This window comes from Peromyscus leucopus, chromosome 4 (genome assembly GCF_004664715.2).
Source record: "Peromyscus leucopus breed LL Stock chromosome 4, UCI_PerLeu_2.1, whole genome shotgun sequence".
NCBI lineage: Eukaryota > Metazoa > Chordata > Mammalia > Rodentia > Cricetidae > Peromyscus > Peromyscus leucopus.
The window spans coordinates 132,061,215-132,162,641 of record NC_051066.1 but is presented as its reverse complement, the minus strand read 5'-3'; the positions used below and the strand labels follow the sequence as shown (position 1 = coordinate 132,162,641).

Genomic DNA, 101,427 nt, shown 5'->3' with positions numbered 1-101,427 from the left:
GGTTGAAATGTGTGTGTGAACCTGTAATCTACATCTACATGCTGGTCAGTTGTCTGTGTGTTAGCAGATCTGCGTGTGTGTCTTGAATCATTCCTCTACCATGGTCTGTGTGTGTGTGTGTGTGTGTGTGAGAGAGAGAGAGAGAGAGACAGACAGACAGACAGACAGACAGACAGACAAGTAACCTCTGCTGGTGGCTGAGGGTCAAGGTCGCAGGCTTGTAGCTGTGTTTCCCTGTAAGGAGTGCCTGGAGAAGAGCCAGCAGTATGCTCTAATGGCCTGGCACTACCATTTCGCCGAGCGGGCGAGTCCCAACAGCAGACAGACAGGTGGGGCCGACCCAACAGGTTCCTAAGGCCAGGGGCAATGGGGCGGAGCATGGTTCAGACTTAGGGTGCAACAGTTTGGGGGCCCTGCCACACACGCGGGGCTGGCAAGCTGGAGGCAGTACCTTCTTTCTACGGCAGCCAACCCAGGTGCAAGCCATGGAGCCTCGGGTGGGTAGAGCACTAGGTGGACGCACACATTCGGCGGCCTAGTGCCCGGAGGGACCCAGGGCATGGCAGGACCCCTGCGGAGCCGGGTGGAGGAGCTGAAGCGGCCCTGGTGGAGGGAGAGCTCGCCCCTGGTGCTCCAGCACAGCGAAGCGGCAAGGCTTGCTGCGGACGCCCTCCTGGAGAGGGGGGAGGCTGCCTACCTTCAGGTCATCTCTGAAGAGCGGGAACTGCCCTTCCTGAGTGCCCTGGACGTGGACTACATGATCAGCCATGTGCGTGGGGTTCCCGAGCTCAGTGAGGCCCAGGGGTCAGAGACCTTAGGGCATGACCGCCTCAGCATGCTCTCTGAAGTTACCTCAGGCACCTACTTCCCCATGGCTTCTGACTTAGATCCCCCAGACCTGGACCTGGGCTGGCCCGAAGTGCCACAGGCCACAGGTTTCAGCCCCACCCAGGCGGTGGTTCATTTCCAGAGGGACAAGGGCAAGAGCATCAAGGACCTGCTGCGGTTCCTCTTCAACCAGGCCCACACGGTAAGGGCCTCACCTCTTCCTTCATCTCACAGATGTGGACACCGATGTGGCTCACAGGGGGAAGGGGACCAGTTTGAGCCACACCAAAGCTTAAGTGGGGAACTGGGACTAGTCTCTGGCCCCTGTTAGATGCCCAGCTGCTAGAGGATGGGCGGGCGCCTTCTTTTCCATTGGCACTCATGAACATTATTAATTAAGCATAGAACAGGGCACAGGGCTCTGGGACTTCACCCCCGGGAGTGCATGTGAAATTATTGGAAGGAGTCCTTCTCTTTCTTGGGAAGGAGTCTATCACCTTCATCGGATTCTCAAAATAAATAAATTAATGACGATTTATTTTTTGTTTGTTTATTTATTTTCGAGACAGTTTCTCTGTGGAAACTCCTTTTGTAGACCAGGCTGGCCCTGAACTCACAGAGATCCATCTGCTTCTGCCTCCCGAGTGCTGGGATTAAAGGCGTGCGCCAACCACCGCCCAGTTTTAAGATTTGTTTTTATGTAATGTTCATGAGTGTTTTGCCTGTCTGCATGTATGTGCACCGTATACATGCCTGGAGTCAGTGAAGGCCAGAGGAAGGTGTTGAATCCCATGCATCTAGAACTACCTACTGTTGTGAGCTACCATGAATGCTGGGAGTCCTCTGGAAGAGCAGCCAGTGCTTGTTCTTAAGCCCTGAACTAAGTTTTATGATCTCCCAGACTAAGAACTCAACCATGGTAAACATCTGAGCTACAGCCTTGACTTTCAAAGGAAGAAGCCGAGGCCAGAGAGGGGCTAGAAGAAGGTATCCTAGAGAGGTTGTGGAGGTCTGGGAGGGAGGTTTCTGACTCTACCTGGCATGGCTCAGCTTATCCCCAGATGCCTACCTGCGCTGCAGCAACAGCTGGGCCTGAAGCAGGGCCCTGGGCACTGGCACATGGGTTTTGGCATGGGCTAAGCTTTTAGTTTGGCACTAAGGAGGACTGAAGAGTGAAAGCCGCTGGGCTTGGGGACATTAGGAAGGGGCAGTCACACCTGGGAAGCCCCTGGCCTCGGAGCAATATAGCTTCACCGGTGGAGGCCTGGTTCCTACTCAGATGAGGGAATGGCTGTGAAAACCCCTGGCAGGGTTTGAGATGGGATAGACTCCTGCTGCAGAGATGAAGAGCCAGGGTCCCACCAGCACCTCCAAAGCCCTACTAGCCAGCTTGCCTGTGCCCGAGGCACAGGAGGGCTGAGCTTGATTGGCATCGAGCACGGGGTAATTAGCGAGGTTGTTGCTGTTGTCATCGCTGTCCCCCTTTGATCTGCTTCCCCCCACACTGGCTAGACCTGTGCTACATACTAGAGACTCCCCAGTGCCCTGCCTGCCCACCTCCAATTAGACTTTCTGCCCCTGGGCTAAGAGTCCGGCTGCTGGACTGAGCTGCCACTCATTCGGAGTGACCTCGGAAGTGTTTTCTCTCCCAGTAGCCCGATGCTGTCCGTTTGCTGAGAAGGCCGCAGGAGAGGGGGAGGCATGGTTAGTGAGCTTCTGCTGTGTGTCCAGTCCAGCGTCTTCACATTTATCTCTTGTAACTATGAGATACGCTCCATTTAGCAGACAAGGAGGCTGAGGCTCCCTAGGTGAGCCCAGGACTCTACTTTTAGGGAGCGGAGGAATGTGGATTTGAACCCACTTCCTTTTGGCTCCAAGCTGCAGGGGGAGGCTCTGTCCCTCCTGTTCGGAGGCCCTTTGTAGGACAGAAGACTCTCACAGTAGACGCACACGATGGGAAGAAGGGGCGGCTGGAGGCCTAAGGAATACCCTGTATGTTGGAGGCACACGCCTCAGCCCTCAAGTGGGTGGGAAGCCTGGGTCCCCTTAGCACAGGCGGAAGTAAAGGAGGCTGTGAATATAAGGGATCACGCGAGACCTCTGAAGCTTCACAAGCAACTGAGGTTTGGTGAAAGACACAGAAACCCCAGGACTGGATTGCAGCTTTCTCCGATGTAGGAGAGCCTCAGACAGTCCTCGGCCAGAGCAGAGCTGGTGCCAATGAGGATTATGGGGGAACAGGCCTGGAAAATGGGGTCTGCTTCTGACTGCTGCCTTCGCTGATCCTCCAAAGAGCAGAGCTTTAGACTAACATAGTTGATCTATAGACATCTCTGAGAATCTGTTACCATGTCCACAGGAAAAATCCTCAAAGGCTTTCAACCAACCAACCAGTCAGTTTTCCCTGTGCCCAAGCGAAGAACGGCAGGCTAAGGCAGGCATGGTGGCACAATCCTGTAACCCCAATAATCAGGGGGCTAAGACAGGAGTGAGCTCAAGGATTACTAGGTTACAGAATTTGACCCTGTCCAAAAAAAAAAAAAAAGAAAAAGAAAGAAAAAGAAAAAAAAAAAAGCCAACAATTCCGGTGTTGCATCCTGGCTTTCAACCCCACACTTTTCCTGGGACTGAACACTCTGCCTCCTTCAGGTGGTGGCTGTGGTGATGGACGTATTCACTGACATGGAGCTTCTGTGTGACCTGATGGAGGCCTCCAGCCGACGTGGCGTCCCTGTCTACCTCCTTCTGGCTCAGGAGCACCTGAAGTACTTCCTGGAGATGTGTTATAAGATGGACCTCAATGGGGGGCACCTGGTGGTGAGTATGGGCTGAGGGCATCAGACATGGGAAGAGGAGGGAATCGGGAGCACGGGAGGGAATCATTGGGAGCACGGGAGGACCAGCTGGTAGTCAGTAATGCAGCAGGAATCTTCAAAGTTCTTATTAATAAAATCAAACCTGAGGCCAGTTATTGGGGTGAAGCTGGAAGACCAGAGAGACAGAACAAGCCACAGCTACCTCACCTCGCCAGATCCTCAGCTGATCCTGTTTCCTCAGACTGGAGGCCTCTGAGTCCTCATCCGGAATGGGTCTCAGCTGAACTGTGCTAGAAGCCTGAACGCTTAACCAGGCCAAAATGCTTCTAGTTTCTGGTCCTCACGCCTTATATACCTTTCTGCTTTCTACCATCACTCCCTGAAATTAAAGACTCACTCCCTGGGATTAAAGGGGTGAGTCACCATGCCTGGCTCTTTCCAATGTGGCCTTGAACTCACAGAGATCCAGAGGGATTTCTATCTCTGGAATGCTAGGATTAAAGGCCTGAGTGCCACCATTTTCTAGCCTCTGTATCTAGTGGCTGGCTGTTCTCTGACCCCAGATAAATTTATTAGGATACACAATATTTTGGGGGAACACAATACCACCACACAGTAAGCACTGGGGGAGTCAGCTGGAGCTGACTTTAACAGCTCCTTTAACTGTGTGGGACCACACACCCTTGGGTCACAGACATGGCCTGAGTGCCACTTCATTCCTTTGTTCTTCAATTTATTGTTATTACTTTAAATTGTGGGTATGTGCGTGTGAGTGCAGGTGCTCACGGAGGCCAGAGGCGTCAGACTGCCCTTGTGCCGGAATCCTAGGGAGCTGTGAGCCGCCACGTCACAGGAGAATCTGGAATAGAACTCAAGGATTCTGAAAGAGTGCTCTTAACTACTGAGTCTTCTCTCCAGCCCGAGTTCCACTTCCCTTAAGCTCACCAGCCTCCCTCTGCTCTTGGCCCAGAACATGCGTGTGCGGAGCACACGTGGCGACACATACTGCAGCAAGGCCGGCCGCCGATTCACCGGGCAGGCCCTGGAGAAGTTCGTCATCATTGACTGTGAGCAGGTGGTGGCAGGCAGTTACAGGTGAGGTGATTAAAGGGCGAGGGGCCTGGGGCTGTGCCATGCTCTAGTAAGGGCATCGCAGACCTGCCTGCTTTGAATGTCTTCCATCTATCCCTTCAAACATGTATGAGGCACCGGCCATGTGCTAGGCACCCTGCAGGGCAAGGGGGAGATGGGAGCCCACTCTGCTGAACGCCTTGGCATAGAAAGTAGCTACTGCACATGGGAAATAGGACTTCGGAGACCCTCACCCCTGACCCAGCTCTAGTTATGACTCCTGCGGAGCCCTGGACTCTGTGCTTTGACTCCTGACTCTGGCCCTCTGTCCCTAGCTTCACCTGGCTTTGCAGTCAGGCCCACACCAGCATGGTGCTGCAGCTGAGGGGCCACATTGTGGAAGACTTCGATCGCGAGTTCCGGTGTCTGTATGCTGAGTCACAGCCTGTGGAAGGCTTCTGTGGCAACGAGGATCCACTGTCTTCCCAGCGGCTACCTCGTCCTCCGCCCGTGACCCTGGCCTTTGGACCTGGAATTCCAAGTGCTACAGGCTCCTCCCCCTCCAGTAACAGCCTCAGCAGCATCAAGCACTCACCTCTTCTGGGCCGTTCTTCCTATCTTGCTCTACCAGGAGGTGGTGGCTGCAGTGACATGGGTTTGGGGTCTTCATCTCCAGGTCCTGCCCACCATGAAGCTGGTGGCCCGCCATCCTTGTACCGTCAGCTTTCAGATCCCAACCATAGCTCAACTCCTGGACCCTACAGGGCCAACCTGAGCAAGCTGGGGGCATCTCCATGGTCCCAGTCTTCTCCTGCCCTCAACCACTGCAGTGCCAGTCCCTTGACCCTGGCAGTGGGGTCACCTCTGCTCCCATGTTCCCGCCCCCTCCTCCACTTCACTAGGGGGGTCCCAGCACTGTCCCGGCTTCCAGAGAATGGGCTCCCAGCAAGTCAAGAGCCCATCCTTCCACGAGGTCGCTGGGTACCCGGCACAGCTCTGGAGACCGTGGAAGAGAAGAAGATATCTTTGAGTCAGAGCCATGATCACCTGGATCGCCTTGTCCCCTTCCCTAAAGCAGGAGAAGCAGGAGGTCCCAATTCTAGAGTTACCCCCAATTCGAGTTCCCTTCAGCATGGTGAGCAGGCCCTAGATGATAGGAGATTGTCCCTGAGCCACAGCTACAGCCAGCTGGATCTCCTGTCCCAGGGCCAGGGTGTCCTTGAGTCAGGTTCCCTCAGACAGGGTGATCTGGGTCAGGAGGATGACAGGAAGCCGTCCTTAAACCACAACCATGGCCAATTGGACCTTCTGCCACAAAACCCCAAGGCCCAGGCCTCTAAAATACCCCCTGATGCCACTTCTTCAGCCAGGCCTGGCAAGCAGAGTCTAGATGAACGACGGCAGACCCTAGGTCACAGTCAGCTGGACCTCATCACCAAATTTGGCCCATTCCGGAGTGAGGGGCCTGGACCCAATGGCCCCCCAGAACCAAGCCTAGTTCGCATGGCCGGAGTAGGCTCTGCAGATGAGAAGCGGCTGACTCTGGGCCACAGCAAACTGGACCTCATCACCAAGTATCATCAACTACAGGGTGCCAGGCAGAGACCTGAGCCGGGCCTCCCGGGAGCTCCCGTAAGTGGCCATCAAAATGGTAATAACAGTGACCTCTTTGCACCTGAGAAGCGGCTGACCTTGGGCCACAGCAAACTGGACCTCATCACCAAGTACAACAAGTCCAAATTCAAGCAGCTCCGAAGTCGCTTTGAGTCCTAACTCTGCTCCTAACAGGGGCAGACCCTCCCTCCATCCACAGAGTTGATGTGTTCAGGTTCAAGGCAGCAGCATGAGAGCAAAAAGCTGGGGTGCTACATAAGGAAGGCAGGCAGGCACCCAGCAGCCCAGGTCTCAAGACTCTTCCGCACACATGCATAGGCATACACACAAACAGAACCCAGAGTTACCGAGTGTTTTCTGCATGTCACTGGGGCTGGGCACTTCACACCTTATTCTCATTCTCCATATCCTCTACGTGGACCTCTTGTGGGCATATAGCTGTACTAAGTATTATCTCCTCCTCAATTTTTTTTTTTTTTAAGTTTTTGAAGCCAGAACATTTATTCTCTGATTGACTGAAACCTTCTAGAATAACTGGATGCTGCAGGAGCTGCCCTCTTGGCTTTTGTTGCTGTGCTCTCACAGAATCCATATCTGAATCCTCGCTAGAACATTTTGGGGTGCCTCATCCACCTAGTCCCGGGAGCATGTCATCTCTCAGCCTTGGCACTCGGGCTGTCCTTTCCTCTGCGCCTGGCAGCGGAGCCGCATCCACCACAGGTGACTTCTGAAGGTGGCAGGCTTCAGAGCCACAGCAGCAGCACAGTGTGTGCATCTTATTGTGATGCTTTCCAAAGGATGACCTTCCTTTCCTCGTCTTCTTTCTGCCGCGGAGGCCAAAGAGTCTGGAAGATACTCCTCCTGTTTTATAAGTATGGGATGGTTAATCTGGAGGCAGAGCCAAGTGAAGGACAGGGTGGGGAACTCTTCCAGTCCAGGGGCCCCCGGCTTTAAACATGTATTTTGTTTGCACAGAGCCAACACACAGTATCTGTAGTTCAGGTACACAAAATACAGACACTACAAGGATGCCCCAGGTGCCCATACAGTGTACACAGAACAGTGACTAGGTACACCCATAGATGCACAGTGAGTACACATAGCTCTAGGTGATGAGCTCAGTCAGAACTTCAGTTGCAAGCACTTAGTCTCATCTGCCTAAATGAATGGCCACAGAAAATACATGCATTCAGCACACACTGCAGAACCCCCTTGAGATTCACAAACTACAAATACACATGTGACCCCCATCCTAGCTCTGCTTGTAAAGCCCTGCCCTGAACTTGCTACATAGCTGAGAGATTGCTTAGATGCAATCTTGAGGGCTGCAGCTTATATGCACAAACCACAGAAAACAAGGCAGAGATGCATCAAATGACGGAGAGTCATGGAGATGGCGGAGGGATGGGGAAAGTTTCTCAGAGAGAAGCTGACTTTGAGGCAGGTCTTGAAGGATGGGGATAGGGACAGAGGCAGACTGGGGAGAGAGTTAGAATTCTTGGTAGAGTAAGTCGGATGGAAAGAGGGCTCAGTGAGCAAGTCTGGGGTAAACTGAGGAAGATGAGCAGAGCATGTGGACGGACACTTAGGACACAAAAACAGGTCACCTTGCTGAACGTCTCTTGACGCTCAGGTTGCAGTTGGTCGTGGGCCTTTCTCCTGAACTCACCATCCGCCTGAGACAGGGCATGCTACCAATCAATAAAGGCAGATGTGGTTAGACCCAGTAGCGACCTGATGTGTTCGAAGTTGTGGTATTACAGGATGGGGATGGGGAAAGGCAACATTCAGGCCCTTTTCGGATTAATAGCGTTCCTTGGAGAAGACTGAAAGGCATACAGAGGGGCTGAGGTAATGGGTTCTTAGCTTCTTCCTTCTTTGCTGTGGCATTCTGAGACACCCTGAGGACTTCTGTAGATTCCACAATAAATGAGCCAAGTTTATTCTGTCTATGAAAACGGGCCACACCACTATCCCCAGGGCAGATGGCGGCTGCTGGTGTGTGTGTGTGTGTGTGTGTGTGTGTGTGTGTGTGTGTGTGTGCGCGCGCGCGCTAAACCTCGCAAGAACACACCAAGGAAGCAAGTCATAACTCACATCTTTGTCCACCCTAGAGCCCCTTCTCCAGTCTCCCCAACACCCAGCTTCACACATCTCCCCCTCTCTCCCATATCTTCTTCAGTCTGTTTCCTATGGCTCTCGGCATGCCCTCTCCAACCACTTTGTCCTGGTCTCGGTTCTCCCTACTGGACAATCTCCTGGGTGATTCTTGCCCCCAGTTTCAATCCTCAGCCCCTGACTCTCGCCTCTGCTCCAGATTCTCATTTCCGTCCTCGTGGCCAGGCTGGGATCATCCCCTTTCCCAAACCGGCCCCTTCTCCGTCCGGCCTTATTCGGTAAATACATCCCTCATCAACCCATCTTCAGCCAGACAAACACTGGTTCCTCTCCCTCGAACACTCATCTGCCCAGCCTCGAGTCTGGTTGATTATTCCTTCTAAAAAGACCCAATAGCGAGAGAAACCATCAGCCGACGGCGAGAACATGATCCAGAGACGGGGTTGGGCGGAGCCAAACCCCACCACTAGCAACCATAGAGTCCTCCTAAAGGGTGGGGTTAGAGAGGCCGCAAGCTTGGCTTGGCTCCCGCGTGCTCCCGGAAGCCCGCCCGGGAGGAGGCGGAAACGGAAAGCTAGTACGGGAGAAGTTCTTCCAGCGTGTGGGGATTGGAGTCGTTTGGTGAGCTGGTGGGACGCTGGGCGGCGGCGAGGGTCAGTCCCGGGCCCCGAGGCGGGAGGGTTTGGGGCAGGAGAGTCAGGAGGGGTCCCGTGGGCGCGGCCCGAGGTCCGAGGGGCCCGAGAGGGCGGGGGTCCGAGGAAGCGAGGTGCGTTGAGCCGGCTCCCGAGACGACCTGTCGCCCCAGATCCCGCAGTCGCGCAGCCCCCAGCTTCTTTCATGGCGGTCAGAGCGTCGTTCGAGAACAACTGTGAGATCGGTTGTTTCGCCAAGCTCACGAACACCTACTGCCTGGTGGCCATCGGAGGATCGGAGAACTTCTACAGGTGAGGCGAGAGCTCCTGGTCCTGTGGCGGGGGTGGGTGGCGGGGGGAGGGAAGGGAAGCTGGGGGCGAGAGGTCCGGCAGCGTGAGGGACCCCAGGAACCAGCGACTCCATGTTTCTGCAGTGTGTTCGAGGGCGAGCTCTCCGAAACCATTCCCGTGGTGCATGCATCCATCGCCGGCTGCCGAATCATCGGGCGCATGTGTGTGGGTAAGGCAGGTGGAAGACGCCGAGGGACGAGTGGAGCCTCGAAGCACCATGAGTCAATCGTTAACTCCTGGACCTTACCCCAGGGATCCGGGGATTGCCAGGCTTTCAGTCACGGTCAACCCTGGAGTCTGTCAGGGGTGGGTGGGACTCAGTCTCATTGCAGATCGAGAACGCTAGACTTCCTGAGAAGAGTCATAGCAAAGTAATATTAAGTGCTTTTATTCTTGATCTCATTTTTCCTTCACAGCAATACTGGAAAGAAGGGGTTGCCTTAGTTAGACTGTTGAGGAAACACTCAGAAGTGTGACTCACTGTGTTCCACTCCTAGGGTGGAGGAGGATTTGAATCCCATCTCTTTTCATGCCTCTGGTTATACACAAGTTGCTTCATGGTTTTGAGCATTAATTTCTGCCTCAGCAAAATACCTGAGATTCCCAGGTCATCCTGTTTTCGGCGACATTTAAATCTTACATCTCTAAATACGTCTCTGGAATGGCGCCTTTACACTTTGACCTCCAAGAACCGTTAAATGGTCTCCAACTTTCATTTCTTTTTTCTTTTCCTTCCATGTTGGCCTCGGCTGCACTGTCCCTGTAGCTAAGAATGACCTAGAACTCCTGATATACCTGCATCTGAAGCATGATCCTAACAAGTTTTGGGATTAATATGTGTGTGCCATCGTGCCTAAGCAGTCCTTTCTTTAACCTGCCTCGGCCACCTTTTTCTTTTTTCTTTTTTTTTTCTTTTTTTTTTTTGGTTCTGCATGTTGGGGCTATTCAGACCTTTATTTACCCAATGTTTAAACATTAAGCATGGATGGTGACTCTACTTAGTTCTTATTTACTTCAGCACTCTGATCTTTAATAATAGAGAACCTTTAGCCATGTCCTTAGGATATGAAACAAATTCTGACACGATATGGGAGATTTTACCTAGTCTTTGGTCTGATTTAATGAAAGTAACTTGAAATTCAGAAGTTCAGAACTGTGGTTCCTAAGGCTAGGCAGAAGTTTAACTGTAGATGTCATAATGTAGTGTAGTTTGTTCCTTCACGTCGGTGAGTGCTTTGTATAAACATTCTAATATAACGAGTATTTAGACAGTTTTTAGTTTGGTGTCTTACGAATAGTACTACTCTGTAAATATGAACATACATACATATTTCTATTGGATACATAATACCCATGAGTGGAATGAAATAGTCACAGGGTGTGTGACAGTTTAGTGTCGTAGATGATACCAGTAATTATCTGAAGTAGGTGGCCATTGTACACTCCTGTCAGCATAGAGTTCTGGTTGTTCCATGTATATAGCTATCATGTGATGATCTTTGAACAATTTTAGCTATCCAGGTAGGTGTGTAACGGAAGCACAATAATGCCAAGAGCCTTCCTTGCTAGTCCTGAACTCCCCCCACCCACAGTAGATAGTGAAAAGGTGGATGATGTTTGTTGGGATAGATTCTCGGCCATCTGAGGCCTGTCCAGGGGGCCTGTGGTTCATGTGTGGACCTGTAGGTCGGGGTTTGAGCTTAGAGCTCTCCTAGGGAAGCTAACTGGGTTAGAATGGGAGATATCCCAGGAAGCAGCTCCTGTGCTCACAGTTTGTCTTCATCCCACCTTACGATTTCATTCTCTTCAGGGAACAGGCACGGGCTCCTGGTGCCCAACAACACCACGGACCAGGAGCTCCAGCACATCCGCAACAGCCTCCCGGATTCGGTGCAGATTCGCAGGGTGGAGGAGCGGCTCTCGGCCCTGGGCAATGTCACCACCTGCAACGACTATGTGGCCTTGGTCCACCCAGACTTGGACAGGGTGAGGTGGCAGCTTGGTCTGGCAGTTACAGGACTAGCCTAGCTAATAATGGTTAGCCATTATTCCTCCAAGGCAGGACTCAAGGGTTTCACTTGTGTATTTTCTGTTTCCTCAGCACTCAAGTGTCTTACTCGCATAGGAATCGTATAAGGGCCTTTATCAGTATCAGGCTGGGGAGGGCGTTAATCCTTCAGCGTTGGGGAGACTGGCCTATTCAGTCTTGGACCATGGGCCATGATAGTTGGTTGACAGTTGAGCTGGGGTATGTATTAGTGAAAAGGGTGACATGGAACCAAGACTCACGTTTCTCAGGGCTTGCCTAGGTTTTAGGAGCTCCAGGCTAGGCCTAGACTCTTAGCCATACCCACGTCTTACTCAGTGAGGCTTCCATGTGTAAGTGTGTAGTAAAAAGGATTTCTCAGGGTTGCTTAGAGAGAGCCCTTGGGTATTTGGCTTTACATGTTCTGGATCCTGGGCACAGTACCTTTGGTCAGCAGGAGACAGAAGAAATCCTGGCTGACGTGCTCAAGGTGGAAGTCTTCAGACAGACAGTTGCTGACCAGGTGTTAGTAGGAAGCTACTGTGTCTTCAGTAATCAAGGAGGTCTGGTGCACCCTAAGACTTCAATCGAGGACCAAGACGAGCTGTCCTCTCTTCTTCAGGTTCCCCTTGTGGTAAGCGTTCCTGCCTTCTGACCCCTGTCTACTAGATACAATCCCTTTGGTCAGTCCTTGGGAATCTGGGTCATTATCTTCCCTGGTTTGAGACTGGGGCCTTGAGACACGAAACTTTGGGAGAAGAGTCCTCACTTGAAGCAAGAGAATTTGCTTTGGTGCCATGACTTATATTGAGCTCAAACCTCTGCAGGCAGGCACTGTGAACCGAGGGAGCGAGGTGATTGCTGCTGGGATGGTAGTGAATGATTGGTGTGCTTTCTGTGGTCTGGACACAACCAGCACGGAGCTGTCAGTGGTGGAGAGTGTCTTCAAGCTAAACGAGGCCAAGCCTAGTACCATCGCCACCAGCATGCGGGATTCCCTCATTGACAGGTAACTTTGCCTTGTTTTTGTTTTTCGAGACACGTTTCTCTGTGTAACCCAGGCTGTCCTGGAACTCAGAGACCCACCTGTCTCCGCCTCCCAAATGCTGGGATTCAAGGCATGTGCCACCATGCTCAGCTCACTCTGTCTTTGAGAGGAGAGGAAGAAGATGCATCCTGGAATGAGAGCCATGTTGTGTTTGGGAGGTTTCCCCCAAATGTAGAGTGAATGTGCATACCAACTTAGAGCATCTGCTCATACTCAGCCTTCCTTGAAGACTGGGCTTTCTAGGCAGACCTTACCTTTATTCATCTTTTTTGATTTCTGACCATGTTTTTGCATTTGAATTTACCTATGTATCCGTTGTCTCCATCTGGTGGCCTAAGCCCTGAGATAGAAAAGAGCTGTTGGCTAGGAAAGCTTCCCCTTAATCACTGGGGAGACCCTAGATTGCTAAGGGTGCACTTAAATGGGTTGCAGGTGGATTTTTGTATCGAAATCATGGTTTAGACCAGTGGTTCTCAATCTGTGGGTCTCAACTCCTTTGGAGGTTGAATGACCCTTTCCCAAGATTGTGTATCAGATCCCCCCCCCCCCAGGGTTTCTCTGTGTAGCTTTGGTGCCTTTCCTGGAACTCTGTAGCCCAGTCTGGCCTCAAACTCAGAGATCCACTGCCTCCTGAGTGCTGGGATTAAAGGTGTACCAACCACTGCCTGGCGAGTATCAGATATCTTGCATATCAGATGTTTTTATTATGATTCATAACAGTAGCAAAATTACAGTCTTGAAATAGTAATGAAATAATTTTATGTTTGGGGGTCACCACAACATGAGGATTATTAAGGGTCACAGCGTTAGGGAGGTTGAGAACCACTGGTCTAGACCTGTGGATTAAAAAGCTAACCAAGCTAGGCATGGTTGCTCACTGTCATCACTTGGGAGGCTGGACCGAGATTTGACTCTTTTCTGGAAGAACAGCAGGGCAGGTGCTGGGTCGTTTGGCCTCCTTTCTTTCAGCCTGGCAGGGACCTTTCTTAGGGCATGGCATGCCCGACTAACAGACACGTCTATGAGGATAGAAAGCTTATCACAGAAGGACTTTCCCTTTATCCTGTTGCGTTGGTTTGCACTGATGCCCCCGGATTACCATGGGGGTAATCAGGTAGGGTAGTTCTGTATCCTGTCCCTGAGGGGTTCACAGTGTGCATGGGAGATAGGTTTGCTATCTGTAACTTCTAGCTGTTCAATGAGAAACAAACAGTTCCTTAATTGTCCCCATATGGGCAGCTTGTGAAACTGGTGGGAAGTCTTCTGGAATTTATAGAGGTTTCATGAGTGATATTTAGTCTGCTTCAGGGGATAAGGATGTGTTTAAATATGGAGAAAAGAGTGAGGAAGAACGTCATATAGATAGAGAGATGAGAAAATACCGAGTATGTGAAGGATAAACGTTTCCCTAGAGGCTGAGGGCTTTAGATTCCAGTATCAGGACGTTTTGGTTGTTACCCTGAGATTTTGAGCTTTAGTGGATGTTGGGTTGCTTGTTTATGGAGATTCTTAGTGCAAGTCTCTCAGAGGTTCTGACTGTACATGGAATACAGTCCAACTCTGTGCTTGGTTCTTTAAAAGATGGTGTCATGTGACCCAGGCTGGTGATGTGGTGTGGCTAGAGGTATGTGCCACCACACCTGGCTATGTGCATGTGTTTAAATAAGCTACTTTGAGAAATGTTGATGAGGACATTTTGGTACTCCCTCTGACTAACTGCTGTCAGAGCTGTTGAACAATTGAGAGTTTATGCACTCTAGGCAAATGCTGTACTGTTGAGCGACACCCAGCCTGAGAAGTTGTTCCACAGCGTTTTATGTGCCAGAGTATTAGCTCGATGATCAGAACACGCCCTGTCCTTTGGAACATGGGATTTTGTAAGGAGTCAGTGCCAATCATTTAATTAAAGAAGAAAACTTCTTAGTAAAAGAAATTTCTATAACTTAATAATTGACCTATCAAAAAACTATAGCAAAATATTGTCAATTATAGAAACTGTATTAAAGTTAAGCAGAACTGCTAGCTGCTGGTTAGTGTGTTCCTGGTTGCCTATGCTGTTAGATAATAGAAAGAGAAGGGTATTGAAAAGGAAGGGAAGCCTCGGTAGTCAGTTTCCTTTGGTTTTTGGACATGTTTTGAGGAGCCCATAAGATGCCAGGTTGGCATGGGGAGGTAGTATAGTGGGTAATACTTGCTGGGTAAGCAGTATTCCCAGCACCCACATAAAAACTGGGCCTGTGCCACATGTCTGGAACTTCAGTGCTGGGGCTCACTGACCCCACAGTCCAGCAGAAGTGATGAGCTCCAGGTTCAGTGAGAGACCCTGTCTCAAAAAATCAATAGGAAAGACAACTGAGAAAGACACAAGACGTCAACCTCTGTACAGGGCTGTGTACACAATAGGCATTTCGGTTTCATTATCAGGCCGTGATGACCACCTCCAATAGGAGTGAGTTCACTTAGCCCTTGTAGAGCAGATCTGTTTTCCAGTCTAGTGTTTGTGGCCTTTTGTAGCAGCAGTTCTGGAAGAGGAGGCCAAAGTTTTGGCCTCAGCCTGGCCTCTGCGAGACTGGTCTGGGCACATCTTGTGCTCACTGACCTTCCTTGCTTCTATCTCTTATGTTCTGAAGCTTGAGTTTATGATCAGTAACTGAATAAATTGGAGGAAGGTGGCCCAATGAGGAAAGAATTGGTTTTACTTTTCACACCTGGAGAGTTTAGGCTAGACCTTCATATACAGGACTTGTTTGAATCTGGAAACTGGTGGGCACAGGTGTAGCTTCTTCTCAACGACTGAACTAGAGCAGGTCAAAGGGTGGGGCAGCACGTATCCTGTAGAACAGCTACTGATAATACCCCTTTCTCTCTGCAGCCTCACATGAGTCACCGTGCTGTCGTGTGGGCTCCTGCCTCTGGACTTTGGCTCAGTTTTCATGCCTGAGCTAGTCTGTAACAAATACTAGCAGCAGGGCATGGCAGAGCTCACCGGAGCTGAATTGTTGAGTACCCAGCCCTTCTCCACCTCTGCCAACTCTTGACTATTGCTACAGAAAAGCCTGCCGTGTCATGCTGGCTTTTTGGCTCCTGGATGGAAGTCTTGTGCCCCGCCCCATTAAAGGACTGCCTCCCACCATCCTCCGTGTGCTGTTTGTGGCCATTCTGTTTGCAACACCTTTTCCAGCCTTTCCTGGGTCATGGGGAAGTTGGGTGGGATTGACATGCAATGTTTTCCCTCAAGACGGGAGACCTGAGAGTGTGGTGGGGCACCCCCTTAATCCCAGAGGCAAAGGCAAGTGGATCTGTGAGGTCGAGCCTGCCTGGCTGCATTTCGAGTTCTAAGACAACCAGGTGTATGTAGTGAGGGCCCATCTAAGAAAAAAGATGAACAAGAGGAAGTAGTGCTGCCCTCTGGGGTTCCGTTTTAACCCACGGTCTGCCTTGCTTTCCCTGGCCCCAGAAGAATCCCTGCTCTTCTCCCTGCCTGGGCGAGCACCCTGTGAAGCTACAGGCGCACAGCTTCAGAGTATTATTAGATCCCTGCCTGACCTTGAGGAAGCTGGACTAGCGCTACCTCGGAGGCCAGGCTGCCTCCTGTGGTTGGCTCCAAGGGAGCCTTGCTGTGCGTGGGGCGGGGCCTGGAGCCCTGGGCGGGGCTGGCCTGTCGCAGGCCCCGCTCCTGCTCAGTGGGCCCGCCCCTGGCGTGCGAAGGCTTCACTAGGGCTCTGGCGGCTGCGTCATAAAGCTGCTCCTCCCAGGCCAGGCTGCCCAGGCTGAGCTTCCGGCAAATCCGCTTTCACTTCGCTGCCTAAGGTGAGGGTGCGGTAGGGTGTTGGTGTGGGTGGGGTGTCGCCTGCCCTGGCCTGATGCCTGGTGGCTTCTGTTACAGACCATGGGCGCTCTCCTGAGTGGTGGCCAGGATGGCCCGGAGCCTGCGCAGCCCCAGCCTCCGGCGCCAGAGGGTCCTCAGCAGCCTCTGCCCGAGCCCGGCCCATGGGGACCACTGGATGATGTGCGCTTTCTAATCGCCTGCACATCCTGGTACTGACCCGGTTACCCCAGGCCTCTGTGCTCTCTTGGGCCTGGCCTGGCTTTTGTCTCTTCACCCCATGATTTCCTGTCTCACTTCCTCACTCTGGGCAGGGATTTAAGAAAGATCCTGGAAAAAAAAAAAAAAAAAAAAAGATCCTGGAGACTGGAAGGCCCCCAGGGGACTGCTTCCCGACCCCAGACTTGTTCCCTTCCTCACCAGCCCCTAAACCAGATCATCTCCAAGCCCCTTTCCAGCTCCGCCCTGGGGCAGCCTTCCTGAACCAGAAGAACTAGGACCAGATGCAGGGGCTCCTGGCTGGATCCTGATGGTGTCCAACTCTGGTTTCCCCGTCGCTAGAGCTGAGCTGCCCAGGTGTCCCAGGTCATGGCCCCGTGTGCCCTGTCTCCGGAGAAGCCTTGTCACAGTGACCCTCCCATACTCCTGGGGTACCTGGGGTAGGGACATGTGATTGCTGAGATGCCTGAGGCAACTGCAGAGCACCCCGATGCACCCTTTTCTCCCCGAAGCTTCCTAAGGGCACACTTAGGCCCTGGTCTTTGTTCCCATACCCCAGGGAAGAGACACTGTATTTCTGTTTTATTTAGAAATGATTTAAAAAACATTATACAAAGGCTGATCAGTTTAAAATGTGACCGACACTAAAATGCTGTGATGTCATCCAGGCTGAGGGGAAGCTGAGCTCTGGTGGCCCCCCGTGCTTTGCCCCTCTGACTGCTCTGGCCTGGGGTGATGGACAAACAGATGGCTGCAGGCAGGAGAATCCAAGATTGGAAGCCTCTAGGCTGAGCCCTCTGGGCCCGGCCCTGCATCCCTCACATTTGCAGCCAGGGCTGCCTGCCTCCATCTCCTGCTCTTTCTCAACTGGTCTTGGAGTACCAGGAGCCAACAGGGAGCCTGCGGGGCCTAGAGCTTTCAAGAAGTGAGAGCACCAACCTGAGGAGAGGGAGGCCCAGAAGATAGGAATAGAAAAGATGTTATCTCAGACCCTAGAAGGGCCCACAGATGGGAACACAGACCCAGCCAGGGCCACTGGATGGCAGGGGCAGACAAGACCTCCCTGTGCTTCATCTGAGGGCAAGATGAGTGTAACCCTCAGCCTCTTAGGGCCTTCATGTGAGTGGACAGATGTGAGCTAATAAAGTGCTTCGCAAAGTATAAAACACTGTACAAACCTATGAATCACTAAATCTCTGCAGTTGTTCCCCGCCTGCCCCAGGGAGCCTGCCCTTGGCTGAAATGAGAAAAAACAGGATGATGAAGACGGGACACAGTGGACCCATATAGATGGATGCTTCTGGGACAAGAGTTTTTACTCAACAGCTCCCAGGGCAGCAGGAGTCCCTGTCTGTGCTACAGGGTAAGCTGACCCAAGTCCCAGAGGCCACAGGGCAGGGCAAGGCCCATGCAGGCTCAGAGGGCAAGGTTGGCGACCCGCTAGCACCCTGAAGGCTGCCTCTTACCGCTTTTGGACTTTGGCAGCGAGCCAGCGAGCATTACTGCACCCATTGGTCATGACAAGCATGGGCTGCCAGACTGGAGCAAGTCGAGCCAAAGCCCAGGAACTCCTGTCAGGTGTGAAGAAGGGCCTCAGGTTAAAAAAGAAAAAGAAAAGCGGGGTGGGGTAGGGAGTGAGGGGAAGCCCCAAGCTTGGGGCTGCTACCAGCTAGGAGTACCCCTTTCCTAAGAGCAGTGCAGGAAGATGGACCCAGTGAGCTGGGCTGCCAGGGTCAAGACGAGCACAAACCCCGTCTCCAGGCTGAGAGACTGAGTTACCTCAGGGTCACTGGGGATGTGGACGGAATACTTAAAAGGCTGCCCTGGTCCTTTACTCTGAGGCTATGACAATGGTGGCCCTAGATGGAGCCATCTCTGCTTCACCTCACTAGTCAGGTTGAGCCCCCATGCCATAAGAGACAGGCTGGGCTGGGGACGTGAATGGAAAGGGAGTAGAGGATGGTCACAAACACAGATCTGCCTCCAGAACCAGGATCAGCGCCTGCTCCCGCCGTGGAGCCTCCTGAACAGGACCCCTGCTAGTATCAGGATCCTAGAGTGGCCTGGGCAGCACCGTGGTCCTTAATGCCTGGGGAAGGGCCATCACACTGGCCTCGTCACCAAGACAGTCACCTCGAATTGACCTAAAGCCTCAAGTAGCCTTTGCAAAATGGGACTTTAAACAGTAGTGACAGGACATTTAAATATTCACGACATGACAGCTGGGTCCTTGTGAGACCCAGCTGGGCCACAGCCTTGCCTGCAGCATGTGACCCTAAATCCTGGGTCTCAGGGGAGACCTGACAAGTGGGGCAGGTTTCCTGAGGAGTCTGCTATTGGCCAGCAGGGGAAACCCAGGCTTTTGCCCACTGTGTTGGCAGCAGGGACACTGCAGCCTTGGAGGAGAGTTGGGTGGGGGTGAGGAGACATCTGACCAGCAGGTGTTGGCAGAGGAGACGGATTGGTGGCGTCTTGGGGAAGGGGCGTGGGGTGAGAACTAGCGCTGGCCTGCCTCGGAGGGCCGGGTCCAGCCAGGCTTGCAGCTTCAGTACCTTGCAGACACCATAGGATGCAGTGACCTCAGGGGCACCTCCTGGCATGATCCTTGCCTCCTGACAGGGCCTGGCCTGTTCCTTTTGAGTAGAGAGTGATCTACCCAGGCCAGCAGACTGGCACCCGGGTGTCAGCTACCCAACTTGGGGCGCAGCCACCACCGCTCCCTGCCCCCACACTCATCCTAGACCAATGCACCCACCACTTCAGCTACACACGAACCTGGCCTAGGGCCCTGCTGGCCCCGGTGGGCAGTGGCTAGAGCTGCCCCTCAGACCCTGGTGAGGAAGGGCCTGGCTGGCCAGACTGCGTAGACAGAGAGGGCTCTGGGCTGCTCATACCCACTCCTGGACTGGCCGCTTATAGTAGGTGACGGGCTGAGGCCCCGCCTTGTTCTTGAACTGGAAGATCGTGTAGAGCAGCACCAGGAGGCAGAGGGACAGGGTGCAGGGCACCACCACAGCCACGGCATTCACGGAGCCCGGCACATCGTCGATGGTCACCATGATGTCCACGTCGTCCTGGGGAAGCCGCCGCTCCTTCCGCCGCTCTACCTCCTTCTGCTTGCAGCCCATCCAGTCCCGCAGGATGTTGCGTGGGTAGCCTGGCTCCACGCTCAGTTTCTGGTTGTCAAACTTCCAGTAGTCCCGACCTTTGTAGAAGTAGGTGTAATCTGCAGGAAAGGGAAGGACTCAGCACCACCACTCCCAGACACTCCCCAGCACCTGCTCGGGACTAGTGTGGACCTGGGGTGCTGTGGCAGTGTGCAAGAGAGAAACTCCAAGTGGAATGGGGGTGGGGCGAGTGGCCTGCTGGAACCGAGGTGGTCAGTGAGTGCGGTACTCCCCTGATAGTGCAGTAACTAACACAGCAGAGGGGGCCCCAGGACATGGAGCATCCCACCTGTTAGTTCAAAGGTGCTGGGAGCCCTCTAAGGGATTTTGAGTAGAGCTGACAAACGCTTTCATTTATACTGCCCAGGCTGGATCATTCTTAGTCTGGAAACAGCTCTGTCACACTGTGCCCCAGGCTTCCTATAAGGGTCAGATCAAGCCCCCAGTTTAAGGCGTGTACAGTGCCATCTCCATAGCTCCAGGGCCTCAGTCTAACTCTTGCCCCAAATCAATGGGAGTTGAGGGGCAAAATTTCATCTGCTGGCAGCAGACACCATCGCTCCACAATTACAGACTGGGGGAGGGCTTGACATATATCACTTTATAACACAGATACAAGTTCTTAGGACACTTCGAGTGGCTTTGATGGCTGGAAGGAAAGAAGGTATGCATCAGGGCCAGGCAACTCGCCAATTACTCCCGAGGCAGCTCCCTCAAGGCTCCCAGCAACAGCCTTAGCAACTCAGCCAGCCAAGCAGCTCACTAGATTCTCCTCATTGGCTGGCTCCCCGGGACTTTCATTGGTCAAGGTCTTTGGTGTCACCTGTCTCTGAGGCTCCCCACCCCCCAAAGCATCCTGTTTTGAAGCCACTAAACAGTGGGGTCCCCTGCCTCCTCTATGTCTCTTTTAGCTCTGTTGTGACGTTATTTGCTGTCACTGGACTGAGAAGAACGCGAGCCTTACAGCTTCTGTCCTGAGCCCTCCCACACAAACTGGCTCTCAGTAATGACCATGCAGCAAATGACCGAGTCCTGTCACCTTACACAAACTGAAACACTGATGAGATGGTGAGGGCAGCTATAACTTTTACATGGCGTAGACCACGTGGTGGGCTTTGTGCTAGGTGCTCTCTGTAATTTACCTTATCCATCTTTTATTGACCATTCCCATTTCACGGACAATAGAATGAGAAGAGTTTGATGACTTGCCCAGTCTTATGAGTGGTGGAGGAGGGGTCTGTGAACCCAGCCAGCCCTGTTCAAGAGTCAGTGCTTTCAGCCAGACCAACAGGCAGTCATGGATGCTTGCTCAGCTTCTGGTAAAGACTGACCCTTCTTTGAGAAGCTTCTAATCTGTAGGTAGACAGGCTGGGAGCTTCCTGATGGCACACGGTGAGCAATTGCCAGCCTAGCCTTCAAACCCCATGAAAAAGCACCTTTGAACCACCCCTGTCCATCACTGCAAGTTAATTTACTATATGAACATGGTCCATTTGGGGCAGTTGTGTGTTATCAAGCTATATTACTCAAATCTGGATGCCCGGAGACTATGTCTGGGCCCTGGGAACCACTAAAATCAACTCCCCCTTCCCACCTCAGCTTGGTTCTTACATCCTTCCTTGCTGATGAAGGCCCCCTGTGGAGCCTGCGGGATGCCCTTCCACACAGTGATGGGCTTGGGGTAGCCAGGGTCTGTGGCTCGCCGCTCCTCGCTGTAGCGCCAGTACCGTTCGCCTTTGAAAAAGTAGGTCTTGCCCACAGGTTCCCAGCGCAGAGCGGTGTCGATGCCTTCACGGGGCAGGCAGCTGCCCAGCTCTCCCAAGCTGTGGGGGTACCCAGGCTCCACGGTCACTTCTTTGAACACCCAGTACTTGTCGCCTGCGGGAAGAGTAGAGAATCAGCCTTCGGGAGCCACCCAGTGCTGGAAGTGTTGGCCCCCTTGCCCATCTTCATTCATAAAGTCAGATGTGTGTGTTCTTAGCCCCTGGCCCAACCAATCTGGGGAGCGAGAAGCCAATCACAGATTTTGGGCAATGGGTGCCATCCATGCATGCTTTGTAGGCTCTCTGCCCCTCTGTCTTGCTTGGTTCTGTTGCTCCTTTTTGAGACAGTCTTGTTTTTTTATCCTTGACTAGCCTGGAATTCATTATGTCGATCGGTCTGGTCTCAAACTTTCAGGGGCCTGCCTCCTGAGTGCTGGGATTACGGGTGTATGTATCACCACACTTGGCTACCCTCCTTCATTTTTGGTGATCACTCCTGTTCTGATGGAGGGAGCACCTACTCCTGCGACAACCCAGAACCTCGGCGTCTTCATTATGTCCGGAACCGGGAAGGAGCTAGTGTCGGTGGAAGTCTCCGTAGGCGAGCAGTCTCGGATGGAGGAAGCCACAGTTACTAGTTTTTGCACACATTGGTCAACTGTTAACAAACATTCCCACCTGGACCACAACAAGGCTTTACCAATCTAAGCCTGACCCATATGGGGAAGGCTGCCTGTTTCCAATGGGTCCACGTTCCTTTGTCCTCGACATGGCTTTCTCATGTCAAACAATACGCACGCACTCAGGACTGCAGGCACTCTTTACATGTCCGCTCAGGGCTCTCCCGGAGCCTCACACTGCTGTACAGACACCTGCCTCTGAGGCCATAGCCCCTTACACTTGTGACCTAAGCCCCACCCCCTCACATCCTGTGCGCGTCCATGGTCCCTAGCTCCTCAATTGGGTTTTCAGAGCTCCTCAGTCTACCAGAAAGGCTCCTTTTTCTTCATCTTTCTACCTCCCAGCGTCCCTAAGAAGAAGAGCTGGCATCATTTCTGAGTCTCTTTTCTTCTTCCTCTCTCAGTACTCAGGCACTCACGAGGCCCCGAAATTTCTCACGGCCACCCTGTTCTCTAACTGTGCTGCTCCTCTCTGACCTGGGCCTCATGGGCAATGTCGTCCTCTGAAACACCCCCCTGCCTCCCGCATGCCACCTCTCCCGTGGTTCTGTTACTCAGAAACCTGCAGTGAGTTTCCGGCCTTGGCCTGACAGGCCCAGACTGAGTTCTGGCCTGGCCACTGCAGCTCTTCAGGAATTGCTCTCATATGGCCGACCCTCCAGTGGCTGTAGGGCGAGCTTCTGAGCCCTTGGACTGGTTTCCACGCTCCACTACACTCAGCCACCATGTTCCGTTCCCTGTATGCTGGCCTTGCATTTCACTGTCTGTATCTTACCCAGCTTCGGTGGGGCCGAGTCAGGGTACCAATGTAAAACAACTCAGAAGTGGGCTAGCCCAGGCTGGGCATGTTAGCCTCCTTCCCCTCCCCGCTTACGTCTGCCCTGTGTGGCCTGCTCTGTCTGGGCTCTGTCAGAACTGAGAGCATGACCTTCCAGTGGAGTGCTCGGTGGTCTTTGTCTTACCCTGTACTTCATGTGCATGGAATTTTTTACCCCATTTACGTTGGCACTTTCTTGACTTGGTTTCCCCAGATGATATACTTCCTACCTGCAGGGATCTGACCCTTCAGAAGTCAGTGTCCGCCCATCTGCTTCCCACCCCACCTCTTCTGGTGTGGATGGGGAAAACGCAGCTTCAAAAGGGGCACAGAAATGCCCCATGTTACCTTTGAAGAAGACAAATCTTCCATCCGCTCTTTCATAGGCCGCATCTATGCGGGCAGGCAGGCCCTTCCAGAACTGCTCAATCTGCATGGGGTAGCCCTCCTGTACCCGGTTATTGCGCAGGCGCCAGAACCAGCGATCCTGGGGGGAAGGGTGGATGAGAAAGGCAGGTGGCAGGTCTTACCTCTGAATTCAGTGATCTCAGCCCCAGGGCTCAGGCCCAGCAACCCAACACCAACCCTGGGGCTCAGCCTCACAACCTCCCATGGAGTCTGTCCATCTGCTGCTTCCAACTCTTAAAAGAAGACAGGATGTAACTCTTCATTTAAACCTCCTGCTGTCCTCGGACTGAGACACACAGCAGATGGGTGTGGGAGAGGTGTAGAAGGGCTAGAAAGGCAACTGCCAAGACCTGGAGTGGCCACAGGAGGGCAGCAGAAAGTCACTGATATCAGCTGGGCTGGGGCTGGTCCGTGGGATCCAGTGTGGTAAAGGGGAGGGTAAAACCCACACTTGCCTGTCAACACTGTATTGGGAGGCTCAAGGAAATACGAGTGCTGCAGTAGGAATATAGCTCACAGAAGATAGTACAGAACTAGGATATTTTTAAAAATTCATTTATGGATATGGGCGTGTGCCAGAGTGTATGTATGTGCATCATTTATGTATATGGGTGTGTGCCAGAGTGTATGTATGTGCATCATTTATGTATATGGGTGTGTGCCAGAGTGTATGTATGTGCATCATTTATGTATATGGGTGTGTGCCAGAGTGTATGTATGTGCATCATTTATGTATATGGGTGTGTGCCAGAGTGTATGTATGTGCATCATTTATGTATATGGGTGTGTGCCTGAGTGTATGTATGCGTGTGTGTGCATGAGTCTACAGTCATCAGAAGAGGGCATTGGATTCTCTGGAACTAAAAGTTAGAGGCAGTTGTGAGCCACCATGTAGGTGCTGGGAACCGAACCCAGGTCCTCTCCAAGAGCAGTCAGTGCTCTTAACCACTGAGGCATGGCTCCAGCATTTCAAAACTTTCAGTTTTTTTGTTTTGTTTTGTTTTTGTTTTGAGACAGGGTTTCTCTGTGTAGTTTTGGTGCCTGTCCTGGATCTTGCTCTGTAAACCAGGCTGTCCTCGAACTCACAGAGATCCGCCTGGCTCTGCCTCCCGAGTGCTGGAATTAAAGGCGTGCACCACCACCGCCCAACTCAGGTTCAGTTTTTAAAATACTTTATTCTGACTTGCACAACTCTGTCCAGTCAATCTGACACATTCAGAGTCTCCAGGAAGGCCAAAGGCCTTGCCTAGAAGCAGTCACTTAGTGAGAGGCAGAACTGGACCAGCCTACATGGCCTGATTTTGACTTAGTGCTTGAAGCTTCCTGGGGACACCTTAGGAAGGGAAATGGGTGGCCTTTCTCTGGCCCCCAGTGTCATGGAGACCTGTTGTCCCGCTCCCATTTGGTGGAGGGCATTCACCAGTGGCTGGGAGTGTACCAGCAGGCAGCTTTCCGTTCTTTTGAGATGGCTTCAACTTCATTTTGCATCCAACATGGAATGCATCTGATGGGCCATTCTAGCTCCAGAACTTTCCATGAGGGGCTGAGTTGGCTCCAGGTCTGTGTCTCCTCAGCTTCTTCCTCTGTCCTGACCGGCTTCCTTCTCCTCCTGCCCACAACTGTTGATTCTAAAGGTCCTTAACCAGAACCCCTCCTTTTCCAGACTCTAGCCTGCCATGCACTGTGCTCGGGTAGTCCTTGGCCCCATGACAGGCTCAGGACAGGGAACAGAATACAGCCTGGCCAGTACCCATCACTCATGCCCTGGAAGGAGCTGTAGACTCTCCCACCCCTGACCAGGCCCTGCATCTTCCTAGCCATTAGTCTTTCTTTACACATCCTTTGTCAGAGGAACGACTACCCCATGTTGGGTAGCTGAGGTCTGGAGAAGGAGGGTGACTTATCCATCTCCAGCACTTTCCTGAGCACTGATTGGCTCCTTGGAAGCTGTCAGCTCACCAATCTTTCCCTGTCACCTTGTAGAACCAAGTTGATTAACCTGTCAGCACCAGAAAGAGACAGGGGGTCCTAGCCACCAGACCAGCTCCTGTCCAGGCCCCACAGCAGCCTGGCCATAGAGCAGGCGCCTCCATTGTGAGGAAAGGGACATCCTGGGTGGCACTGGTCCACCAGCCGTACCTTAAACACAAACATCTCGCCCCGGAAGAGGGCCACCGTGTTGAAGTTGCCATCACAGATGTTGGGCTTGGCACCTGGAGTGGATGGTCGGTCCCCCAGAGGTGGCCGAGGGGGCCTGGGCTGCCGCTCATGTTTCCTCTCAGACGGTGAGTGGATCCTGCGGACCGGGAGTGTAGGGAGGGGCCTTGTGGGCTCCAGGGGTTCAGCTGGGGGTCCTGGAGAGAGGGGCTGTGTCTTAGAGAGGGCCCAGCGCTCCCCTGCTGTCCTCTACCCTTGCCCCATCACTACATAGGCAGTTCCAGGTCAAGTCTGTCCCTTCTGACTTCCTGTCTGCTCTCCTTGATTCAACTCCACCGTCTTTGAGAAAACAGATGGACAGAGCCACTAGATAGGGGCCTTTGCTTTCCCACCCCCAGTCTGGAATCTTTCCCTGTTTAAGAAGAAGCTTGTGCTTCCTGAGGGCCAGTGGCGCACACCCTCTTTCTGCTCTCCTTCTCATAGTCTGAACTCTAATTTCGAACAACTTCCATTCTTCAGCCAACTTCAACAGAATGTCAGCTCCATTTTCCACCCAAACCACTTGCCAAGATCACCAATGACCTCTGTATTTCGGAATCCAACAGTTATCAACTCGAGCTTTGTTGACTGAGTGAATCATCTTGGTAATGCAGGTCGTGACTCAGAGGGCCTGGACTGGAGCCAGAGACAGTAGGTCTTCAGGGTCTCAGGTGAAGCCCATGTCCCTGGTCTGAGGGCCACACATTGGACAGTAAGATTCTGAAAACATTGGCTTTGAACCGTGTTCCTCCTTTTCCAGGGCCCTGCACTCTTGGTTCGTCTGCCCCTTGGGCCTGCATTGTTAGAAGTGCCCACCCTGCTCCAGAGACTGGGTACCCTCACAGGTCGCTTTTCTTCCTTCCCTTTGTAATGCCTCTCAACTTGGGCAGCTCTTAGGGGAGTTCTACAACTCCAGATCTTCAGGGAGCTCCCAGACGGACTCACTCAGATCTCTGGAGTGAGGCCTGGAGGTCAGTGTTTTTTTTTGTAAGAATCCCAAGATGATTCCTAAGAGCAACCCAGTTGAGTGTCACTGCTGTAAGGGCTCATCCGGGTTCCTGACGTTAAAGACCCTCAGAGTGTTCTCTGACATACTGTGTGGTGACAGAATCGTTCCATGTCTGCACTGTCAACATAGTTGCTGCTGGCCACACGCACACATGGCTACTGAGGACTTGAAGTAAAGGACTAGTTCTTAATGGCTGAGGAACTGAAGCTTCAGTTTAACTATTGTACATTTCAATTCCAGTAGCTATTTGTAACTAGTAACTATGTAGTGTACACTGAAGACCCGCAGTGACTATCCCGGCTTTGGTCTATGGGCTGCAGACTGAGAGATCCTATTATTCTACAGTTACAAAGACCAGAGCGTGCCCTCACCCCGCCATTGTTTAAAGACAGGGTCTCGTGTACCACTGGCTGGCCTCAGACACCTAATGTATGTAGCAAAGGGGATGAATTTGAACTCCCGACCCTCTTGATTCTACCTCTAGAAGGCTGGAATTACAGGCGTATGCTACCATGCCTGGTTCATGTGGTTCTGGGGATCAAAGTGGGGCTTCATGTGTGCCAGGTGAGCACTCAACCGGCTGAGCTCCACCCCCGACAAAGCCAGGATCTTGGCGTTAGCTTGACCTGTTCCTTCTGTCCCTCTTCCCCACATCTGATCGGTCAGCAGATCGTGTCCGTTCCACCTTTGAAATAACTTCTAATACTGGCGGCCCACCCTGCCCCTGCTGCTTCCCCGGTTGGGGTGCGGGCCCTGGGTGCTGCACCTCCCCCAGCAGGCGCCTCCACCCCTGTGCTGTGTTGACCAGCATTTGCTCAAATGAACCGGCCTCCCATTTCAGTGGACCCGACTAGGCCCTCCATGCCAGCATGACTTGTACATGGTAGCATGGTAGGCTTTCCCATCTTATTAAGACAGCAAGCTAGCTTCACATTTTCCCTAAGATCACAGCTCAGATTCTAATACTTATCACCGTTACTCAGGCAGATGTGTGACTTCCCTAGGTTAGAGGCACCCCGGAGTGTGCCTGGTCCCCATCTGGGAAAGGGAGGTCATGAGAACAGGAGGTAACCAGGAGGTGGGGGAAAAGGGTAGAAAAGAGGGAATGAGTAGGCCTCACCTCACTTTGCCCTTCCCAGTCACAGCTCGAACCCCCTCCCTGGCAATGGGCAAAGGGCCCAACCCCACAGCTGCCACAGAACTTGCTCACATTAACAATAGTGGCCCCACATCTGCCACAGCTCATGCTCACATTAATAACAGTGGCCCACACCTGCCACAGAACATGCTCACATTAACAACATGGGCCCCACACCTGCCACAGAACATGCTCACATTAACAACAGTGGCCCACACCTGCCACAGCCCATGCTCACATTAACAACAGTGGCCCCCCACCACAACTACACACACCGTAAATCTTCTGGATACCCTGGAGGTCATCCTGGGGAAGTTTGAAGTTGTGTGTCTCCATGTATTGGTAGAAGGGTGCCATAATGGCACTGGGGTCATTAGAGTGTTCCAGTCCCAGTGCATGGCCCAGTTCATGCACAGCCACCAGGAAGAGGTCGTTGCCTGTAGAGAGAGACATAGGAGGTACCCACCACTTAGTATTTAGTCAGTCCGTTACTTAGCATATTAAACACTTAGCATATCCCCTGCCCCTCTGTTGGACACTGGGGACATAGAGAAATCAAACATAATCTTTGCCTATGTACCTCTTAGTACAGAGGGGTACATGCAAAAATAGCAAAAGCTACACAGTATCCAGGCACTGGGGTGCTTTAACAACAGATGTGTGTAAAGACTGAGCAATATCTTTTTTTTTTTTAAAGGTTTATTTATTATGTATACAGTGTTCTGCCTGCGTGCCTGCAGGCCAGAAGAGGGCACCAGATCTCATTACAGATGGTTGTGAGCCACCATGTGGTTGCTGGGAATTGAACTCAGGATCTCTGGAAGAGCAGCCAGTGCTCTTAACCTCTGAGCCATCTCTCCAGCCCCCTCTTTTAATTTTTATTTTGGGGCCTTGAACTTGCAACTCTCCTGCCTCAGCTTCCAAGTACCTGGGACTACATGTCTGTGCTACTAAGTCCCATTGGATTGGAGGAAGATGCTCTGGGAGGACACCCTACGGGGGAAGCGTAAGTCATTAGTCTAAAGAATGGATTCAGGGTTAGAGAGGAAGAGGGCGGAGTAGCATTCCTGGCAGAGATACTGCTGTAAACCAGGTCCAGGGACAAGCAGTTCATTCCACTTGGCTCTAGAACAAAGCACAAAGGGAGGGCCAGGGAGAGATGAGGTCAGCCAGGCTGGCAGGCCGGGCTCTGTGATGCCCTACAAAGGAATTTGGATCAGTCTCTTGGTCATGGGGGGGGGGCAGGGATAGCAGGAGAGGAGGTGGGGCACGATGAAGTCACCCTGGTTACCATCGGAGAGAGGATTAGAGGCAAAGGAGACCGGAGGCAGGTAGATCAGTGGCATCAGTTCAGAAGGTGGGGTGCAGGTACTGGGGTGCTGGTGAGCAGAATCAAGGAAGCTATGGCAAGACGAGAAGTAAGTCCTTGGGGTGGCTGGTGGGTAGTCATCTTCAGGAGGTCTGGTGTGTACAGGGCTCCGTGTGGGGCAGCAGGACCCTAGTTCTGGAACTCCTGGCTATAATCAAAGTTGAAGGGTCAAGAACAGGTGGGAACCTGGTGCTGAGATTGGGACAAAGGATCCTAAACAAGGAACTGAGGGGCAGTGAGGTGTGGTGGTTTTGAGCACCCTGAGATGGGACAGGTCCCCTTCACTTCCAGGGCCACACCCACAAGCTTTGTGAACCCGGGCCAACACCTCAACCTCAGTGTCCTGGTTTGTAGAAAGGAAACACCAGACCTAACTCATTGGCTGGATGAGGACTGAAGAGCCAGCAGGTGTGAAATGCACGTCATTGCAGGAACTGTTGCTAGGTTGCTATGGCCCATAAGACATGAGCTAGACCACACAGAAGAAGCCCCTGGCCAGAAAGGCTGGTGGGGTTTCAGCAACCAGATTCTCTTAAAGCTGGCTCCCTTCAATTTCCATTTTAAGCCTTGGGTAGGTCAAGGCCTGAATTTGTAGACATTAACTAACCATAGTATTGGGAAAGAAATTGGCCAAGGAGTTGGGCAGGGCATTGGATCTGGTACTTCTCTGTGCAGTTAGGGACTCCTTCTTATATCTCTGGCATTGGTTCTCCCCTGAGATCTGCCCCTTATCTCCCAGTCCTAGGCATGTCTCGGTCCCTTTCTGCCATCTCAAAGTCTAGGGAGGCCACCAGAATTCAGGAACCTTACTGCCCATTCTGGGTCGGGTATTCCTGGTAGAGCTGCCCTACCTAAGCCCATCAAGGCCCCCAGGAGAGTCAGATGAGGATGAGAGTTATCTGGCCTTTTGAGCAGGGCTTGGGAAAAGAGAAGCATTCTACAGACCGGACTCAGACTGACTCTCCACTGACACCAGCAGCAGCAGCCACGAAGCCACCTTTGAGCGATGGAGAGGGATGGGGGATGGGCAAGATCACGACAAGGTTGGCCAAGAGCCTAGGCTGGCCTTCTGCTGAGAAAGGCAGGCTGACGGGAGAAAGCCAGGTTGCCCCCAGCTCCTTCCTCGGGTCCTGGTCCCTCCAGCAGCAGGGAAGCGGTGAGCTCATCTTTTAGCATCACTCCAAACCAAGGTGGCGCCTGGGGCTGGCAGAAGGCAGCTCAAAGGCAGCTCAGCTTCCCGCGGCCCGGCCTGGCTCTGCTCCCTGCTCCACCTGGACAAGCTGTTCCGGGTCTCTCTCCCGACCAGGCCTCTCCTAGGGACCATCCACAGGGACCTCAGCAGGGAGCCAGGGAGCCCCTGGGTATTTTCAGCCATTGTCCTTGGCTTGTGCCCATTGTGTGAAGAGTGAAATCCCTTAAAGGAAAGAGGCCTGTGGGCTTCTTCCCAGGACCAAAAGGAAGAGAAGAGCTGAGAAGCCAGCATCCTACTACACAGAATCAGGAGAGCGTTGGGGACCAGAGGGAAGGGGAGGGGAGAGCAGCCAGACTGAGTGTGTGAGGGAACATAGAGGGATGGGGAAGGGGTCAGCTATGGAGAAGAGCCTGGTGCCTCACGGAGAGAAGGCTTTTGGGGTCTCCACTCCCCAAAGGCAGAAAGCAGAGGGATTGGAATATGGCTTCTGCAGCTCTGCCATGTCCTAGCAGTGTGGCATTTCAAGAGCTCTTTCTCTGCAGCAAAGAGAATAATGGCTGCCTTCCTCATAAGAACAGGGACAAGGATTAATGAGTCAAGGTAAACAAAGTGCCATACCAGGTCCTGGCACAGGCAGATCATTACTCATTACCACTGTTGTGTTGAGCTGTGTGAGAGGACCAGCGTCCCCAGTTGTGTGTGTTCTGGAAGTCTCTGGGCCCTGCAGCATGACAGACTGCTTGGCTTCTCTAGTAGACCTTGTCTCTTAGGATGGACTTCCTCACTGGGGCCCCCCATCTTCCTGACTCCAGCAGCACCCCCCAAGGCATCTCTCTTCCCCTCTGACTTCTCATCAGTGGTGTCCCCTGTGCCTAGAAGACCCTCCTTCCTCTGAAGTTCACCCCAGTGCTCATCTCCCAGGAAACCAGCCTGGCTCTCCCAGCTGGCCGAGAATGCTGCCTTCCCCTTCTGCCAGCATTTTAATCTCAGGCAGCTTTAGGTACTGGCCACTTTCCAATTTTCATTAATTACAGCCATGGGCACGTATTCTACCCCAAGACTGAGCTTCTTGGGGGCAGTAGCCCCAGAAAAATGGCTCAAAGTTGCCCGAGTCTGACACGGTAAAGTGACAGCATCCAGGACTACTGTTTTCCAAGTACTGTCCCTGGACCACCTGCTGCAGACTCTGTGGGGACTGTTAAAGATGTGGCATCTGGCTTTCACATCTGGCTTTCACATCTGGCTCTGCCGCCTTCCAACTGTGTGACTTTCTCGATACCCCCAGCAGAGGGTCACGTCGTCATCATCTGTAAAGCGGAAGATTATAATCTCTACACCACCACCACCACCACCACCCCGTGGGGAATGAGCTAGTGAGCTAAGTGTGGAAAGGCTCTGTCCCGTGAAGCAGGGTATGGTCATGAAGGCTCTTCCTCTGGGAAGGAATACTGAGAGCTGGGTCCCCGCTGGCAGAACTGAGTGGGTATCTGCTGACTTCACTGGTTGACTCATTTGAAAGAAATGGGAACAGAGAAAAGTTCAATGAAAATGGATTTAAGGTGTGGTGGGCTAGACTGCCCCTTTGTACACTTCAGTGGGGTAGGGAATGAGAGCCACACGCACAATTGCACAGTGGCAATCTGGAGAGGTGTGTGTGTGTGTGTGTGTGTGTGTGTGTGTGTGTGTGTGTGTGTGTGTATGCGTGTGTGTGTGTGTGTGTGTGTGTGTGTGTGTGTGTGTGTGTGTGTTGTATGCACGTGCGCAGGCATGCTTACCTACAGGGGCATGCCTGTAGAAATCAGAGATTGCTGTTAAGAATTCTCTATTTACTTTGAAACAGTGTCTCTCAGTAAACCCAGTGTGTGCTGTTTTGGTTAGACCAGCTAGCCGGGGAGCCCGTGGGGTCTGCGTAATTTTGTCCCTGGCTCGGGGTTACAGGTGCACATTGCTACAGCCGCCTTTTATGGGGGTGTTAGGCCTACAAACTGAGGTCTTCAGGCTCGCACAGGAGCACTTCTCCCATGAGCCACCCCGACAGGGTCTCTGGACCTCCGGCTGGTCTGGAACTTACTGCCTGGCCCTGGCTGGCCTGAGAACTGCAGCAGTCTTCCCATCCTCGTGAGTGCTGGAATTATAGGTGTGAGTCTCGGACAGCTTTTAAACCCGGGGCAGTGAGGACTGTGACTCAGGAGCTTTGGGTCCAGATGTAGACTACACTGATTCATTCCTTCCTTCCTTCCTTCCTTCCTTCCTTCCTTCCTTCCTTCCTTCCTTCCTTCCTTCCTTCCTGTTTGTTTCCTTGCTTCCTTCCTTCCCTCTTCCTTCCTTCCTTCCCTTCTGTCTTTCTTCCTTTCTATTTTTAAAACAGGACAGCTTGAATCATACGTGTTTCTGATGTGGTGAACAGAACATATCAATACTACCAAGGAAAGATCCTGCCCAAAAGCGAACCTCCGCCTGGTCAGGCCTGCTCTGCTCTGCAATACTCAGGGATCATGAGGAGGGAGACAGGTGAAAGGTGAACTTGAGCCTCATCAAGTCAAATGACTACACTTAGGACTGTCTTCCATGCAAGACAGGGAAATGTGGGGGTGGGGTGCATTTTAAATGACAAGACTTTAAAAGAGCCATGTGTGATGTGGATCTTGTTTGGATCCTGATTCAAGCCAACAACTGTAAAAGACACTTTGAGGTAATTGGGGACACTGCCACTGTGTATTAGATTTTGTGTGTGTGTGTGTGTGTGTGTGTGTGTGTGTGTGTGTGTGTGTGTGTGTCTGTGTGTCTGTGTCTGTGTGTCTGTGTCTGTTTGTATGTATGCCTACAAGTGTGTGTGGGTATGTGGAGGCCAGAAGCCAACCTTGGGCATTGTTGCATCTTGTGTTTTGAGACAGGGTCTCTTCTTGGACCTGGCGCTTCCTGACTAGGCTAGGCTGCTTGGCCAGCAAGCCCCAGGCATCCCCCTGTCTCTGCCTCCCCAGTGCTGGGGTTACAAGCGATTGACACCCTACCTGGCTTTTTTGCATGAGTTCTGGGAATCAAACTCAGGCCTTCAAGCTTACATGACAAGCACTTTACCAATGCTCTGGCATTAGGTTTTAAGAAGTTGTTAACTTTGTTGAGTTTGATACTGATGTTGTGGTTATATTAAAATTCCATCTTTGTTAGAGTGGCAAACTAAAGTAGTCATATATAAAATTACATTATACCTGGGTCTTTCTTTCTTTAAAATACATCAGCCATGGGGCTGGAAAGATAGCTCAGTGGTAAAGAGCACTTGTTGCTCTTGTAAAGGAGCAGGGTTCATTTGCAAGCACCCGCATGGCAGCCCACAACCATCTGTAACTCCAGTTCCAGAAGATCTGACAACCTCTTCTGGCCCCCAAGGGCACTGCTTGTGGTGCACTCAGATGTAGACAAAACACTCAGACACATAAACTAAAGATAAAACAAAAAACCTCAGTCCCCAAATACATGTGGAAGGGGTAGACACAGTACAAACATTAGTGTCGATCACTGGAGCCCTCCTCAGTCTCCCTCCTTTAGAGAGTTTGAAATTGTTCCGTAAAGAAAGCCAATGATCAGACCAAAGTTCCCAGGAGAGTCTGCTCCCTCCCTCACTGAGTCTGTGTGGGAATCGAATGCCACATTATCCAGGTGCTCAATAAACTGCAGTTCTTTCCCCTACCTGAAACCTGTCTTGGGGCAGTGCTCACGGCTGACCCCCCTTCAGCCAGAGATCTATGGCTGTGCTTCTAAGTGGTACCTGCTTCATCTCTGTTTTTACACAGCAATGTCCTGACTCCTGTCCAGAGAAGACATTAGCTCTCTTGGAATTTCTGTCAGAGTTGGAGGTTGTTCATTAAAGACAGGATGATCAGGCAGGAGGAGTATAACAATGGTGTCCATTCACAGACTCTAGATCCTTCCCACATGCCACACATGCCAGTTCTTGGGACTGGAGGCTGAGCCTAGCAAGCTCCTCAAAAGCAAGGAGTGGGCATGACTGTGGAGACCCTGGAGCTTGGCAGAAAGTGAGGCAGAGGCGTTTCTTCCTAGCACCTCCATAGGAAAATAACCGTTTGAAAATTCAGTTGTGTTTACCAGAACTAAAAACAAAACCCTTGAGCTGACGGTGCCTGGCACACAACAGGGCCTGAAAATGATAGATTTTTCCCCCTGACGCCTTATCAGTCGTCACAGTCATTTGTTGACACCACTCCAAAAATAAGAATAAGATAAAGCATGGGTATACAGAGGGCCAGGGAAGTTATCCAGGACACAGGAGAGATGACGCCTAGCCAGAGGAAATGGAGCTTCACAGGAAACAGCAGAAATAGGAAGAGGGAAGAGGACAAAGAAGCAGAACAGTCTCATAACACCCTGGGCATCGCCTTGGCCAAACCAGCTCCTGGACCAGTGTTGGACAGATGCTGAGAGAGATGAACCCCCGATTCACACAGTGGTCTGGAGTGTCCTCGGGGGAGCAGCCCACCTCAGACATGGCTTCTGAGGGAGGAGCCGCAAAGAGCCTGCCACACCCATAAGCTGCACCAAGAAAAGAACAGGTGTCCTCTGTTTCCCAAACTTGATCCAGATTAAGGATCAGGATCTCCAGGGACAGCAATCTATGTTTCTAAAAAGACCCTTGGTGGTTCTCATGATCAGGCTGAGTAAGAAACTTCAAGGACAGAGATGTTCCTCAAGACTGGGCTCTGCATTCTTAAGTTTCTAGGTGATTCTCAAAGTTTGAGATCCACGGAAGCTCAGCATGGTGGCTGAGGGTATGGAATCCAGGGTTATAATTTCCAAATTCAAAGCCTTGTATAACTACTCCCTAACTCTGGGGCCTTGGATAGAATAATGTTTCTCTATGCTTTTGTTTGACTCTCTGTGAAATGGGGATGATAATACCTACTTACATGGTGTGTGGGAGGCACTTGATATGGACCTTGGGACCTTAACATCCATTCGTTACTATCTGCCATAATCTGAAGGCTGAATCCTCTGCCTCTCCGTCCCCTTGACTCCTGTTGCATTTTTATAGCACCTGAGCTTCAGCCTCCAGCAGAGTCTGCCTTATGGCAGGGCTACTTATATAGAGCCCTGACTCTGGGTTTCGGAGGGCAGACTCTGCCTATGCCCTTAATTAAATAGTCACATACCCCTTGGTCATTGCAGGACTCTGTACCATGTCACACCTGCATTGGAAGAGACCTTAGAGATTACTTACTCTGCCCGCCTTGTATGCACTTCCTGTATGCTAGGATTACAGGTATGTACCACCACTCCTTGCTTATGCTGGGGATTGAACCCAGGGCTTTATGAATGCTAGGCAAAGACTCTACCAATTGAGCTACATCCTTAGCCCTTTCAGAGGCTCCTGTTGAACTAGGGTTTGAGCTCCAGCACTGCCACCTACCATTTGAGCCCTGAGCTCTTCATCTTAAGAATGGGCCTAACAGTTGGCACAATGGCTCAGTGGATAAAGACAATTGCTACCAAGCCCAATGACCCAAGTTCAAGCCCTTGGACCTACCTGGTGGAAGGGGTAAAAGGACTCCCATAAGTTGTCCTCTGAACTCTCCATATCCACACTCACCCCACAAATAATAACTAAAGAATGTAATAAATAGCTTATTGGGCCAGTGAGAAGGCTCAAGGTAGAGAAGTACCTGCCACCAGACATGACCCCCTGAGTCTGATTCCCAAGACCTACACAATGGAAGGAGAAAACTGACCTCCCCAAGGTGTCTTCTGACCTCTACGTGAGAGCTGTGGCATGTGCACACCAACACAACATACACTCATACAAATCAATGAATGTAATACAAAATGTAAATGGGCACAACACTGTGTCCATTGCCATTTGCTAAGCAAGTGTCTTGGCTCATATGGATGAATTCTTCAATGACGAGTGGCTATCACTGCCTGACATTGCTTCGCGAATATCTGCAGAATCGGTGGTGCAGGGCAAGTTATCTGAGGATGCTAGAAAGGTCAGGCCACGGCTTAGGGTAACTTTGGGACCAGAACCCAACAGAGCTCACGTTCCATTTTAAAGCCTTTTAACCTGTTTCTTCAGCCTCTCACACATCATTTTCTTATTCGTGGTGCAATCCTGCCTCAGCCCAATTACACCAACTTCTAGGTGGTCTCACCCATCTTTATGGCCCTGGCCCTGGTAGATCAAGTGTTGAATATTAACAGAGACCACAGTTCTCACTCTTTTGAGTCCTTAGTTCTTAGACAAGAAGCTCTGAAAAGTAGGTCTCTCATCAATGGTGTCTCCAAATGCATCCTAGGCACATCTCTCCCTGAAAATTGAACAGCCCAGCACTGACTCCCCCACGCCATCCTCTCATGTCCTTACCATCATGGTTGGCATTTCCTAGTGTCCAGGGCTCATCTGAATCGAAGTGAGTGTCTCCTCCAATCCCTGGGCCAGGAAAGTAGGCATGGGCGAGGAAGCCCCCTTCCCCATCAAATGGGGAGCTGTCGCCGTGGAAACCAGAAGCAAAGAAGATCATGATGTCTGCCTCCTTCCGATCACTTTTGATCTCATGGTATGGCACCTCTTCAAAAGTCAGAGGGGTCACCTTCTGCCACACATCGAAAGCCTGTCGAATAGCTTTCCTCGTGTCCAGTTCACCCACCTTTGGGGTATAGTTGTGAATGCTGGTGAGAGAGAGAAGATCATTGGAAATGAATACAAAATCAGAGACCAGTGGGGCTGAAAGGGATGTCAGAGCCAGTATGGTCCAGTGGCCTTCACATTTTGAGTCCTAGAATTCTATTGAGAGGCCTAGAGGGGCTAAAGAATAGGCTGACTAGGAAGATCATCACCCCCTTCCCCCATCAGAATAGCTTTGTTTTCATCGGAGTTTTTATTCCTGACAAGGCTTGTGTTGCATAAGGGATTCCATCCAACGTGTAGTAGAAAACTGATAGGTAGACTCCTTTAAATTTAGCTCTTTCTCTCCCAATACAGAAAATATATACATTTGTAAAAGTCACAGATATACTCAAATAGTACAGAGGCATTACAGTGGAAAAGAACTAGCCATTGCTGGCCTATCAGCAGCTGGCGTAGGGCAGCACATGACTTAATCCAACGCCTGACTTAGTTCTTTAAGGTAACTGTATCTGGTGCACGGTTTTCCACAATGGAACACGACTACTTATGAGTGCTCTGTCCCAAGAAGGACTGGGGCATGGATCATCTTACCCATTCCACGGGAAGGGAGCAGAGGTCTAGGGAGGTTGGGTAATGGAAGGTAAGGTCAGAGGTGGGCTAGAAACTTTCCCCCTTCCTCTTGATCCATTCCTCGTCTTCGGAAGACCTGAGTCTTCTAACCTAGATTCCTCTTAAGTTTCCTTCTCTTTTTGAAAAAAAAAAAAAAGTCCTGTTCTGATACATACATCTTGTCAGTAAGGAACGCCCTTACTTTAACCCTGTAATCTCTGCCTCAGTTTCTTTTACTGTACCCCGGGAACCAATCTGAGACAGAATCAGAGTTCTGAGAGGTGCCAAGCAGAGCCCTTTCTAGCCTGGTCCTTGCCCAAGTCTCTGTGAATCCTGGTGTCTGGCCCTGCTGTGCTGGGTTTCATTATCCTTGTCTCAGCCACTGTGGGGCTTTGAGACGGCTTTGGTCTGCCCTGGGTTTCTCAGGCACGGAATGACTATTGTGACCCATGTCTTCATTCCTTACTCTCCTTAAGAAACAGCAGAGGCCAGGCAGTAGTGGTGCATGCCTTTAATCCCAGCACTCAGGAGGCAGAGCCAGGCGGATCTCTGTGAGTTCAAGGCCAGCCTGGGCTACAGAGTGAGTTCCAGGACAGCCAGGACTGTTACATGGAAAAACCCTGTCTCAAAAACAAAAACAAAAGCAGAGAGAGAGAGAGAGAGAGAGAGAGAGAGAGAGAGAGAGAGAGAGAGAGAGAGAGAGAGAGAGAAAGAGCAGAGACTCTGCATTGGGCATCTTGGGTGAAGTCTGTCAGGATGAAATTGGGAATCCTGCAGAGGCAGGGAAGTTTTCAGCATAAACAGTGAGCTCTGCCTTGGGTCTTTACACAGCAGAATCCTACTAAACAATTCATACCCCGTGTTCAGTAACTAAAAACTGTAGGTGTCTAGACGGAACACAACTAATTCCCAAAGGACCAGGCAAACCAGGAAACCTGAAGCCAGAGTCACCTGTGGAGGCCACAAGGAAGACAGGGTCACAGGCTCTCAGCCTCTGGGTCACAGGCTCTCAGCCTCTGGTCCTGATGTCCACATGCCTGGCCTTGGTCCTGACCCCAACCCCAACCCCAGACACACCTACCACGTGAACCTCAGAGACTTGGGCAGGAAAAACAAGGTGAGCATGGGGGTCAAGCCCGGGGAGAAGCAAGGGGCACCTGTAGGTGATGTGTTTCTGTCTCCACTTCTGTCCAGTCAGGGCATAGCGCTTGTGTCTCCGCCTCCTGCTCAAGTGGGGATGATCAGGGACGCCGCATCGGGGTTTCTTCATCCACCTGGGCAGAGAGAAGGCACACACACACACACACACACACACACACACACACACACACACACACATTATGGTCAGTGAACACTCTAGGAGGGCGTTGCCCAGTCCACAACTCCAGTCTGAATGGCAGTGAACATAAGACATTTATTTGATAGACTGACCGTTTCATTAATTCATTCACTCCCAAGGGGAGACACTTGAGTTTAAGAAACACTTAAGACCTTGTAAGTTCTGGTTCTACCAAGGGAGGACCCCAGGCCAGGGATGAAGTCAACATGAACCCCAGTTTCCTCATCAGCATCATAACTGCAATAAAATTTGAACCTCCGACTCAGTCTGCCCCTGCCCACGTGCCCAGCAGCTTGTTACCCTCCTCCCGTCAGCCAGCCAGTCACAGTGGTGTCACACTGCTCGCTGACCGTGGTCGCCATCCCTGCTCTCGAGTCTTTGCAGCGGAGGTCTGCTTGGCTTGCAGTCCTCTGTCTACAGAGTTTGTTCCTTTACTTCATTCAGGCCTCTGCCTTTGGAGAGAGCGTCCCTGACGAACTGCTATGTCTACAACAACGCAATCCCAATACGGCTTAACCTGCTTAACGTTTCCTTCTAGCGGTTCTCCCTCCTGGAATGTATACATCTGCTTTCTTGGAGATGCTTTGCTTTTCTCACCAGATTCTGAGCTGCTCGAGGATAGGAGAGTTGCCTGTATCCCTGGGCTGGCGCAGGGCCTCACATAGAAGGGGTCGATAGAGTTTTCTTAACCAATGATGGACTGACTGACTGAATGAGTGAATGAGAACTCTTCGACACTACAGCAGAAAAGCATGAGAGACAGGAAATGTCCTCGTGTTCTAGGTGTTTAAGAAGTGGCTCACCACCCAGGTGCTCTGTAAAAACAAGTCTTGGGAGGCTGAGGCAGGAGGACCAAAAGTTGCAGGGCAGCCTAGTCTGCACAGTGAGACCCTGACTCAGAAGAAGTCTCTGAGCAGATGTAGGATGTAATTTTCTGTAGCACGTGTTACATTGTATTGTGGTTTTAGATATTACTTTGTTGCTTCTAATAATGGCAGATTCTTTGAGGACAGGAAGCATGTTACATTTGTCATTGTGCCCCAAAGCTAGTCTAGTGCTTGGGACTTAGTCAGTCTTGATAAACTTGTTGGTTATCAGGTAAAGGCACAGGGAACAAGCCTGGGGCATCACTGGGGATTTAAGATGGGCTCAGGTAGGAGATTTAAAAAGCCACAACTGACTAGGGCCAGACTGTCCTGCAGTTTATGTTCCCCACCGGCCCAACACCCGACCCACTGAACTTGGCATCGCTGGAAGGGAATGTCTGACCTCATTCACAGCTGTTAAAAGCAGTTGCCATTGGCAATGGAGAAAAGACCGCAGGCTGTTTTAACCACATGTGAAAAGCCCCTGGGGGAACGAACTAGGTCTTACTCCTCTTGGTGTGCCCCACTCACTCAGAGAGAGCCCTACACTCACACCGGTCGTGAATCTCCATGACAGCAGCAGCACACATCTGTGTAAACATCTGCAGTGCCCACACATTTGTGTGCTCTTACAATTCTTTGATTTGAGACTGACCTTGCTAGGTAGCCCAGGCTAGCTTCAAATTCATGATCCTTCTGCCTCCATCTCTTACGTGTTAGGATTATAAGCAGATACAACTCCACCTGAATTGCTTTTAGAATTTTTATTTTAAATGTTTTAAATTATTTCTTTATTATTTCTGCGTGTACACAATGTGTTTGGGAGTGCTGTATGCAACGGCATGCATGGAGCCCAGAGGATGGCACATGGAATCGGTCCTCTTCTACCTTGACATGGGTTCTAGGGATCAGACTCAGGTTGTCAGGATTTCGTGGATAAGTCAGGTCATTTAGAAAACAGAAGTCAGGGAGGCAGGCCCTCCGCTGCACTGCCTGGGTGGCCTGTCAATGCAGTGTGGTGAAGGAAGACGGGGCTCTAGTTTCCTCCTCTCAACTTAGCACAAAGTTGAGTTGGAGGAGCCATGTGGCTGGATGAATGAGTGAAGGAATAAATGTGTGACATTTTCCAAGGTAAACACTCAAAAATAGTACTTAAAATTGCGAATCAAACTTCCTTTTACTAACACACCCTGGACAGAGAAGCAAGGGCCATCCCTGATACTGCAAGGCTGAGTAAGACCTGAGAACCCTACGGCAGAAAATGGATCCAGTGAAAGGCAGCGATTGCCCAAAGTCACAGAGCTAAGGTGGAGCCCTCTGAATTCTACCCACCCTGCTCCCGTCTTGGACTAAGTGTGGACAGCTCTTTCCTTCTGTGTGTCCAGAACACTGCTCCCGTCTTCCTAAGGAGGTGCGGCAGAGCTGCCGGCAGGCGACACTGCCTCTTTCCTCGGTTCATTCCCTTTGTCTCCTCTTTTCCCAGCCACCTGCTGGGGTTTGAACCCTGTCCAGCAGGCCTGGGGCTTTCTGGAACAGAGGAGCATCCAAGGCCAGGTGGTGCCTCAGCAGAAACACCAGTGCTCCTGGCGCAGGATGCTCTACCGTGAAGCTGGCACAAATGACACCGTCCCAGGAAGGAGGCTGGGACCGAGAAGCCACTCACCCATAAGGCCAAGGACCGAGGATTCTGCTCACAGCCTCCTAGGAGCCTTTGGATGGACTGTCTCTGAATATCACGGTAAGAGAAGGAAGGACCAGGAAATGTCTGGATAGAATCACGGATCGCCAAGTTTTAAGTTTTGCAGCTTGGAATAATGGACTCAAGGATTTGCGTCCAAGCTCAGCACTCCAAGTCCCCCAGAGATGATTCCATCCCAGAGTAACTTGTCTGAGGGATGAACTGATTCTCGAGCCACCATTGTGTGCATTTCCCATCCTGCCTTCTGCCAGTTCTCCGCTGTCCTCAGCCGGCCCTGCCATCTGCCGCCGCCCTCACGTGGGCTCCATCTCCCCCTTTAGAAACTCATTTCTGCTCTTTCTCTGCCTTCCTGGCCTGAATGCCTCTCCCCAAACAGTTCCAGTGGCTTTCGTGGAGATTTTCTTTTTAGTTCAAAAATGTTTACTTATTTGCATTTATTATTATTATTAATGGGTATATGTCCACACACGAGGTCAGAAAACAACCTTTAGGAGATGGTTCTCTCCTTTCAGTGTGGGATCTAGGGATTGAACTGAGGTCATTAGGTTGTGTGGCAAGCATTTTTACCTGCTGGGCTCATCTTTTCAGCCTATGGCTATTTCTAAAAAAAAAAAAAAAAACAACCAACCAAACAAACAAACAAACAAACCGGCTAGGCATAATGGTGCCAGATACCTTTAATCCCAGTACTTGGGAGGCAGGAGAATCTCTTTGAGTCCAAGGCCAACCTGGTCTAAATCCTGAGTTCCAGGACAGCTAGGACTATGTAGAGAGATCCTGTCTTAAACAAAGCAAAATCAAACCAAAACATAATCAAGCTACTCTCATCTTTTAACATTTCTATTTATTTCTATTTTAAATATTTGTTTTATTTTTGATGGGAATGTGCATGCCTGAGTGTATGTTTGTGCAGCAGGGTGCACACAGGAGACCTCAGAAGTCAGAAGAAGGTATCAGACCCTGGAACTGGGGTCACAGGAAGTTGTGAGCCACCATGTGGGTGTCAGGAATTGAACCTGGGTCTTATGCAAGAGCAATATGGGGTCCTAAATGCTGAGCCATTTCTCCAGCCCCCTACTTGTGTGTGTGTGTGTGTGTGTGTGTGTCTGTCTGTCTGTCTGTCTGCACACATGCATGTAGAATATCATAGAGTTGGTTCTCTCCTCCCACCTTTACATGGGTTCTGGGGAACCTAACACATGGCTGGTGCAACAAGCACCTTTACCCAGTGAGCCACTTCGCTGGCCCAACTTTCTCCCGTGAGAAACAAATAAAAACATATCCTTTTCTGCCCACCACCCAGTTCTTCCCCTTCCCTTTGTCCTCAGGCTTCTCAAAAGTCTTCCCACCACTTGCCATCTCAGCTGCTCATGTCTCCTCCCCTCATCACCCTCTGACTGTGTTCCCACCATCCCAGTGAGCTTAGCCACAACCTCTTGATTCCTAAGCCCAGCAAAGCCTTTCAGCCACCTTTCTGTTTGGACACTCAGCAGCTAACCCAGCTGGCCATGCCCCCTTCCTTCCCCCTCTCTGGCCACTCCTTCTAGGCTGGCTTTGTGACCCTCTCCTCTCCATCCTCTTTTCGGTGTCCCCGAGTGGTGAGAACTATTCTCATGGCTGGATTTATGTTACTGCCTCCTCAGCATCTCCCTGGGGTTGGTATGTTTCTGAGCCCTAGGATGGCGTGGCCAGATGACTGTGTTTTTCACAAAACAGCTGAGTAGGAGGCTGGGGCTAAGCACAGTGCCTGGCACATGCGGGCACCCAGCAGGTGTTTGGTAGATGGGGAAAGTGGGACAAGAACTGCCAGCCTGCGATTGCTCCACAGTTCTCTGCATCCAGTGAGCCGTGCACACACATCTTAGGGCGCCCCCGAGGGTGCCAGAGAGAGCTCTTAGTTACTGGGACCTGATGAGACTAGAGAGACCTTCCATAACCCACTCCCTCACTGTACTGACAAGGAAACTGAGGCCCAGAAGGGTTAAGTGACTTGTCTCCAGTCACACAGCATAAAGTTAATAGCAGAGATATGGGGGGTGGGGTGGGGGTGAAGAATGAACCAGAGCTGGACCCATGAAAGGGCACTCTTTGGTATTATCTCCCAAGGAGGCATTAAAATATAGAAATATAGGGAGGGAGGATGGGCATCGTATGACCACGACAGATGTGAACAGAGTCCAGAGAGTTCAAAGGCACAATGTCCTATGCAAATCTTACTCGATTGTTGTCTGATCCAACACACCGGTGACTGGGATCCCGTAAAACTGCTGCATGGTGGACACTGCCGACTGCAGGGCCTTCCCGGAATGCAATGCAGATGCCCGTGACTCATAGGGAAGCAGATAGCCATAGGATTTTAACCAGTTCTGAAAGGCATGTGAAAGAAAACGGTGCATTAGGCTGGAGAAGGCTCCGTTCCACATGGCAGAGATTTAAACTGGGGATCATTTCACCCAAAGTACGTATGGACCCACACTCTGACTGAATCCTCCATTTCACCCTGCATACGTGGTCATGTTAACCTCCAGAATACGGACCTCTGATTGGCTCACCACCCCACGGTCACCCTCTCATTGGCTGTCCACTACAGAATGACACTAACTTTGTATTCAGAGCTTTTCCCTGCTCTTTTTATTCACAACTTTGGTGCTTCCCACCGACATGAGCCCAGCACGCAGGAGCACAGGGACAGCTAACTCACTGAGGTAGAACAGCCCGAGGATGCCTTCCCTCCTAAAACACGCTGTGCCTGAAGTCAATCTGACAGAGCCTCACACTGCACCATATCTGTTAGCAGGAGAATACATATAGTCTTCATTGCTAAACCATCTCTCCGAGAAGCAATCCATTATAAACAATTATAAATAAGCAAAGCAACATATTCCATATATATATAAATAATAAATGCATAGAAAAATCTATTATGTAAGAGAATTTCCTGCCTTTCAGAAATACACATTGAAGGCTTACATAAGAATGTGTGGTATCTGCAACTGGTGCTTAATGGGCTCCAAAATAAATGCATAAATATATTTTGAGAGAGAGAAAGATAGCCAGATGAAGGAACTGCAGTCACCCGCTAACAGTTGAAGATTCGGGTGAGGGGCTGTCAGTTCTTTGTCCTGGTCCTGTCAACTTCCTGAAAGCCTTAGTTGATGTCAACAGTGTGTGTGTGTGCATATGCATGTGTGTGTGTGTGTGCGTGTGCGTGTGTGTGCATGCACACATGTGCAGAGGATTGAACCCGGACTTCTTGTATTCATCTACAGCCTCAGCTCCCTCCAAAGTTAAACAACAGCAACAATAAAAATCAACCTAGCTTAATATCTCTTGGTTAGAGAGTACCATGGAGGACTTCTTTTGTGCTTTTCTGCTTTCCAAGTTTTTGTTTTTGTTTTTAATGGAATCATTTTCTAAAAAGGGAAAAAAAATGCCTGAGGATGTGACTCAGTAGTTGGGCTCTTGACTAGTGGGCACAAAGGCCCGGAGCTCAATATCAAACACTACAGAGACTAGAAAAAGTTTGGGTGAAGAGGATCTGTGGAGGCCCAAATTACTCAAGGTCAGAGAATCTGAGGTTCCTTTACCCAGCAGGGTTGCACAAGGGGATGATTTGACCACAGGGCATGAGTACCAGGTGTTTGGAAGGGTCTGCACTTGGCTGTATCTAGCTAGGGGGAGGTCTTTTGCCTCACCCCTTGGCCGTATTATAAAAGCCCTTTTGAATAAAGTTCTGGGCCATTGGTTATTGACCCAAGTCCTCCTGAAGCCATCCTGTGTTTCTGTCTTCTCATCAACTAGGTCTCTCTTTCTACCTGATACTTTTTTATCCCTCTCTCCTCAAGAGTACCCAGGATAAAGTGGGGGCTGGTCCCCCACAAAGGTCAAGAGAGCAGTGAGACCGCAGGATAGCAAGGTAAAGGAGCTTACCCCACCCCCAAAGGTGAGAAGGGATGGAAATCCAAAGAAATGAGAACCCCGAGGGTCCCTGTGTCACCTACAGGAAAATGAATGAAACTTCCACATTCTTAATGTGTCAGGAACACCCTCAATGCCAGAGTTGCAGCCACAAAACCCAATTCTCTGCCCATCTCCAGAGGGTCATCCTGAGTACTGATGAGTGAGTGTAGGGGAGGCACCTTGGGAAGGTACCATTCCCTTCTCATGTACTCTCTGAACTTACTACATAGTCGATGGTGACTTTGAACTTTCTGATCCTCCTGCCTCCAAGATGTGCTAAGATTGTAGGCATGTGCCACCATGCCCAGTTTTATTGGGTGCTAGGGAATCAAAGCTTTATGCGTGCTAGGTGAGCACTCTACCAACTGAGTTACATCTTTAGCCCAAGAGCTTTTGGCTTTTGTTTCTATACAAACAACTTTATTGTGAATATGTCCCTTATTGTAAGCCAAATCAAATCACTTTTAGAAGGTAGCTGCCAGATCTGTAAGTAAGTTACTCTTTATTTTCACCAAAGGCAACTATAACATCTTCACTGCCTTGTGATAAAACTGATTAAAAGCCAAATTGCCAGAATAATAGTCTTGGAACACCCGCAAAAGAGCGACAACTTTACTTCTCTCATATTTGGTGTCTAAAACATGTTTTCCCTTCGAATGATGCTGCCGAGTGTCAATACTCACAGTCCCCCAACACTGATTCTCTCTATGCCTCTGCACATACGTTTCTCTCTGCCGAGTAGTCTTAGTTTGGCAAAAACCTTTCATATTTTAATGTTCAATCCATAAATTACTACCCCTGGAAGACTTCCCAGGCTAAGTGAGTTTTCTCTCCTCGGTGCTCTCTAAACTCCTATTACAGATATTATGGATCTTATAACATTGGGCTCCAATCATTGCATATCACCATCCACCAGATTCTAAGCTCCTTGTGGGAAGGCTCCCTCCATCTCTGTATAGCCAATGCCGAGTTGGACATGCTTTAGTTGTTCATTTTGTCCAGTCAACAAACATTATCAAACACTTCATACATGCTAGGCACTGTGCAAGGTTTGGGGGTACAACAATGACTAAGGAATTCACAAACTGACAAGTGACCCTGTGATGAAAATATAGCAGTACAGAACAGATATGGAGAGGGTTCTATGGGAAAAAGGGGGGGGAAGGGATAAAGGGAAAGGTGAGGTCATGGAAGATGTCCAGGTGGAGATGAGATTCGAACTGTCCAGCAGGTATGGGTGGCACATTCTGGGAAATACGTAAAAAGGACTGGAACTTTGGGTGAGAGTAGGTGAAGAGGTTGGAAGGAGGGAAATGGAGAGAGATGGCATACAGTCGTCTATCTCAAAGTGGCCATGTTACAAAGAATCATTTGGGACTCAACCCTCAGCCCATGATCAGCCACAAAACTCAAATACTGACAGGTAGGAATGTCCAGGAAGCTGACAAGTCACTCAGCCATTCACCTGCTCTAACATCTATTCCCAGGTTAAACCCTGTCATCAAAGCATTAGGTCTCTGTGCCGTATTCTCTCTGCTAAAGAACATGGACCAGAGACCAGTCAGCTCCTGGATCCACTGCTTACCGCATCTCTGCCACTCACATGCTCCTCTGACTTCTCTTGGGAGAAGCCTCTGATCACACCGAACACACACCAACTCCCAAGCATTCTTTGCTCTTTCATAGTTCCAGGCTCTTCCTAGTGGCTGCAAACCCCATTCTCTTGATTCATGGTGGCACACTCCTACTCATCCTTCAGTGTCCCCACTTTCCTTATACTTTCCTTAAAAACCCCTGGTAGAGCTAGGTGGCCTTCTTTATTCCTGAAGAAACTTGTACACACTGCTAAATGTTGTTACTGCCATGCATCATACCTGTTCACTGATTCTATCTGTTTCTCCAACTGCATTGAGTTCCTGGGGAACAGAAGCCGCCATTGTTTTTAAACCTGCTATGGTATTTAGCACAGTGTCTGAGTCAATAGTCACCAAGTTCATAAATGAGTAAATGAATGAACAGTTGGCTTGGGAGGCACTGTCTGAGTACCAAGGAAAGGAATTCATCTTGAAGAGGCTTAATAAGTAATGTACACAAAGACATGCAGCATAAATCCTGGTATCTAGTAAAGGCAGAAAAAAAGTATTTGCTGAAATTTATCAGTTATGTTTTGGCTTTCCAGCTTGATGAGGTAACAGGATCTATTGTCCTTTCTGAAGAAAAAAAAAGATAAAAGCGAACCGAAAGAAGCAAGTCTCCTTCAGTTTTAAAAGGAATGACTTATCTTCCATCTTTTTACACCTTGACCCATTAATCAATCATCAGCCATGTCAGAAGCCTAACCCTGACAGCAGTTAACTAACTCTAAGACGTCTGACACCTTCCAAGTGCCGAAAGAGGTGTAAAACCCAGAGGAAAGTGAAAAATAGTGCAGGTACAGCAGACCGAAATAGCTGGGCCGAACCAAAGATGTGGAGATCATAGACAGAACAGTGTGATTGGTCTGCTGGCCACAGGGCGGGATTTCAGTCCCTGAGGAGCCAGAGCTGAGTAATGAATGACAGGGGAAGAAGAACAGAGGATAAGGAGAGAGAGAAAAAAAATGTGGCCCTAAGAGAAGAGCCGGCAGACTGCAGAGGCGGTGGTGAGATTAGAGGGGGATGGGGGTGGGAAGAGATGATCACTGGTGCGGCTAAGGAGCGCACTTGGAAAACCAAGATGGCCTGGGGAGGAGAGAGAAGCTGGGTAAGTTACAACAGATGGTCCCGAGGCATTCGAGAGCATCGCATCTATTTGGATGGGCCAGCAGGAGGAAAGACTCCGGAGGATGGTCAGGTGTCTGAGCAGGAATGAAGTGCCTGCTGGTATTGCCGGAGAGGCTAGTGACGAAGTCTATCGAGAAAGACCCGGCAATCAGGTGTCTGATCTGGAAATCTGGATCGGAACGAGGAAGAGAGAATCAAAGACTGTGATCAAAGAATCTGGGGTCCAGGAACACAGGGTGCTCCGTCAGTAGCAGAACTTGAGTTAGATTCCTAGAACCCAAGAGCAAATGCTGGGTGTGGCGATGCATGCTTCTCATCCCAGTACTGAGGAGACAGACCCAGGCAGCTCTCCAGGGCTCTGTGACCAACCAGCCTTGCCTAACTGGCAAGCACCAGGCTAGTGAGAAATTCTGTCTCAAAAAACAAGATAGATAGCTCCTAAGGAACGATTCCCTAAGTTGGCCTCTGACCTCTATGTGCATATTGCACACATGCATTTATATGTGCGTGCGTGTGTGTGTGTGCGCGCGCACACACACACACACACACACACACACACACTGCTGTCTGGGCAATCAAATCCATAACTTGGGTGCCAATGTGAGCAACAGGAACAAAGCACAGCATGGAAAGAGTTTCAAGCCCTATCTCAGGGCTTTGTCTGTGGAGTAGAGGAGACAGTGGAACTCCCCAGAGGAAAGCAAGCAACCCGGGACTGTCTTGCAAGGATACATGAGAGATGTTCAGGCTGGTGGGGAAGGGCGTCAAGAAGAACAAGGCAAGAAGAAGGAGAGCTGCCCTGTGGGTGCAGAGTGCAGAATGAGAGATTGCAGGACACAGATCTTGACTCTAGAAGACACAACTTTTTGGAAGGCAGAGATGATCTAATTACAATGATGACCACAGATGTTATTATCAGAGTGCCTACGCTGCCCTTGGCATTGTGCTCAGCACTCAGAAGGTAGCCACCTATGAGGGAGGAATGGTGATTCCCAATTGCAGATGAGGAAACTCAGGTTTAGACAGATTCAATGATTATTCAGAGCTACAAAACTGGAAAATGGCAGGATTTAGGCTCTCCATGTGGTCAGGCAGCCTTCCCCCTTCCTGGGACTTTCTGATTCTCACGCGCCTAACATGCTCAGATCACAGCAGGCACGTTTGTGCTGTGGCTCCTGTGCTGTTAGGGTTTTTGTTTGTTTGTTTGTTAACTTGACACGAGCTAGAGTCTTCTGAGAAGAGGGAACTTCAGTTGAGGAAGTGCCTGCATCCTATTAGCCTGTAGGGAAGTCGGGAGGGGGGGCATTTTCTTGATTAATGTTGGGGGGGGGCAGCATACTGGAGGTGGTGCCACCCGAGTAGGTCACGAGTGGGGTAAGAGAGCAGGCTGAGAAAGCATTGGGGCAAGTCAGTCAGCAGCAATCCCCCATGGCCTCTGTTTCAGTTCCGAGCTCCAGGCTCCTGAGCTGACTTTCCTCCATAATGGCTCGTGATCAGAGTGTGTAAGCGAAACAAACCCTTCCTCGAGTTGCTTTTGGTCAGTGTTTGTCATAGCAACAGAAACCCCAACTAAGATGGTTCCTGTGCCAGAATACTGCGCCATCGACTTCTGCAGTTTTCCAAACCATGGGCCTCATGGGACCCATGATTCCTTGCTCTTCCTTACTACTTACATTCAGTGTTTTACCAAAAAGCATTGGTCCTATCTCCCAAACATCAAATCAACTTGTTTCTGCCCATCCACTCATTCAATATTCTTTATTTTTAAAATTTTAAATATTTAGGTACATATCTCTGTTCCTGAGGGTGTGTGTATGTGCACCCCACATATGCAGGAGCCCACAGAGGTCAGAGGGGGTGTCTGACCCTACTGGAGTTACAGGTGAGCCGCCATGTGGATGCTGGGAACCGAACCTGGGTCCTCTGCAAAATCAGTAAGCGCTCTCAACTGCTGAGCTGTCTGTCCAGCCCCATTGATATTTATTGAGCAACTTACTATAGACCAGGCTCTGAGTACTAGGGCTGTAACAGAAGAAAATCCTTCAGCTCCTTTCTGGTTGTCATTCAGGGGGAGAATCAGTAGTAGTAAGTGTGGTGAAGAGTAATGTAGGCCAAGGAGACAGAAAATTACTGGACAGCTATTTTATAGATAGAATGTGGTCAGGGAAGGTACCAGACATTTGAATAAGAGATATTAAAGAAGTAAAGGAGTGGGCCATGTGAATACTAATTCAGGAGTATTGCAGGAGGGCTAGGGAAACGGTCCAGTGGGAGAGCATGTTCCTAGCATGCATGAGGCTTTAGATCTCAGGAAGCATCCTTGAGAGAGTTCCATTAATTCTCTTTACACCCGTGGGCTGGATAGGGTCCTATTCGAAGACAGTTCACTTGGGACCTACAAACTCCCACAAACTAAATATTGCTAACTTAGCTGAGTGCCTTTAGGCAAAGGACTTAACTTCTCTCTGCATCCTGTTCCTCATCTGGTAACCGAGGATGATGAAAGAATTGTTAAGAGGACTCAGTGACATGGAGCATTAGGTAAGAATGGTCTTTGAAGATGTTCACACCAAACTCCCAAAGCCTGTGAATGCCATGTAACAAGAAAGACTGTCCTGATGGGATCAGGAATCTTCCCACAGGGAGATTATCCCGGGGCACCAAGGAGAGTGCCGTGGAATCACAGGAATCCCCAGAGGAGGGAGGCCGAAGAGTCAGAGTCAGAGTGTGCTGAGGGAAGCAGGGGATCCCCGGCCCGGAAATGAAAGCAGCCGCAGGAAGCTGAAGGGCACAGAGTCTCCCCTGGAGCCTTCAGAAGAATGCAGCCATGCCCACACCTTGACTTCAGTCCCATAAACCCATTTCGGACTTCTGATTTCCAGATTTTTCTTGTGGTGCTAGGAATCAAATTCAATGCCTTTCATACACTGTACAACTGAGCTATATGATCAGCTTTATAACTATTATAATTATTGAGACAAAGTCTCAATACGTAGCTCTGGCTGGCTTGGAACTTTCTATATAGATCAGGGTGCCATCAAACTCACAGAGAGCCACCTGCCCCTGCCTCCCAAGTACTAGGATTAAAGGTGTGTGCCACCATGCCTGGCCAACAGCTAGATTATTTATTTAACTAAACTTGTGGCAATTTGTTGTAGCAACAATAGAAAACTAATACATGAGCACAAAGCCTTTGATCTTGACAATATTGTTACTGTGTTCTTGTGCCTACACTCTGCAACACAGTGACTACCACCCTTGGCCACCTCTGCTGTCCCAGTCTCTCTGGTGACTTCTCTAGGGTCAGCTTGGTCACTGGGTTCGTTCTCTTGAACTCCTGTCCCACTAAAACCTTTCTCCTCTTGCCTTGCAACTGAGGGCCCTTGCTGCTGGTCCCCTGTGTTAGAACTACTTTTTAAAAACGTCCAATGAATACAGAACCATTCAAGGGTCCAGGAAACTCGATGTTCAGGAATACTTAGAAGATCAATGTAATTTCACAGCCATGCTTTGCAGAAGAGAAAAATGAAATGCATAGAGGAGAAATCACTTATTTAAAATTGCAGAGCAAGTTGGCAGGGGGGCCAGAAAGGGAGCACAGCCTCCAGCCTCCAGGGAGGGTTCTTTCTGTTGCTCTAAACCCCTACTCTAGTTCTTCATTGCTTCCAAAAGCGCTCTCTCTCTCTCTCTCTCTCTCTCTCTCTCTCTCTCTCTCTCTCTCTCTCTCTCTCTCTCTCCCCCCTCTCTCTCCTCTCTCCCTTCTTCTTCAGTTCCAGTCAGTCTAAAAGGCCCTCAGAATTGCCCACAACCCTCAGTTGAGCTTCTTGACAAACACCTTAACGGTACAGTGTTGCCCGTTGGCTGCCGTTGGCTCTTGAGTGGGTGGTAAGTGCACTAACGGGAATCCCCGGGAGCTCTACACAATGTCCTTGGCCCACTCCCAAGAGGCCACCACAAGCCAGACAATCACCAGGCTTGGGGAGGTGGCACATTTGGGGTTTTGTGTCAGCACTGGAACGTTTTCTAATTCTGGGAAGGCCTCTGACCAAGGCCAGGAGTGTGGCCACACTCTCATTCACTCTGAGGAGGGAGGAGGCCTGGTCTTCCTTAGTCTTTCCATTGCCTTCCTGGTTCCCTCTGCTTCCTGATGAGCTGAGGAACGAGGAGAGCGGAGACAAAGACCCATGGTTAAGGCCATTTCTCTAACAGGAAAATGGCTGACTTAGATAACTTGTAACTACTATGGAAGTCTCCATTATTTGAGTTCAGGTGGGTTGAGTTGTGGAGTCCATCCTCTAGTTCCTCATTGCCAGTTGCAAAGTCTAAGCCCAGATCTCAACAAGCTTCAAGAGCTTTCTTGTCACCTCCCCAAATACCTGCCCTCTAGCCCCGACTGATCTCCTATGTTGCCTGAACACACCCTGCGGACCAAGCCTCGTTTTCACGGTAGAATACCACATTCTCTTGTATTCTGGCCTCGTCCCGATGAACTATTTGATATCCTTCAAAGTGTGCCTTGCATGGGGGAGACAATCTGTTCCAGGTTTAGTGGACAGACTCACAGGGGCACCATCCCATCCCTCAGAGTCTCTCCTACTACAGCACCCACAAGGCTTGACACGCGCCTGTGTCCCCACGGAACTCTCGCTTGTGAGCTCACAGCTTGGCATTGGGAGACAGTTACGTAAGTATTTAACACTTTATTGAAACTGTGATAAGTGGAATGAAAGGCCAGGACAAGGTGCTGTGAAAGTGCCTACCGGAGATATCGGCTGTGATGTCAGGGATGACCTCCCCAAGCATATAACATCTCGGGTGAGACCCGGGAACCAATAGACAAGGCCAAGTGAAAGTTTAAAAAGAGCATCTCAGGGAAAAAATTACTCTGTTCAACTTCTGAAAGGGAAGGAATTTGTAGACTAGAAAAGTAGAAAGTGTGCCGAGGTGGCTGGAGTCTAGCAACCAATGAAGGGAGTCAGTGGGAAAAAAGGAAGCGTGAGAGTGGGAAGCACTCAGCCACACGGGGCCTCACAGGCCACGCAAAGCAGAGCGGCGGGTGCTGGCCACACAGGGCCTCACAGGCCACGCAAAGCAGAGTGGTGGGTGCTGGCCACACAGGCCACGCAAAGCAGAGTGGTGGGTGCTGGCCACACAGGCCACGCAAAGCAGAGTGGTGGGTGCTGGCCACACAGGCCACACAAAGCAGAGTGGTGGGTGCTGGCCACAAGGGGCCTCACAGGCCACGCAAAGCAGAGTGGTGGGTGCTGCCCACACGGGGCTCCCTGAATTGTTCTTTCTACTTCTGTGTGTGTTGGAAATTTTCCATAATAAAAATTAGTCGCAGTTGGAGCTGGAGAGAGGGTTCAGTGGTTAAGAGTACTAGTTACTCTTCCAGAGGTCCTGGGTTCAACCCCCAGCACCCACATGACTGCTCACAACTGTCTGTAACTCCAGCCCCAGGGAATATAGTGCTCTCTTGTGACTTCTGAGGGGACTGCATGCCTGTGATACACAGACATCCATCCATGCAGGCGAAAACACCCATACACAGAAAATAAACATAAATAAATCTTTTTAAGAATTAGTAGCAGTTTAGTAATAATGGGTTAACCATTGTCCTAGAAGTCATTTAAGCAAGAGGAGGGTGGGAACAATATGGTCTAATCGAGTACATTAAAAATTTTGTTATTACTAAAGATTGTAAGCATTCAGAAAGACATAATAATAATAAAACAGACATCAGATAATCACCATCCAGCTCTGCAGTGAAGTGTTGACTGTTTCCATATCTGCTCACACCACACTGTGAGCTCCTGGGGAAGAGGTCAACGGGGGAGGCAAGTGTTCGAAGCCTTGTTTATAGGATAGAGCGAAAGAGGCTATATTTTGTGTAACTTTTATTATTTCTCCTCTTCACCCCAGCCCACCCCGTGTGTGTGTGTGTGTGTGTGTGTGTGCAAGCACATGCCATGGCACAGGTGTGGAGGTCACAGGACAACTTGTAGCATTCTCTCTTTTGACCTTTGTGCAAGTTCTGAGGATCAGACTCATATCATTAAGTGCACAGGCCTCGCCAGACTTTTTTTTGGGGGGGGGGGATGAGGGCAGGGGTCTCCTATAGTCCAGGTTGGCCTCAAACTGCATGAAAATGACCTAGAACTTCCTGATCTTCCTGCCTCCACCTCCCAAGTTCTGGGATTACAGGTGTGTGCCATTACATATAGTCTATGCAGTGCCCAGGACAGGACCCAGGGCTTCATGCATACCACACAAGCACTCTACCAGCTACAATACATTCCCCATCCCCTGTACTGGCTTTATACACAGATCCCATATAGGGTTTTGTGTGTGTAGGGGGCGGGAGGGTCTCACTCTGTAACCCTTGCTGGCCTGGAACTTGGTATGCAGAGAGATCTGCCTGCCTCTGTCTCCCAAGTGGTGGGGTTTAAAGGTGTGTGTCACTATACACAGCTTGAGCCATACAGATTTCTTTTTAAATATCCCTCTGACCCCTTCATGAAGGATTAGACATGGGCTGCTCAGGTGGAGGTTTAAGGTTAAGGTTAAATAAGAGACAACAGAGTTTAGTCTAAGATATCTGTGTAGAGAAGTGAATGGGATAAACACGGACTCAGCACAGGGACCACTGGGGTTGGTTACTGTTAACACGGACTCAGCACAGGGATGGGCTGGGGTTGGTTACTGTTAACACGGACTCAGCACAGGGATGGGCTGGGGTTGGTTACTGTTAACACGGACTCAGCACAGGGACCGCTGGGGTTGGTTACTGTTAACAAGGACTCAGCACAGGGATGGGCTGGGGTTGGTTACTGTTAACACGGACTCAGCACAGGGACCGCTGGGGTTGGTTACTGTTAACAAGGACTCAGCACAGGGATGGGCTGGGGTTGGTTACTGTTAACACGGACTCAGCACAGGGACCGCTGGGGTTGGTTACTGTTAACACGGACTCAGCACAGGGATGGGCTGGGGTTGGTTACTGTTAACACGGACTCAGCACAGGGATGGGCTGGGGTTGGTTACTGTTAACAGGGACTCAGCACAGGGATGGCTGGGGCTGGTTACTGTTAACAAGGACTCAGCACAGGGATGGCTGGGGCTGGTTACTGTTAACAAGGACTCAGCACAGGGATGGCTGGGGTTAGTTACTGTTAACAGGGACTCAGCACAGGGACCACTGGGGTTGGTTACTGTTAACAGGGACTCAGCACAGGGATGGCTGGGGTTGGTTACTATTAACAGGGACTCAGCACAGGGATGGCTGGGGTTGGTTACTGTTAACAGGGACTCAGCACAGGGATGGCTGGGGTTGGTTACTGTTAACACGGACTCAGCACAGGGATGGCTGGGGTTGGTTACTGTTAACAAGGACTCAGCACAGGGATGGCTGGGGTTGGTTACTGTTAACAGGGACTCAGCACAGGGATGGCTGGGGTTGGTTACTGTTAACAAGGACTCAGCACAGGGACCACTGGGGTTGGTTACTGTTAACACGGACTCAGCACAGGGACCGCTGGGGTTGGTTACTGTTAACAGGGACTCAGCACAGGGATGGCTGGGGTTGGTTACTGTTAACAGGGACTCAGTACAGGGAAGGGCTGGGGTTGGTTACTGTTACAAGGTGGGCAGGGAGAGAAAAGGGGAAAGAACACTCTTGCTTTGGGGACTCCTAGATGTTTGTGGTGCAGGCCTGAGCTTAAGAAGTATTCATTGCCAGTGAAAGTTCAATAACAATGTTTGCTTTTCTCTACTTCTTTAGAGCTATATGATAACCTTTCATAAATGTTATCTATCTATAGACTTACGGGCACACAGCTATCCAAGGCACATACATACATAAATTCACACACACACACACACACACACACACACACACACACGCACACATCTACTACCACATGACTGCTATTGTCATACACATTATTAAAGCATAGATCCAAGTTGATTTTTAGAACAAATTTGTGTTGTAAGACTTATCAGAACTTGAGTAAAATGAACCCTGAGGTGCAGAAAAACCCAACGGTTGCCTCTACAAACCTCTGTGCAGGGCTGAGGTGTAGTTCGGGGTGCATCACTAATAGGCAGCAAGCATGAGGCCCAGGTTCTGAACTCTAGCATTGCAAAATAAACAAATGAAAAAGCAAAACCCCTCAGGAAGGGTGGGGGCAGGGCCAGAGGGCATAGCTTTACCCATGGACCATTCCCTGCCACGGGCACTCAGGCCTAAGGCCCCTTAAGTAAGCTTCAAACACCGAGCTACAACCAGCACTCAGAGCAGCTCGGGGCGAGTGCATCCCAGCCCCTCAGCCTCCTCACAACCTCCAAAGAGGCCACCTCTTGGCTCAGATGCCTTTAATGAGGCCCCTTAGCCTCTGGGTGAAAGCCAATCTTACGGTCTGCTCCCGGCTTCCCTTGCCAGCTCTTCTCCTTCCACACTCTTACTGGAAACAAGCGAGAAACTCAGTGCCCCAGATAGACCCAATTATCCAGTATTTCCTAAACACACCAGGAGCTCAGGGGGAGCACGGTCCCCCGTTTTCCTTGCCTGGATTGCTGACCCACCATTCTCCACTCCCTTCGTCTGAGATTCAGCTCGGGTGCCATTTTCTCCTGAAGCATCTTCTGCCCTGGGCTCAGCTGGGCCATCTCATGCCTCCTTCCTTAGGTTTTTGCCTACACCTTAATTTCTGCCTCTAGTACAAAGCTGAGTGGAATCCCAGCAATGGGGGGGGGGGGAAGCAGGACGATCACTGAAAGTTCAAGGCCAGTCTGGGCTCCACAGCAAGGCCCTTTCTCAAAAATAAATAAATTTTATATATATATATATATATATATATATATATATATATATATATATATATATATATATATATATATTCTGGTAGACTGCAGTCTTCAAGAGAACTGCTGAATACTTGGGTACCAAGTACTGCCCAAAGAATATGGTCAGGGGACACAGACGAGAGTAAAAGCATTTCTCACACTAGGTGTCAGACACTGTTTCAGTTGCCTCCTCATCGGGAGTTCACCCAATTCCATATCATCTGCAAGCCTAAGCAATTCCTAACACGAGTCTCTTGATACAATTAGGGTTTACTTCCAGCAGTATAATTTACTGATTTTCAAACTATCACCTTTCAAGGTCTGGCTTGGAACATGCTTGAAAGTGGAAAATGGCGGCCCCAGGAATCCAGAGCCAGGGCAGTTTTGTGTAGCAGGAAAAGCGCTGAGCACAAGGACAGAGAATCCAGCTCTGGTCTCCACCTTATTGTTTAGTAGCTGTGGGTGGGTCCCTGGAGAAGCTGACAGGAAGCCCTGTCACCTCTCTGAGACGCTGTTTACTCATCCATGAGGTGAGCACGGCTTCCTTGGCTACTTCATGAGGCCGCTGCCAGGACCACACATATGTGACAGGGTCTGGAAAGTTCAAAGCTCCTTACACCCCCAGAGGCTGTTAGGACACCAGAAAAATCCACAATAACACAAGAAGGCGTAGGACAAGTTTAGCTCATGTCGCAGAGAGAGCGTCTAACGGCCTCTTTTTGCCCGGGACAAGAGCGGGATGTACAGAAGGCTACAAAGAACCGAAGGCATTGGGGACCTGGATATTTGTCAGTGTTGTTTGATAGGGCTATCCCAGCCTCTGCCTCATCCAGGGCTCTTCACTTCCTTGACAGCAGGTGCAGACCAGAGAGTGCTCTCCGTCTGCTCAGAGCACATCACTCAAAACCAGTCTCCTGGGCAGGACTCCATTACAGCCTGAGTCTCAGAGTCATACAGTGACTCACGTGGCCTGGGCTCACTGGCTTATCTCATTTTTGTCTACTCGGATTTTCCTCAAAATCAAATTAGACCTAGGAAGGATGAAAACGTAGATGGGGATTCTCCTCAGCTAGCACTAAGAGAAAGGGATGCTTTAAATAACCAAAGGCGAGGAGCCATTTAGAGACTTGGTAGCGCCCCTCCCTCCCTCACCCCACATACGAAGTACAAAAGAAGCAAGAGAAAGCAAAAGCAAGAACAGACTGAGTTTTTTTTGTTTTGTTTTGTTTTGTTTTGTTTTTTGGTGGGGAGGACTTGGTAATGAAAGACCAGAGATATGAAATCAAAAGCCAAAGACAGTAAAGAAAAACACTTTCAATTTAGGAGCCAGGAGGCCAGGGACCAGTTCTGGTCTTAGTCATTGGCAATCAAAGTTTGTGTCCTTAATGCCTCATTTAAGACAACTGAAGAAGTAACGGTTAAGAGCTGCAGTGTGTTTACGTGGTGATCGCCACGGTGACGGCCACCTCTCTCTCAGTCCCCCTTCCCCGTAGGTCACCGTTATTGGATGACACCCCACCTAAGGAGGTGTGAGAGAACTCAAGGGTGAGTTGTGATGCTACTGCTTACAGCTAGAGGAGTTAGGCTCCAGTTCCAGGCCAGGGGCCCACGCGATTCATCCCTCTAAGAAATTCTTTATTTGTATGTGTGCATGTGAGTATTTGTGTGGTACCCCAGTGTGTGTGTGTGTGTGTGTGTGTGTGTGTTAGATGTGCACGTGGAAGCCACAGATCAATCACAGATGTTGTTTCTCATGAGCCATCCATCTTGTCTTTATTTTTTGGTTTTGGTTTTGTCTTTTCTTTTGAGGCAGGGCCTCTCACTGGACCTGAGGCTTGTCAATTAGGACAGGCTGGCTACTGAGCCCCAGGGACCCTGTTTCCTCCTCCCCAGAATTGGGATGACAAATGAGTGCTCCCCCGGGATTTTTACATGGGTGCTGGGAATTGAACTCGGGTGGCATGCTCACACATTAGGTACTTTACAAGCTGAGCTGTCTCTCTAGTCCCTGAAAAAGGGTTTTAGGAGGGACCTGGAAACTTACCTGCCTAGGTTTGCCTCTTTTAGGTGAGTGTAACCCCCAGACTTAAAGAACACAGTGCTTAATGGTAAGTATTTAAGGTTGAGGATTGTGTTAGATTTTGGTCGGGAAGAAACTTGACCATGATCTACAACCTTTTCCTTCCCAAACAATGTGTAAGTGTTTTCAAAAATTAAATGATACACTGACTGGGGATGCCTCTAGATGGTCCCCCGAGAGGAATAAATGATGCCAGGAGAAGGGAGGGGCTTCCTAGAGAGGCAGGTGTGAGCCAGAACCTTAAGGAAAGATTTCTGACGAATGGGTGGAGGCACAGCAGTGAACAACACGTGACCATGTCCAGGGAACCCCGGCAGCCTGTCTTAGGATAGATGAGAGGCAAGCTTATCTGGAGTCAGGATGCATTATCTATGAACAGTGGGAAAGATGGCTTACTAATGGGAGGTAGGGAGGGGCTGGACTCCAGAGGCCTCAAGACAGAGGAGGAGTGAGCAACATTATCTGTGGGCTGAAAAGCAATGACATTTCTACAAATTTTCACTCATGTCACCCACTAGTGTTCAGTGAAGAGGTAATTAGGTGCAAATGATCTCAATAATTTCTAAAAGTTTTGGATAGATATTTTAAATGGACTGGGATGGCCATGGTTTCATCAAGGGCTGAGAATGCACTTAGGAATAGGGAAAGACCAGATGGAAAGAGGCAGTCACTTCTCTGAATGGAAAGGGATAAGGAGTGCAAGGGGCCCCAAGAGACCATACTGGAACCTGTCTGACTTAATTTTTTATAAGTGATCCAGAAAAAAGTAGAGCAGAGAGAAAATTCCAGGGCTGCGGTATATATTAAACCTTTTCAAGCAGGGAAATGCTATGGCAAGCGGGGAGGGGGTGGGAGAGGGGGGAAGAGGGGGGATGGGAGAGCGGGGAGGGGGGCAAAATGGCAGCTGGACATCAATGTGGAGAAGTGTAAGTCAATGCAGTCCGGTAAAAATAATCCACACACAGGGTGTTGTGTTCCAGGCTATCAGTTTTAACCCGTGAAAGGGACCAGGGTGCTCCTGTGGATAGTTTCCCAAAGGCTGTGGTCTGATTGATATGCACAGATCAGGATCTCTAACAAAAGGATGAGTGGTAACAGGACAGGGCCCGGAAATCAAAGAAATTATCCTTTCTCTATGAAAGAACTCCACATCTGGAGACAGTGGTCAGGTGGAAAATGAACTCCTCCAGATATCCACAGAGAACAACACAAATAACCTAGGATAAATGTGACTATTCTGGGAGGTGGCCCGTCTTGATGGGAGAGCTTAGGTTTAAAATCGAGAAGGGTGCGAGAGTGGAATAATCAAAGCCAGCAAGGCTGGTAAGGATAAGCACTGAGTAAACATAACCTTCTCTTCAAATCCTGACATATCTAAGCAAACTGTCTTCTCTTAATGTGCAAAATACCACAGGCATAAAAAGGCCTCTGACTCGAGCTCCTTCAGTATCCTCTCTCAGAGATGATGAGAGCCACAGCAAAGAGACCGACCCAAGTAACAAAGCCTCCAGGGGCCAAGGCCAGCTAAGAGCCCACACACCCTAGTCTCCAGAGTAGGGCTCTCCCAACTCACCCTGCACCCATTCAGGAAGTCTGGAAGAATCCTACTTTTGCTGCGGTGGAAACCCATGAATCACATCGCTTTGATGTGCGATAGAGCTAAACCACAAACTAGAGAAAGTTTTCCCTGAAAGTCAGGTAACAATTATAAACCTTTAGGAGGCCAACGATCAGCTGGGGCATTCTAATTTTTAAAAACATATCATCTTTGGAGAGTCTGAAGAAATCTAGAGAGTCTCTCCTAGAAAATTATACATGTTCATATATAAACACAAATTAGCAGAAAATTTCAGAGAATTTATGATCTCTTGAGTCTCTTGCCCAGTTAAAAAACTGCTGTTCCTGCAGAATCGTCTAAACAGAATGCCTACTTAACAAACACACTCTTCTCAGGATAATTCAGGCAATCACTACTTTCCTCCAGCAATGTTAACACTACTTCAACATTATTTTTTAGAATTTCAGGCTTCTAGTTTGGTAGAGGGCAGAGAAATTAGTACAGCTGCCCCCGACCCCATGTGATATAATGTCCTGGCTTAAACATGAAGAGACTAGAGCCAACTCACTAGCTCTGTGACCTTGGGCGAATTACTTAAGCTCTTGGGGGGTCTCTATATACATCTGTAAAATGGGGACAGCTGCTACAGCTAGCTCACAAAATACGTACTGGGATTAAATGAGCGAATTCCTCTCAAATGTAGCGCCAAGCCTGGCTCATAGTGCATGACTATTATTATGCATGTATCCATGCAGGCATTATGCATGCATCCATCCAATCCCCTCTTGGAGCTCCGACTTCTCATGCCAGTGATGAGCAGCTCACCGCCTCCTGGGCTGGCTGAGCACCTCCAATTGTTACAAACTTCCTGCATTGGGCCGAAATGTGCCTTCTTGCAACCCCCCACCCCCACTGTCGGTTAGCCTCAGTTCTGCCCGGTGGGGCCACGCCGATCTAGTCTATCCCGACGGCCCTTCAGCGACCAAGACAGCGATCCGGTCCGTCCTCGCCCTCCTCCCTCCCCCTTCTCCAGCTCCAACATCCTCGGCTTCTTCTCCAGCCCACAACACACTGGCTGCGCTTACTATTTACTCCGAGGCGTCGTACGCTTTCCCTCACACACAGCCTTGCAGGCCACACGCCCCGCGGCTACCGCGGCCATCCCGACCCTCCGCTCCGCCCCCGCCCGCCGCCCCTGTCCGCGGTGCTGAACGGAGCCCGGCCCGCGGGGCCCCGCCCGGCCCTGGTGCTGACCCGGCGCCAGGCCCCCCCATCTCCCCGAGAGAGGCCCGGCCGGTGCCGCCCCCGCCCGACCCCGGCCCCGGCCCCGCGTGCCTGCTCACCTGCCCGGCGAAGGGCGCGTCCGCCCCGGCCGGCTTCCCGGCCCCCGCCGCCGCCGCGAGGCAGCAGAGCGCGGGCAGCAGCGGCAGCAGCCGCCCCGGGGCCCGCCAGGCGCTCCAGCGCGCGGCCTGGCCCGGCGCAGCGCGGCCGCCCCGGCTCCTCGGCATCCCGGCGGCGGGGCCCAGCCGCCCGGCTGCGATGGCGGCGGCGGCGGCGGCGGCGGCGGCGGCTCCGGCCGGGTCCTCCCGCTGCAGCCGCTGCGGAGCCGCCGAGTCACGGCGCCGCGGACGCGCGCCCGGCCCGCCTGCCTTCGCCGCCGCCGCCGCCGCCGCCTCGGCCGCCGCGCGCCCCCGCCTCCGCGCGCCCCGCCCCGGCGAGGGGCGGCCGGGGCGCGGGGGCAGCGCCCGAGCGGGACCTGCGGGCGGCGGCGGCGGGGCTGCGGGAGGCGCTCGCTCGCGGCGCGGGGTGCAAAGAGGGCAAGCCCGGAGGGAGGGCGAAGAGGCCAGATAAATAAGGCTGGCCCTGGGGTGGCCCGGCCAGGCCTGGGGTCTGCAGCCCAAGGCTAGCCCTGGAGGAGGAGGGCTGAGGGGGGACACTGGAGAAGAAGGGGCTGGGGAGACAATCTGGGTTGGAAGGGAATGAGCTCAAGAAATGCTTGGCATCGGAGAAGGGGGTCTCAGGGGCTTCCCTCGAGGGGTGGTGCTGAGAAGCGGAAAGAACAGACCTGGGTAGTGCTTAAACCGGGTTTAAGCCCTGGGAAGCTCTCTCCTTGACTCCTTAGGGGAGCGATCACCCATCCCTGAAATGTCCCTCATTGATGGAACACCTTCTACACACAATGCCCTGGGCTACTGGGCCTAAGAAAGCAAAAAGGAAGGCCCATGAGCTGAGGTGTACACTGTAGAGGGTTACACCTAGTAAGAAAATGTAAACACCGAGGAAAACAGACTCCCAAGTATCAGAAAGGGGTCCAGGGGTCCAGGCTCAAGGGCCCCTGAGAAAGGTATGTGGGAGGAGGTGGGATTCTGGCAAGGCCGGGAAGGAGAGGGGGAGTGGAGGGTGTACAGAATGGGATTGGGCAGATTCTGTGGAGTACCTGTGGGTCCCTGTAGGTCCCTGTAGGGTCTTCCCTTTTGGAGATGATGGCTGGAGGCTTTCTTGAGCAGGATCGTGTGTAAATCATGGTCGTTTGGTAGTTTGGAGGTATGGAGCAGGCATGTTAGAGTCAGGCCTATGTCCAAGCATTGGCTCCTCTCACGTTTATAAAACGATGCACTTACTGCTGTATGCAGTTGCTCCTTGGCATTTAAGAAGTGTTTCATGCTAGTCCCCTCCCAAGGTAAAGAATGGCAAGAAGATTGGGAGGAAACTTCACTAGTCCCCATAAATGGACACTCGGATCACAATAGTTACTGTTTATTGAATGTCTACTCCATACCAGGCACTGGGCTGAGCCCTTCCCTGAGTTTTATCTCCCCCAGTCCTTGTAGACAAGCCCTGTGAAACAGGTTGTTATTGTAAACCAACTTAGGATAAGGAGGAGGCTCTGGATAAGTCTGCCAAACATATATGATTCATAAGTATGCAGCTGGAGCAATCGGGCCTCAGGGCACACTTGGTTTGCTAGGATGGCAGGGGATAGGGCATGGCAAGGGGCATCGGAGGAGGAGGAGGAGGAGGAGGGAGAGGAATTTGATGGCCAGTGCAGAAGATGAACAGTGGCATCTTCACAGAACTGCAGCCCTCGTGAGGAGGACTAGCTTGGACAGGCGACAAGGAGCTGGGAGCTAGGGTTCTGGAGATTGGAAGCTCCTGCAAGGCTGTGGAGATGAGCACAGGAACGAGTTGAGAAGAAGGACTATTTTGTGACCGTTCGGGTACGTGTGGCAGGTGAAGCTGAAAGGGGCAGGCAGACAAGAGCGAAGGTCCAAGGGCCCATCTGGAGGCATCCAAAAGACGAGCCTTCAAAAGAGTCCAGAGTGATAAAAAGGCTGAAACAGGGCTGGAGCTGGGGAGATGGCTGAGTGGACCAAGCGTTTGCCATGCAAGCGTGAGACCTGAGTTCGAATCCATCGCTCCTGTGCAAAAAGTCGGTTGTGTGTCTGTAACCTCAGCACCGGGACTATGGGGGCAGAGAAAAAGGGTAGATCTCGGGGCCCCATCGGCCAGCCAGTCTAGCTAAAATAGTGAGCGCTGGTGAGGGACTCTGTTTCCAAATAAATAAATAAAACGGAGACGTGATTGAGGGAGACATCTTGATGTCAAGTTCTGACAGTCAGCGTGCCCGTATGAGCAAGTGCAGCCTCCCCCGCACACATATACCCTACACACCCCCACCCTCCCGAAGAGCTAAACATCAGGATCTCCACGAGTCATGGGAAAGGGAGGAGGGTTTCCAAGAGAGAGAGAGGAGGAGTTGGCAGTCTCAGGAGTGCAAGGAGGGTGAAGACTGGCGAATAGCACCGAGCAACTTACAATCTAGGGAGGAGATAGAGGAAAAACAAGGTTATGTAAGTTATGGCAGAGACGGAACCCAAGCATTGCGGAAACACTGAAGGGAGATAATGAATTGCTCTTATTGGGGAGGTTTGGGAGGGGTGTGTTCCAGGAGGAAATAAAACACTCGGGGAAGGAAAGGGGCGGACTTCTTTGCTTAAGGCCAGATGCCCATGAACTGCTTCTGATGGATCCCAAACTGCAGGTTCTACCTTGATGGAGGGGTGGAGGGTGTGGAGGGCCGTGGGCAAATGATAAATGGACGCAGGCTGGAGAGATGGCTCAGCAGCTAAAAGCCCCTGTGCCGTTCTTACAGGGGACCAGGGTTTGGTTTCCAGCATTCATGTTGGGTGGCTCACAACTGCCTGTGTTTTCAGCCCCAGGGGGAGCCTTTGGCTTCTGTGGGCGCCTGTACTCTTGTGCACATACACACAGGAACAGACAAATGATTTAAAATAGAATAAGTCTTAAGTTGGGGGGTGGGGGAGAGCAGATTAATGCATATAATGAATTCCTAAGATGGTCTGGTTAGTGAGAGGAAGGTAGAACTATGGTGAAGTCTGTACTGGAGCCTAAGGTGGCTTGGACGGCTTCAGAATAATCTCTCGTGTGTCCATTGGAATGCTTGATGTCTCTGCCTCTCACAACCATCACAGGTGTGGGATAACAGAAAAGGTACTTCGTTTCAGGTCTGACACCTGGATTCAAGCCCCGGCCGGCAGGGTTGCTGATTTCAGTGTGCCTTAAGATGGGTCACTTGTCTCCTGAGCCCTGTGTCCCTTCTTTGTGACACGAGACTGGTGTTGTCTGTCACCCTCCACCCTGCCTGTCACCTGTCCTTATGTATGAAGGACCACATGATGGTTCAGATTTGCTTTATGAACAATACAGTCAGCTGACTAAGTGCTAGGGAAAACTCAGAAATTGTTCATTTTTTTCTTCGAGTCAGGGTCACACTGGCCTCATTTTCACCACGTAGTTAGGATGATCTTGATTTCCTCCGAGCACTAGGATGGCAGGTGTGCACTACCACAGCAGGTTGGTGCAGTGCTAAGGATCAAACCCAGGGCTCTGTGCTTGTTAGGCAAGTGCTCTGCTAACTGGGCCGTATCCCTGGACTGATCCATTTTTTTTTAAACACTGAGTCTCTCTATGTATATCTGGCTGACCTGGAACTGGAACTCGCTGTGTAGCCCAAGCTGGTCTTGAACTCACAGAGATCTGCCTGCCTCTGCCTCCCAAGTGTTGAGATTAAAGACATGTGCCACCACGCCCAACTTAACCCTAAAAAAACTTAGTATGTACTTATTGTACAAAATATGATTTTATTATGAGATTTTTGTATGTGTACACCTATCTGTACTGTACTTGATCCTATCATATTTACTATGAAATCTTTAATCTAATGCAAAAATACTGTTTTCTGTTACTAGAGGGGATAAGACCCCTCTTCTCCCTCTTCCCCTCTTATTTCTTCATTCCACATGAATTTATTACATAGTGTTTGACTCCCAGACACTGCAAGATGGGCTGGAAAATAAAGATTATTTGGGTATGTAGCTGTCTGGAGGAAGAAAGTTCACTGAGGATACAGACTCTAATATAGATAACAAGAGGTTAGCACAATACATGTCTTGAGAGAGAAGAGAACAATGTATTATGGGAGGAGAGGGAGGAAATGAATTGTCTAGAGGTGGCAGGAGGTGAGCCTGGCTGTGAGTGACCAGAAGGAACTCATTGTGTAGAGTAGGAAGGAAGTGGAGGTGCAAAGCACAGTTATATATGAATGTAACTTTGGATTCTCACCCTCTCATGAGAGTGCTGTGTACTTTTCTAGAAGCTTTTATCATCATAGACTCAATATGGGAGCAGGCATGGAAATACAGTTAACTCCTTTCAAGCCAGATTTTCTAACAGATTCTTCAAAATGTAAATAATGCCAATCTTCTCACTGTGTTTTATTTAGGAAGTTATTATAGAGTTTCTTTGTGTTTACAGACTTGTGGTTATTTGATTGCTTATTTATATAGTGATTTTTGTGGTGCTAGAGACTAGGTCCAGGGCTTCACGGGCTGGGTAAGTGCTCTACTGCTGAGCTAGTCCAGAGCCCCATATTATCATCTTAATGGATCGATATGTTCATTTTTAAATGCCTCAGTTTTAATTCCTGAGAGAATTACACACACACACACACACACACACACACACACACACACACACATAACATCTATATAACAAAAACTTGTTAGGGTCTTCAATGCCTTTTGAGATTATAAAGGGTTCTTGAGAACAAAGGATTTAAGAACTCTGTTTTGGGAATTGCCATGGAGTTCTAAATAGAGGAGAGACATAAGTTAAAAAATATTTTTTTAGTTCAATGAATATTTATTAAATGCCAACTTTGCATTGAATGCTTTTATAATACAGCAGTAAACAAATCAGACAAAACTCTGCTTTGGGGGCAACAAGATGGCTCAGTGGGCAAAAGTTCATGCTGCCAAGCCTGGCAAGCCTGAGTTTGATTCCCGGGACCTACCTGATGAAAGGAGAGAACTGAGTCCTGTAAGTTGTCCTCTGACCTTTACACACATATTGTGACACATGCATGCCCGCCCCTAAAAATGAAAACCAGACCAAAAAAAAAAAAAAAAAAAAAACCTTTATAATCCCAGCACTTGGTAGGCAGAGCTAGGTAGATCTCTGTGTGGTCAAGGATACAGCCAGCATTGGAGACACACGCCTTTAATCTCAATACCAACCATAGAAGACCTGGAGGTCTGCACTGACAGGCAGTGACGAGGGGGTCATGTGATTGGGTTTACAACCAATGAGAAGGCAGAACAGAAAGTCTATATAAAGACAAACACACAGGGAGTAGGTCTCTCTTGGCTGAAGAGGCTAGCTGCAGGGTAAGGCTCTTAGCTCTGATCTCTTGGCTTTCTTCTTTGCTTTGGTTCTGTGTTTCTTATTTAATAAGACGGTCGGTTACTTCTACACTTCAGTTTTCATAGAACTTATGCTAAAATAGGGGTGACAATAATAAGCGATATCATTAAAGTAAGTATTGATAGAGTAGTAACTGTTGAGAAAAACAGGGGGTTAGGACCTGAAATTTGAGGGGTGTGTGTGTGTGTGTGTGTTGTGCCTTTTGTGGAATTATGGATAGGGTGACTGGAGAGGACCTCTGTAAGAAGATAATGGAGGTTTTGTGTGTGCACGTGTGTGTGTGTGTGTGTGTGTGTATGTGTGTGCACGTGTGTGTGTGTGTGTGTGTGTGTGTGTGTGTGTGTGTGAAGTTTTGAAAGAACAAAGGGATGAAGCATGGAGAAGTGACCCTGGCAGAAGGGACGGTGAGTGGACATGTTCTAAGTGAGAAGAAACTTACTGTCGGGTAAGTTTAAGGGACAATGTGGAGGCCAGAGTGGTTGAGGTGGGAGGGTGGGGATCCTAGGAGGATTGCTCTCCTGGAAGTTTCTGAAAATCGAAGAGACAGCTCATGGCTTAGGTCTTTGTTTGTTTGTTTGTTTGTTTGTTTTTCGAGACAGGGTTTCTCTGTGTAGCTTTGTGCCTTTCCTGGATCTTGCTCTGTAGACCAGGCTGGCCTCGAACTCACAGAGATCCACCTGCCTCTGCCTCCCAAGTGCTGAGATTAAAGGCGTGCGCCGCCGCCGCCGCCGCCGCCGCCGCCGCCGCCGCCGCCGCCACCACCACCTGGCATGGCTTAGGTCTTAACAGAACCACTGGTTTTACTGGACAGAGAACAGCTGGGAAGGCCGGAAGCAGAAAGGCCAGCGAGCTGGCTACCGCAGTAATCCAGGCACAAGATGACGAGGCCGTGGGTCAGGACCGTTGTGGAAGCAGTGAGATGTGACCGGGTTCTCTAAGGATGTTGAGCGTGGAGTTGACAAAGCTTTGGCTATGAAGGATGAGAGAAGAGTCTCAGTACGGAGAACTGACCCAGGCAGCCAAACAGCCGCCATTATCTGACACAAAGAGGATTCCTTGAACAGCTTGAGTCACAATATCAAGAGCCCCATCTGGGGCGTGTGAAGAGGGAGACAGCCATTAAATACTCAAGTGGATGTGGTGCACGGCCTCCTTCTGTACAGGTATCAGTTCAGGAGAGAAGTCGAGTGGAGTATGGACTTGGAGAGTCTCAAAATAAAAAATGTTTTTAGCCAAGAGGACAGAAGAAATGTCTTAGGGATTAAGTACATTCAGAGAGAGGAAAAGTTATAGTGAATGAGTCTTAAGACAACTGTTATTAGAAATTAAGAAAATGGAGAGGAACCAGCTAAAGATACTAGGAAGGGGCAGCCAAAATGAGACAGAGAGGGGGGAGGGATGGAGGAGGGAGGAGGGAGGGAGGAGGGAGGGAGGAGGGGAAGTGGCGAGAGAAATAATCAGGGTATTTTATTGTAAAAGGTTTATTGACTTTATTTTATATGTATGAGTGTTTTGCCTACACGTATGTATATGCACCATGTACCTACCTAATGCCCATGGAGGCCAGAAGAGGTCATTAGCGTCTCTGGAACTGGAGTGGCAGATGGTTGTGATGTAGGTGCTGAGAACCGAACCTGGATCCTCTACAAGAGCAGCCAGTGTTCGTAACTGCTGAGCCATCTCTCCAGCCACAAAAGTGAACTTTTTTACTGGAAATCTGAAAGGGAACAAAAGAAGGCGAGTCAGATGCTGGTCCAGCTCAGGAAGCCTCCTTCCCCTTCCTCATCCTCCCTTTGAATTCCTGTCGCAGCAGCTGCAACAGAAGAGGGCCCGGCGTGTTAGGTGGAGGTGATTGATCTGTGTTGTATCGCCCAACCCTTACAACTCTGCTGTGTGTTGGATTCTAAGGAGGGGGCAAGACAGAATTGACTAACTAATCACGTCTAGAAAACAAACAACAGCAGAAGCCAAGGGTCTGACGCCAAAGCACATGCCCTTAATCCTGTTCCTTTGCCGGTTCATTAGTACTTCCAAAAGTCTAGCAACAGTCTTAAACAGGTGTTACCAGGCTTAGGGTCACAGCCTGTGCCCCAGCAAGACAGACCTGGCCACCTGTCCTCAATAAGCCATTAATAGTGGGGAGGGGGGCAGGGAATTGAGAGGATTTCATGTGGCCACTGTGAGAAGAGGGACATAGAGACCCTGTACCCTCAAGTCTTCCCAAGGCGGCCATATTGAACACTGCTCCTTTTTTTCTGCTTTCCACTGTTAACTTGGCCTTTTAAAATTGGCTTATTGAGAATGGGTAGCCAAATCTGGCTTGATGGGGTACAGGCTGTGACCCCTACGGTAGGCGCACTGCTGCTCATTGAAAGGAAGCAGGGCAAGCGAGACAGTCTTAAGATGAAATGGCTGAGAATAGGCACACACAAGATGGGACAAATAATCACAGCTCAGGACATTGTCCCCCAGAACCTCTGAGGCCTCTGAGGTCATTCTGGCTGCGGAAATCCAGGAGGTCAAGGAAACTTACCAAAAGGAGGTTGCCTTTGAGATGAGGATGTACAAACTGATAATATTTTAAAAACTAATTTCCATGTAACACACACCAGTCATGATGATGTGTCTAAAAGTTCTGAACAATGAAAGACTGAACTTTTAATCAACAAACCATGGAGGGCAAAGGCATGGGGGAAGGAAAGGGTTAACTGTCCCGGGTCCAGAAGAGCCCCCACTTTCTGGTTTGGAGATCATTCCTGCTGATGGATTTCCCTGAAAACCATCAGCAAGGCCGAGCACACACAATGGACGCTATGGGCCCATTTTAAAAAGAGGAAGTACTTTGTTAACTAGGAAATTATTTCCAAAAATGTAGCATTAGTATTTTGTAAACAAGGTCTTACGATGCAGCTTATTGGTTGGTTTTTGTCAAATGGACCCAAGCTGGAGTCCTCTGGGAAATGGAAACCTAAGTTGAGAAAACGTCTCTAGTCTACAGTGGTAACACCCTGAACGGTTGTGTGATCTTAGAAGCTAAGCAGGGCAGGGTCTGGATAATACCTGGATGGGAGAAAATATCTCCATCAGACTGGCCTGTGGGTAAGTCTGTAGGGCGTTTTCTTGATTAATGATTGATGAGGGAGGGCCAGTGCACTGGGGGCAGTACCATCGCTGGGCTGGTGGTCCTGGGCAGTACAGTAAAGCAGACTGAGCCAGCCATGAGGAGCGAGCCAGTCCACAGCACTTCTCCACGGCCTGGGCTTCAGTGTCTGCCTCCAAGTTCTTGACTGGAGTCCCTGCCCTGACCCCTGCATGATTGACTGTAATCAGAATCGCAAGCCAAATAAACTCTTTCCTCTCCAAGTTTCTTAAAGTCATGGTGCTCTATCAGGAATAAAAAGCAAACTCTAACAGCAGCCCAGGATGGACTTGAATGCTTTATTCTCCTGCCTCAGCCTCCTGGGTGCAGGCAGTATTGGCCTCAATGGCTACTTATGGCTCCCGAAGTGTAATACTGAGTGGAGGAAAATCACAGTGCAGAATCCGAGGTTCAGCACACTGCAGTGTGCACCAGCAGGAAGATGCAGTAGTGTCTGCCCTTGTTCACGTATAAACCGTGGGAAGGTACTCCTGGAACTGATGAGTGTCATGGCTTCCTGCCAGGGAGCTATACAGCTAGAGTGCAGGGTGAGAGGGACAACTTTCACTGTCAACTTAACAAAAAGATGGGTTTATTTTTATTTTATGTGCCTTCATTTTATATATGTGCGCCACATGTGTGCAGTGCTTGAGGGGGCCAGAAGAGGGCATCAAATCACCTAGAAGTAGAGTTAAAGGTGGCTGTTAGCCACCATGTGGGTACTGGGACTCAAACTCAGGACCTCTGGAAGAGCTGCCAGTGCTCTTAACCACTGAGCCATCTGCTGTGGGATGGTCTGTATGTCAAATTACTCTGATTGGTCAATAAATAAAACACTGGCCAGTGGCTAGGCAGGACGTATAGGCGGGACTAACAGAGAGGAGAAAAGAAAGAACAGGAAGGCGGAAGGAGTCACTGCCAGCCGCCACCATAACAAGCAGCATGTGAAGATTCCGGTAAGCCACGAGCCACGTGGCAAGGTATAGATTTATAGAAATGGATTAATTTAAGCTATAAGAACAGTTAACGGGCTGGAGAGATGGCTCAGAGGTTAAGAGCACTGGATGTTCTTCCAAAGGTCCTGAGTTCAATTCCCAGCAACCACATGGTGGCTCACAACCATCTGTAATGAGATCTGGTGCCCTCTTCTGGCCTGCAGGGATACGTGCAGACAGAACACTGTATACATAATAAATAAATAAATCTTTGAAAAAAAAAAAAAAAAGAAGAACAGTTAGCAAGAAGCCTGCCACGGCCATACAGTTTGTAAGCAATAAAAGTCTCTGTGTTTACTTGGTTGGGTCTGAGCAGCTGTGGGGCTGGCGGGTGAGAGAGATTTGTCCTGACTGTGGGCAAGGCAGGAAAACTCTAGCTACAGCCATTTCTCCATCTCTCCTGTCCACTCTTGTGTGTCTTTAGTTTGTGAATTCCTCCCTCCCTCCCTCCCAGTCTCTCCCTTCCTCCCTTCTTCCTTCTTTTTGAAATAAGGTCTCAATTAGCTAGTTTTTGACTATCTCACTAGACATATATTCTCAATTAATTAAAAAAAGTACAAATAGAACATGTTTTTTTTTTGTTTGTTTGTTTTTTTGTTTTTTTTTTCGAGACAGGGTTTCTCTGTGTAGCTTTAGAACCTTTCCTGGACCTCACTTTGTAGCCCAGGCTGTCCTTGAACTCACAAAGATCTGCCTGACTCTGCATCCTGAGTACTGGGATTAAAGGTGTGTGCCACCACCACCCAGCTTTGTTTTTGTTTTTATTTCTTGAGACAGAATCTCAAAGTTGCAATCCTCCATTCGATAATGGCAAGTGCCATCGTGCCTGAGTCTCTGCCTGGCATTTGCCTCCTTTCAGGGCCTTGTAATGTACCAGGCCCACTGCAAATGAGAACTCAGAGCCTCTTGTTAAAACATACTAGTGGAATGTAATCCCAGCATTTGGAGGGGGGAGGCAGGAGGATCAGGAGGGTGGTCATTGTTGGCTACCAAATGAGTTCAAATGTGAAGAATTTCAGGACGGTCAAAGCAGAGCATTTAACCAGCGTATGCGTGCGGGGGGGGGGGGGGGACCGCACATGTGAATGCAGAGCCCACACGCTCCTGGTGCTGGCCCAGGCCCTTGAGCAACACTCCAAAGCCATCATCTTTCTCCACATGGCAGATTTTGTGCCCGTGAAGAAAGAACTGCATTGTGACTTGCTTTGGTAAGCTGTCCTTGAACTTTGTCGCCCAAGTTGTCTCTTCTACACTTCAGAAGTTTAATGATTTTTAATTATGCATGTGAATGTAATAGCATGAATGTGGAGGTCAGAAGACACTTTGTGGAAGTCAGTTCTCTCCTTCCGCCCTGTGCGTTGAACTCAGGTCCTCTGGTTTGGCAGCAAGCACCTTCAGCTGCTGAGCCAGCTTGCCTGCCCCACACTGCTTTATGAAGTGGTTTGTCACGTGTTCCTCCTTAGTTCTCTGGGCCCTCCCTCTCTCTGGCTTTCCTTCTCTTCCATGTAAGTGCAGAGGTTTCTCAGAGTGCTTAGAAGCCCCCTTCCCGTTCTGTGTGTCCATCCATCTGCTCTCTCTCTCTGCACACCCAACAGCCCCCGGGTTCTGCTCCTGCTGGTTCTAGTGTGGATCTCGATCTACAGCATTGATCTATCTACTCAGTCCAGCCGCTCACTCTCCACTGCTATGCTTTCCTTTCTCATGGAATCTCCAAATTGCAACAAAGCCAAGCTCCTGTTCTTGTCGTTCAAAAATCTCATCTCCTTCCAAGCACTCTCAGCTTAGTGACCATGTTCCATCTTCCCTGTTCATCCCTGAGCTCTGTGCAGCATGCTGGACAACTCCTTAGCCTCCCCTCCCCTCTTGCCAGCCAATAATTTATTCTATGGAGTCGACTTCATGCAAGATTCCCTGGACTTCTTTACGAGGCTACACACCCTGTTCTATGCCCTACACCTTGTACTTCACAGAGCTCATCTAACAGTCACTAATGAATCATTTGCATGATCCCATCTTTCCCACGGGTGCAGACCATTTCTGAACTGTTTCTAGCACACAGTAGTTATCAATGAATACTTGTTACACGAATAAATAAAAGCCCGCTGCAGAACTGTGTTGTTTGTAATTTGATGTCTATGCAATAATTCCAGTAGGGGACAGCAGAGCATAAGCAATGGAAGGTGTCCAGGCCGGAGTCTTCAATCGGGTGACTTTAGACAAATCATGTAACCTTCCTGGGCTTCTTTACTCCTCTGGAGAAGAGGGATAATTCTCATTCCCTTGGATCCAACTAGATACACCGCTATAAAGTGGATGCCGGGCTGCATGAGCAGGAGACAGTGTCAGTTAGGAGAGGATGTGGGCTATATGACTGTGAGCCTGGTGTGAGCAGAGACTGGACAGATTAGCAAGAGTGGAAAAATTAATGCTCAGAAGGAGACTGGCCTACGCCCAGAGCAGCGCCGAGGCCAAGCTGTGAGGTCAACCCAGTGTGTTCTTGTCACAAGTCGCTCCCTGCCGAACAGCGCCCACTTCTGCCACAGCCTCCGGCCCCCTTTCCTGTCCTGTGCTACTCTGTCGGTGGCCTTTTCCTTTTCTCCCATCACACTTCCCCTGTGCTGGGTCCTGGTCCCTCAGAGGCCGGCTCACCACCACCCCGTGATTCCCAGTTTGCCTGACATCCTGAGGGAAGGACTATTGGCAAAGTATGTTTTCTTATCATTCCCCAATGAAGCAGAAGCTGGACCGTTCCCAGAGAGAAGGGGTAGCCAGAGCAGACGGAAAGAATGCCAGCGGATGAGAGTTCAGGTCCTGTGGGAGGTGGGGAAAGAACTAGCTAACAGCGATGAAGGCAGTCCTAAAATTACACTAAAAAATAATTCTCCGCCTGCAGCCCCGGAGAGGCTGCTTCCTTGTGATACAGGGGGACAGCTTGTTAATTTATATCAAGTGGAAGTCTCTGGTGAAAGCACTGCAATACTGACAAAAAGGATTAGGACCGTGTAACCACCACAGGAAAAACGTAGAAAAGATGACTCTCTAAAAACATCCCTAGCCTCTAAGCCCACGCTTCCCGTCCCCTTATGCCTGGGCCACACCCTGGCCTTCCCAGCTCTACCTTCCCCAGCGGGTCATGGAATGACGCAGTGTGGCACTTGGGGACTTGGCTTCTTTCACTTGACATAATGGAGGCTTTGGCCCTTTTTAAAAAAACAACTTTTGAAGTTGGCACACCAAGTATGCGTTTCCCGTACTCTGTGTGTCATTGAACTCTGTTCTGGTTTGTTCCTCTTCCCTGCTGCCTTCCCTTGTCACTCTAGCTGGTCTCCTTCCTCCCTCCAATTGTCCCCTCCTTCCGCTTCCAAGCCACATGCATCATCACCCTCTCATGTCGCCTCCCTTCTTCTAAAACATTTATTTATCTTTATTTTATGTGCACCGGTGTTTTGTCTGCATGCACATCTGTGTACTGTGTGTGCAGTGCCAGTGGAGGCCAGAAGAGGGCGTCTGGTCCTCTGGAACTGGAGTTCTAGACAGTTGTCAGCCACAGTGTGTGTGCTGGGAACCAACCCAGACTCTGTGAGGACAAATGCTCTTAACCACTGAGCCATCTCTCAGCCTCCCCCATTCTCTCGTGGTCCCCTTTTTAGTTCTCTCTCTCTCTCTCTCTCTCTCTCTCTCTCTCTCTCTCTCTCTCTCTCTCTCTCTCTCTCACACACACACACACACACACACACTTAAATCTAGGTTCTGCGTATTGGAGAACCAAGAAGTGTTTGTATTTTTGAATCTGGTTTATTTCACCTTACATAATGATTTACATTTTTATTTTCTTGCAAATGTCCTGATTTCATTTTCTTTGCTCAATTAATTCTATGATTGTTCTTTTATTCTCATGTTTACTAAATTTCATCCTAATCTTTACTATTTCTTGCTATCTATTGCTCTTGGGTTTGACTTGTTCTCATTTTTTGGAGATCTTCAGGATCACTGTATAATTTACTTGTGATTTCTTCAGGTGTCGGCTGTGAGCACCCACTCAGTGTCGGGTGTTCCTCGTAGAACTGTCTTAGCTGCTCCCCAAAAGTTCTGCTAGGTTGTTCTTTCTTTTTCGCTTGATTCTAGGAATTTTTAAATTTCCTCCTTGATTTTTTTTTCATTTTTGTTCTTTAAAAAAAAAAAAGTATTGAATGGGCAGTGGTGGTGCACACCTTTAATCCCAGCACCTAGGAGGCAGAGGCAGGTGGATCTCTGTGAGTTCGAGGCCAGCCTGGTCTACAGATCAAGTTCCAGGACAGCCAGAGCTACACAGAGAAACACTGCCTCAAAAAAGTATTGATTATTAATAGAAAAAAAATACCTTTTAAAAAGACATGCTTATCTTTTTTTCAGAAACAAAAGATACCAAGTAAAATATCACATGCTTGAAATGAAAAGGATATTTCTTTTTCTTTCTTTTTTGAGACAGGGTCTCATTGTATAGCCCTGCTGGCCTGGAACTTGCTATGTAGACCAAGCTGTCTCACAGAGATCTTTGAGCCTTGGCCTTCTGAGTGAGTGCTGGGATTAAAGGTGCATACCACCACAGCCGTCTTCCATACCTAGTTTTTAAATGATAAGGTGATGACTTTTGAAGGTTACTAAAGCACTACTGCAGTCAAGAGCCCTTGAAAGCGTGGAAGGATCTTAGCCTGCAGCAGATTTGGAAACTGGATGACTGTCTGTAGAAATACGTGGAGATGCGTTTCCAGAGGTCAGAGCGTGAAGTGTTTGCCTCCGCTTAATCATGTGAAGCAGTCAGTTCCATTACTGAATTGCTCTGAAGAAAGTGACATTAAATGAACTTTGAATTCTCTTTGCCCCACCCCCACCACCCCTTCTCTGGAGCGCTACCGGCCGTGTGAAAGCCCCAAACTGACTCCCCTGAAGTGCACAAAATAAGACACCAAGAGGCAGATTTAAGGAAATTAAGAAACAAACAAAAAAAAAGTAGAACTTTTGCTTTGCAGAGAGGAACATCCATATTGAAAAAATGAGAGATGAGGAAATAAAGGGTTTTGTGTTTCTGGGAAAGAGTTGCAAAGTTGTGAAAGGAAAAATAAAAGTCGACAGCTGTGGAGAAGAGAATTGTAGAGAAGAGCAGAAGTGTCCCGGCACTCAGGAGGCAGAAACAGGTGGATTTCTGTGAGTTCAAGCTTGAGTCCAGCCTGGTCTACACATCAAGTTCTAGGCTAGCCAACGTTACAAAGTGAGACCTTGTCAAACAAAGCAACAGCAACAAAACCAGAAGCGTTCTACAAATTTGAAAAGAATCTGTGCTACATGGAATGTGAGGACCCTCTTCTCGGGTTTCCCAGGAAGTAAAATGCCCCCACATCTGCAAATTTCATCTGTTTGGAGACATGTAGAAATCCTGTGTCCACGAAGGTAGAGAAAAGTGAAGCTGTTCCTGGGAGGCCTGGCATCAGCACGTAGACTCAACAGTGTGTCGGACACGCTAGGAGAGACTAAAGGAAGTGAAGTTTTGATTACTTGACACTGAATATAAGGACACTAACACCTGCTGGGAGCCAAGAGTAACAGTAACTTCAGGAAATAAAGACAAGACCGGTCCTTCAGTCCTCACAAACTTGTGGGCTATATCAATAAAATGTTAAATGAGATACTGAAAGAAAAGTATTTCTGTGACTATAAAATTATATATACAAGTGAGGATTTAACCAGGTATGGTGGCACATGCCTTCAATCTCAGTACTCAGGAGGCAAAGGCAGGTGGATCTCTATGAGTTCAGGCCAGCTTGAGCTACATAGCGATTTTGAAGACAGCCAGGGATACATAGTAAGATGCTGTCTCAAATGAAATAGTGAGAAATAATATTGGCTGTGAGGAATAACATTTTCTCAAAAGTTTTCAGTTCATTTGCTCATCCAGGGTTTATTGTCTAACTTCTAAATCTCTGGCACTGTCCCAGGTATGATGGCTGCAAAGATGAATGAAGATATTCTTGCCTAGAGGAGGAAGTCATTGACTGTCACCTGTGGAATTTAGTGTGACCCCATAGCGTTCTGAATCTCATTTTACTTCCCACTCCACTCGGTACCACAGTCTGTAGTCACTGCAGCCTACTAGACATTGCCACCTCAGGGGGAACTGTCCTCCTCCTCCCCCTCCCCCTCCCCCCTTCTCCCCTCCTCTCCCTTCTCCCCTCCTCCCCTCCTCCTCCCCCTTCTCCCCTCCTCTCCCTTCTCCCCTGCTTCCTCCCCTTCTCCCCTCCTCTCCCTTCTCCCCTGCTTCCTCCCCTTCTCCCCTCCTCTCCCCTCTCCCCTGCTTCCTCCCCTTCTCCCCTCCTCTCCCTTCTCCCTGCTTCCTCCCTTCTCCCCTCCTCTCCCTTCTCCCCTGCTTCCTCCCCTTCTCCCCTCCTCTCCTCTCACCTCTCCTCCCTCCTCCCCTCCCTCCTCCTATGTGTATGATGTGTGTATGTCTGTGAATACTGGTGTGCATGAGCCATGGTGCTAGAGTGGAGGTCCGAGACTATCCCTGGTGTTGGTTCTTGTCTTTCATCATGCGTGAGACACTGCCTGTTTTTTTTGTTTGTTTGTTTGTTTTGTTATTATTATTATTGTTGTTATTTTTGCTGCTGTGTACACCAGTGCTGTGGGATGTCTTTCTGTACTCTGTGAATATGTGTTGCTCTGATTGGTTGATAAATAAAGCTGTATTGGCCTATGGCAAGTCAGCTTAGAGGCAGGCAGGAAATCTAAGCAGAGATACTGAGAGAAGAAAGGAGAAGAGGGAGAGACACCAGCCACCACCTAAGGAGAAGCAAAATGCCAGCAGACCGGTAATGCCATGGCCACGTGGCAACTTATAGATGAATAGAAATGAGTTAAGTGTTAAGAGCTAGCTAGTGAGAAGCCTGCCATAGGCCATGCAATTGGTAATTAATATAAGCCTGTGAGTGATTATTTTATAAATGGCTGCAGGACCATACAGGCTGGGCGGGACCAGAGAAACCTGGCTACACATCAGACTAGCTGGCCCACAAGTTTCTGAAGACTCTCCTTTCTCCACACTCCCCATCTCCCTGTAGGGGCACTGGAATTCCAGGTGCATGCTATTGTGCCTAGCATACATGGATCCTGAGGATTCGAACTCAGGCCCTTGCTCTTGCACAGCAGGTACGTTACTCACTGAGCCATCTCCCTAACCCTCCTGTTCTCTCTGCCTTGGTACTGTCACATCAGTTCAGAATCTACTCATTGTCCATACATCCAACAAGCATGTACTGAACTCTTTCCTTGTACTGGACAGAGATGAACAAAGATCTTAGCCCAAGAGCAGAGTGATGGCTTCCCCTTCTTTCCCTGGGAAATTGTTTTTCTTCGAGCCCAGATGAGGTCTATGGCCTGTGTGGCTTCCTGGGATTCTTCTCCTGGGAAGGTAGCTAAAATCACTCTGCATCTTTGCTGTTGTTTTGTGGACTTGTCCCTCTAGAGCCCTTCTAGGAGTGCCTCCACGGGGATCCTGTTTTCTGTCTTCACCACTAGCAGTGAGCAGGATTCCTAGCATAAAATAGACCCCGCTGATAGCGCAATAAACTGGAAACATGGGCTGTATGCTGGGTGTGGTGCACACCTTTAATCCCAGCACTCAGGAGGCAGAGGCAAGTGGATCTCTGAGTTTGAGGCCAGCCTGATCTACAGGGAAAGTGACAGGCCAGTCAGAGCTACACAGAGAAACCCTGTTGTGGCAGTTTGAATGGAGTTGGCCCCCATAAGTTCATAGGAAGTGTCACCATTGGGAGGTGTGGCTTTGTTGGAGGAAGTACGTCACTGTGGAGGCGGGCTTTGAGGTCTCATATATGTTCAAGCCACATCCAGTGTCTCAAACTACTTCCTTTTGCCTGTGATTCAAGACATGGGCTCTCAGCTCCTTCTCCAGCACCATGTCTGCCTGCACACCACCATGCCACACCATGATGATAATAGACTAAACCTCTGAAAATGTAAGCCACCCCAACTAAATGTTTTTCCTGGATAAGAGCTGGGGTGGTCATAGTGTCTCTTCACAGTAATAGAAACCCTAAGACACCTGTCTTTGAAAAAAATGATAAAGAAATAAAAGAATGGGATGCAGATGCCTAGACAGTAGGCTAGCGGCAGGATGCATACCGAAGACACTTGTTCCATTTGAAGTAGGGACCACAGACCAGGCCACCCAGAAGAAGGCCTTTAGAGGGCTCTTGGGAGTCACTTGTTTAAAGATGTTCCAGATTTGTTTACTTCTCATGTAAACTCCAACTGGGCTTCCAGGAGTTTGGCTGCCAGGGCTCAGACCTAAGGCAAACATCCTGAGGTCATTCTCTGAAGATGGAGGAACATCAGGGACACTTACATTTTTGCCCAAAGGTCAGCCGTCTGGAGTGAGGAGCTAGAATCCTCTCAGAGCTGGCCTATGTCTTAGAAACCACAGGCTCCTTCCCACAGAGCAGTAGTGACGGTGCCACGGCCACACCGCCACGAGAGCTGCTTGGGAGAGTCAGCTGGGCTTCCAGTCACCCTTCTCGAGGAAGTGAGGGACCAAGCCTTCTTCCTGAGCCGCCGAAGTGACTCATCCAGGTTTCTGATCCTTTACCTCCTGCTTCTGGATATGGACACAAAAGTTCTGAGAGCCCTTTTGCAATTATTTGCTGATACTCATGTTAAAACTTAGTTTCTACCTCCATGGTATTCAAAAATAACGGAACCTTTAAAAGTTGGGGCCGTGGTGGGAGGGAGGTAACCAGGCTATGACGTCAATGGGAAGGGATTCATGCCAGTATCATGGAGTGAATTAGGCCTGGGTTAGTTCCTGTGAGAGCAGTAGTTATGAAAGAGAGTCCTTTCCAATCTCTCTCTCCTCTCTCTCTCTCTCTCTCTCTCTCTCTCTCTCTCTCTCTCTCTCTCTCTCTTTCTTCTCCCCCGCCCCCGCAAGATCTCTTTGGTACACACTCCTGCCAAGTAATGCCATCTACCATGCCATGACACAGTCAGAATGACCTTCCTTACCTGGGAATGCATACATGGATGAGGCTACTGGATTTGGGACTTCCAACCCCCAAGTGAGCCAAGTAAACCTCTTTTCCTTGTAAATTACCCAGCCTCGGAGATTTTGTTATAGCATCAGAAAATGAATCAAGACACACTCACATCTCCAACCTATGACTCTTGGCACATCTTATAGCAAAATAAAGCAGCAATAGTCTATATTGTTTTTATCTTATAGCAAATATGAACAATGGTACTATGACATTTATTTATAACTATTCATGTAATCATATTTTTTCAATTCGTTAGGATAGATATGAAGAGTGAAGTTGCTGAGTCATATAATAAGTATATATTTAACTTTTTTTTTCTAAAACAGGGTCATACTATGCAGCCCGGTCATATACATTTTTGAAGAACTATCTACGTAGTCCTGACTGTCCCAGATCTCACTATGTTGATCAGACTGGCCTCAAACTCACAGGGATCCTCCTGCCTCTGCTGGGATCAAAAGTGTGCACACCCTTGCCTGGCCCCCAAACAAAATTTTAAAGTTGCCTGTAATATTTTCAGTTATTACCAGGAAGGTACGTGGTCTCCAATCATTCCACATTCTAACCAACACATCTACTTTAAAACTGTAGCAAGTTACATTACATAGATTTGATTAGCCTTTCCTTAAAAACTCATGATGCCAAGTGTTTTTTCATGAGCTTATTAGCCACTGGGGTGTGGGTGTGTGTACATTTTTTTGAGAAGTGACTGCTCACATCCTTTGCTCCACTTTTCCCTCCCTGAGACAGGGTGTCACTATGCAGCTGTGGCTGGCCTGGGACTTGCTGTGTAGAGCAGGCTGGACTTGAACTAAGAGAGAGCCTGCTAGTACCTCCTGAATGCCGGGGTTAAAGGTGCAGATGTCTACTCCAAGCAAAGTCCTTTGGCCATTCTTCTTTCTAAGGATTTATTTTAAATTCTCTGTGTGTACCTTGTGGATATGAACTCATTCACAAGTCCTTCCCTCCTCTAGAAATTGCCCTGGTTCCCTCGGTTTTAGGAGATGAAAGAAAGCATAAACGTCAGGACTCAAGGGCATGGCTTTAAACCCTGTTCTGGCACTCTGTTTATTGTTGGTAGCATGTTTCTGAAGGAGAGTAATATGCATCTTTTTGAAGTTTTAAAAAGGTTATTATTATCATGTATGGACAATGTATGTGTGAGAGTGTGGGTGTCCACGGCACACACGTGGAGGCCACAGGTCATCTTGGTGGAGTAGGTGGTTCTCTCCATCCTCCTCTTATGTGGGTTCCAAAATGGATCTCAGACGTGGCAAGCATCTTTACCCACTGAGCCCTCCTGTCACCTGAGACTATGTGTCTTAGGAGACCTCACTGAGTATTAAATGACAAATCTACATTAAAGAACTATAAACATTATGAACAGTGTATAAACAACAGCCAGAACTGTAAATCACAGCAGCGTCTGTACTTGTATGTGTCTTCGTCTAATCCATGTTCCCCTAGGACATACGCCTTAGGTTGGGCTTATTCGTGTGTCTTTTCTTCATTGAGAAGGACCATGCCTTAATCGTTTTGTATCTTCCAACGCACAGAGCATCAAATCTGTGTATGGACATTTATTGGGTGAGTAAATAAATTGATAATGATGACAGTGACTCAAGCTCAGAAAAATAGAACCAGTGATGACTGGTACAACCACCGAGAGTGATCTGGTTAAGGGTGCCACAGAGTCAGGACCATCCTCAGCAATGCCTGCTAGACAGTAGTGAGCACTTGGGCAGAGTCTGTGTGTGTGTGTGTGTGTGTGTGTGTATGTGTGTATCTGTCTGTCTGTCTGTCTGTCTGTGTGTGTGTGTCCTATTCAAGACTAGGAAATAAAAAACAAAAACAGAAATGACACAGACTTTCAAATCTATGCTTTTTCTTTTTTTTATTGCCGTGTATAAGATGAATTAGAACAAAGAAAAAATTACAGACAAGGGAGCACTTAGGAGGAAGCTATTGCATGGTCTAGTCAAAGACTGTGGACATTTCTCAATTTGGGAAGAGCAAGGGGGTGGGGGAGTGGGGGCGGGACATATGACGGGGGAGGGGCACACATGCCTGGGTGTTGAGTTTTCTGGAAGCAGATGCTGAAAGAGAGGTGGAGATGCAGGATTGTTTACTGGAGGAGTGAGCAGGATCGAGTTGAGGAAGAAGTTCAACCGCTTTGTAGATCCCACACAGGCCCAGCCAAACTGGAAAGAACTCTGGAGTAGCTGGGCACAGCTGGATGTTGATGCCTCTGCTGTGCCCAGTCATTGGAGGAGGGCAGTCACAGGACAGGCATGCTCTTGTGGTGGTCACCTGGGAACCGAGGTAGCTGAGGACCCCTGCTGGCTGTACTCCCTGAAGATGAGCAGCAAGCCCCTCCCTGAGGTTGAACTCAGTGGCACACCTCTGGGCTTCCCAGAGAAAGGAAGGGTGGGAAGGAGAGAATGGATCCTACAGATTTTGTATTTTCTAGGTGGGAATAAAGAAAAGTAAGTAAATAAAGCTTCCCACTGAGGTCTCTACACTGGTACTATGTATTTTTTTCTTTTACCTATTAACACATATTAAGTAACAGGAGAGAGAAGGGAGGAGAAAAGGTAATAAAAAGGATTTCTCATATGTTGACTTTGAATATCCTTAATATATTAAGGTAGAGATCACGTTCAAAGGAAACTGGGTGCAGTAGGCATGCTTGTAATCTACAACTTGGGGAGCTGAGCCTGAGGAGGATCACAGGTTCAAGGCCCAGCCTTTGTAAAGCATTTATTTTAAATTGGAGCTGGTCCTCTGGGAAAAAATCAGTGCAAATATGGAGTTTGGAGCAGTAGCCGTTGCTGGATTCATGAGCCATACATGTATTCTCTGACTTGGGTTACTTTACCTGATACCCATAATGTCTGCTTGAGGTAGATGTTTTGTTGCATCCTTTTTGTGTGTTTTATTATCCCATTAAGGAAGGAAGATCTGGAGAAGTTAAATGCCTGACTCCAAGATGTAAAACGGAAATCTGGTTTTAAAATGTTCTTAAAGTCAAGTGGTGGTGGCACACGCCTTTAATCCCAGCACTTGGGAGGCAGAGGCAGATGGATCTCTGTGAGTTTGAGGCTAGCCTGGTCTACAGAGTAAGTTCCAGGACAGCCAGGGCTACACAGAGAAACCCTGTCTTGGAAAAACAACAACAAAAATAATTATCTTTAATATATATATGGCTATTGTCTCTCTGGGTATGTGTGAGTTATATTACAGAAGGCTGTGAGCCACCATGTGGGTGCTGGGAACTGAACACAGGTCCTCTACAAGAGAGTCAGTGCTCTTAGCCACAGAGCCAGATGAAGCATGCATTATGGAGGTGGATGATGACAGGTTACGGTGACCTTTGACTGCTTTATAGAGAGGCCACACTACTGGTTACTGAGTGATTGACAGATGAGGAAATAGAACAAGGGGTAGAGGGGCTGGAGAGATGGCCCAGACGTTAAGAGCACTGGCAGCTCTTCCGGAGGTCCTGAGTTCAATTCCCAGCAACCACATGGTGGCTCACAACCATCTGTAATTTGATCTGGTGCCCTCTTCTGGTGTGTAGGCAGAATACTGTATACATAATCAATAAATAAATCTTTTTTTTTTTTAAAAAAGAACAAGGGGTAGAGGTCATTTTTTTTTTTCAGAAGTTTTAATAAAGTAGAGGAAATAATTACACCTTTTACATAAATAAGAAATTTAATATTTAATTATTAACTTACTCTCCCATATTGTTTGTTCTTACAATTGTGACATTTCTCCAGTTTTGTCAAACCAGTATCCCTTCCCAAGTTGGACACACCTGGACACATTAAATGTTGTTTATTTTGGTTACAGACAACTCATTTTATTTAGTTAGATGTTTGGGATGCCTCCAGTGAATCTGCCTTTCCAGGGAGGTCCAGATACCCCAAGTCTATCTACCATCTGTTTTCCACAGATAAGCAAGTACCACCTCTCAGACCAGTTAAACAAAGCCTGCACGTCCTCAGGTCCTTCACAAATCAGTTACTGTGTCTACATACCCTCCTCACACCCCTTCCTCAGACTCCTGGTTGGCAGATGCAGGAGTAAAGGGGAATGTCGCTCTAGACCTCCTGAGCTACGGTGGCCTGCTGGGGAAGTCTGTCTGTCTTCCTAGGAGCTGTGACCTCCCCTTACCAGCCCCGATCAGTCCAGCCCTTTCTCCAAGGGGACTGGAGGGTAATTAGCAGCGCCGTCCACCTGTGCACAGGAAGATGCCTACGGCCACACCAGCAATTATGAAACTGCCCACCAGGATGCCCAGGACAAGCGAAGTGTAAGAGCGGCCTGTTTGGCTCCCTGCAGAAGAGGCAGAGAGTGAGTTTAAGAGCATGCTCCCAAGGAGTCCAAAGTTGGGGTGGATTCCCAAGGCATCTATACTTCAAAAGGAAGTCAGTTGCCCAGTGACTTAAGCTATGTGTGTGTACCCTCTCCCAGTCTCCAGCCCCCTCCTTTTGTTGCACAAGGGACCCCTCATGTCCATCCACTTGCCTGGAAGGCGCCCCCTACCCCAACACACAGGCAGGGCCACAACCTCCTCATACCTTGCATGTTTTGTGTGGTGATATGGTTCTCCAAGTACTGCACACAGGTGCCCTGAAGAAATTCCTGCATTTCATAGCGAGTCCGATTGTAGGCATTAAGCTGCTTCAGGGTGAAGCTGATTGCTTCGGAGGGCTCCTGGGAGCTGGTCACCCACAGGGCAGCCTTTGGCTGGAAACTTACAAAGGAGCTCCCATTCACGGCCACGTCGAAGTAGACACGGGCTTCGGAGCTCTCGGCGCTCTGGGCAGGCAGCTCACAGCCCAGGGAGCAAGTGACTGTGAGAGGAACTATGGAGAGGGGGAGGGTCAGCTCTGTGCTCGCTTGAGGAGAGGCCGAGCATGGGGGATGTTCATCCGGGGCAAAGGGAACATGGAAGGAAAAGAGGATTGTGGGCTTGAGGACACAAGAGAAGAGTCTGACTGACAAGTGCTGGGCTTGACTGTTGGAGCCTGTCTAAAGAGGAGCCAGGAGCTGTGAGGAAAAGGTGAGGCCCTGAGAGAGAGGGACGGAGAAGCGATGTGAAAGCTCGGAGTGGTGGCTTCCCAGACAAGACACTGAGTCTTTGAGAGGAGTTGGGGCTGTGAGGAAGCTGTGGGTGGGACCATCAAACGCTTCGGACTGTATGAAGGGAAGTGTAGCAGACCATGAGGGAAAGGAGTTGGCCGCGTCTTCACTGAAACTTTGGGGGTCAGAGAAGATCAGGGACAGGGTCTCCCAAGAAGGGCTGCTTTGAGAGGTCACACCGGCCGGAGGAGAACCTGATAGTGTCTCTCTCTCTCTCTCTCTCTCTCTCTCTCTCTCTCTCTCTCTCTCTCTCTCTCTCTCTCTCTCTCTCTCTCCTGTCTATCATCTATCTATCTGTCTATCTATCTATCTATCTATCTATCTATCTATCTATCTATCTATCTATCTACCAGATAGAAGTTTCTTACAGTTAGGATCTCTGCTCTTCTCCAAGCCCCACAGAACAACCTCCAAGGGTCAGGGCTCTTCAGAGAAGCCTCACCCCAAAGACCACGCTCACCCTCCCCTCCCACTCGCAAAGATCCTGCTGTCTAGAGCCTTAGCCTTAGCACCCAAGCTCCGCCACAAGCCCCCTCAGACCCTCTCATCCTCCAGGGCTCCCACCAGCCCCCATCCAGAATCCCCACTCACAGACTACGCTGTTCTTTCGCTCCCGATAGATCAGCTGCACCAGGCTGCTGAATTGGGACAGGTAGTGCTTCAGGTTACTCTCTGTGCGCTTCCAGCTCTCGGGATCCTGCCAGGGTTGCAGCTGGAGGATGGTGACGTTGTTGTCCCGGCCTTCCAGCGTGTGCGTCAGGAGTTTCCCCAGCGAGGCGTTGCCGTGATGTCTCACCTGATAGGGGTCTTGGAAGTAGGAGATCTGGAGCATATGCAGGCTTTGGGAGCCTGGGGGAAGAATCAGCACAGCGTCAGGACAGTCCAGAGAGGGAAGGAAGGGGTGGCTGACAGCCAGAGATAATGACCCCTTACCCAGAGGCCTGCTGCCAATTTCCCAGTCCTATAAAGCGCTCTCCCACCTGCCCTCCTATTTGATGCTCACAATAACCCTGCCAGGAGAGGACGGGGATTATTATCTCCGCTTTACAGATGAGGAACTGAAGCCTGCAGTTGGAAAAGGCCTCCCTCTGTGCCTCCTCCTTCATGTCCAGCCTGTCACACTTCCGCCTATGATAAAATCCCAGTTCCAGCCCAGTCCCCTCTCTCCTGGTCCATTGTCATCTAGCCTGGGGTACCTGGGAGACTCATTCTCAATTTCATCCTTTTGTTTTGTTTTTCTGAGACAGGATTTCTCTGAGTAGCCCGGGGCTGTCCTGGGGCTTGTTTTGTAGACCAGGCTGGCCTCCAACACAGGGATCCACCCGTCTCTGCCTCCCTGTGCTGGGATTAAAGGCTTGCATGTGCCACCACACTGGGCTCAGTTTCATCACTTCGTACTGGCTCTCCACCTGATCCAAAGCCCTTAAAGCTTTCCAGTGTCACACCCTACCCCTCCCAAATAATAATAATAGCTAATATCCATTAAGTGCTTGTTATGCCCTGGGTGCTATTTTATACACATTATTAACTTATGTATGCTTTCCTCCTCATGCCTTAACATGGTAGCTACTATTATTAACCCCATGTGTATGGGAATCTGAGGCTAATGGTGAAGCAAGCCAGGATTGGAATACTGGTAGCTGAAGCCAGTTACCCGCCTCTGTCTGTAGTCATTGCTTCCCCAGAGAACACCTGGCCACAGGACAGATCTCGGAGTCTGACCCCAGGTTGGGATCCACAGCAAACTATCTGGCCCCCGCTGCATCTTCTGGGCAATCTCAATGTTCAGTTTTATCAAATGGCGTGAAGGTCTTCATGCTGACTTCTCCACTGTGTGCAGGCTCGTCAGGGTTGCTCTGCTGCCCTGGTTCTGCCTGGCACATTTTCTATCTGTTTCAAGCCCCAGCTCCAAGACGGCATTGGAGCACTTTCCCGATGCTGCCTGTCTTCACCTCCTTTTCACTTGGGGCTGGGCAGAGCGTGTTGCATCAGCACAGATTTCATGGGATTCCTAGTGTTAGTGCCCAAATACACGGGACTCCTCCCGGCTGTTAAACTGGGCTTGGTTCATCTCTGCCTTCAAAAGCCGGAAAGGGGCCTTGGCAGTATTGGTGCCCGGAGAATGGCTGGATAAGTATAGCATTGTAGATCGCCCCACCCCCCCGCCGCCCCCCATCCCTGTGATGCATTTCAGAAGCTGCTTTCTGTGTTTGCAAGAGTGGAAATGCTGGTGTGAGTAACCTCAGCAGCGATCCTGAACTGTTCAGTTTCCCAGACCGACCGACCGTCGGACCAGTGTGATAACATTGCTCACCACGGTGGATAAACGAGTCAATGTGTGTATTAAATACAGCAAGCATTCTGAATACTGCTAGTTAGTAGCTCCTCCGAGGGGGAGACTGAAGCTATAGGGGAGGGGGGGGGGACCGCCGATGGTACTGTCTGGCCCTAACTCCCCTTTTCTGTTGAAGAGCTTTCCAGCAGCCAGATCCTTCTGGCTCTGGGCTCTTCTCCCTCCCCTGTCCCACCTCACCAGCTACACCCCGAGTTTTTCTCCTCCTTCCTTACCTCCCCATATAACCCCCTCCCCCGCAAAACTTGTCTCTGTTCTAGTGTTTTCCCATTCTCTCCAGCTCAGCTCGTAGCTAACTCTCTCCTGGTCCTCCCTAGATTGGCACTCTGCTCCCCCGGTCTCCTCCTCTCTGCATCCTCACTCTCTCTACTCTTCCACCAGCTCCCCCCCGCCCCCCCCCCACCCGTCCTTTCCAGAGAGTTAACTGGACTTCCTCGCCTTGTCTTTGGAACGTAAACCAATGCCCAGGACCCAGCGTGCACGGTAGAGAGATCCTAGCAGCCGTAGACATCCATGCGGCGGCGGCGGGCTTAGATGTCCTACAATCTTGTCAAAGTTCCCAAATACACCAAGTCCCCAGAACACCCCCCAGGCAGGAGCCCCCGTCCCTAACTCACCATCTTCCTGGTCACAAAAGGCGCAGCCAGGCAGCAGCAGCAGTAGCAGCGAGAGCAACTTCGTCAACATCCTGGAGCAGAAGTTCTGGGTCCCACCTGGGCCGGGGCAGGCTCGGGCTCGGCTGGCTGCAGATTAGGAAAGGGAAGGGAGGCTGTCCGGGAGGGGCAGGAGCTGAGCCACCGACCGAAAGAGACCAGGGAATGCATGGAGGAAGAGGGAGTCAAGCTTTTAAAGTGTTACTTCTATCTACCTCATTTCCTACTAGGGGGCCGGCTCGCCACGGCCCCTCCCAGCCTCAGGCCCTCCTGCCTGGACCTGCTAGTTCCCTTCTCCTCCCGCTGCTCGCTTCCGAGGCTTGAGGAGGAGCGGAAAAGGGGGAGAAGGCCTTGGTGAGAAGTCCGTCCGCCGCTGAGTCAGGGGGTGGGGCGTCTGCTTTCGATGTTGCCGACTCCAAGAATGTAGAGACCAGTAGGCTACAGATGGGGAAACTGAGGTCCGAAGAGATGTTGGGACTTGCCCAAAGTTTGTACGTCGTGATGACGGCAGATTCAAGATTGGAATTTAGCTTTCCAGGATAACTGCCTGTATTTATCAGAAGTTTAAGTATAGGGATTACACAATCGGGGGCTTGACTCTCAGAAACGGTCACAGAAACGAGTGAGTATATAGGAGCTCATAGTGTGTAACAGTGATTTACGAACGATCCAGCTAAATCTCAGCATCAAACAGGTCATAGTCACTCAGTGGACAATGACATCACAGTTAGCACTTTTTTTTTTTAAACGACAGAACAGAATAAGAAATTTGGTGCATCATTCTTAGCAATATTTCCTGAAATACGTGTTCACTTGTATAAGGGTGTTTTCGTTTGTGGATTTTCTTCTTCTTTTCTTTTTAAGCAGTGTCTCAGTATCAGGCTGGCTTTGAACTCACAGAGATCCAGCTGCCCCTACCTCCTGGGTGCTGGGATTGAAGACAGGAGCCACTCTGCCTGCTCTTATGCATTTTTTAAGTTAGCATGCGCGGCAATGGGTTTCATCCCCTTTATAACACACACACACACACACACACACACACACACACACACAGAGTCCACACATGAGAGAAAACGTGCAGTATTTGTCTTTCCGAATCTAGTTATTCCGCGTAACAGGACGATCTGCATTTCTGTCTGTTTTCTTGTAAATATTACAATTTAATTTCCTTCTTTGGCTAAATAGAATTCCATCTTGCTTATAAGCCACACTCATGTGTCGATGGTGTGCAGGTGTATTTCTATAATGGGTTTTGGACAGCAGGATGAAATGCAGACCTTATTTTGTGAAGCAAGTAGACTGGTTTAAAGTCAGGGTCCCCAAATTAGGAAAGTCCCTATGGTGAAATATGACTCAAAAGTAAAAACAAAAATAAAAGACTTCCCTTCAACACCCCCACTTAATTTTCATATTGCTTAAAATCACTTGAAGTTGTGTTACTTATTTATATATTTGTTGTCTGAATTTCCCACCCAAATGCAAGCTCCATGGGAATAGAGGCTGCCCATCTTGCCCCATGCTAGTCCAGTGATGCATATCACACATAAACATCTGCTGAATGAATGACAGAATGAGGTTGTCATGATTTGTACACATCTCTAGGAGTGTACACAGACCTCTATATGCTTATCTGTCAGCCACACAACAACCAAGCACACCTGTTTCTGTACGGGAGCAAATGAATCTGGAGAGATATGTATTAGGTAGAGCAACAGTGTATTTCCAGGGAGGAGAGGAGAGGTGAGGGAAGAAGAGGGAGAGAGAGAGAGAGAGAGAGAGAGAGAGAGAGAGAGAGAGAGACCCAGACTGCAATAGGAGTGGGAAATCTTGTGGAAAAAAATACCACTATTTTGCAAAGAGTTTTTCCCATAATAAATATAATTGTTTTAAATGGTTAATTTTACATCTAGAATATGGTCATATATTTCCTGTTTAATTAAGAACAAGAATTTTAAGTAACAGGTTATGGTACATCCCTATACTAGAATAATCCGTAGTGTGAGAAAGTGTGGCAGAACAGGGTGGCACGGAGCAATCAGTGAGCATTGGTGGCACAGCAGGAACGATGGACCAAATATAGCGGATAGCTCTCCCATGTCGTATTTATTTTAAAATGCACTGCTGTCCAAGTGATGCATTTATAACCCCACCCTCACATCTCCTAACGATGCATCTGTCTATATGTTTGAATGCACAGGAGAATGTCTGTGGCTCAGAGCTGCCTCTGGGAACAGGATTGGGTCAAGTGCCAATAGAGGAATTTTAGCTTGTTATTTTCTATCCTTGGTGTCACAGTGGAATCTGGGACAAACCCTGGTTATGTGTGGGCCCCCGTTTTTTGAACTCAGTCTTTGCAGCCACTCTCATGCTTACCTCTATTGTTGAGATTTTACAGCTCATCGTTTTGCTCTGGATGGAAGAACAGGGCCTTCGAAGTGGAATGATTTAAATCGTGACCAATTACATTGTCTTGAATTAAAAAAAATGATCATGAACTGTCTTGTGGTTGAAGAATTATTACTTCATGTTCGTAGAATTATATTCTACGTACAGCTATCCCTACCACCTAGAAGAGCTATAGCATCACAAATGTCACTAAAACGACATCCACTCACCCTCACTTGTAGCTTCTCTTCCCTGAGTTGGTCCCTGAGTCAATAAACTCAAATGAAAATGAAAATTGACTCTTTTTCCATTTCTTTGCATTTCTGTACATTTATGCCATATACGCAGGCATCTTAAATGATACAGTGGTATCTTCTACTTTGTGGAAATGACGCTAACATGCATTCATCCTCTGTCTGCTCTTCCATATGACCCAGGCCTGATTCCCAGCACCCCACATAGCAGCTCACAGATGTAACTGTGCTCATAGTCATAACGCCAGTCCCAGGGGATCCAACACCCTCTTCTCCCCTCTGAGGGCACCAGGCCTGCACACAGTGCAAAGACACACATGCAGGCAAATATTCCTATACATAAAGTCAAACGAATAAACATAAAAAGAATGTATCACTATTTATCCATATCCCATATTAGACATTACATTTTCTTGTTTGTGTATGTATGTTTCTGTGTGCACACATGCACATATGTGCAGAGGCCAGAGGTACAAGGTTGGGTGTCTTCCTTAATTGCTCTCCATCTCATTCTTTTTCCTTCTTCTTATGATGTGTGTGTGTGTGTGTGTGTGTGTGTGTGCGTGTGTGTGCATATGTGCATTCATGTTCACATGCATGTAGGCACATATGAGTGTGAAAGGGAGCACCGTGTACACGTGTATGCAGAAGCCCAAGGCTCATGTCAGGGATCTTCTTTGGTCACTCTTTCACCTTCGAGTCAGGGTCACTCAGTCACTGAGAACTTTAGGCTGGTGAGCTGCTTCAGCAGGTTAACACACTTGAGCCTGCCCACCTGAGTTTGTGCCCCAGGACCACGTGGTGGAAGGAGAGACCCGACTCTGGTATGCACAAGCCTTCTTTCCACTAGATTTAATTATTCTTTCAGATCCAGAGCTTGAAAAAAAGCTAGTCTCACTAGCCAGCTTCTCTGGGGATCTGTCTACACCTTCAGAGGCTAGAATTACAGGTGGGTTACTATGCCACCTTCGTTTAGCTGGGTCCTGGCATTTTAGCCGCTGAGCCATTTCCCCAGACTTTCATCTTATTATTTTTGAGGCAGGGTCTCTCACTGAACCTGGAGCTTACTGACTGGCTGGCCAGCACGCCCATGCCCCGTCCTGTGTCTTCATCTTCAGTGGTGAGATTACAGGTACAATATGCCAGGATGGGCTTTTTATACGGGTGCTGGAGACCTGAACTCAGGTCCCCAAGCTTGAAAGGCAAGCAGGTTTTTGACTGAGCCATCTCCCCCATCCTGACATTTATGTTTATTTGTTTATTGCATGTAATGAGCAGTGCTGGCATGTGCATTCATGTTCATGATCCTTTGTGTCTAGATGGGAGAGTTTGTGTGGCTGCACACCCGGGCGTGGACTTGCTGAGTCACAGGGTATATGGTTTTCAGTTTGGGTAGATACTGCCAAAATCTGTGAAAGAGGTGTGCTAATTTGCATTCCCAGCAGCCTGTAGTTCCCTGCTCCACGTTCTTGCCAGCCCTTGGCAGCACCAAATGGCATTTCAGTTTGGTTTGACTTTACATTTCTCTGATTCCTAATGAGCTTGTGTGTCTCATTGCTTTGGCTTTTCATCCTTTGAGGACTGGAAAAGTGTTTTGGGATGGAAGGAAATGAATGTCACACCTCAGCCATTAGTCACATGCAGGAGCCAATGAAGCTCTGGGGTCAGAGATGAAGGGATAGAGGCCCAGTTCCACACTGTCATCCTCAGCAACCTGGGTTTCCCTAGATTTTTAGAGATCTTGACTTGGGCTAAACCAGGCTTCATGCCTTTGGCACTGAAAAGAATTTCAGGCCAGGCAGGTATGTGATGAAATGGAGATTTTATGTAAGAATTCTTAATGTAGGCTTAAGTGTGAGGATTAGGAAAAAGAGAGACACTCAGAAGAAAGCAAGACACAGCCCAGAGCACAGACATGGGCTTCTCCAAGAGAGAGAAGCAGAAAGTGACATGTAAGAGAGTGGCCCTGGCCTCCTCAAAGGAGACTCACAATTCAACCGTCTCAGGATTAACTGTATATACCATTTGCTGGCTCCCATGTTACGTCTCAAAAGGTTGATAAGTCAGATGCTCAGCTAGTAGAGATCCTTTCACATAGGCCTGCTGGCCTGAGTTAGAACACACAGCCACACACAGCCACACACAACCACACAGCCACACACACACACACACACACACTAAATAAAGTTGCTGGAGGCTCTTCCCTCCTTCTCTCTCTCTCTCTCTCTCTCTCTCTCGCTCGCTCGAGTGTGTGAGTGCACGCACGCACATTTAAACATTGTATTTGTTATTTTAAGGGTGTACATGTTTTGCCTGCAGGTGTGTATATACACAGTGTGCTTGCCCAGTGCCCATGGAGGCCAGAAGAGGGGGCTGGGTGCCCTGGGACCGAAGTTAAGAAAGGTTGTAAGCCACCATGTGGGTTCTGGGAATCAAACCAAAGGCCCTTTGTAAGGACGGTAACTAACCCCAGAGCCATCTCTCCCTCCCACCCCCGCCCTCTTCGGCAAGTGAGACTATGACAAGGTAAAGCCAGGAGCCACTCCTGTTGCACAAAGTGTTTAGTGTATGTATGTCCCTTCCCTGTGACTAGAGCTTCTGGTGAGATTCCTAGAAAATTGCAGGTGTGTAGCTGGGAAGGGAGAAAGGCCCTGAGAAGGTATGGAGGGCGCTGCCGCTCTTGCTGTCCTGTGGCTAAGACGCTTCAACCGATGACTGGTTGAGGGGTTCCTCTCCCCTCTCATGTCCCCAAGATTTCTCCTGGCATTGATGTAAGCAACTGGGGTTCAGCTGGAGGCATGTCTTCCACAGTACTAATTACACAGAGGACTGTCCCACCAAACTAAGGCCCGTCATAGACACAGGTGGTTAACAGCAACAGCTATTTTCCAAGCACCAGCCTGACACACCAGAGCCCTGGAAGTGGAACAGTGAGGCTACGGTAATAATTTTGATTGCTAACATTCATTTATTGTTAGCCAGATGCAGTGTCCAGTCTTTATATAAGTAATCCTATCTAAATGACAGTTCTCTGAGGTAGGTTTCATCAACGCTAGCATTTTACTAAAAGAATCAGATTCAGAGGAGTTAAAGGACTTATCTCAGTTCCACAGCAAAAATTATCATTGGAACTTCTTTCTTTATGATGCCAAAGTTTATTAATTTAATCTCCATAGCATAATCTGAAAGGTTTTTTAATGCATGCATATGTGTTTGTATATGTGTGGGGGAGTGTACTTGTGTGTATGCATGCATACACACACGTGTATATGTGCATGAATGTCAAAGGACAATCTCAGGAGTCATTCTCAGGAATACTGTCTACCTCTGTGGTAGAAAGAAAATGGCCCCCATAGGGAGTGGCACTATTAGGAGGTGTGGCTTTGTTGGAGGAAGTGTGTCACTGTGGGGGCGGGCTTTGAGGACTCCTATGCTCAGCCTATGTCCGGTGTAGCACACAGTTGCTTCTGCTGCCTGGGGATCAAGATGTAGAACTCTCAGCTCCTTCTCCAGCACCACATCTGTCTGCACGCCACCTGCCATGACAATAATGGACTAAACAACCTCTGAGCCTGTGAGCCAGGCCCAGTTAAATGTTTCCTTTATAAGAGCTGCCGTGGTCATGGTGTCTCTTCACAGCAACAGAAACCCTAGCTAGCTGGGCGGTGGTGGCGCACGCCTTTAATCCCAGCACTTGGGAGGCAGACCCAGGCGGATCTCTGTGAGTTCGAGGCCAGCCTGGGCTTCTAAGTGGGTCCCAGGAAAGGTGCAAAGCTACACAGAGAAACCCTGTCTCGAAAAACCAAAAACAAAAAACAAAAAAGAAACCCTAGCTAAGACAACCTCCTTTATTTTTTACTTTTTTTTTTTTGGAGATTATTTATTTTTAATGTGGTGTGTGTGTGTGTGTGTGTGTGTGTGTGTGTGCAAGCACATGCATACTGTAACATGTGTGTGGAAGTCAGAGGGCAACTTTCAAAGTTGGTTCTCTATTTCCACTATGACATCTGGTGATCAAATGCAGACCATGAGGCTTGCCTGGCAAACCTGGGTCTGTTGAGCCGTCACTCCTTGCTCATCGGCCTCTGTCTACTCCTTTGAGACAGGGCCGCTCAGTGGCTTGGAGGAATCCTCCTGTTTCTGGCCCCAGTGCCATGACATTTTTATATGGCTGCTGGAGATTGAACTCAGCTCCTCATGTTTGAAAGGCAAATGCTTTCTCAGTACACACGCGCACGCGCATGAGCACATGCCTCTGACATCCTTGAGTGTTTAATGTAAGCTTCTGATTTCTAGTGTAGCCTGCGCTCACTTCCTCTGGGAAAGCCAAGGCCATTATCCTCCTCACTTTGCAGACAGGACTACCGAAGCCCAGGAAGTGAGGGAACGCACATCAGGTCACACTACCTGGGAACTAAAAGCAGAATTTGAACTCAAAGAGGATGAGGACACGGGGCTGAGGAGAGAGGGTGGACGAGTAGGGTAGATAAGCTGGTGAGCTGAGAGGAGTTTTGAGAAGTTTTCCATCTAAATCCAGGAATGCTGCCATTGGAGCCGAGGGGCTGAAAAATCACATCCCACAGTGGGCTCCGGGCCAGCGCCAGATTTGACTGGAATCTGAAAAATAAGGGTCTTAATGAGCGAAGGGAAGTGAAGGAAGCAAGTGGTAGTGTTTCTCACCCCGGAGAGCACATGTTAGGGAAAGATAAGGGAAACAGGAAACGGGCTGGGGCCAGTGTTGGTGCAGCCCCAGGGGGTGAGGAGAGCCCCTGCCAAGACTGGGCTGTGTGCCCAGCCGCACTTCAGAGGATCCACTCCTCCTTCCCTGTGACCTGAAGACAGACCTGACCCAACCTGGCTCAACTGCAGAGTGTGACCTCTACAGAGACAATGCCCACCCCACCTCCCCAGGACTGGGGACCACCACCAACACGAAGTTTATGACGCCCAGACGCTGTGTTGGATGAGGAGAGCACTTGTGCTTTGTTCTCACTAGACACGCCCCCACCTCACCCCGCCCCCCCCCCAAAAGCTAGAGAAGCAGCCAGGGAACTCCATTTTAACAGATGAGGACTCAGGTGTGAGCTGCAGAGCAGATGAGCCAGACTCCCAAACATGCTTTCTTCATCCTTAGCGCATCATATGGATCCTGTGCGCCCACACACTGGGAGTTAAGTAGGTAGGGAGATGAGAAAGGAGCCAGGCTTTGCAGACAGTCTAGGGAACTGCGGCTTGGGAAGTTAGATGTGAATGAAGTGCGGTTTCCTGAAGGGAAGGCAGAGATGTAGATGGAAGGCTTAGTCAGCATGTTCTGTGTGGGCACCGTTCCCAACACACCTCAGCACAGGCCACGCAGGACACGTGAAGGCCGCCTGAGGTCAGGGTAACTGCCAGCCCCAGTGATTGACAGGTCCCCATGGTGTCGATGTGACTCCCACTGTCCTCTCCAGCCTTTTCTTTGCCTGGATTCCTGTCAGCCAGACTCACTCACCCCTGGTTTCCTGAACACAGATGCTTGTATGTTATCCTTTTCCTCTCTTTGGTAATATTTTCAGAGAGCCGGAAGTCCCTAACTCTATATTCCTGACTAGCTCACTTCACATGAGCTCATGCAGGCACCCCCACACACCTAACTTTTAAAACAAGTACAAATTTAATAAATAAATACAATAAAGATATGAACTACCTAAGGGGGAAAAAACTAACAAATTATAGGTAAGCGTTTAGAAATAAAATTATAGAACTCTGAGAGATGTCCAAGAAATTGTAGGGGGAAAAAAAGAGACATACACTATCCTGTGATTGGATGGTTTAATACCATGAAGATAACTATTCTCCCCAAAGCCATTTGACGTGCTACATGCAATGCTCCCCCCCCCCCAAAAAAAAAATCAACAAACTAAGTGTAACGTCATCACAAGCCCATTGGCTTGATAAAATGACTCCAAACTTGTTGTACCAACCTGAAAAGTTCTTGAAATACAAAGTGACCCCTAAGCTATGAAGACTAACTCTACAACTATAGTAATTGAGATAGACAGCAGGTCACTGGTGTTGGGAGAGAAGAGTCTGGTAATAGGATGGATATGTTTGCTCAAAGTCAGCCGGAGATGTCACTGCAGAATGTGAGGAGCAGCAGACTTGGCATGAGTGGTCCCTGGACAGCGAGTAACAAGTAATTTAGTCAGTCTTTGTGTTGTTGCTGAATTGCTATGTAACCCAGGCTAGCCCCCAGCTCAGGATCCAACTGAGAGAGATCCACCTGGCTCTGCCTCCCGAGTGCTGGGATTACAGACATGTGCCACCGCTGCCCGGCTTCGTGTTCTTATTTTTTAAAGATTTATTTATGTATATGTCTTTCTCTCTGTGTTTATGTCCCCATGTGTGCAGATGCCCTCAGAGGGTTTCAGATCCCCTGGACCTAGAATTATATGAGGCTGTGAGCTGTCTGATGTGGGTGCTGGAAACCGAACTCTCATCCTCTGGAAGAACCCCAGACACTTTTAACTACTGAAGTCACCTTTCTAGTTCTCACTTACTTTTTTTTAAGACTGTGTACCTTCAGCTGGCTTTGAACGTTCACTTCTCCTGCCTCGGCTTCCTGGAGTGCTGGGATTCCCTGAGCATGTCAGCTATTTCCCACCTCACCCCCTTTCTAAAAGACAGACCTTCATGTGGACCAGCCTGGTGAGATAGCTCTGCCCTTCTCTGTGTCTCCCGTTTCTATCTCTCTCATGGTTGTGTGTGTGTGTGCATTCACGCCAGTACCGTGGATGGAGACCAGAGGACCACCTTGGGCATTGCTCTGCAGGAATGCCATTTACATTTTTTGGAGATGGTTTCTTCTTGGCCTGGAGCTTGGCAAAGAGAGGCCCAGGAATTCCCCTGCCTCTGTCTCCCCACGCCCATCACCTCTGAGCTGGAATCACAGCATTTTAAAAAGAAATTTGATTATAACATTTATTTATCTACGGTGTGTGTGCACATGTGCACACAGCATACGTGTGGACGTCAGAGGACAACTTTTGGGAACTAGTTCTCTCCTTCCACCGTGAGAGGCCGGGAACAGCACCCAGGGTGTGCCAGGCTTGGCAGCGGGCATTTGTATCTGCTGAGCCTGCTCACAGCCCTCCCTCACACCTAGCATAGTTTTATGTGGATTCTGGGAACGCAATTCAGGTTTCCATGCTTGCAAGATCAGCACTTTACTGACAGAGCATCTCTCCGGCCCCATTTAACCGGAACTCCCAAGCCTTTTGCCGGATTACGGGCAGGTACTACCTTGGCGGCTTCCTGGCCTCCTACTCCTCCCCTCTTTTTTTTTTTTTTTTTTTTTTTCTGTTTTCTTCTCTACCAGTTAAAAACCCATTGATAGTACTTAGGACAAAGTCCAAGTTCCCTGCCTGTCTGTACAAAGGTTTGTATCATCTAGTCCCCACCCGCCCTGGCCACCATTGTTTCTCATTGCTTACAGCAGATCCACCGTCCTCCAGCTCTTTGGCCACGGCGTTCCTTGCAAGTGGATTACAGTTACTGCTGCACTGGAGCCATGCACCAGTTCTTCCTTTAGCCTGAAGAGCCCTTCCTGGGCATGTGTCATTTCTGTTCATTAGTTGCTTCCTTCTTAGAAACCCAGCCCTCTTCTTTTAACCCTCTTACATGATTTTTTTTTTTAATGCATCTATCTTCCATATCAAAAGCTGCAGGAGGTGGAGCGGCTGTGCCTGGACATGTCTGTATCACCAGGGTGGCAGAGTACCATCTTCACAGTAAGTGCTCAAGAGATGTTTCCTAAGTCAACGAGCAAATAAGATTTCTAGGGAGAATTAGAAAAAGGTGATTAGTCAACCTCTTGGCATTAAAAGCACTCTTTTATCTTTCTGAGATTCTGATTTCTTATCTGGAAATGGAGGATTAAATAGAAGCCATCTCAGGGCTGGAGAGATGGCTCAGTAGTGAAGAGCACTGGCTGTTCTCCAGAGAAGGTGGGATCTCCTCCCAGCACTCACATGGCAGCTCACAACCATTCACAACTCAGTCCCAGGGGATCCAACGCTCTCTTCTGGCTGCCAAAGGCACTGCGCACAGTCACACATGCAAACAAAACACCCAAACACGTAACAATAAAATAAAATAGAAACTGTCTCAAAGGGGTATCATGGGTCTGTACATTATTCAACACAGGGCCTGGTATTTTTTGCCAAGGGTAGTCCTTGTTAACAACGACAGACATTTTTTATGAAAATAGAAAGTAAGCATGAGTCACAAGTTCATTTAACTCATCAATGAAGGGAACAGGAAGATGACAAACCCAACTTAAAACAGAACTTTAAAACCAGAGTTTTCACAATCAATAGAAGAGAAAAATATTGAAGTAAGAGTGCTAAATAAATGCAAGATGGTTAAATAACCCCCAGCACAATAAAGCCATAAACTTTGGGGTTCTTTTCTGTACTAGACAAGAGAGGACATTATCAGTTTATGGAATTGTACACCACCTGGGCTCTTGTTGATACAAAAGTAAATTCTTTTCAGAGATAGATGACTGTTTTGTTAATCTTTTTTTAAGTGTTCTGTCTCCATGTTTTGCCTGCACACCAAAAGAAGGTATTAGATCTCATTATAGATGGTTGTGAGCCTCTATGTGGTTGTTGGGAATTGAACTCAGGTCCTCTAGAAGAGCAGTCAGTGCTCTTAACCTCTGAGTCATTTCTCCAGCCCCTTGTTAGTTTTGTTGTTGTTTTTGAACGGGGTCTCAGTAGGTATCCCAGGCAGGCCTTATGTTCTCAGTTCTCTTGCCTCAGCCTCCTGAGTGCTGGGATTTTGAGCATCTGTTACCACACCCAGCTTCAGTAAGTATCCCAGGCTGACTAGGTTCTCTCAGTGCTGGAATTTCCAACATCTGATACCACACCTGGCTTTAGAGACTCTTAAATAGATTTGCTGGTCAATGATTTATCATGACATCAAAATGTCACACAGGGCTGGAGAGATGGCCCAGAGGTTAAGAGCACTGGCTGCTCTTTCAGATGACCCAGGTTAGATTCCCAGCACCCACAAGACAGCTCAGAACCATCTATAACTCTAATCCCAGGGGATCTGATGCCCTTTTCTGGCCTCCATGGACACTGAACACATTTGGTGCACAGACATATATATAGGCAAAATACCCACACATATAAGATTAAAATAAAGAAAAAAAAGTGTGTGCCACTATGCCAAGATCTACCCACAAACACACCAAAATGTCTCCCAATTGTGTTCTTCCCTTATAACATGCTTTGTATCATTGTTCTTTTTTTTTTTTTTTTTAAGATTTATTTGTTCATTATGTGTATAGAAGAGGGTGCCAGATCTCATTACAGATGGTTGTGAGCCACCATGTGGTTGCTAGGAATTGAACTCAGGACCTCTGGAAGAGCAGTCAGTGCTCTTAACCTCTGAGCCATCTCTCCAGCCCATATCATTGTTCTTAACACTACTTATTTTAACTCACAAAACACTTGGAAGCTGTGATTACAACGCTCAAACTTTTATTGAAAGAATTAGAATTTTATTAGACTTTTTTTTTTCTCCACAAAAATTTCTTCTGTTCTTGCACAAATGAGTAGTGGTAGAATTTAGAGGCACAAACCAGGAAAGCTAAAGGGGAAAACCATAATCTCCCCTCCTCAGCTTGGTGTGGTGTGGGGCTTGGTGCATTTCGTCAAACTGGCAGAGAAAGCACCTGCTTTGGACATCACCAAAACACCTTCTCCGAATCCCTACTTTCTGCTCAATAAGAATAGATTTTCTTTTAAAGAATTGGATGTTCCTACAGTGGCAGTAGATGCCATGGGGAGTCCTGCAATTTTACTCAGTCCTTTTACATTTCCTTACCCCCTTTTAAATGTTGGATTTTTGTTGTTGTTGTTGTTGTTGTTGTTGTTGTTTTGTTTAACATTGTAGGGCTGAGGATATAGGTCAGAGCAGATTGTTTACCTAGCATACTC

The 101,427-nt window shown here is 49.3% G+C and overlaps 5 protein-coding genes and 1 pseudogene across 6 annotated transcripts; 3 read left to right on the top strand and 3 right to left on the bottom strand.

Annotated features, from left to right (window-relative positions):
- The first annotated feature begins 259 nt into the window (after positions 1-259).
- On the top strand, positions 260-8,272 carry Fam83c (family with sequence similarity 83 member C). The gene is made up of 4 exons (XM_028888962.2): positions 260-1,030; positions 3,478-3,645; positions 4,615-4,739; positions 5,051-8,272. Exons 1-4 carry the CDS (start codon positions 560-562, stop codon positions 6,486-6,488), a joined length of 2,202 nt encoding a protein of 733 aa, XP_028744795.2. The 5' UTR covers positions 260-559; the 3' UTR covers positions 6,489-8,272.
- LOC114706543 lies at positions 6,826-7,206 on the bottom strand (annotated as a pseudogene).
- A 685-nt stretch (positions 8,273-8,957) lies between the features above and the next one.
- On the top strand, positions 8,958-15,638 carry Eif6 (eukaryotic translation initiation factor 6). Of its 2 annotated transcripts, none has more exons than XM_028889014.2 (7): positions 8,958-9,068; positions 9,253-9,391; positions 9,514-9,599; positions 11,241-11,416; positions 11,914-12,090; positions 12,284-12,465; positions 15,377-15,638. In XM_028889014.2, exons 2-7 carry the CDS (start codon positions 9,285-9,287, stop codon positions 15,384-15,386), a joined length of 738 nt encoding a protein of 245 aa, XP_028744847.1. In that variant the 5' UTR covers positions 8,958-9,068; positions 9,253-9,284; the 3' UTR covers positions 15,387-15,638. The 2 variants fall into 2 exon arrangements, with proteins under 2 accessions (XP_028744847.1, XP_028744848.1); XM_028889015.2 differs by having other exon boundaries at positions 8,995-9,100.
- Positions 15,639-16,179: 541 nt separating this feature from the next.
- Mmp24os (MMP24 opposite strand) lies at positions 16,180-17,182 on the top strand. The gene is made up of 2 exons (XM_028889016.2): positions 16,180-16,314; positions 16,391-17,182. The coding sequence occupies exon 2, from the start codon at positions 16,394-16,396 to the stop codon at positions 16,547-16,549; it is 156 nt and encodes a 51-aa protein (XP_028744849.1). The 5' UTR covers positions 16,180-16,314; positions 16,391-16,393; the 3' UTR covers positions 16,550-17,182.
- On the bottom strand, positions 17,111-62,283 carry Mmp24 (matrix metallopeptidase 24). Its single transcript, XM_028889013.2, has 9 exons — positions 61,986-62,283; positions 43,656-43,804; positions 38,692-38,808; positions 36,662-36,966; positions 28,003-28,164; positions 25,524-25,738; positions 23,325-23,463; positions 21,328-21,594; positions 17,111-19,775 (listed from the first exon to the last, which is right to left on the bottom strand). Exons 1-9 carry the CDS (start codon positions 62,148-62,150, stop codon positions 19,438-19,440), a joined length of 1,857 nt encoding a protein of 618 aa, XP_028744846.1. The 5' UTR covers positions 62,151-62,283; the 3' UTR covers positions 17,111-19,437.
- Positions 62,284-84,337: 22,054 nt separating this feature from the next.
- Positions 84,338-88,991, bottom strand: Procr (protein C receptor). Its single transcript, XM_028889003.2, has 4 exons — positions 88,761-88,991; positions 86,382-86,639; positions 85,226-85,513; positions 84,338-84,980 (listed from the first exon to the last, which is right to left on the bottom strand). Exons 1-4 carry the CDS (start codon positions 88,828-88,830, stop codon positions 84,865-84,867), a joined length of 732 nt encoding a protein of 243 aa, XP_028744836.1. The 5' UTR covers positions 88,831-88,991; the 3' UTR covers positions 84,338-84,864.
- Between the last annotated feature and the right edge of the window lie 12,436 nt (positions 88,992-101,427).

Coding starts and splice junctions, on each gene's coding strand:
- Fam83c (XM_028888962.2), top strand. CDS start 560: ATGGCAGGACCCCTGCGGAGCCGGGTGGAGGAGCTGAAGCGGCCCTGG. Junction 1,031..3,477: donor TCTTCAACCAGGCCCACACG/GTAAGGGCCTCA, acceptor TGCCTCCTTCAG/GTGGTGGCTGTGGTGATGGA. Junction 4,740..5,050: donor GTGGTGGCAGGCAGTTACAG/GTGAGGTGATTA, acceptor CTCTGTCCCTAG/CTTCACCTGGCTTTGCAGTC.
- Eif6 (XM_028889014.2), top strand. CDS start 9,285: ATGGCGGTCAGAGCGTCGTTCGAGAACAACTGTGAGATCGGTTGTTTC. Junction 9,392..9,513: donor GGATCGGAGAACTTCTACAG/GTGAGGCGAGAG, acceptor ATGTTTCTGCAG/TGTGTTCGAGGGCGAGCTCT. Junction 9,600..11,240: donor CATCGGGCGCATGTGTGTGG/GTAAGGCAGGTG, acceptor CATTCTCTTCAG/GGAACAGGCACGGGCTCCTG.
- Mmp24os (XM_028889016.2), top strand. CDS start 16,394: ATGGGCGCTCTCCTGAGTGGTGGCCAGGATGGCCCGGAGCCTGCGCAG.
- Mmp24 (XM_028889013.2), bottom strand. CDS start 62,150: ATGCCGAGGAGCCGGGGCGGCCGCGCTGCGCCGGGCCAGGCCGCGCGC. Junction 38,809..43,655: donor TTGGATCAGACAACAATCGA/GTAAGATTTGCA, acceptor CTCTCTGCCCAG/GTGGATGAAGAAACCCCGAT. Junction 36,967..38,691: donor CAGAAACACATCACCTACAG/GTGCCCCTTGCT, acceptor CTCTCTCACCAG/CATTCACAACTATACCCCAA.
- Procr (XM_028889003.2), bottom strand. CDS start 88,830: ATGTTGACGAAGTTGCTCTCGCTGCTACTGCTGCTGCTGCCTGGCTGC. Junction 86,640..88,760: donor CTTTTGTGACCAGGAAGATG/GTGAGTTAGGGA, acceptor TTCTTCCCCCAG/GCTCCCAAAGCCTGCATATG. Junction 85,514..86,381: donor GCGAAAGAACAGCGTAGTCT/GTGAGTGGGGAT, acceptor CCCTCTCCATAG/TTCCTCTCACAGTCACTTGC.